This window comes from Phaethon aethereus (assembly GCF_964289735.1).
Source record: "Phaethon aethereus genome assembly, chromosome: 1".
Classification (NCBI taxonomy): Eukaryota; Metazoa; Chordata; class Aves; order Phaethontiformes; family Phaethontidae; genus Phaethon; species Phaethon aethereus.
In genome coordinates, this window is record NC_138575.1 from 200119368 (window position 1) to 200241263 (window position 121896).

The 121896-nt window shown below is 42.1% G+C and overlaps 2 protein-coding genes across 3 annotated transcripts; one reads left to right on the forward strand and one right to left on the reverse strand.

The window, feature by feature from the left end:
• Positions 1-21965: 21965 nt before the first annotated feature.
• CDK8 (cyclin dependent kinase 8) lies at positions 21966-104768 on the reverse strand (the record flags this gene model as incomplete). 2 transcript variants are annotated; one of them, XM_082013950.1, is made up of 13 exons in its annotated part: positions 21966-22189; positions 26866-27021; positions 27144-27222; positions 28622-28719; positions 34729-34801; positions 35840-35909; positions 37968-38111; positions 40237-40368; positions 43149-43206; positions 60600-60740; positions 63852-63962; positions 75157-75232; positions 104641-104768. In XM_082013950.1, the coding sequence occupies 13 exons, from the start codon at positions 104766-104768 to the stop codon at positions 22064-22066; spliced, it is 1392 nt and encodes a 463-aa protein (XP_081870076.1). In that variant the 3' UTR covers positions 21966-22063. The 2 variants fall into 2 exon arrangements, with proteins under 2 accessions (XP_081870076.1, XP_081870075.1); XM_082013949.1 differs by having other exon boundaries at positions 26866-27024.
• A 10027-nt stretch (positions 104769-114795) lies between these two features.
• Positions 114796-120984, forward strand: RNF6 (ring finger protein 6; the record flags this gene model as incomplete). Its single annotated transcript, XM_082000677.1, has 4 exons — positions 114796-114832; positions 116210-116422; positions 117018-117125; positions 119249-120984. The coding sequence occupies exons 2-4, from the start codon at positions 116230-116232 to the stop codon at positions 120982-120984; spliced, it is 2037 nt and encodes a 678-aa protein (XP_081856803.1). The 5' UTR covers positions 114796-114832; positions 116210-116229.
• Positions 120985-121896: the final 912 nt, after the last annotated feature.

A 121896-nucleotide genomic window follows, 5' to 3' on the forward strand; every position in this document is an offset into this window, starting at 1 on the left:
AGGAAGGCTGGTTTTGTGACAATTTTTTTTTTTTTCATGGGGCTACTGGAAACTGGCTTTACTATTTAAAATAGTTTGGTTGTATTGGAATACACTGGAATACCTGAAATTCTCCGTCAGGCATAGCAGCCTTTCCTGGACCCCCTGACAACCTCCTGGGATGAACTCATGCAAAGGACATCAGACTCCTGAGGTGAGGGAACCTGAAATGTCCCCTTCTTCTTTTCTCTGACAGACCTCTGTGCCCACCATGGCCCACCTTTTCCACTGGCACCCACTGCCCAGGACAGGGCTACGGGCCCCCCAGAAAATCCAAAGGGAATCATCTCCCTCTTATGGTGCGATCCCGTACTACACTTGGGTGTCCTCTCCGAGCTCCCCAGCATCTGCTGCTCCAACTGAGGCTTGGAAATGCCAAGCATAGAGGTGGCAGGGAGTAGGCAGGAGGACAGGCAGAAAACATGTCAACTAAGCCACCACAAGAATGAGGGGGTCTGGCAATGGCAATGGGCTGGAAATTAGAAGACGGTATAACCATGAAAATGAGGGCAGGAAGGTGATGACAAGGTTGTTCAGTTTATGGGTGAAATCAGAGGCGGTGATTGCCCACATCTGCTGAGGAACTGTGGTGGACTGATACGCGGTTTTTGTCTTAAACATTTTGCAGTTCCGAGGAAACCACACCTTTCTTGGTACAACGGAGGAAACCACAGAGAAGAACGAGATACCAGTTCCCGCAGAGCAGAGATACAGTGTAGGTGAGCGACACCAAAGCCTGCAGATGTGCCATTGCCTGTCGCATATGCATGAAGTTTCTTGGAATCAGATGGAGATTGTGGGACTTGGACTGTATAAAAATGACACCACCAGAGTGAAGGAGGGACCCCCACCACGAAGGAATACCAAAAGGATCAATGGGACGCTGCTGGATCCACAGGTGGTGATATCCATCCTTCCTTCCTTCCTTCCTTCCTTCCTTCCTTCCTTCCTTCCTTCCTTCCTTCCTTCCTTCCTTCCTTCCTTCCTTCCTTCCTTCCTTCCTTCCTTCCTTCCTTCCTTCCTTCCTTCCTTCCTTCCTTCCTTCCTTCCTTCCTTCCTTCCTTCATTCCTCCCTCCCTCCCTCCCTCCCTCCCTCCCTCCCTCTTTCCCTCCCTTCCTCCCTTCCTTCCTTCCTCCCTCCCTCCCTCCCTCCCTCCCTTCCTTTCTCCCTTCCTTTCTCCCTTCCTTTCTCCCTTCCTTCCCTTCCTTTCTCCCTTCCTTCCCTTCCTTCCCTCCCTCCCTCCCCCTCTCTTTCTCCCCCTCCTCGTTCTTTCTCCTCTCTTTGTCAAATTGTAAAAGACGTGTTGCACGGGACTGGTTTGTCTAGTTGAATTGTTTAGTTAGAGTAGTTGCCATTGAGTCATTTATGTAACCTCATGCCTTGCATTTTGCATTATTAAATTGTTAAATCGGTTGACTGGTATCATTTCACCTTAATTCAGTCCCGGGGGATCACAAACTTGGTCCTTGGTCCCACGGGACAGGAGGTCGTCCTGAACAACTCCTTTCAGGCTGCAACAGGAACCTGTGAGGCAGAGCTCCCAGCCGGTCCTTTACATGTCCAATCGAAAAACACTCCTTTTCCCTGAAGCCGTGCTGGCCATGGCCATGCTGGGCCATGCGGTCCCTCCTGCAGGAGAAGGATGCTGGGTGTGAGCAGCACACATCTGTTTGCCCATCAGACAACCTGGCAGGACTCAGCGCTAAGGCTGGAGGCGTCGCCCTCACCACTTTGTCTAAACTCTTACAAATTCCATACATCTCTTCTCGGCAGAGTCGATCTGTCCGGTAGAGCTTGCTCTTGCAGCAAGGGGGGCTGCCCTGCCTGCAGTCCCAGCCGATCTGCCCCCTCATGGTCACCACAGTAGACCTTGTAGATCTCCACCTGATGCCTGCTCAGGGAAGAATTTGTCAACCAAACTTGCCAAAAGAATCCTTAGAGCTGCAGGAAACATACAGAAGGCTGGGCCAGCGCTGGCCTCCTGGGGCATGTCATCCCATGGAGACCCAACTGCCCGGCTGGGAAATGCTGCCTCTCCCAGCTGGCCAGGGAAGCAGCTCTCCTCCTGCAGCACCCAGCTGGGAGGGAAGCTGTGTGTGCCCGGGTCCTGCCAAGCGCCACTTGCCCAAAAGACAGGGCTGCCGACACGCAGTGGCAGTCCCAGACCAGCCTTGCACAGAGGCCAGTCCTGGTTTTCATCATTGATCTGATAAATGGAAAACTGGCTGAACAGGGACATTTTGCTGGGACTCAGGGAAAAGAGGAGAGTTTATCACCTCTGGAAGAAGGGGCAGGCAACTCATGAAGAGTACGAGGATCTCATTAGGTCAAGCAGGGACAAAATTAGAAAGGCAAAAGCCCAGCTAGAGCTCAGTCTGGCCACAGTTGTAAAGGATAATAAAAAATGCTTCTACAAATATATTAACAACAAAAAGGAGAGGCCAGGAGAATCTCCATCCCTTACTGGATATGGTGGGGAACATTGTTTCTAAGGACGAGGACAAGGCTGAGGTACTTAATGCCGCCTTTGCCTCAGTCTTTAATAGCCAGACCAAGTATCCGCAGGGTATTCAGCCCCCTGAGCTGGAAGATGGGGATGGAGAGCACAATAACCCACCGCCATAATCCAGGAGGATAATCCAGCAGTTAAGGACCTGTTAAGTCACCTGGACACCGACAAGTCTACGGGGCCTCATGGGATCCACCTGAGAGTACTGAGAGACGTGGCGAAGGAGCTTGCCAAGCCACTCTCCATCATTTATCAGCAGTCCTGGTTAACAGGGGAGGTCCCAGAAGACTGGAGGCTTGCCAATGTGACAATCATCTACAAGAAAGGCCGGAAGGAGGATCCCGGGAACTACAGGCCTGTCAGCCTGACCTCCGTACCGGGGAAGACCATGGAGCGGTTCATCTTGAGAGTGCTCACAGGGCATGTGCAGGACAACCAAGGGATCAGGCCCAGACAGCATGGGTTCATGAAAGGCAAGTCCTGCCTGACCAACCTGATCTCCTTCTATGACCAGGTAACCTGACTAGTGGATGAGGGAAAGGCTGTGGGTGTTGTCTACCTGGACTTTAGTAGAGCCTTTGACAGCGTCTCCCACAGCATTCTCCTGGAGAAACTGGCGGCTCGTGGCTTAGACAGGATTACTTTTCGCTGGGTGAGGAACTGGCTGGATGGCCGAGCCCAGAGACTTGTGGTGAATGGCGTTAAATCCAGCTGGTGGCCGGTCACAAGCGGTGTTCCCCAGGGCTCAGTTCTGGGGCCAGTCCTATTCAATATCTTTATTGATGATCTGGATGAGGGGATCGAGTGCTCCCTCAGTAAGTTTGCAGATGACACCAAGTTGGGTGGGAGTGTTGATCTGCTGGAGGGTAGGAGGACTCTATAGAGGGATCTGGACAGGCTGGATCGATGGGCAGAGGTCAACTGTATGAGGTTTAATAAGGCCAAGTGCAGGGTCCTGCACTTCGGCCACAAAAACCCCATGCAATGCTACAGGCTTGGCGAGGAGTGGCTGGAGAGCTGCCCGGCAGAAAAGGACCTGGGGGTGCTGTTTGACAGCTGGCTGAACATGAGCCAGCAGTGTGCCCAGGTGGCCAAGAAGGCCAACAGCGTCCTGGCCTATATCAGAAATAGTGTGGCCAGCAGGAGTAGGGAAGTGATTGTGCTCCTGTACTCGGCCCTGGTGAGGTCGCACCTCAAATACTGTGTTCAGTTTTGGGCCCCTCACTACAAGAAGGATGCTGAGGTGCTCGAGCGTTTCTAAAGAAGGGCAACGAAGCTGGTGAGGGGGCTGGAGCACAAGTCTTATGAGGAGCGGCTGAGGGAACTGGGGTTGTTCAATCTGGAGAAGAGGAGGCTGAAGGGAGACCTTATCGCTCTCTACAACTACCTGAAAGGGGGTTGTGGCGACGAGGGTGTTGGTCTCTTCCCCGAGTAACCAGCGACAGGACGAGAGGAAATGGCCTCAGTTGCGCCAGGGAGGTTTAGATTGGATATTAGGAACAATTTCTTCACCGAGAGGGTGGTCAAGCATTGGAACAGGCTGCCCAGGGAGGTGGTGGAGTCGCCATCTCTGGAGGTGTTCAAAAAACGTGTGGATATGGTGCTTCAAGACATGGTTTAGGGAACATGGTGGTGCTAGATTAATGGTTGGACTTGATGATCTTGAAGGTCCTTTCCAACCTTAGTGATTCTGTGATTCTGTGAAACCTTCATGGAGCAATTCCTGCTCTGTCCGTGCATCAGTCTTAAAAGAGCTTCCCTGTGTTCAGGTGACTGCAGTATTTGCAGAGCACAGGGCAACCAGGGAGGTCTCGCTTCATCATAAATATTCAGAGAGAAAAGCCAGCCTAGAATAACAAGAATTCACAGTGAAACTGGCCACATCAGTTTAATCGACCAAGCTATCCCCTTTTTGCTCTTCGAACTTCGTGATTTTCATAAACCTCACAAGTGCTTGACTGATGACTTTTAAGCTAGACTACTTGTGTCCAGTTAGTGCCAGCAGCACCCAAAAAGGCGGTGTGAGAGCAGGGGTCCACAGCTACCCAGCGGCACATGCAGGTGCCAGAGCCCTGCACACACAGGGCGCATCCCCTTCACAGCTCAGGGCAGAGGTATTGCCCCCCCCCAAGAGCTCCTCTCCGCTTCCCACCTCCCAACCACATCCCTGGCAGCTCGGCTAACATGACAGCTAATTAAATAGACTCCTGGCCAGGTGCCCGTCCTTTGAGATGGGACCCGGGAGTTATCAAAGGCTTGTTTCTGCTTCCAAGCAGTGCTGCTGGCTGGAGCCAGACTTCACGGGCTGCTTCCACGCCCAGCCCTCATCTGTGAATTTTGTCCCCAGATTAAATCACCCTGTTGCACTGCAGCAGCAGCGAAGGGAAAAAGCCGAACCCAGTTGAAGCTAGGTTTATACTTTGGCCGTGCTCATCCCTTCACAATCCCAACCTGAAGAGTCCTCCAATGCTGTTCATTTTGTTGGGCTGCATCCTTACAGTGAGATGGCTCCTGACCTTGCTCAGTGAATCAGCAATAAAGCTAATGAATTTCAGAGGATATCCCAATATATGTGAGGTCTTCTATTTACAAGTTTTCCCTAAATATTCCCCTTTTTGCAAAAATGAAAGCTGCAGTTCTCATGTAATGGCATGAATTTACATTTACAGGCTAGGAAAAGCAGCCTAGCTCCTGACTTCCTATGGACACAGGGAAGAAGTTGGGAACAACTCACTTCCAAACTGCTCAGGTACCTTCCCTCTAGTGCTGCCAGGAGAAACTGCACCTGGTTAACTGTACTGCAGCAGCCGTGCTGTGCTCTGGGTGAAATCTCTGCACTCAGAGACACATTAATCACCACAAAACCTTAGAAGAAAGCAGGAGACAGGTGTCTGTAAATCCTGGATCCTCATTTTTGAGGAATTCTCCAGGCTCCCAGTCCTGCTCAGTAAAAAACCAGTAAAACACCGCAACGTGAAGAGCCCAGAGAAGAAAGGCATCTTGCCACCTACTGTTCCTCACCTGCCCGCTGGGTGAAGTTTAAGCAGGAACTCTCACTTAGCCTCGCACCTATTTGTTTAACAGGATACATCTCTAACCACATCCAAATTATCGGGAAAATGGGGGGGAAAAAAAATCTGAGAATTTATTTGCTATTATGGAGTAACAGTCCTTGAGCGATGTTGCTGTTGAAACTAAAACAGAGATTATGGAACTGAATTGATAGTTGTGGTACAGCAAGCAGAGTTAGACGTGTCCTACTGAAGTTGTAATTTAACATGGAAAGAAGAAGGAAAAAAGCTTAAGAGAAGAGCACGAAGGACGCCTACTGCTAGGGAAGGTGGTGATGGAGTGGGAAGAAAAATACCTGTAAAGAGATTTGTGAAAATCACCAAGTATTTTGTTCACGCTCAATGTCCTGTCCATGCTCCTAGTGCACAGACGTCAGGGGAGGTCCCCGTCCCACCTGGAAGGAACATCTGGATTGTTAGGATTTCTTTGTGTGGCCAACTCCCCCAAAGTGGGCTTTCAACAGGCTGGGGTGTCGGGAGCCGCTCGCAGCGCGCCGGGAGCTGCCGGGGGCAAGCAGACTCTGACAGTGCCAGCTGTTTCAGGCTGTGGCAGCAGCCACGTGGCATCGCTTCTGGTCCCTGACTGGGTGACATTTTGCTCAGTATAAATTACAGATGTTACAAGTGAATGAACAGTTTGAAATTCATAGAGTCATAAATTGGAAGGCTTGGGGGGGCCATTACCATCAGCCGCCCGGACCTGTGTAACACCGGCCATAAAACCGCAGCCGGCAGCTCCCTCCCCCAGCCCAGCAATTTGTGCCTTGGCAGGAGTGAACCTGTGAGAAAGACACTCAGCCTTGATTAAAATCCCAGTGTGACAGAGAGCTCCTATAGCCTGGCTGAGATCTCCTAAAGGCTAATTACACTCGCAGAATTCATACCTTATTCTCCCTTTGGGCTTGCTCCGCGCCACAGGGCTCCTAACCTGCATTACTCACAAAGCTCCCCTGCAAAAACCAAACTGAGTATTTCACAGAATCACAGAATCACTAAGGTTGGAAAGGACCTTCAAGATCATCAGGTCCAACCATTAATCCAGCGCCACCGTGTCTCCTAAACCATGTCCTGAAGCGCCACATCCACACGTTTTTTGAACACTTCCAGAGATGGCGACTCCACCACCTCCCTGGGCAGCCTGTTCCAATGCCTGACCACTCTCTCAGTGAAGAAATTTTTCCTAATATCCAATCTAAACCTGCCCTGGCGCAACTTGAGGCCATTTCCTCTCGTCCTATCACTGGTTACTTGGGAGAAGAGACCAACACCCTCGTCACCACAACCCCCTTTCAGGTAGTTGTAGAGAGCGATAAGGTCTCCCCTCAGCCTCCTCTTCTCCAGACTGAACAACCCCAGTTCCTCAGTAAGACTTGTACTCCAGACCCCTCACCAGCTTTGTTGCCCTTCTCTGGACACGCTCCAGCACCTCAGCGTCCTTCTTGTAGTCCTTTCCTTGTACCCACTGGTGTTTGACTGCCCTAGGCACCGTTGCTGCCTGGGGACCATGTTCACGAATCACCCTGAGCAAAGGAGTAGGAGTACACATGTCAAGAAGTAGGCATAGGATCACCTGCGCGTTTTGGAAATACCTAAGTATTCAGGACATTCATCAAATATATTTTATACAAATCATTTGCTCATCTAAAAGGGGTCGGCGAGCGCTTGTGCCCCCAGTGAGGGCGTACAGGGAAAAGCAGGAAGGAGAGGGTGACATGGGTGAGGGGACTGACCCTGGGCTGACGAAGGAGAAGACTGGAGGCAGTGTGCCGAGCCCCACCAGGAACTGTCAACTAAACCCCCCCCCCAAAAAAAGGGGTACGTTTGAGAAAGCGCAAGTGCTGCGGCAGCGCTGGTGCTAGCTTCAGGGAAAACGAAGAACGGGGATTTGAGACGGAGGTGCCAGGCCTGTGCGGGGCTGGCCTGACAGCCAGGGAGATGCTCTCGGCCGCCATGCTGCGAGCAGGCCCCGCCGAGGCACCGGGGAGCGAAGCAGGGCAGGGGACGGGCTAGTTTTGCCGCGTTCGCACCAGCACATAACCTGACCTCCCGTTCCCATGGCAACCCTAACCCGGGATGCACCCAGGCAGATGAAGGTATAAATTTAACAGCAAAGCCCGTCACCTCAGACCCTCGGCGCGCGCGATGCGGCCGACTTCGGGTTGCTGGGGGAACCATAACTTTTTAATCGCGCTGCATTAAGGGTTTTATTACTCTGCATATTTATAAGGGTTGGTTTATTCAGATCCATTGAGAGGCAGAGGAGGATTTGCCATTTTTACTGTGTCTTTCATATCACCCCAGGTTTTTCCTCTGCTTTGTACCGTGCTGGTGCAGGCGACTGGGGTAGCACCGCTGAGGGCAAAGGGTGCAAAATAGTCACAGCATGTGCAAACAAAATAGCAGACATGCTAAAGAGACAAGTGCAAGGCATCTGAAGGATGACCAGTGCTCGATATGATACGTAGCATTTCTGTGGATTTTGAGTGAAAAGGCAGCTGGGACAAACGTTAGGAGGGAGTTTTACATAAATGGCGGCTACAAACATGTCAACAACCAAAGAGAATGACAACCAAAGGAAAAAAAAAGTGCTCAATGAGCTACTTTCTGGAAAGACTGAGGCAGAAATGCAACCCAGAAGAGAAGTTTTCTGCCTTCCAGGGCCTTTGCTCACCCTTATTATTCCCCCTCCTGGCCTATACAGCCTTGTTCAAAAACCTGTTTGGGAAGGTTTTGGAAAAACATCAGTACTAGCCTTTGTTTGAATCAGCTGAGAAGAATGTGGTTTCCAAAACATTTGGAAAGGCGCAAAGATGACCTCAAGAAACCCTTGGATGTTGTGCTGGCTCAGACAGACTTGTTTCTCTGGATTTAGCTGCGGTGCTTTAACGCATCCCTCCACATTCTACACTTTCACCCCACTGACTTGAGGATGTTTGGGCTTCTTGCTGAGCTGCACAGCTCCTTGGACTGGCTGGGCTGGGAGGTGTGGGATGCCAGGGTCAGGCAACTCTTTCTTTGGCCCTGGAGAGGACCAAGTGAGGTGCAGGGAGGCTGCGTACAGCGATTTGGCTGCCCTTGCTGAGCCTTACAAACAGATGAGCTCATCGCCAAGGCAAGTCCCTTCTGAGAGCAGCAGGGAAACCAAAAACCATCAGCTTTGTGCCACATGCTTCGGAAAATCCCTTCCGGTGCTCCGGTCACCATGAGCTCCACCCCAGACAAGCTGAGCGTCTGTCTGTGCCTCAGCCCAGGCTTTCAATGCCAGCCCTGTCTGCGGCAGCGATGCGTCGGAACAGAAACAAGACCTGGAGCTTCCGCAGCACGACTTCCAGCGCTGGCTGCTGGGCCTTGGCGAGGGCTGTGGGCACCAGAAACACCGGGGCCTCTGCAGGGGCTGAGAGGGGCCGGTTTGTTTATTCCAGTGACACCAATGCTGGGGAGAGAAGGAAGCAACAGGAGCTGGTACCACTTGTACAGGTTGCACAGGTTGGGGTGCTCCCACTGCTCACGTTCCTCAGCTCCCCAGCCCCTTCCCGCTCCCCGCGCGGTGCCCATGGTGGTTCATGCTGGCAGCAGGAGCCGTGATGGCAGCAGGAGCCGTGATAGCAGCAGCAGCTGCCCCAGGGGCTCTGGCACCTTTCCTTCTCTCGTCCCCTCCCCTAATGCTGCCGGCACGGTGTTTTTTCTCACTTGCTTTGTTCCAGCACTGATTTCTCAGGTTTTGAAGTCTTTGGGCTTTGACCACTGGGGCGATGAACAGGCAAACGCGTCTCACATCAAAAGGCTCCAGCTGTGCCGGGCAAGGTGTGGCGCTGGGGGACTGCGGCGTGCTTCTCTGCACGTGGGTGTGCCAGGCTGCAGCCGCAGGGTCACCTTCATGAGGTGCGTCAGGGACCCTGTGAGGCTGCATCTCATAGAGGAGCGGTCACCCTTGGTCAGACCCAATGTCCACCCGACCCCACAGCTTGTCCCTGCCAGCAGCAGAAGCCATGGGAGGAGGGTGAGGACAGGGTGAGCCCATTGCAGCATCTCCCCAACCTCTCCTCCCATCCTCCTGGGACCTGAGGGAACTCCTGGGCCAGTTCATGTCTCTGTAGGCAACAGCCTTTAAATTATTTTCCTTTAATTATTTTTCCTGCCACATTTTGAAGCTGTGGCCAGCACTGACAGCCTCCTGCAGCAGAGCTCCATCATGCAAGGACACACTGTGTGAAAGCACCTCTCCATTTTGAAGCTGCTGCCTCCTGCTTTTGTTCCAAGCCTCCAAGGTGTTGGCTGGGAAGAGGCAGTGAACGGTCATGGCCTATTTGCTGTACCCAAGCGTCCGCTGTCACCTCTTCCTGCAGCTGGGATGAAAAACCCTGTCTTTTTTCCTGATGTTACAACCGCTCTGTACCTTCGACCACCCCTGTTCGCACCCCTGCCCCTTCTCCTCCTTGCTGAGGGAGAGGGGAGTGGAGCACCCTGCAGCAGCCCAGCTGCAGGCACGTCGTGGCTCTCCACAATGCCATGATGAGCATTGGGGAGGAAAATCGTCCCCAAGGGACTTCCCTGCAGGTGTGGCACGGCACTGCAAACCCCGATGCTGAGTGAGCCGGCAGGTACCTGCTGCCACTTGCCCAGAGTGCTGGGCAGGAGATGACTATGAATGCATTTCATGGTAATGCCTCTGAGCTGCTGGGTTCCCCTCGTGTCAGTGAAGCAATCATAGAGTCATATAGAATCATAGAATCACAATCATAGAACAGTTTGGGTGGGAAGGGACCTTTAAAGGTCATCTAGTCCAACCCCCCTGCAATGAGCAGGGACATCTTCAACTAGAGCAGGTTGCTCAGAACCCCATCAACCTGACCTTCAGTGTTTCCAGGGATGGGGCATCTACCACCTCTCTGGGCAACCTGTGCCAGTGGTTCACCACCCTCATTGTGAAAAATTTCTTCCTTAGATCTAGTCAAAATCTGCCCTCTTTTAGTTTAAACCATTACCCCTTGTCCTATGGCAACAGGCCCTACTAAAAAGTCTGTCCCCATCTTTCTTATAAGCCCCCTTTAGGTACTGGAAGGCTGCAATCAGGTCTCCCCAGAGCCTTCTCTTCTCCAGGCTGAACAACCCCAACTCTCTCAGCCTGTCCTCACAGGAGAGGTGTTCCAGACCTCTGATCATTTCTGTGGCCTCCTCTGGACCCGCTCCAACAGGTCCATGTCTTTCCTGTGCTGAGGGCTCCAGAGCTGGACACAGGACTCCAGCTGGAGTCTCCTCAGAGCTGAGTAGAGGGGCAGAATCCCCTCCCTTGACCTGCTGGCCAGGCTGCTTTGGGTGCAGCCTGGGATAGAGTTGGCCGCCCGGGCTGCGAGCACACTTTGCCGGCTCATGTCCAGCTTTTCATCCACCAAGTACCCCCAAGTCCTTCTCAGCAGGGCTGCTCTCGATCTCTTCATCCCCCAGCCTGTACTGATACCAGGGTTTGCCCCAATCCAGATGCAGGACCCTGCACTTGGTGTTGTTGAACCTCATGGGGTTCACACAGGCCCATTCCTGGCACTTGTCCAGGTGCCTCTGGATGGCACACAGACAGCCTTGAGTAGGACACTATGGGTTTAAAACAGTGTAATTCCGTAAAGCTTTCTGGCTTTTATGGGGCAGGCTGTCGCACTTGCCCGTTGGAGTGGAGGCTGAGAGCCCGTCCCTGGCCCAGGTGGGCACCTCTGGTTTCCCGCAGACAGCTGCCAGTGCCGGATTGCTGCCCAGCCATGCCGGCCGCTAGTGCCAGGGGCAACGCTCACACCCTATCCCAAAGCCCTTCGTGCAGCTGCTGTCAATGCCTTGATGCCTTTTTTCAGTGCCCTTTTCTTCTCCATACAACCAGTAACCTAGAAGCACAGAAGATATTTTTAGACGTAACTTCGAAGTGCTTCAGGTCTAAAGTCGGGTGACTCAGCTGCCAGTGCTATTTACTTTAGTTTTACATTCAAACTGGGCAATTACAGCCCCAAATGGGTATTTAGAGACCATATTTCCTTGTCATGCTGTCATATGGTTTGCATGTGGCATTGTGTGTAAAGAAGCCCTTTTGCGTGCCCAGGTACGTGTCTAAAGGTTTTCCAAGGCAGGTGGAGAATAAAGCCCTGGGCTGTCACACCTCTTTCCTCTGGTGGCTTGTAAAGCCGCCTTGCCGTGCCCTTTGTGACACCACCTTGCTCCAAGACGATCCGGCACGCTCTGCCAGGGCTGCTCCCTGAGATGACAGCTCGCGAAGGGTTGCTGCAGGGTTTGGGTCACGGCTGGGGCATAAAGGTGGCATTTTCTCCCTAATGAAAGTCTCTCTCGCAGCTTTTTCCTTCCAGAGGAAGAAATCTCCGCAGCTCACAGAGCCATTTGTACTGGTTTAACGATGCTCAAGACATTTATACTGGAGAAGGGTTCTGCCTGAGCACCCTGTTTACTTCAAGCCCACTTATTTATAACAACCTTTCCTCCAGTTCTTGAATCCTTCACCTGCACGAACATCTCCTTTAGATCATCTTTATTGAATACAGTAAAGTGTAGCTCATGGGGTGATTGAATTAGAGGCATGAACTTACCAAAATGAGATAAATCACTCACATATGAGCCTCTCTCTATTAAACACATTTCACCCTGAGGCATTTTTCCATAGAGCAGATACTGTATATCAAACATTTGGACACTCGAAGTAGCTAAGGCAGGCTTTTCCCCGCAAGAAGGCACACGACGAGAATGCAGCAGCCCTCTCTGAAGGAAGCTTTACAGCCTAAAATATTTATTAGTAATAACATCCCCTGTGTGAGGTCTGAACAGTAAGACCTTGGGATGGATTTTGAGCCACGTCTGCTCATAGAGGGTTCTCTTTCATGTGGTGCAGCATTGAACGGCGCTGTGCGCCGGGCATGGCGAGGCACCGTGCTGCAGTGAGTGGCCACTGGCCCGACACCTGCCTCTGCCCAGCCCTGGCACGGGAGCGGCAGTGCCCTCCCGGAGGCCGCTCACCAATGAGCCCCCGCCAGGCACCAGCTTTGCCCCGGGAGAGATGGTTTTTGTCTTTGTGAGATGTTTGAGGTTGATTTGCGGGGCTGGGGAGGAGGGTGCAGCACTGGGGCACTGTTGATGCCATTTGGAGATGCAAAGGGGACTCGGCTGCGCATGCTTGTCCCCCGGCATGGTGGGGAGCAGTGGGTTCCAGTGCTGCCCAGCCCTGAACCATGCCGTCTCCTTGCCTGTCCTGCAGCACCCTCAGACTCATGCACCTCCAGAGCATCTCCAGACCACTGGTTTGCCTTTTTCACAGAATCATAGAATAGTTTGGGTTGGAAGGGACCTTTTAAGGTCATTTAGTCCAAGCCCCCTGTAATGAGCAGGGACATCTTCATCTAGAGCAGGTTGCTCAGAGCTCCGGCCAACCTCACCTTCAACGTTTCCAGGGATGGGGCATCTACCACCTCTCTGGGTAAACTGTGCCAGTGGTTCACCACCCTCATTGTCAAAAATTTCTTCCTTATATGAAGTCTAAACCTGCCCTGTTTTAGTTTAAAACCATTACCCCTTGTCCTATGGCAACAGGCCCTGCTGAAAAGCCTGTTCCCATCTTTCTTATAAGCCCCCTCTAAGTATTGGAACGCTGCAATATGGTCTCCCTGGAGCCTTCTCTTCTTTAGTTACTTTCCCTAGTTACTTTGCATTCTGGCACTCCTTTTAACTTCTGTTTCACCACGGCCTGACCTTCAGTATTTTCCCAGTCTACATCATACCCACATATTTCCTTCTCTGTCTTGTGTTTTGACAGGTCTTGGGTTTTCGGTAGATTTTTTTCCCTCTTGCATCACCCTGTCTGGGTTGGAAGCCTGAGAGGTTTTGGTGCTGGTTTATTTGGGGGATCCTGATCCCAAACTGCATCTGCTGACTCCAAACCATTGATGCTGTAAGGTCACTGGCAGAGCTTCAGCCCGAGGTCTGTGAGATGAAGGCACAAAATCTCTTCCTGCCACTTCGCCGGGGGTGCGCACAATCTCTCCTGCAGGCATTGGTCTTCTGCAGGGAAAGTGATGCAGAACCGCCTCCCCTTTGGTGCATTTCTGTCCAGGTACAGAACTTGCTGGGAACCATCATCTGGCATCGCTCCTGCCCTTAGAGAAGAAGGCTGATGCTTTCAGCTTGTTGTTCAGCCCACTGAAAAATGGCCAAGATCTCTGCAGAAATCCTCTTTCCTATTTTTTATTATTTGCAGTAGAGCCAAAGTCTGAATTATTTTCAGATGAAAAGATTCAGTGAAATACAAAGAAGAGGGAAAAAAAATATACATATACAGTAATCTGTCCTGATACATCACCATGAAGATTAATAATCTTTCAGGAACAGGCACATTCACTGGAGCATTGCTGGCTCCTTGCTCCTTATGCAGAGGATTTTGTTCTGAATAGCTCTTGAATATTAATTAAAATTTTATAAATAATTAGCATAATCAGTATTTTAAAACCGAGCATTGTTAAGGATTACACAAAGATTGTTAAAGGATCGACAGAGGTGTATTTGTAAACTCAAGGAGCATAAACCACCCTATTTAAATACTACTATTTAAGTAAGTTGCCTCTCTCAAGGAAAATAATTTTTACAATCAATTAATTAGGTTTCCAGCCAGTGGAAACAGTTTTCAGTGTGGATGCTTCGCTTTTTTCTCTGGGAATGCCTTTAATTAAGGAATAAACTGTGAATTTGATAACAGTGGTGATATCTATGTATTTATTCCTGCCCCCTTTTGCAACATTCTGCAAAAGACTGCGGTGGAAACAAAATCTGCACCACCCCTTCTCCTGCCCTGCGCCCTTCAGGACCCCCTCAACCCCACCGAACCCCGGGAGCCTGGGATCAGCCGCTGCCCGTGGGCACGCGCATACAACGTGCCAAAAGCAAACCTGAATGTGAGCTCCCCTTTCATGGCCTTTTTGTTCAAATTGCAAGTTTATGATGTGTTATACCCACTTTGTTTTCCAAACCCAGATTCCAGCTTGGATTTTACCCGTTCCTTTGAGGTACGTGCACATTGCCGGTTTACAGACACCACAGGGTGCGGCGCAGGTTACTTCATTAAAACACAAACCTCTCTGATGCCATTTCTTCTCGTTCCGCGTGAACTGGATTTCACACTTTCAGATTTATGTTAAAAGAAAACCAAATAGACAAATTTGGCAGACGGACAGACTTTCATACCTGTGTTTCATGTTGATCCATTTTCACCATCTTCCTGGTGGAAGCTAAAATCATTCTTAGAGCCATCTCTCACTCTGTACTATTTTAACCAAAATCATCCATCCCATGCAAACATGGCCCAGAGCCACGTCAGAGCAGCGGTTTGGCGCCTGGCTCACCAGTTTCCCCAGTGACTGCACCTCACTGTGCACACATTCGGGGTGCTGCGGTCGACCGAATCTGCCAGCCAAGGGCACAGCAATAAATCCTCATGGGGGCTTGAGAACAGGCTGCCTGCTCCCGGCAAACACAACCTCAGCAACAGGGGCCACCAGGTGCTGTGTACGGCAGCCGTGCTCCGTCGGGCGGCCTCCTCCTTTAGTCCCCTTTCAGGCAATTCGATCTGCCTTTGGGCGTCCACACGCTCTTCAATGTTTCAGTCGGGGAAAAGGAGGTTTTCTGGGAGATTGGCCCTTCTGACGGTGGGTCCCCGCAGCATTTTGAGCCATCGCCATCCCATTGAGCCCCAGGGTGCGGGTCCACCAGCGTGATCCACCAGCACCTCGCTGCCTGCGACTGCTGCCTTTCCTCCTCTCCTCAGACCCGACCAGCAATGCCTGCACCTCCCAGGGAGTCGGAGAAGCGTGTGATTGCAAATGACAGCCTCACCTCTTCACCCATGGAGCGAGGGTTGGAGGAGATTTGATCAAGCAGCTGCTCGTCGGCCCCAGGCACCGACCGCCCGTCGCTCAGGAGGCACAGGCTGCTCTGCGTCAGGAGTCCCGGTGGTGGGGGCTCTCCCAGCAGAGCCTCCAAGGCAACCGGAGTGGGATTTTCAAACCAGCTTGTCTGGCATGGAAATAAATTGCATGGATATCTTGCATACCTGCACGGCTGGTGGTAGTGGAACGTGTATTAGGAGCTTATATAGGGATTTCTAGGTTCCTGGGCTGGGACACAGAATCACAGAATCGCTAAGGTTGGAAAAGACCTTTAAGATACCAAGTCCAACCATCAAGCCACCACCACCATGCCCGCTAAACCATGTCCCGAAGTGCCACGTCTACACCGTTTTTGAACACTTCCAGTGATGGTGACTCCACCACCTCCCTGGGCAGCCTGTTCCAATGCTTGACCACCCTCTCGGTGAAGAAATTTTCCCTAATATCCAATCTAAACCTCCCCTGGCACAACTTGAGGCCATTTCCTCTCGTCCTATCACTAGTTACTTGGGAGAAGAGACCAACACCCTCATCGCCACAACCCCCTTTCAGGTAGTTGTAGAGAGCGATAAGGTCTCCCCTCAGCCTCCTCTTCTCCAGACTAAAAAACCCCAGTTCCCTCAGCCCCTCCTCATAAGACTTGTGCTCCAGACCCCTCGTTGCCCTTCTTTGGATATGCTCAAGCACCTCAGCCCCCTTCTTGTAGTGAGGGGCCCAAAACTGAACACCATACTCCTCTCAGTTTTTCTTGTTCTTCTGAAGGTAAGATGGGGCAGAGAGCCAGGGCAAAGCCTGAAACCTGTGCACAGAGGACTTCAGGAGTGCTCAAGCTGTGTACGAGCTGTCAAAGCACACAGCCACCATGGTGATCATTCCTGGCATCCAAACACAGAATTTATCCCCAAAGAATCCTTCCCCACATCTTGCTGGGTATCTCCATACTCTGATCTACAGGAGCACATGGCTGAAGCAGATGTGAAGCATGCTGGACAATTTATTCTATTGCCTTCCTTACCCAGTTAACAGCTTCATTAACACCAGTGCTGGTGCCAAGCTCTACAGCACGGCATCCCTTTAACTAAAGACAGTTTCCCGGGATGTCTTCTGCTGTCACTGAAGCCAACCACCAAGATAAAGGCTGCTTAAAATCCCAGAGGAGAGGAACTTATCGCAAGAGTCCTGGCAGAAGCAGCAGCTTTTGTTTCTGTTTTGCTTTCAAAGGGTAAAGCACCTTTTTCTCTACCTCTCCTACTGCTAGAGCAGAGTTTGTACATCAGATGTCTGACATTATTTCACAAAGTGTTCCTCATCCATAGCTGTGACAAGCAAATTACATTGAATTAATTTGTGAATTAAGCTCATCTACCTTGGCCTCAAAGGACATTGGCTATTAAACTGTCTCAGACCTGGCACCCTGAAGCGCTGTCACCACTCGGCCTGGAGGAAGCTGCCGAGACGGCTGCGCTACCCAACGAAAAGGGCTGCTCTCTTCAGGGGTGTAACTCCAATGGCACTCAGGGAGCACCACGTTACTCAGCCCTTCTGCAGAAAAGAGGCTCACCTTTACAACGGCAACAAGGTTTAGTCCAAAATGGCAGGTCTGCAACTTCACCACTGGCTCCAAGAGATAATCTATGTCTTTCCTTTCTGATACACAATAACCAAGACGAGATCCTGCAGGCTCCATCCCACCGCTGTTATCCCACTCAGTGGCAATCAAACTGCCACTAGCCATGCCCATAAATCAACAGCCACCATACGTGAAAGGCAGAGATCAGAGCTTGCCTTTTAGTGAAGCCAGAATGGGCTTGGGCTGTTCATTGGTCAAAGAACAATTTTAGAAAGAAATCGATGGACACTGGGGAATGGCACAAGTCATTTCTTCACATAAAACCTTCACTTGCCACTGACTCCACCCTCGTTCTCACTAACTGCCACTTCTGCTGGGGTCCGATCGTACAAGAGACATACTACAAGGTGAAAATAACAGGAATGGCTTCCAAGATCCTCTTTGACAGAACATAAGGCCATTTCAGATGACATGGCTAACTCCTGCACGCTTCACTCACACTCTGCTCATGCTTTGCTGTCTTGTTTTAGTTGGCAAACGTGAGTTGACACCTCTTCCTAGAAAATAACATCCTGAGGATCAGGAATTGCAACATCCTCATGATCAGTCTCACAGAAAGGTGCTGCTCCATGTTGTGGAGAAAGCTTTGTGCAAAGCTACCGTGCACACAGTAGCTGATGAGGCACCTGGGACTTGGGCTGCTGGTGGCCCTCAGCAAAGAAACACGGAGGAACTTGCTCTTTTCTTTTGGAAGAGCCCATCTAGCATAAGTAGGACACCAAGGATCGCGGCACTGTTTGATCACAGGCAGGCACATACCTGCTACCTGCACTAAGCACCTCCCCTGAGAAAGCAAAGCACGGAAACAGAAACCCCGTGAAAATGAAGGATTGCACAAAAATAAAAAAGGAATTTGGAGAGACCTGCTTGCTCACTCCTCTCCTGCTCAGGCCTACCGCCCCAGCTGCCTGCGGAGTTTGCCACCGACAGATGAATGACCCCAGACCCAGAAGAGACTCTGCCCAGCACTGCCTTCAGAATGAAGGAAAAAGGAAGCCGAAAGAAAGCCTGCAGTAATGCTGGCCTGCCGCTCAGCTGGGCAATCGCCTGGGCACCACCACGGGCACCACCACGGGCATTTCAGTGGGTTCACTGTTTTCCAATTTATATATACACACAGGAGAGGATGGGACAGAACCCGTCTCCTACTTCCTCCCTCAGACTGCTCCTCCCACCACTAATGCTGAAACCCTCTTTAAAAGGGATCACTGCAAAAGTTATTTTTCTTAAAGACACTGGGTTCTTACCAGGTATGATAAATTCCGAGCTGCCCCAAGCTGGGAGCGCCAAGGTGAAGTGCAAAAGTGTATTTAACCTCGCAATCAAGTTAAGCTTGTAGCCCATTTTCAACGTAAGCCTGCTCTAGAAAACCAATCTGTTCTTTAACCAGAGCAACAGAGACAGGCTCCCAGACTCCAGCTATTTGAAATACACTCGGATTGATGCAGATAATTGTTGGTGAAAAATGAAAAGCTTTGAAGTTCCCGAATCTAGTAACAAAAGCTGAGCTAGGCAAGGAAAGAGGCAGGGCTCACGCGCGGGCTGCTGCATTCCCTCGTGGGAATTTGCAACTCCTCTATTACATGTTCTCAAAGGTGCTTTCTTCTTCCTCCCCCTTCTGTAGCCCCCCCTCCAGCAAAACAGGGGTAGGATTAATTTCTTTTTTAACAGTTCAGGAAAGTTGTTTAGAGCCTTGCCCTCAGTATTCCTAAAACCAGTATTAAAAAACTTATTTGATGCAGAATAGCATTCATAATTATCATGAAGATGACAAAATTAACCTTATGTGCAATAGATACATAACCTGTCTTGAAGGTCGCAGAGGTTACACCAAGCATTGGAAAACCTTTTCTTTCCAGATCTAGAGAAAGAAATCTCAAATTCCTCCTCCCAAGTGACCAGCTGACTCAGACATCAGAACAAGCCAAATACTAAGATTTGACTTTTCCTGTAGTAACTCAGTTGAGGCAATACATCTGCAATACATCTACTAAAAACGGAGTAGGAATGAATGAAATTACTGAGAGTAGCAGGCTATTTAGAACGAAATGTTTTGGGCCTCTCACTACAAGAAGGATGCCGAGGTGCTGGAGCGTGTCCAGAAAAGGACAACAAAGCTGGTGAGGGGTCTGGAGCACAAGTCTTATGAGGAACAGCTGTGGGAACTGGGGTTGTTCAGTCTGGAGAAGAGGAGGCTGAGGGGAGACCTTATCGCTCTCTACAACTACCTGAAAGGGGGTTGTGGCGACGAGGGTGTTGGTCTCTTCTCCCAAGTAACTAGTGATAAGACGAGAGGAAATGGCCTCAAGTTGCGCCAGGGGAGGTTTAGATTGGATATTGGGAAAGATTTCTTCACCGAGAGGGTGGTCAAGCATTGGAACAGGCTGCCCAGGGAGGTGGTGGAGTCGCCATCACTGGAAGTGTTCAAAAAACGTGTGGATGTGGCGCTTCGGGACTTGGTTTAGGCGACATGGTGGCGCTGGATTAATGGTTGGACTTGATGATCTCGAAGGTCCTTTCCAACCTTAGTGATTCTGTGAAATGTAGAGTATAATTTAGTTTTATTATAATTAGTTGATAAGCTGTGTCTTCATCTGAAATACCTTCTTAACAGGAAAATTAAATCACGCGCAAACTAATGGCAAGAGCCTTTTTCGTCAGCTGGATGCATTTCCCTTTGCAAAAAATGAAATTAAAGAGAGCCTGCTACTTTTAAACAAAGCATTGGAGACATCACAATATACTGGCATCAAATACAGTTTGCATGAATATGAATAATATTAAGTATTAATGTGAATATGCATCAATAAGAAAGCAAATCATCCAGGTGAACAGTACTTGAGCCAAGGAAAAGTTACTCTTGTCACCATTTCAGTACCTGGGAAGAGTCTGGAGATACTAAACAGGCAAGTTCAAAGCCTATACATAAATCAAGGACAAAAAAACCCCGCTTTCACTTGAAAAACACACCAAAAAGAAGTTTAAGGCACTCACACCTGTGCATTTGTGTTCCAGAAACTGAGGAAAGCCAGATTTTGACAAGACTTATGTCAAAATGAAAGGAGTATCACAGTATTTCTAAAGCAGCATAAACTTTGCACTCAGATTTTTTTTCTTTAGTTTTGTCTCCTGAATGCTTAAACCTCTACTCCACTCAGATAATTTTATTTTCACCTCAAACACGGTTTGCATTTCGGGCTGGCTCCTGATTTTTCTTCTGCCCCCGCCGTCAGCAGCTCAGTACATTTGAATGGATCATGCTCGTCGATATTCACACTACATGAAGCACTTGCAGAAAAAAAATCCTGCATATATTGCATATATTGATGTCATAAAATCATGCTCTGATATTAGATACCAAGATATGAATGAGTTACAGAAACCTCAGAAGAACCATTCAGACAGGAATGTCTCAAGATTTTGTAGATGAAAAGGAGCTGTCTGATCCATGGTATGTAGCTAGTAATAAACCCACGTTCAGTGTCTCCAGCTGATCAGCTACATGCACGCAACAGAGGTAACGGCATGTTAAGAAGGCACTGTATTTTTTTCCTGCTATTTAAAAAAAATAAATCCTTCTCAGCAGTTAATGGAAGCTTGCCCACTTGCAAGAAGAATTCCTGTCAGATACGGTTTCTCAGGACACAGTCCAATATAAATGTAGGATGGGGGAGCAAGGTGTTGTCATTGATAAAAAAAGGAATACAGGCAAAAGTCATATGCAGATTTATGAAAAATAAATTTATTACATAACACCTTGTTTTAACAATGTTCGATTTTCTTTTTATTCAGAATACTTGCGTCATTCATGTAAAATAGTTTGATACAGTACATTGTATGTAAGTTTTTCCTCATAAATTCTAAGGCTCTCCTAACACCTTGATCCTCTGCTGTAGGAATGGCACCCCTAAACAACGTGCGAACATTTAAAAAAATAATTAACTGAACGAAATTTAAAATCCACTACACCAAGCTGGTTCTCAAAAATCATGACGAAATATCTGAATGGATGCCGCACCTTTTTAGGAAATATCATTCATGCTTTTTTAATCCCAAAGCATGCTCACAAATCATTAACACCAACAGGAAAAAAATAAAACACTGTCTATGACAATCATTTTAGTTTGTTTGCTGAACCAAACATGTTTATATCAATGACAACATACTCATTTTACTATCAAATAGCAGCTTTAATACCAGTCAAGTCATAGATTTAAAAACAAAGACAAAAACCTATGTTGGAAATTAATCTTTGGGATGTTTGTAATTGCTGGAAAAAAAATGTAAATGCTTTCATGTTCTTAAAGAAAAAAATAATCTCATTGTAGCAATCGTGTCAGTCATAAAACATTGATCTAGGTGGAAAATGAACCAACCCACAAAAGTCACTAAAAATAAACGTCTATCAAAATTGTCTCAATCGGAGTCACGGTTAGTTTGCTTTTTTGCCATGGTAACATATACTGTATGCTTCAAGTACCAGTTCAAAGATGTTGTGTACTATTGGTCGGATAAAGTTGTTACATCAAGAGAATTCACCACATACGACAACAAAAATGCTTGCCCCTAGCACATTTCACAGCTTCAACTGCTACAGACTGTCACTGAAAAAAATGCATCGGTCAGTCTGAACCATGTCAAGTAAACTATGGAAGTAGCATATCCACAACACAAACCGTGCTAGCACTTTCCTTTCAAGTCTAACCCCAAAAACAGGTACAATTTGGGAGCCACTACTCCGCTCTGTGGCAGGGGGTGGATCGTGGCGATCGGACAGGTTGGAGGTGTGGTTGTACAGTACATTCTCGTGGCCCAAGCCGGGTTCCAGGCAGGCAGCTGCGCGGCCGGTCCTGCAGCATTAGCAACAGTGCATTGACATTATTGGGATGCAGCTCAGTACCGATGTGTCTGATGCGAGTACTGTGGCGGCTGCTGGGAGGTAGTTGAATACCCCATGCTGCTCTGTGGCTGCGATGTGCTTGGTCCGGGGTTGGGGTAGGCAGCATGGGGGTTGGAACGCTGCAGAGGGGTAAAAGCAGAGGAAATGCAATCCTTCGTAAGAGGTACATTGCGAGACGGTTTCGCCTACCAATTTATCTCTTCAAGAGGTACTGAACGCACGCAGTCTCAAAGCAGCTGCACTGCCAGGCTTCTTTTCACTTACTCTGAGGCAGGTATGAACATCAGGGATACCAGATTAGAAAGTGACAGCTGCCACCCTTCAGTTATCCACCCTAATTCCCTCCTGTGAATCTACACCAATCATAGTCAAACCTCCAGCCAGTCCTCCAGGCAGCTGTGGTACACAGCTGCATGTTGCACAAGACTACCACCGCTCGCGGCAGTGGTCTTCTCCACTTGCTCCCTTCTACTACGAGAAGGTATGTTGGGGTGGAGGTCCGAACGGTGCATCTTACTGCTCATGAGCCCCTCTGCATTATTCTGGAGACCTTCTATATAAAGGATATGCCTGCCACCCTTTTGCATCACCTGGGAGTAAAGGCTGAGAGAGCTGTGATTGTTTAGCCTAAGGCATCACCTAGCAGCATCCTCATAACTGCTTGAAGGAGCGTTAAAGACAACAGCCACACACTCCGCAGTGGAAGAGTGTTCAGGGGGAAATGGCCATACACTGAGGCTTGGGAGATTCAGGCTGGAGGCTAGTACAGCACCAGCAGAACTTGCCCACAGAGGTTGTGAAGTCTCCATCTATGGAGGTTTTTAAGACTCAGCTGAACAAAGCCATGGCTGACCTGATTTAGCATTAGCAACAGTCCTGCTTCAAGTGAGAGACCGGCCTAGATGGGTCTCCACAGGCCCCCTTCAACCAGCATTTCTACAATTATTTATTGAGTGGAACATTTATCACCACAAGAAGCTCTGAGCAAACCAGCAACTGCCTACTTAAATTTTAACCTAGAAGTCAGTTATTTACACATCATGCATTATAAAGGAAAAAAGGACGGCATGTGAGATTTTCCATCTAAGCATATGACCACTTAGTAGCATTTAACATTTCATTAAATTAACACAATTTCAGTGCATTACTGTACTGTTTTACATTTATGTTAAGGTTTACACACACACACACACAAATTTTGCAGCATTTAGAAACTTGCTGTGTAACATCTGAACTCTTGATATCACAAGATGTATTAGCATTTTTAGCAAAAGCTGCTTCTACTAGAAGTCTGGAAACGTCTCTAAGATGAATATTCCAGGACCACAGTATTGCTACTGAGACCTGAATAAGCAAAACTATGGTGAACTGACATCCTGAAAAAGTAAATATTAAAATAGCTTTACATATTTTATAAAATAAATTATAAAATTAAATAAAATTATAAAATAATAAATAACACCTCCATTAATTATTTCCTGCCATTCAGCACTTAGAACAGAAGCGATAATCAGAATGCCAAGACGATGGCAGAAATCAAAAGGCAAATTCTAGTTGTTAACACATGCTCACAGGACTGAGCTAATTCTCTAGGGGCATATAGCATAAAGGGGACGAAACGGCTGGACCGGCACTTAATGCGAGCAGGAACAAATCAGCACTGCTGAACTGCACCGTTAACACAGCGACTGCGCTTTTGTGACATTTGCCTTCACTCTTGAGAGATGGATCAAGTCACTCATCAACAGCTCTGGGTCACCTTTCTCCATGTAACAAATACAGATGTACTTCACAGAGCAAAAATCCCTGAATGTTCTTTTTGCTCAAGCGTGGCTCCTGTATGTAGGAAACTATCACAAGTTTAACCACTTAAAAACTGACCATTCATGTCAGTTGTAAACACTTTCTGCATCCTAACTTCTAAAACAGATCTTAAGTTAAGATGGAGACAATTAAAGATCATTAGATTCTTTCACGACACCCAGTGCAACAAATGGCTTTTGCTTAAGAACAAATGTAAATATCCAATCCTTTCTAAATATCATTAAGCACCCAGAGGGTTATCACAAGCTCAGAGTAGTGGAATTGCTCCAGTCTGTTTAGTCACATTGCCTTTGGAAGTGTCACACTGCAGATTTAAATGAGAAGGCAAGGAAGTCTGTGTGCCATGTGTCTACTATTTTTATGCATGGCAGAAAAGGACAGAAGGTCAACTTGCTCTGCAGAGAGTAATTTGACTTCTGAGAGGATGGAGAAACTGTCTTAGTGCCTCTTGCCCAGGAGATGGCAATCCTTCTTCACAAGCTTTATATGGGGAATTTGAGCAAATTAAATGAAGAACAAAGGAACAGGTGTTTGATTAAAACAGAGGGCTGTATTGTACTATTTGTTTGCAGTCTCCTCCAGTTGCAGGATCAGAAGCAAAGAATGTGAGGAATTTTTTTCAGGGAGATCTGAAAACACCAATAGGCAACTTTTAACTGCTTTTGTTCCAGTGCCAGCAAGTTCAGGTCTCCTCCCTTTGATTACCATGTTTTTCAGACACCATAATCAGAACAAATCTACCCACCGCCTTCTTGCAAGGCTGGATGGGAGATGGTTGTTTGGTTTGTTTTGAACCAGGTGTTTTGGCTCCTAAAGGGACAGCAAAAAGATTAGTCAGGAGCAGTCAAGTTACCAATAAGAGCTCCTGAGATAGCAAAGTAGCAGTTATCACTATCTAAAGGCAAAAGTATTCTGAAATTACATTTGTTGACAAGGGCGGCTCCCAGCTACAATCCTGGGATGGACATCTGAGAGTACAAAAGTTTCAATGAGCATGAGCTCAAAACAAACCAACGTCAACTCCTACCAAAGCAATTTGAGCTTTCTGACTTCTCAACTAGCAAATCTCAGCTCTTGCTCACGGAAGTTGATGCCAAGGTTTGTTCAAACTGCCAAGCTGGCAGTAACAAAATGAGGTGAAGGGCGTGTAAATAGGGCATGCAGCAAATGGGGCTCCCTGACACAGTACATGCAACCTCTGCATCAATCTCCTTAGATATGTGGCTCAAAATGAGGGAAGGATTAAGAGAGAGTTGCATTTACCTTCTTAAAAACACACACACAGAAGTAGTAGAAAGACCCAGCTACAAGGCACAAACAGCAATCAACTTTGCAGCTTGCCAAATTGAATGGGATGAATTTCCTGTAAATGAGTGCTCTGTGATGCACCACCCAACTAAAAAAAAATAAGACAATGTTTATACTTAGAGGCACTCCACACTGCGGCACGGAAGTTAAGGCTGACCACTGTTCAAAACAGCTCTAAAAATCTTTATCATTCAAAGAGAACAACTTGAAAACTGATACGCTATTGACGTCCTGGGATAAATTGAGCAAAAGCACTTGGGGTCTCTATGAAGGATCTCACAGTAATGCTCCTGAAAATGACCTTGGTTCACATTTTTCAGTACTCGAAAGTTTTGCCCAACGCTGGAAATACACAGATCTATACAAGGATGAGGGTAATGCCCCCAGGCAGCCTTTGAGGACATCTGGTACTCTCAAGAACAAACTCTGAAATGAAACATTTCAAAACCATTGGTGTTCATGGAGAAACAGTATCGAACTGTGAAAAGCAAGTTGACAGCAGCAGTTTTACTGACAGCATTCTTTAACTCTCCCTAAATTTTGCTACAGAATATAAGCATAGATAAGCAGGTTCCAGATATTGGGGAAAGGAGGGATGGAGAGACTATCCTTTTTCATCTTTAAGTTAACTGAAAACACTGCCAGCAATTTCTGACTTCCCCATCTTTTGTTTCCATCCAAGAGTCTCTCAGAATTGGCCTTCCGCATTATGCCCTCCACGTGAAGCAGCATTTATTGGTTCCTGCAGGCTAACATTTTCACCAGCATGCCTCCTCTTGAGATCTTCTATTCCCTAGGCTTCCAAAATCTGCCACCTCTCTAACTACTCTTATACATTTAATTTGAAAAGTCTTCCTTGCTCCTCTTTTGTAATTTCTTAGCTTGCATTAACTACAGGTTCTGTCCTTAGCTCTCTCCTCCCCGATCTCTGTGAGTAATCTCATCCAAACCCACAAATTCAGGTATCATTCCCTGGGATGACTCTCTGATATTATTCTTCTCCAGATTCTTCTGATTTCCTAATGTTTGACTATAAGCTCAAATGCAGAAAGGCTAGAACACAATTTAAGTTTTCCTCTAGCTTTTTTCCTACACTCCTCTTCTTACTCACTCATTGATTGCTACCACCTCACCTGTCTCTTCAGATCTGTAATACTCAGCTATAGTCAACCTGGAATCTCCCTTGGTCTTCAAAATAGATTATGACAGCATCATGTCAAGTCTTTCTGTCTGTCATCCAAAATACTGCTTTCCCATCCATTTGCCTAATTAAAACTCTTGTTCAGATTCTTATGTTGTGTACTGCAATATCCTTTGCCTCCTACCACTACAGGCTTGTTCAAATGACGAATGGTATTTTTAGGTGATACAGAGCACGGCACAACAGGGTCCTGGTCCACAATCAGCATTCCCTAATATGAAGGTAATAAATCATTAATTGTAATAATCTCTGATCCTCATTTCCTTGAAGCTGCTTACTTAAAAAGCATCAGTGTATCAATTTACAGGCAAAGCATCAACTAAGTGCATCTGAAAAAACATCTAAAAGATGCCAAAAAAATACAGTTAATACAATGGTATTTACAGAATTCCTTTTTCAGCTTAAAGAAACACTGTTGTAAACATGAGAACCAAATGCACAACATATGAATAAAACAAATACCTGATAGTCTGAGGTCATAATAAGTCCACCTGAGGTAGTGGTAGGAGGAACAACTCTCACTTTTTTCAGTGGGGGTCCCTGTGTGTGACTGTTGTCTTGGTTCCCTGGATGACCAGTTCCATTAGTATGGTTATTGCCCTGCTGCTGCTGCTGGTTCTTCTCAATTGTTTAAACACAAAGAAAAATTTCAACTCAAAAGCAGTACATGAAATAACATGAAAACAGGAAATAGTGTGAAAGCCAGTGAAGCATGATGATACTGTTCTTCCAGTACTTACTTTGTCTCCTTTATCATCTGGTTCTTCTTCTGTTAAAAATTCTCGTTTTGGGTAAGGGATTTGACAACCTGCAAAAACACTGCCCCCGAAAAAAGTCTATTTATCACTGTATTAGAACAGAAGGGTTAGACCTGTAAGATTCATACTTCACCCATGCTAGTTTCAAGTTGGTGAGCCACAGCCCAATACCTGTAACTAATGGAGAAGTTTTCCCTGTCTTACTTTCATCAAATTCTAAGCTTAGTAAAAGTTCACATGTATTTTTAATCTTCAGTTGCCTCTTATACACTCATTTAAACTCCTAATAGTTTTCACAGTTTCTGGTAACTGGTGACCAAACTGGTGGCTGGAAAGGCACATGACCTTTTAGATATCTGCAAGGGCACAAAGAGCTATCTTAATGCAGCTATTATCATAATTCACAATCTCAGGACTAACTAAAAATACTCCTGGAAACTCCACTGACTATTAATAAAACCACCTGGAACAAAGTTTAAAAATAACTAGAATTTTAATCTGTCAATTCTTATCTCATGGTCCACATGAATTTGCTACTGCTAGTGCAAACTAATATTTACCTGCCCTTAATCAGTAGAATGTATTTCTAGTAAGTCCCTGTACACCTGTTACCATTACTCAATCTGTATTCACATTAAAATGCCAACCTAAAGTTGAGAAAAAAGCCAAACACTTTCCTAAAAGCAGTTTCTGCACAAGCAAATCATTCACATGACAATGTTAAATCACAGAGACAGGTCAGGAGCTGTTATAAATAATTCAGTAAATTTTAGTGCAATAATGTCATTTTTAATTAATTGCGTATAAATATACATACCACATTTTATAAACTCTTCCCTAGATAATGGTAGAGAATCATATACACAATGTGCTAATAGTTCTCCCCAAAAGATGTGCAATGACGCTTTCTGGCTAGTCTTTGGGGTGGGGGTAGGGAGTGGGTTCTTTTAACAAATTAATTGTCCCTAAATTTTCTTCCTTTTGTAAATCTCCCTGCACAAACAAAAAAGGGGAGTGTCTACAGAAAATGGATTTAAATTGCTAAGGATGACAGTATTGGGACACAGATTTTACTTCCCCCACCCACTGAATTTACAACAAAGGCTACGACAGAAAAATGTAAACTAATTAGAGAGTGTCATCGGCATTCTGGAGCAGAGAAGTGGACCTGCGGGCACTTAGCAGTTGTCTACAAAGATCTGTAGCATGCCTAATCAACCTGTCAGTGAATAACAAGATTAGTGCTGCGACTAATAGGATCAAAGTTCCATAAAGCAAGAGATTAATAAGAATGCTACTTAATTTTAAAAACCACAAATGCCATTTTAGTGGTTATAGCTTTCTTTGGTTGCTAGTAAGTATTTAGCTCAATATTCACAAACGTATTTATAGCAGAAAGCAAGCACAGATTTCTGAAGCATCTCTGGATGTACTGATAGGTTAATAAACTGACCACTTACTCGGATGTGGGAAGTGGATCTTCTAAGAAATAGGGATCCTGCATAGCCTGTTCTGAGGTAATTCTCTTTATTGGATCCATAGTGAGCAATTTCTGAAGCTGCACAAAATAAAAGTTAAGAAACTCTGCATTACCAAAACTGTTTACAGAAACTTCACTGTATTACTCCTGAAAGACAAGCTGATACAAACGTGTCTGAACTCAAAACCTTAACTATAAATGGCCTAATCCCATTCTTCTCTCTTGTTAAAATAGCAACTCCATTTCCCATCGAAGAACACCTATTTTTACTTGCAAAGCCCAGGACGCTCAGTTAGTTCCAGTCACAAATGTTGTAATAAAAACGTTCAAAGAATTTCCACAACGTGCCAGCAGCTTTAATGGTTTGTTCCCACAAGAAGATGTAACACGCACGTATTTAGCCTAGTTTCTTCAACTATACCGCACTTTAACAGGAAGCATCATCATATCGTTTTAAATTCAAATAATTCTTCGCAATTAATAAGCAAAAGTGATTCCATGTCCATTATTGCTCACATTTTAGAATTGTCATATTAGTACATCTCCATTGTCATCCATAGTACTTTAAAGATGTTACATGAAGTCACTCCTCAGAAAATCTTTACGCTGTAAAAGGAAGTGGGAACCAACACATTCAAAAAACCCACCTTGCCAGGTAATTTTTATCACCCACTCCAGTATGTGCTTCTTTATGCTGACAAATACAGGCGCTCAGGCACGTCTGTGTGCTACGTGCTGCTCAAAAAAGCAGTTGTGCAAAATCCTGAATTTCAGTTGATTTTGTGCACGACAGGCTGCAAAATACTCTCAAGCTGCCTAATAAGCCACCTCCTCCATGAGCACATCAAGTCTGAGCTCCGGCGCTGTTTCACTACCAGTGTAAGACCTCAGCCTCTATCCTTGTAACAACTGATGAATCAAGTACCAACTACATGAAAACAATCTTTCCAAAACGCCTGTGTTGGTTAAAGACAACGAAGATGATCACAAAGCATGAATATGCAGAAAACAAGGCAAAATATAGTATTTTACAAAATAGTTGAACTCTGTTCAACCAAAAATCCAGCAAAACCTTACTCTTCGAGAAAGCACATCTTACTCTCATTGGGAAGTGTTAAGAGGGGGCTAAGAAACACACTAGGTATTTGCTCAATGCCTAACTTAACAAACAGCATACAAGATGTTTCAGTAACAGGCAACAGCGTAAAAATCCTAAGGTAATACACACAGATGAAAATTTAAGAAACTAAAACTAACCTAACCAAAGCAAGGTGAAAAATTTGTATGAAAAGTGTTACAAACATTGCTACTTAGAGGGGCATGCTATGACAAATGCTTAGGATACATAGCCAGAAACTCATCTTGAGTAACTCCAAGTACCAGCAACAGTCTAAATTCAACACAACATTAAGGACTGAAAGGTAATTCTAAAAAAAAAAAAACCACCCAAAAACCCAAACCCAACTGTTTTTACTGTTTGTACTGTTTTTACACTTCACTGTCATTTTGCACCTATGTAAACATTTCAGAAGCTGGCTGGACTTATATACATTTGTCACTGGTTTTGTCACTGCAGTTTTGTTTGTTTTGTTTTTGTTTTTCAGTTAGAAGACATCATGCTGTCTCCATAGGTCTGAAGATTTTTTTCCATTTTATGAATAGCAGACCACGGTAATTTTATTTAACTCTAGCACTGAAATAGCAGTGAGGCATTCTGGAAGTGTTTTTTATTTAAAAGGTCTGCTGTACATGTATGTATTTCTCCCCATCCACCCAGCAGTTAATTTTGTGGAATATGGCTATGCTGGACAAGCAATATCCATGGACAGAAGGAGCTTCAGATACTGCACAGAAAAGGGAAAGCAGCGAGTCTTCATGTTTCACCATGAAATACAGCATCCACGGTAAAACTACACCCTGATGTATTGTCAAAGTCAATGACCTTTAAAAGATACTACACTTTTAACCTATTGCTTTTGGTTTTTAAATCACAGATATAAGAAGATATGCAGAAACTACACAGGGAAATAATACTAATTTCACATTTGCTATTCATATTTTCATGGGATTAAATTCACCTTTTTATAAAGATCCAGTGTCATGATCTATGTCTGAACTGGTTGTCTCCTTTCACCAGCTATTAAGTGAACACACACGCCATGATGCAGACCTCCGTGCTGCAGATAGCTAAAGTTAGAAAGTACATTTTTCTCTCCTCAGCCTTCAGTTTTAATGGCAAGTTAAGAACATAATAAATATGTATTACCACCATCAATCCAGTTTTGTTTTTCACATCATCAACACAGACTCACAGTGAGTTATTTCAGCTCTCTGAGCCTGCATGTAGTCTTTGTAGAGTATCAGTTTGAACAGAACAATTCTTGTTTCTCTCAAAAGCTCAAAAAGCAATCCCAGGAGCCAAAAATGGGGACGGCAAAAAATGAGAAAGAATTGCCAACATGCTGAAAAACATCACAATCAAAAAACATTGCAAAATTCTGGCACCATTTCTGGCAATTACGTTATAAAGCTGTCCATCACATGCTGACAAGATGTGAACAAACTTGGTTGTAATCAGCAACAGAAAACAGAAACCACAAGAAAAGTTTAATGATTGCACAACCATTATCACACAGGAGATCAAAACTCCTCTATTTTGCGTGGTTGTTAGGTACCAGCACAGAACTGAATCTTCCACCTATTATTACAAATATTTTCTCTTTTAAAAACTGTTCAATTAAAAGATCACGTGGCTGAATGACATAATAAAAATGCAGTAAACTATATATCAGCAATTTCACTGCAGTTGATATGGATCACTATATCCAAATGAAAGTTGAAGCATCACTCAACCAGGAGCAGCACCTGTGTGCCCATTTTCTTCTAGGGGATAAACAATTAAGTAGGGAAAAAAAAAAATCAGGAAAGTGGAAGTGGGAAAAAAAATGTAAGCTGCAAAAGCAGGAAGGAGCCAAAGTTGTCTCATGTTAAGATATCAGTCCTGCATATGAAAAGGGACCATGTGCATGAAGGCCAGTAAAGAAGGAAAAAATCTGGTTAATTCAAGCTGGGAAATCAAAACATTTCATTTTTGGCAGTGACAACAAACTCTTGATTTACAAGTCCTGGAATTATTAATTCTGGCATATTTTACAATAGAAGATGTAAACAGTTTATCTGTTCTGATGCAGAGAGTAAAAGGGCTGTGAGACAGCTCGTGGAAGAGTAAGATCTTGGAGTATCTCTGGAAGAACTGGTACCAAGAGTATCACTGAACTTTTTCAGGCTCTGGTGGAGGGGCCTAAGGCATTCATCTGCAGTTCAGCCTGCCCTCCACCTGAGTGCAAACCTGAGGCACCTTCCAATTTTGACAGCCTCTGTACGGAGTTTTAAGAGGTTACTTTGGAAAGACTAAGGCTTTAAAACAGGAACTGATTTTCAGTGAATTGTTCTGACAGACAGCAGTGAGCAGAAAACAGAGAGGATCCTATTAGAGCTAATTAGCCATAAACTTCACGGTACTTCCCTCACAACCTGTATCTATGGGAGGTACAAAAGAACATGGCCATGTCTACACTACTAAATATCCTGCTTTTTAGCTTGTGTGACACTGACAACATCCGAATTGCATGAAGCACTCTCTTGCGCTACCAGTTTTGTTGGGGGGAACGTGGGTGGAGGTCCAAACTGGAACAAGTGGGAGAGGTAGCAGTTGAGCAGCATGTTCACTCAAGAGTCCATGCTCAAACCCACCTCCTGGTTCTCGTTTGGTACTAACAGATATGACCAAGAATGGAGGGCTAGCAGTGTCCTGGAAAAGGACCATTCCTTGATTTTGCATTTTAATGTAACCACTGCTTTTTGGTACAAATATAAACACACTGAACAAAAATGCTGAATACATTCAAATAGTTATCACCCTGTTGTGATACCGCAGGGAGAAGAGAAAATAGTGTAGCAAGTGTTTTAAGCTATTCTCATTGTGTCTAGTTTTGTTGTCGGTGAAACACTGTTGAAAACAATTTCTAAACTTGCAAGACTGGGAGAACAGATGAGAAATTTCAGATCTGTTTGGCCAGAGCCCTCACAGCTTGTAAAGAAACTAGTTCATTCGGAGAAAGTCTTTTTAGGGACCACCAAGGTGTACAGCAAAGTCTGACCACACTTTTCCCTGAGCTTGGTGTTAAGCTAGCAGACTGGAGAGCGGTGAGAAATAGTTGAAGAATCAAGGGAGGGGAAAAGCACTTACGTTACTCGAAGATGAAGTCACTGTCCATGTTGTGGACATGGACAACCATATACAGGTTCTTGCATGGAAAATGTTTTTACCTCAGATTGCCTAGGTATGATATGAAAATCTAATGCAACTGATTTTAATAGGCAAAACTGACTGAGATGTCTCAGCTGCTTGCCACTAGTGATGATTAGCTGTTTTCAGATTCCGGTACAGCTACATAAGCTTACCTTTGAGAGCTTTAGACTCCAAATATGTCACAAGTCAAATCTGTAGGTGACAAGCAGCATGTTTGTTCTCAAAGATGAAGTGAGAAAGGTAAGTACTGATGCATGCAGTTGCATAATTTTATGGAACACCTGCCTAGAGTGGCTGATGAGAAATGTCTTCAAATTCACTAAATTTGCTGCACTTGAGTCCAAGGATGAGTTTTTATATCCAAACCCCATCCTATGCAAAATATCATATTCAACAGTTTCTTCATGTTCATTGTTTTTTTTGCTTCTTGTTACTTAATGTAATTTTTTAAAATATCATTTATGCTTTGATAGGAATATGAAGTATGATCGACTTGCTATGTCAAGTATCTTTTTAAAGTATGTATTGTCACATTACAACATAAGAACATCTAAGTAAATACTAAAAATGCATTTCTGAAGCTCAGTTATAAATAGCTTCATGGTAAAAACTGGACTAATTATGAGCACTTCGTTTTTTCACATGTCAACATGAACTTTTTATGCATTACATACAAATATACAGACTACTCAGCAGCTTCCAGTTGTGCTTGGATACAAAAAACCATCAAAAATTCAAATTCTCTGTCAGAGAGGACTAGCTTCCCTTCTTATGTAAACATCTCTAGTATTTCACCAACAGCTTCCAATGACTTGAACAAAAGCCACATGGTCCTCGGACACCCAGGCCTCTTGACCATCTTCCCTTTTCTCCAATTTATTCCTCTCATCTCTAAGGTCAAAAAGCGTCCTGTTTTCTTCCCTCACTTCCTGCTCCCCCCAATAATATATTCACCTTACAATTCTAGCCAGAAAACACTTAAACTGAGTTGGAAACATCAAGATAAGGAGAAAGTCCATTCAGAGAAACTAGATATACTTAAATTCTTTCTTCTCTCTATATATATACATATAAAAAGTTTATTTTAGAGACTTGAATGTTCTTTAAAACACGGAAGGAAAGGCCCAATATAGTAATTTCTGAAACAACATAACACAGGCACTTCCAGGACTGAGCAAGTGTATAATTTTAACCGGAATCTTCATAAAAAAGAAAGTTATATATTCTGGAGAGAAAATCATTGTTTTAAGGGTACTAGGAAGTTTTCATAAGCAAGCTACAAAGGCTTAGTGCACCAGGAAGACACACTAAAATTTTCCAAACTACATGTTCAAGTCTCAATTTTTTTTTTTGTTTTAAGTCTGCAAGATGTAAGCTTAATAATGAATACGTTAAAAATTAGTCATTTAGGAATTTAAAAAAACCCAGGCTATTAAAAGTGCGCAAAGCAGCAAAATGGCTAAGAGTTGCAGCAACACTGCAAATATAATTACAAACTAAACATGACTCAAAGGCTGAAAACTTCTGACATACTCGATACAGAACCTAATCCAGTGAATGACTCGCAGAATCATTTTATCAATGTGAGAAGATAAAGTGGTTTTGCAATTCTCAGATTGCAGAGTATCAGTTATTTCTAACTTTATTTATAAATTAAGGGATAATATTTATAAAATAAAGTTAGTCACAACATACTTGACACTAGCTCAACTCTCACTTTGAACAACTGTAACTTATACAAGGGGTTTGATTTTTTTATGCATGCAGAAACTTACCAAGTGGAACGCCTTACTATCTGGTTTAACTTTATGTTTTTCCATATATTTGATAAGGCTGCAGTTGGTATACCTAGAAAAGGAAAAAAAAAGTGACATTGCTAATATTCAAATCACCGATACTGCAAAGCTTTCTTAAGAACCACAAAACATGTTACTAAGAACAGTTTAGTCTGCATTGCTAATCCACTAAACAGAGAAAAACGACAACTACAAACACCAGAGATTACTTAAAAATCATTCAGACACTACAGAACTGCATCTCTTTCCCTCACATGCTTGTAAAAACACATCACATCCACACAAAAAGCACACTTTTAACACACATGCAGACAGCAAACTATCACTTTGATTTAAAATGCCTTTTAGCAATTTTACTACTACAGTTTCATTCTGTATGTTGCTAATACCAGCAAACATGGAGATAAATACTAATCCCATCTTAACACTCTCCTGCAATGTACAAGTTGGTACAAGAACATTCATGAATTCACTTTTTTGAAGAGGAGCTCAGAAACAAGGTTCTAAATGGTTACAACAGCATGGCAGATGCAAGAAATGTATTTAACAGCGCAGCCTCAATCCCTCAGCATGGAAACAAGGCAACAGGGGAGGGCCCTAAGTGCAGATATTAGACCCTGGCTATGTGACAGCAAAACTGAAAGGTATTTCTTTTCTTCAGCCTTCATAGGCTACCCTAGACACCAAACCTGGCAATTATACCCGCTGTTTGCTGGAAACGGTAGAAGGTGACTAGATCCTTTCTGTGCAGCTATTACAGAAAAATCATTTCCAGTACCACAGCTTTGGAAATAGCTGTGACAAACTGGGCTTTGCAATTTTCAGAGCTGTGCAGCGTCTTACTGGCCTCACCAGTTTCACACCTGCCACCTTACCACTTACAGTCTGTCCTTGGCTACTCTTCTGATTCACACCACCTCAACAGGCCAAGTTCACCATTATGAAACAACTTTGTTTTTCTTTTTTTCCCCAATCTAACTCATAACCTTGTTTGACAACTACATAGAAAACAACCTGAGCTACAAGAAATTTAGTGTAGGAGGGAGAAGTAAAATACACTTTAAGAAGACTCAACTCAAAGCAGACTTACGTGTTTCTCCGGAAATCTTTCATTAAAGTTGAATGTTCTGGCATCTTTTTTATGTCTTCCCAATCTTTATCTGCAAAATCAATATTTATTAATATTTTCTTTTTCTCCAAGTTAAACAAAGGCTTTCCAAGTATCTCTGTAATCCTGATTTTTTTTTTTTTTTTTGTCTGCTTCTCTAACCTTGCAGTTACTTATTTCTTTGTACTCCCTGGCTCACATTCTTTCATCACCTCTTCACGATAAATCTTACCAACACCTAAGGGGTTCCAGTTGTTTGCTCGTTAACTCAAGAACTTTAAAAAGCAGCTGCCAGCTACAGTGAAGATCACCATATGCCCAAAAGACAAAACAGAAGAAAAAACATGTCAGTCGTCGTGGCTGCACCATTCAGGACTACTATTCAATTTATTGAGGCACAGTCGTGATCTCGGGACAGGAGTACAGAAGACTCCCGCAAACGCTGTCTCCTTCTAAGGGGTTTTCCATTCTGACAGCACTGTCTTACTCACAGGCAAAAGCCCAGGGGTACTGTGTAAATTGCTGCTGCCCCAACCTAAAAGAAATACTGTTAGCCAGCAACAGGTTAAGAAAAAGTAACATTTGCACACTCAAAGTAAAGAATATTTCACCTCAACTTCTCTGTTTAGACAAAGCCTGAATTTAAAAATAGAACAAATAAACTCACTACCAGCATCTAGCCTCAAATATATTACACTCTGTAACTGCTGAAGGGGCTCTTGTGGGCAAATAGTTTGATTCAAGTCTAATCATTACTAAATCTTATCACAACTGCAGAACGCTAGGCGCTTAAAAATATTACGTGAATAAATAAATCAGAGATTAATTATTTAAATAAGAGATTCTCCTCTTTTCCTATCCCCAAGATATGTGAAACTCTTTCAAATATGGTAAGCGTCAATTAAAAAGCAAAAAATTTGCTGCAATTAAATAAAAATAGTATTTCTTGGTAAGAACCAAAGACCTTAAAAAAAAAAAAATCAAATGCAGACCATCAGAAAGGATTATTTAAACCAATCAGAGCACAATAATGAGAGTATCATCTAGTTATCCAAGTTACACAAAGGCAATGTAAAACCCAAATGAAGTAAGAAAAGTGTAAGAAAAGGATAAAATTCTAGGCTAATAGTAGAGAAGGACAGTACTGCTTAAAGGAGTAAAATGAAGGGAGGGATTTTCAAGAAAATAAAAGTACTCAATATGCAAAGGCAACACTGCCAGGAGTCTCATACAGCAGTATAGAAGTAGGGAAGTACATACAAGGCAAAAAAGTCAAAGAGAAAAACAAGAGTGAATTTAGTACAAAATTCTGGAACCACCCAAACATAAAGACCACAAAATTCATATGATAGGAAGAAGAAAGTCCACCAGAACAGCAAAGAAAAAGATTAATAGTGAATGGACAACAGCAGGGAACACAAGCAGTGAGAAGAAAGATGACCCAAAAGTAAAAATAAGGCCCCTGTTATTCTGACATCTACGATCATGTGAACACTAGAAGAGGAAGCATTAACTGAAAAGATGCAAGACAGCCTGTAGAAAAAACAAGACATGACCAACACTAAGGGGAAAATGCAATAAGTGATATCCACATCGTAATTTCTTTATTTTTCGTTCATGCAACCAGTTATTTGATCTGGTTTGGAATAAAGAAATTTTTCCATACCACAAGCTTTCTGCCAAGGAAAAAAAATTAAATGCCCTCCCTTAATTCCAAACACTATGTTTAATTTAGCATGAGTTAAACATCTGCATAATATTCATTAAATGTATAGATTTTTGCTTGGTTTCATACAATCATCAGTCACTTTCCAATTCTATAATCAGTACTGAAGAAATGCAGAAATATTCCATCTGATTTTTAATCGTCCACTATTAAACATGATCTGTTAAAACTATAAAACATTGGTACATGCATAAACAAAGAAAATCTTATCCTTAGTAACAGCAAAAATATCTAATATGACCACTAGATTCTAGATTTATAACTTGTGAAATAAAGATTGTGTTTGAACCGGTTTGTTGCTTTGATCAGCTGCCACCTTCATATGCAAAGAAAGTAATACAGATAACTTTGAACAGCAGTGATAACAAAAAATACAGTATGTACCTGCAGGAAATCCCATTACATTGAATATTCTGTCCAGCTGGTCATGGTGATAAGGATTACTAGTTTTGATATCTTCTTGTCGACAATGGAATATTGGCTCTGATGTTAGCAGCTCTGCAAATATACACCCTATGGCCCAAATATCTTTAAAAAAGGAGAACAGAAATTAAAAAAACAAATTAATCTTTCCAAAAGCATCTTGGTGAGGTAGAGTGTTAGTTTTTAGCTTATCAGTGATAAGGTCCCTGCACTGAAAATTTCAAGTTTCTATTACAGCAGTGCAACACTTCCTCGACTTTCCCTTTTATCCACAGAGGTATATAATTCAGTAACTACACAGGGGCTGAGAGAGTAACATACAATTTTTGGTGGGTTTTTTTACAGTGTGGTTACCATTTATTGCTGTAAAAAATAATCTGATTAAGAAAAAATACAAAACAAACTATTTGGGTAACTGTTCATGCATAAAATACAAATGAAGAAAAGCCAACCGACATCTTACCCATTCACTGCCTTACTGTCCCCGCCAAGAAATGTGCCCTCTCTGATCAGCCACTGGGTTTAATAAGTATTAAATGGCCCCAAAAATACAAGTTAAAAAGCAGTGATATTGGAATAAGCCAAATGCTATGTATAAAACCTTGCGGAAAGAGAGTAACAAGAAAAATCGCTCCATGCTCATGTACCTCACCCCTTTTTTTATAAGGTTATTTAAAAAAAAAAACCAAAACTAAGCCTTTCTGTTTTAACTGTTGTGTCCCAATCTGCAAAATCAGACAGCCTGAATTTTCCTTCTCAATTTTTTTCTAGTATGTACAAATCCAATTTTTAACTGACAAAGTAATGCTACAACCGCACCTTGAATGAACAAGAAAAGGTCATGAACAAGGACAAAAGCAAATGATGCAGAGGGCATAACCCCATTACTTAGTGTTTTTATACAGTCAGTTTTATCTATGCTGAAAAAAAGTATGTACTAAAAGCTACGGAACTGCATGGACAGTCATATACTACAAGCAGAAGACAATGCCAGTAAAGTGAAGAAACATGCAAATACAACAAAAAAAGCCATTTAAAGGAACATATAAAGACCTGTATTTAATCTATAAAAGAAATCTAGTATTAACAAAAAAGTAAATGAAAATACATTTAAGGCATAAACATTACAATTTCTGACAAAAACACTGACACAACCGTAAAAAAAATCATGGCTAAGGTCTGAGGAAAGAATTTCAGGTTATGGAAACAACAACATATATGCTGACAACCAACTTCCATGTTTGTGCAAAGTAAGTGGAGCGTTGCAGGGGAAGTTATTTCCCCAAAAATGGTTGCCAGGCTTTAACGTCTGTTTTAATCCAGACAGCAAGAGAAAAACTTCCCAGGCCTCTTCCCTGCAGTCTACCTCCCTTCCCCAGCAAAGCTGTTCGCATCCACTAAAGGAGAACCTCCCTCCAGCCTGCTACCGAGCTATTCCCCGACAGCCACAGCACCCACCAACGGCTCCTGCCGTCGGCGATCCCTTACCCCTGGAATGGCAAGGGCAGAGACTGGCAGAGCGAAGTCAACCGTGCCATGCCGAAGCTGTTCAAACTCAGACCGGTAAGTATGAAATAAGTGGTGAAGAGGATGCGGCATTAAGCTGGTGTAACTAATGCCATCCTCACCGCGCCTGCATTCTGTAAGGTTTGTTTTTTTGTGGATATGCTTGATGCAGCACCACAGCCTAGCCCATTGCATGACTTTGACCACATCTCATTACCTCAAGCAATTCCTGTTCGCACTTGTGCTTTGAAAAAGACCTAGAGAGGGGCTAAAATGCAGAGCTTACTCTTATAGCTTCAGTGCAGCCAACATATTCTCCATCCTGTACGTTCCTTATTTCATGTATTTATTACACCAGGTAAAAACCTCTGCAATAAAATTAATGCACTGTGCATCATCATAATATGGATTCTACTAATAGTTCAAAGACGCATCCATATTTTGTATTGCCTCTAACTGCATTTACGAAAGTCTTGTATGAAAGCCATATAAACATATTGCAACACAGGGCATTTGGAGCCTAAACCCAGAAGTATTTCATTCCTACACCTAGCCAGAGACCACAGTAAACTAAATAATTTGTCAAAGAGTAATATTTCTTCACAAAATTGATAACGTACCTTTAACTCAGCTACTGTCCTTTGTACTATTTAATCAATGCATCAATACTTGGGTACGCTTTACATAAAGAACAACATAGTAAGTTTTTGTACAATTTACTTACCAATAGCTTTGGTATAATGCCTTGCTCCAAGAAGCAACTCTGGAGCTCGATACCAGAACGTTACAACTACTGGATCCAAGTCTGCTAAAGGCTTCAGAGGTGAATTAAATAATCGGGCAAAGCCCATGTCAGCTGCAAAATTCAAAAAGAGATGCTTTAAAATTTGAGGAAAAGTACCAGTTTTGTTTTTTTTTTTTTTTTTAAACAAGCTGATTGAGTTTACTGGTTAGCGCTACCGTCACTGCTAAATAAAATGCAAACACAGACTGTAGCAGATATGAATTCTGTGAGCAGATTTTCTTAAAGCTTTTGTAGAAGTTACTGGATGTCATCACCTACAAAGTATATCATTATAAATCATTACTAACATGAGCCATTTAGAACAAAGAATTAACCACTGTTCTGAAAAAGCGCATCAACTCACTTCTCAGGACACTGGTAAATCCTGATTCATTTTACCTGATATTCTCCGGTAAAATATTCTATTATTACAGAATGGTCTTTCAAGAAGCAGCATTTTAAATGTGAGCAAAATGCAGGTCTGCAAAGGTTAGAATGATTTATAATACATACGTGCACATCACAAAAGCTCCCTCCTCATGACGTTAGCTGTAGCAAGACTTCCTTCACACAAAACCAGCAACTAAGCCTACAGCACCTGCCTCCCTGCTAATTTTCTGTCAGGATGTACTTCCAGTACCAAGATACCAGTACTAAACACCATTTAGGCTGTAATTTTAGAATTCTGTTTGGGGGCATTATATCATTAAAAACTGCTTTTTAGAATTGGTAGTATACAACTGCCTAGAAAGCTGCCTGAACTACCAAATATAAGTGATACAGGAAAAAATGGGCAGAGACTAAAATATGCACCTTCTCCCACCAAACTGCTTTCCCAACCCACCACTCCCCAAATCCCAAGACAGAGGGACTCTGTGGTGCAGGGATACAGACATCCTGAGAAAGACTCGACTGAAATGAGATGAGTAGCCATTCTGAGGGAAAAGGACGTAGTGCTATAACTCACTGGTTGAGGGAAAACTCCAGTGTAAATATGGGTCTCTAACTTGACTACACAATCCTTAATATTTTATTTCATATGCATTCCTATTTATGATTGTTTTAATGCATTTAAAAACAGAAACATTTTACAGTTTTCTACATTAAAATATTGATTACTCAAGATCTGGTCAAGTCACTAGTAACTATGAAAAGTAAGGAATTGTGGCAGAAAGTGAATTTATGACTCAAAATGACACAAAAAGCCTATAAAATTTATTTTAAGTTAAATACCAGTTATGTATTTTTTAGAAAAATTAGTTACACTGGAAAAATGGAAGCCCTTGGTATGGGTATAACTTCTGCATTCTTTTCCTGATGTGGTAATATCTTAAGAAAGTAAGAAAAAAAAAAATCTACATTTTGATAACACGCTTGAAAACCCAGGGTCCCCCTCCCTCTTCCCCCACTGGGAATGGATGGCTCAGAGGACTGGTGGTCCGATACAGAATCTTTCACCTGTCCGTTAAGAGAGTCTGACTGAATTTAGTTGCGTTCTAAGTTGTTCCCAAATTAATTCAAAACTATAAATTAAGAAATAAATGGGTGGTCTATGTGTAATTACTAGCAAGTAGTTGTGTACAGCAAATCTCACCACCACGGTTGAAAGTGAACGTGCCCAGAGGATGACCTACATTCTCAATTTTGGAAGCAACCGCTCCGTGAAGAGTAAGGTAATAGGAAGAAATTTTCCCTTCTGCTGTCCATGCTGTACCTGTTTTGTACAGAGACGACCTCAATCTCTACTGTCAACCTTAAACCTCGGAAGGGCATTAAAAACTTTCAGGGTAGGATCTGCAGAAGTGTTCAGTCCTGGCCCACCTGCTCCTTGGATTTCAAAGGGCGAGGGAAGGACTAGAGCAGCACTCCAAGAAAATCCCACCCTGAATCATTATACTGGTGATTAACAATATAGTTCAGATAAAGAAAACAGTACGAGTACAGAGCAACAATGCAGAAGAATAATCTCATAAAAGAAAGCCAGAGGGAAGTGAAAAAAGATGAACTAGCTTTAAAAAAACCCTTCCAAACGGGGCTGCATTACCATAGCAAATATAAGTAGGCTGTGCATTAGCAGTCTGCTATCAAAGCGCTGCCACGCTAATGCACAGCCTGGTATAGCTTCTTACTGTTAGACTACAATTAATTTTTATTTATTTATTTACTTTAATTTAAAACAATTGAAGTTCTACAGATTATCCTCTCACTGTGAACAGTAACTCCCACCAGAAAATGTTACAATAAGGGGAAAAGTGTTGGGTCCTTCCTACCCTGGTACACCCCAGTTTGAGTGTTTAGCAGTAGTTCTCACTAAGAATTTTGCTTAGATTACTCTGTTTTCTGGACTTTTAAGATCCCTTGTTTTTATCTCCAAGGGACCTGTCTACCCTTTCAAGCACATTTTGTAGGCGAAATGCCACCTTTGATTCCATTATAAAATTTAAGGTTTGTAGTAACGAGTAGTTCCCTATTTAGATTTTATAAGCAGCAGCAAGACAATGTCAAGGCATTACAGGGGTAAATGGAGGAAATTTTAAAATCCCGTTTCTTTCTCCTCCTTTCCCCCTAGCTAGCTGTCATCTTTATCCCCATATCAAAATCCCCCACCCCACACAATCACCCACTTAAACAAAATATAACGACATTTTCCATGTTTTATTGATGAGGCTACAGCATTTCATCATCAGAACTGGTGCATGGGGCTAATATCAAGAAGCCAGTCACTCAGAAAACAGCATTATATGCCCAGGCACATACTAGTATTACAGTGACTACTTTAGGTGGTACAACTGCACCTTCAGAACATTCTAACTTAAATGCTACACTGGGACTTATCAAAGATATAAACATACCAATTTTTACTCTTCCTCGCTCAGGACCTTCACCCATAACTAAAATATTAGCAGGTTTCTGTGGAAAAAAAAATAAATATACAATACATATACCACGATAAACCTAAACATTAGTCTCTGAAAAGTTAGTTAAGCTTTGTTTTGCCAGTTTTAAACCAACTTTGTTTTGATAAAAATGACAAGTTTCTCTGTCATGGTAAAGCTGTGCAAGGACCCAGACACAGGCTCTCCCTGACTGCATTTTCCTCATGGTTTTTTTTGGTGCTTCTGTGCTCCAACACCATGTTCCCTAACTGACACCCCGGTGTCTGTCCTCAACCCGCAGGAGCTGGCAGTCGCCGAGCTGCCGAGGTTTCTACCAAAATTGCCCTAGATCCTTTTGGTGGGCGACAGACCCGTTGTTGCCCAGCACAGGGACAGGAAGCCAACTCTACAACATGATATGCTCAGGGTCATTAGGCACATTTGCAGACACATTTTACATTAAAAAAAAAAAATCTGAGTAAGATACAGACTACACATAACTATATCACTCTGTATTGGAGAGAAAAATCATCTACATTATTCCTATTTACAAATGTATACCAATTCAGACAGTTGCAAAACTTGAAAGCATTGCCTTTACATTATTTTTCTCTCCTTCTTCCCTTTCCTTTTTTTACTGGAGAGGTGAGTTAAAGAATTGAGCTAGAGTTCAACTGGTTAGAAACATAAGCACTCACTTCTTAATCCTATATTTTCTGCCGTCCTGTTTCTCATAATACAGTCTTTGCATCTGCAGTCAGAAGAGTCCTCAAATGCTAACACTGTACATATAAATCAAACCTGCAGAGCTTATTTTGAGGGAAAAAAGTCATAAAACTCACAAGTAAAGCTGAAAATTTATGCTAGATTTGTTTTGAAATTGAGTGATTTAGATACCCAGTCATACTGTAAATCCTGGACAAAACAGGGGCTCGTATTCAGTTGTGAACTGTAAGAATTATAATAAGGCTGAGTTACAGCTCTTGCTTTGCTTCCCCAGTTTAAACTGATCTGAAGAAAAAAGTGCCCTAGCAAGACAGTTTAGGCTACCTAAAAGTTAATATAATGAATCCAATATCTTAGTGTGATTTACCAAACATGTATTCTAGGAAACTCTTAAGTCTTCCTGAATATATCAGGCTCTGGTATAAACACATTCAAAGAGACAAAAGACCACAATTTGATATCAAACTAGTAGTAATTCATATTGTGTAAAACAAAGTGCAAAAATTAATAATCCAGCAAAAAATTTCCTTGAGAAACTTAATTACTACTGCTTATGAAAGGCTCCAAAATGGATTTCTGAAACTGTACAATCCACGTACAAAATACGTAAAAGGAATATGAGGTGTTGCCTCTCTTCTCTGAGAGCAGGTTAAAGATGGAAGAAAATGTTACAGCTTGACTATGTTCACAGAGGTAACATATATCCCATTATCCTTCCAACAGCAATAACAACAGATCCAACTCATGCTGCATTAGCTCAGTGATATGCAGAAGAACTTCTGTCCCACACCACCACCCCCCCTTTTTTTTGTCTGTTTTTGTGGGTTTTTTTAAATAAACGCATACCCTCCAGGTAAGTATTGCTTCAACATTAAAAAAATGCAGCATGTGGGCACAGAGCTCACAAAGCATTCAATTTTGATTGTTTCTAGAAAAGTGCTAGAAGTAAACAAGCAGCATAAATCTTTAAATGCAGGCTTAATGTTGAAGTTTAAATCAATTAAAAGTGCTAGGTAAGAAAACACATAATTTCACCGCATAAACCATTCTGTTGGGTTTTCAATTTTTCATTCATTCTCAAAGAGAAACTATGCATATCTTTTACAAAAGTTGCTTCAGTATATCTGGGATGTTAATAAGCTACATGCCTAATTAATTTTTTTTGAGTAGAGTTAACGATACATTACACAGGCACTAAAATTTTTCAGATAAATAATACATTGACCTAAACCATAATTCCCCCCCCAGCATTTTCACAGGTTGATAATACTCTACAAAAATTCTTGTAACTTCCTCATGATGTTTTTACCTTAAAATATTTTACTATTTGGATTTTGACAGGGACAAGGAGCCATATTCACACAAAGACTCCATTACGCCAGATGATTAATCAGCACAGCATTGGGTAACAACTCCTGCCTCAAAGATCTTCTACCCTAAGTTGAAGGTAGGTACAGATGTGAAGAGAAAGCACAAAGAGATGAGACAGTACTGGTTAGCAAAATAAGTAGCAACAGCTTGTTTCACACTTAGATTTCTTTCCTTTCCTTTCAGGATTTACAGAAAACATTTAAAAATACAGACGATTTAGAAATCCGTGTAGGAGTCTTCTAAAACCACAAAATAAATTAAAAAAAAAAACAACCTCAGTTGATCTGGAATAACCATTCACAGCAGTTCACCGCTTTCTACAGTCAAAGACCCTTCACTGAGCTGCTTGAAACAGAAGATTCTTACTACAGGCAACAATATTTATAGTGTCACATCACTGTAAAGAGATAGAACATCACAGTTAAAGATTAAAAAACAAAAAAATTAAAATCAGAGGTCTTATTCTGAAGGTTCCCATTCCTAAAATCATTGCATTATTAGCCTGAACAACATCGTTAGTTGAAAGAATTTTCCAAACAAGACCATTAATCAGTATTTAAATTCAATAGGGCAGTATCTATCAGAAAATTGTATAGGGACAATATTGGTACTCCTAAAACATACATATTTTAGGGACTCCCTGAAAAACATCCAAGGACACTAATAAAAGTCAAAATGTGGGTCAGGGATTCCTGTTAGACATCTTTGACTCATGTCCACCATCTGGAGAGAAAAAAAATTACTCCCCAGATTTGTCTCTTTGCAAATACATTTCTAATATGTAATAAGTTGCCCAAAGAAAAATAAGCAGTCATGAGAAACAGAAGGAAGAAATCTGGACGAATTTCAGTTTGTTACATTTCAGTTTAATTTTAATTTGCCAAAGAAAATGAAAGATTAAAGTGTTTATTCAAATCACTAAGGCTGACCGAGAAAAAAAAATCTTTCACCAATTTTTATATTGTGTTCTGAAAACACACTACTTTAAAACAGGTATCATTTTTTTATAACTACAAATTATCAACTTTGCGTCACCCATTTTTGTTCTAGAAGAGACATATTTACTTTTGCCTTCAAGTAAAATAATTTGCTCACGCCAGACAAACGCAAGTGAGAAAGCTGTTGTGATCCTAAACCAAATGTGAAGAGCCATGCAGCAATGTACAGCTAAGTACTTCAAAGACCAACAAACAACCCCACAGAACAAAATTTAAGAAAAGAAAAAAAAAATCACCCTTCTCCCCCACAACACCCCACCTCAGCAGCAGGGGAATAAGTCATTCTCGTGGAAGACTGGCGTTGTGACCATGGCACAGCACTAAATCTTATCTTGTTCTAGATCTGGCTTTGTAGGACTCCTTGTGTGATTCCGAGACAAATCCTACTCTTGTGCATGCAATCACGGTTACTACTGAAAAGCGAACAAAGATCCTCACTGAAATATTTTTGGTGCTTCTAATTTAGTCATTATTTGCAAAGTGCAAACGGAAATCCTAAGCAGCAGGCTAATTTCAAATAAAGGAGCTAAAAAAACCCAGGCTATACCAACACAGGTTCATAGATCTACAGCGAACTTCAGGCACTGACCTTCATCCATCTGCCTGACCTGACACATGATACCGTGCTCTGTTCACCGATTCTAAAGTCCCTGATGATGAAGGCTACACAACCCCCAGGCAATCTTTTCTCTTCCACTCTATTGCGGCGTTTTTCCTTCGCTTCTAATGCAACAAATGAGATTACTCCCATTGCCTCTTCTCTTACACATCAGCAGAAAGATTAGCCAACCACTCCTTCACTGCAAGGACTAGTCTTATTAGAGTTCTGAAGATCTGCAGCTCTGTTCAGTCCTATCACCTAGATTAAAAGAACTCTCTCCTGCTCAGTGGCTCCTAGTGCGTTATTTTTTCTCAATGTATGATCATTCTTGTTGCTTCCCTCTAGCTGTTCTGCCTTGGGCCACCTCTTTATTTGAACTTGAGTGCTCCAAATTAAACACTGCTCCTGCTGAGGCTCCACGAAGGCTAAATACAGCAGCGGGATTGTTTTGCATGTCTTATACAGCATCTTCCACTTACACAGTCCCAGTATGGTATTTTGTTTTGCTTCACTGTGTAAGGCTATTGATTCATGTTAAGGTTACGAGCCATGCGTTTTCTTCACATCTTTTCTACAGGACTGCTACTCATTTTTCCTCTTTTTTAAACCACTGTCCCATTTGAACAAACACTGCAGTCACATACTGCTTCTTAACATATGCTGAAAGTTTTTGTGTTCATTCAGAGGGGAAACTCAGACTTTAGAACTTATTTGGTTTTCTATTTTGAAAATAAAAATGCAAGCAACAGGAGAATGACACCTATCTACATCTTGATGAGATGTGATCATATAAAAAAAAAAAGATAGCATTCATGTTGCTCACAGCAGGTTGTTCACAGAAGCAGGGGACGGTATGTCCACATACTAGAAGCCTGGAAATCACAGGACATATTCTTATGCTCCAGGAAATATATTCTGCAGTTGGGTCCTCCTTCCACCAAGTTTTACTCATCAAAGCAGTGAGGAAAAAAACTGGCATTATTGAACAGCTTAGCCATTGTGACCTTGGATACTTATTACTTTTAGCATCCAACAAGGTTTGTAGTTAACTATTACTCCACAAATTTTTTGCTACTAGGCTGTTTCTGAACTCATTACTTTTCAAAGGTTTATTTTAAACATACCTCTCAATGAGTAACCAAAATCCCTTTGAATTATCTATGCTATTGTAATGTAGATGCTACCTCCCCCCCGCATTAACTGTTTGCAGTAGTCCCATGTATATTTATGAACAGATTCACTCTCTTTATACCTCCATTTCAATGCACCTTTCAATAATCCGAATTAATTTCTGGTTGGACAATCCTGTACTTAAAAGTTTGGCTACTAAAACATAACTCAGTAGTGGGTTCACAGTGATGGGGTGAGTCACACCAGTGACTTTTGTGAACCAGTAATATTTGTGCGTTGTTAATGGCTGTGCCCCCAATTTGCAGAACTGATCATCTCATCCATTTCTACCTGTGATGAGCCAAGAGAATTGAAAAAAGTATAACACTGGTTTTAATTTTAAAAAAAAAGGAGTTTAGTTTAACCTAAAGGCACTTTGTGTAGTATAGTGCTTTTATCCCTAAATTATTTTTCTTTTGCAATCATGGCCGCAACAATGATTCTATTAAGATCTAGAATGAATGACTTCATAATATTTTAGACTTCAAAGTATTATATTAAACAATGCAGGAACAGATTCAAATGCACAATCCCACAAGCATACAAAAAAATTCAACTTCAGCTGTATGTAAGCAAGTACCTGAGAAGCACAAAACACTTCAGTTAAAAATGTCTTGCTGTGAAGTTTGTAATTCAGTAGTGTGAAAAAAAAAATCAAAAATGTTTTGAAATACGGCTGCAAGGGCATTACTAAGTTGTAGCCTACTTGAAAGAGCACTTTTGTGACACGGGTAGAAATCTAAAATACTGATGCAGTTTATCACTTTCCAGTTAGGTCCTGTGACAAGTAAAATTGTGCAGCAAAAATCTACTAGTCTTCAGCTAGCCTTTCAAAAGTCACACCCCGTCTCAGGGTCTGTGACCCACAAAACATTCATGTTTTTAAGGCACACCTGTCTGAATAACTCCGTTAATCTTCAGGTAATCATAACATCACCAAAACATTTCCTTATTATCAAGGTGGGATGCTCCCCTATTGCATCCTTAGGGATTGCAACTGATACTTTTTTTAAACTTTTTATGGTTACAGAAAGTAATTCCATTCTCTTTCCCCTTTAAACAAAACTGACTACTTCAATGCTAAATAGTACTCTAGCACAAGAAAGTGTCAGTACAACCATAGTCAAATGATAGTATCAGCACTGTTCTGGAGTTAATTTATTTCCTTGAATTCAAAGATGTGCATTCACAGTTAAAATAATTAATTTCAGTCATATCTATTAATTTATTTTAAAGCCCCAAATCAGTTATCATCAAAAGACCACCACAAACACCGGTGAAAATAATGACTCCACAGAACCCAACGTATATTAAATCTAAACATTAAAGTCTTCTTTTTAATTAAAAAATATATGAATTGTGAAAAGCACTGGAAAATAATTTATTTTAATTTAATACTTCCTCTTAATTATCTTTCTTATAAAGACCATCTCAGAGCTGTTTTAAAAAAAATAAAATCAAGCATCTGACTAAATTCTCATTAAAATCAGGAACCATTAAGATTACTAGTAACAGCCAAACAACCAAAAACTTAACAAAGCACACATGCTCAAAAATTTTCAAAGTACAGAAAGTATTTGGATAGGATGAAAGGTAGAGGGACACCGTATCTATGCCAGGGAAGCCTTCTGCTAGTTACCATCACTGTATTTTATCTCTGTTTCAGCCTGATGAAAGCTGTTGGACTCACTATTAGATTTTTATGCTCTGAACATACTCCAAGAATTTCTTTCAGTGGCTGTGACTCAATTACTGCCAACTTGGGGCAATGTAACTTACCAAAGGCTGTGCATAGCCTAATACACAGGCCTTTCTATTATAGAATCACAGAATCAGTAAGGTTGGAAAAGACCTCTAAGATCATCAAGTTCAACCATCAACCCGACACCACCATGCCCACTAAACCCCTGAAGCGCCACATCCACATGTTTTTTGAACACTTCCAGAGATGGTGACTCCACCACCTCCCTGGGCAGCCTGTTCCAAACTTTCACCGGAACTGAATTAGAGTTGAAAGAAAAAAATCTAGTTATATTTTTCAGGCCAACTCTCCCACTCCCTAAAAATGTACATCAGGACAAGCCGCAGGGCATGACTTTCTGTACTAAGTCCAAGGAAGGAAAGGTGGATATCATAGGCAAAACCAGGAAAATCTGCTATCATGTCAAACATCATTAACACAACATTCAAAAGTGTAATAAGAAACATAATAAATGAAAACAAAGAGTCTTGCAGAAATATATTTGCTGTGTGTTTTGCTACACATACGATTGCTCTGTCCATAGGTCAGGATGACTCTGGATGCTGTGGACACATCACGGCAGGATCAAATGCAAGAGAAGAGCGTGCACTGCAACTGATTTTAGGTATTACGTTATTCCGGATATAATTCCACCTCCTTTTTCAATTTAGAGTTCTGCCTCAAAAGTGAAGATTTTGAATGGGTAAACACACCGAGTACTGGTTTTGCTCACTCATTTTGTCAGAGCAGCTTCTGCAGGTTGACAGGCATTCAGTGAGTAGCAATATAATCTCATACTTTCTGATATTTTCATGCAAAAGAAGAGAACTGCCTTAATTACTCTTTGGTTTGCATGTAGTTATGGTACCCCCTTCCATTGTCCTTAACAGCCCTATTTTATTTTTGTTTTTCATTTAAATAGTACTCTCATCACTTCCACATCACCCTCCTTGTATTGACTAATACATAATTTCTGCTGTTCTGGATGAAGAAAAAATAAAAAAGGTGAAATTTATTAGCAATTTATTACTATGCACTTTCCAGTGGTTATCTGGGCTTTGCTCTTGGTTACTTGTTAAAGCACCTTTGTGCACAGAACAAACACTATATTTCAAACAACGCCCAAAAGATAAAGCTTTGTATCACTCGTGTTGAGAGCAAGCTGGGAGTTTCTAAAGAGTAAGCTTTTATAAGTGATAAATGTGCCCTATTTATAAGGTGAGTATTTCACAGGCCACCTTGAAACTGCTCAGATTTAGGGTTAATCAAAGGACTGTTTTCCTGTCACCTCATCAACTTTCCCTCTAAATTATGAGTACAGATGATAGATCACGGCGTTTTCCTCCTAGAGCAAGATGCAGACAAAATGTTGTTACAGCTATTTCCTGTACTTTGAACAATTTATATTCCTATGTTCCACAGCATTTTACACAGTGGTAACTTTGCCACAACCTTAAGAAGGTATTTAGTACTAAAATAATCAACAAAACTAAACTGCACCTAAGTGTTTCTAAAATTATACTCTAGGGTTTTTAGTAAATCCTACTGCAGGGTTTTTATTGACTAAGCTTACGTCAAAGGTACATTAGTGATCAAAGAGCTTCTGGTCTCTCTCGTGTCAGAACTAAAATTATGTCGATACTTTTTCCATTTGGCTAGGACAGCTCATTACCTTTACGACAGGAGAGCTGATAGAAATTAGATCTGAAGTTTCTAGGATGTCCTTCCTCTGTAGAACTCTTACCTCTGTATTTATATATCTGGATATGAGAGTAATTTCAGCCAGTTTACCTAGCACTACTGTGCGACAATGCACTAAATCACTGAGCTAGCCTTCTAACAGTGAAGGATTACCTACTCACACTACTCTCCTTCTAGCACCACAATCAGATACCTGGCCATTTTGGAAAACCAGCACATTAAAAATCACACTAGTAAGAAAAGAACAAGTTTAAAGGTATAGACAAGAAAAATGCAGTATAGTCTGCCCAGCAGTTAATGTATTTGCATCCCCAAAATTTCACCTAATTCAGGCAGGACTTTTGCTATTAAAAAGATAAAAACAGATTAAACCCACTTTTTAAAACCCTCCCATATATACATAGATAGGTATAAAAAATATCTATATATCATACATCCATATACGAATGACATCCCTCAATATATTATATATGTCATGCCCATGTAATTTTCATAACATCATTTTACTTCAGTTATCAAGCTACATAAACATCCTGGAATGAAAAAAAAGATCAGAATATTTCTAAACTTGAAAAAAGTAATAGCAAAAGTATTTTACCACATCCAAATTTGACAAAACAGCATCTTAAAGAATAAACCCTCTTTATATAAAGAATGCTAGTTCTGCACATGGGCATCCTGCTTTCTGAAAAGTGCAGAAATTCAAGACAGAATGATATAGTAACTACACTTGCTAGGAAGAGGTCTCCTTTGCAGATTTCAAAAATCCTCAGCTACTGAAACTAGAAGAAAGCAGAATATATTCTAATATTTTAGTTTAAAAAAGAGCTGTGAAATACAGACAACTTCCAAATCTTCAGTTTTGTTATGATGACAGCACAAAAATAAGTACTCAGGAAAACAAACTGGAAGTGGAAAATGAAGAGTCATGTCATCTGACTATCCTTCCGTACATCCAAACATCTACATCTTGCTGCCGCTGCTCCTCCTCCCCTCCCATTGTTTGTACTGCATGACAGAATGAAGTTAGCACAGGTTTTAATGCACATTCATTTTGCAAACAACTTTCTTTTCTGAAGCCTTTGCGAGGGCAGCATAAATGGACTCTAAGACTGCTGCAGTAACAACTACCATATGAATTTATGACTGGCTGAAAATGCCAAGTTCAGACAAGTTCAGATGAAATGTTCACTATCTTTAGAGATGGCCAATTTACAAAATCACCAGAAGGTCTTGCAATGAAGACCCAAATACAACTGGAGAAGTAGACTGAATATTGTATTTTCACTTAACTTTTCCATTTGATTTCAGTGCTTTAACACAATAGGAATAGTATTCCAGCTAAGAATAAAAGATGAGGGACTAATCCAAGAGAGGTCTAAAAATATGAATCTCTAACACTTTAATCCTATAAAATTGACAAATTTTTAATCTCTCAAGACTGAGGTACCTTTTGAGAGATACTGTGGTTACAGAAGCGTTTCGTACCCAAAGTTGCTTACAATTTGATGATCCAGTAGAAATACATCTTTCATTTTAGGACCACACAGCTTCCAAAAAAGCTTTTGGGGATACATGATCTTTTTTACCCAAGAAAGAAAATGGTACCATGTCCTCCTTCTCATCATACTGTCAAGATACATTGCAAAAATGTCCTCCTTCGCTGCAAAGGTTTTATATTCCACTGCTTTTTTCACATTGTTCCTTATTCCATATGAGCTATTTGATCTTTCATATTCTTCTCACTCACACCTGCTCCCACTTTTTTTTTCCCCTCATGGCTTCTCTTCTATTGATTTGTCATGAGCTGGATTTTAGGTTTTGAAAAAGCAGTAACTGAATTTTTTAAGACAGATCAAATGGTAAAGGTACAACACATTCACAGAATGGCTGAGCTTGGAAGGCACCTCTGGAAATCCTCTGCCAACTTGCGGAGGGTGCACTCTGTCCCATTGTCCATGTTATTAATGATTATGTTAAACAGCACTGAACCCAGATCAGCCCTTGGGACACTCCACCAGTGACTGGTGTCCAGCTCAACTTCATGGCACTTATCACAATCCTTTGAGCCCATCAACTCAGCCAGTTTTCAATCCACCTCACTTCACTGTGCACTTACCTAGTCCATACTTCATTAGGTGGTCTACAAGGATGTTATGGGATGCAGTGCTGAAAGTCTTACTAAAGTAAGCAGCATCCACTGCACTTCCCCCATCCATCAAGCTAGTCATTGAAGGTTTTCAGGTCGGCTAAGCATGCTTTCCCCTTCATAAATCCACGCTGACTACTCCCACTCACATTCATGTCTTTCAAATGTTTGGAAATGGCTTCCAGGAAGATTTCATCCATGTCCTTCCCAGTGATCAGGCGAGAGTGACTGGCATGTAATTTCACAGATCCTCCTTCTTGCCCTTCATGAAGATTGGAGTGACATTTGCTTTTTTCCCCCTCAGGAACCTCCCCTCACTGCTATGACCTTTCAAAGACAGCAGCCTCACAATGATTTGCTTATATGAAGGAAATTATTTTACATAGGTTTTTCCATGGTGAATTCAAAGATCTCTAAGCAGTATGCCTTCTACTTTTCTAACTGGAAGGCTGGTAGTACTGCAGCAATATAGTCAGTATTTCTAGCTTCAAATCTGCGTTTCTACAAAGTTGACAAGACATTACTCAATCAAGAGCTTGATCTAACCAGGCCACTGCCAACAATAATGCCCAAGAAGAAATCAAGCCAAATGGATTCTCATTTGCACAGCAGCTTTGTATTGGGTTTGTGTGGCCAGGTTTCGGTAGTGGGGGGGCTGCAGGGGTGGCTCCTGTGAGGAGCTGCTAGAAGCTTCCCCTGCATCTGACAGAGCCAACGCCAGCCGGCTCCAAGACAGAACCGCCACTGGCCAAGGCCAAGCCCATCAGCAATGGTGGCAGCGCCTCTGGGATAAGAGTTAAGAGGAGGGGAAAAAAAAAAAGCCGGCAGGCAGCATTTGCAGCTGGAGAGAAGAGTGAGAACGTGTGAGAGGAACAGCCCTGCAGCCCCCAGGCCAGAGCAGCAGGAGGGGCAGGAGGGGCTCCAGGCGCCGGAGCAGAGGTTCCCCGGCAGCCCCTGGGGAAGCCCCTGGTGAGGCCGGCTGTGCCCCTGCAGCCATGGAGCTCCACGGGGGAGCAGATCTCAACCTGCAGCCCGGGGAGGGCTCCACGCCAGAGCAGGGGGATGCCTGAAGGAGGCCGTGACCCCGTGGGCAGCCCAGGCTGGAGCAGGGTTGCTGGCAGGACTTGTGACCCCTGAGGGGACCCAGGCTGGAACAGCCTGTTCCTGAAGGACGGCACCCATGGGGGGACACAGGCCGGAGCAGTTCCTGAAGAACTGCAGCCTGTGGAAAGGACTCAGGTTGGAGCAGTCTGTGGAGGACGGTCTCCCGTGGGAGGGACCCCAGGCTGGAGCAGGAGCAGAGCGTGAGGAGTCCTCCCCTGAGGAGGAAGGAGCGGCAGAGACAAGGTGTGATGAACTGACCAGAACCCCCATTCCTCGTCCCCCTGTGCTGCTGGGGGGAGGAGGTAGAAAATCGGGAGTGAAGTTGAGCCCGGGAAGAAGGGAGGGGTGGGTGGAAGGTGTTTTAAGATTTGGTTTTATTTTTAATTACCCTACTCTGATATTGATTGGCAATAAATTAAACTAATTTCCCCAAGTTGAGTCTCTTTTGTCTGTGACAGTAATCACTGACTGATCTCTCCCCGTCCTTCTCTCAACCCACGAGCCTTTCATTGTATTTTCTCTCCCCTGCCCAGCTGAGGAGTGAAGTGATAGAGCAGCTTTGGTGGGCACCTGGCATCCAGCCAAGGTCAACTCACCAGAAGTTCTTAAAAAACTTTATTTGGGTTTTCAGGTTTGGGGTTTTTTTGTTTGTTTTCTTAAAGTCACTGGCATGAGCATCAAATACTTAGTTTTGCCATCTCTTCTGATCATTTCTACACTTCGATTAGTTACTGGTTTGAAAGTTTAATCTAAAGAAAATGCTCAGAAAGGCAAGCAAGGGAGTAGTCATGCTTCCTGCAAATAGCAGCATTTGTTATTTTAACTATAGAATATTTAGAATTATAGTAAATTACAACTTACAGGAAAGCATCTTATTACAGACTATGTAAGAAAACAAGGTTCTGCCAGACACATTGGCCTTTTGTCATCTCATGAAAGCACACACTTGCGTAATAAAAAAAAAAACCTTAGAAACAAAAATCTTGGGAAATGCAACAGCTGACAACCAAAACAGTGATTGGGTTTGGGTTGGGTTGTGGGTTTTTTTTTCCTCCTTTGAAAGCAAATCACCAACAAGTCATTACAGTACCTTTTGGGAAATAATGCCTATCATCTGTTTGTATACTTAAACAGGGTAGAAGACCACACTGCTTTTAAAAGCTGCTAACGTCTTTCAAGTAATGTGCACAGCTTTAATGTTTTAAAAACTTAATGTTTTTAAGCATTCAAGTTCATTCCTTCAAATGACCACAGTTCCACAAGCACTACAGCAGGAACAAAGAGTATTCGTGTATTCCTGAAGTAGCCCTTGAATATTGATGACAGAGACATCCTTGGATTCAAGACCTCTAATGTGGAAAATGGCAAACTGGCAGGGTAAGAGTTCCATACATTTAACTTTGCCTAAAGCACATATTTAAGTGACTCACAGCCATAGCCTGGACAGTGACTAAGATGTTGTCTACAAAGAAACACCCTGGTAGTGGCATCTCCTCATTTGTTGTTAAAAGAACATCCTTAACGTTCCCACTAGTCCCAAACCTGGCTGCAGGTATCCTTGGGAAGAGTCCAGGTCCTAGGAAGCTACGTTCCAACTGTATTAAAGCTTGTCTGCCTGAAAGCTAATTAAAAACCAGTGCTCATCTCACAGCAGCAGTTTAGCTGAGCTGCACAGTAAGAAGGCATTAAACAGGCTGCAGTATCCTGTGCTTAGCGCTACTTTACAAATGGTCACATCCCCAGCGACACAATCCCAGACTAACTAGGACTCGGATTAGGGCATGGATGTTACCGACAAAGGCTAAAAGACTGTCATTCCTTTGGCAAGAGACAGGAGGAGGGGAATGGGAAGCAGGAGCCTAGCGCTGTGTTACCCACTTACATACCTGGCTTGCCAAGTGGCAATTCATCTGTTTAGCTCACTAACATTCTGTTTATGCCCACTCACACCACGCACAAGGAAACAGGCCAGGGAATTTAGTCTTAAAATCTGGGAACAAAAAATGTTTCATCATAGTGTCTCAGCTGCGGTACTACAAGTAAGACCGCTGAGATTTCCTTGGGTTTTTTTTTTGGTTGGGGGTGGTTTTGGGTGTGGTAGTATATTTTTAAGCATTGCTGCACCATGCGAGCACTTTAAATAGTTTCAGTGCAAAATCTATTTTTAATTTAGTATTTTGTTAATATATCATTAATTTAAACTACAGACTAATCGTACTGTCACCACACAAAACCAGCAAAGGGGGGCTCATCTCTTAGCTGAGACTGGATCCTGAATGGGTGGACAGGCCTACTACATACTAATATCCAATAAATATGCACTTTTAAATGTTAACAGGCATGGTATAAATTGCCGTACCATGCAAAGGGGCCTCTATTTTGAGCCCATTCCTTGAAGGAATGTTCCAAGCACACTGCTACGTCTATCATATCTACAATATCGTCATGCTATTGAGGAAACAGACTGATGAAAACAGACATACAGCCAGTCTTCTGCTTATCCTTATTTTTAGTGTGGAATAAGCACTTTGAGTACAGGAAGAAGTCCAATAGCTGGATATCAGAAAGTGGAAAAAAATACTACGAAAAGTCATCAGCAAAATGCAGTATGCTTCAAGCATGCTTGATAACTAAATTCAAAATAGTATTAAAACTATAATTGATGCACTTTGTGGTAATTACATGAAGTGTTCTTATCTCCTTCCCGCTACAGCCAGAGCATGAATAAACAATCTGCTTTCAATTGCTCTCAGTCATGAAATTAAAAAAAGCTGAAGAATATGCAAGTCAAGTAAGAAATTTTAAAAGGACTGACATTTATTTGTTGAAAAATTTTACTGGTATGTTTCAAAGACCTATGGAAAAGCTAAGTACTTAAGCATAGCACTGTTCAAAAGGTAACAAATATAACCAACATCTCTCTTGCTCTGATGGAAAGAGTGAATTGGCTTCCATGTAATGAGTGAAAGAAAAAAAAACAGCAAAGAAAGTTAACTATTTAAACTGTTGTTATTGCTAAGATTTGTATGCATTTCCTTTGTAAAAGACAAACTAGGACTAGAAAAACACTAAAAAAATAGACAATTTTTGTCTTCCTACCGTTTTTTCTGTTTCATACAGAATATACTCACTTTCTACAAATTTTACATAAATTAAGATTCTTTGACATCCCCATTATGAAGAAAAATTTCACAGTCTAAGTTTATGTGGTTTTAATAGCCATGAAGTTTTACTGCCTGGTTTGTGGATGCTAGCAAGAAAGGAGTTACTTTATGCCATACTTCGTTTTTCGTTTCAAAAGTCAAGATCTCAAAACAACTCCAAAACATTACCTAACTAAAAGCTAACTTCATTAAGACATCTTAAAAAACCCAAAAACCAAAACCTAGAAAGTTGCACCTCGATGGAGCATAATTACTTTCCCAAGAGATGAAATTTCTTACCCTTTAAAACAATTCTTATCCTATGAGACAGATGTAGCAAAGAATAGACTTTTCTGACAAAGTACCATATTCTTTATCTTCCTACCATCCCCAAGCAACATCACTCTTACAATAGCTACTATACGAAATGAAAGCAAGCATGTTACTTAAGCAACTCTGTCTGTACATATCTAAATCTAGGAAAACATAAAACATTTAGAAACTACAGCAACACCTATCATTGTAAAGGCATGGTAGGAGAAGCATAATAAATCTGTCCAGCCATCCAATCAGGAGTTAAAATCGATGATTTAACATCAATATTCCTGAAGGCTAATATTACAGGTATCCTGGAACAGCAACCCGCACCTAAGAACAACCATTAATATCAGTTATTTTGCTTTGGATCAGAAAATACATGCTACTGAAGTTTCAACTTGCAAGCTCAACCTCACACCAATATGTCCCCATCTTGCTAAGACAAACCACCAGGCAGAATCCCTTTTGTAACTCAGGCTATTCCCAGGGACCCTGATAAGAAGAAGAAAGTATCTGACAGATACAATTCTGTCTTTTCTCCTGCATGAAACATGTGCCTTCTACATTCAGCTACTACCAAACAGTTTCAAAACAAGCCCAAAGGTCTCTGTGGATGAGGCAGCACAGGTAGCCCCTGCACACCTTTGATAGGATTCTCACCAACACAGCTTGACAAGGTTCCAGTGGGAAGACCTTTCAGACTCTGCCTCAAGCTTTTGGTCTCTTCCTCAGATTATCAAAAGATAGCCAATTGTGATGGTGGTTTTTCTGTTGGAAGAAAACTTCATGCTGGACTGAGACCACCAACTCATTTCACATAGGTCAGAAAATGAGATGGTAATAGTTTTTCACAGTTGCCAACTTAAAATGTATTTGAGCTACAGACCTAGATGTGAAAGGCTCTGTAATAAATTACCAATCTCCTGAGCCATCCAGTTAACAACATGCATGGTTTTCTTTTTAAACTCTATTATGCTTAAGTTCATAAATTTTCTGAAAATGTAGAAAGTAAAACATCAGAAAAATTTAGATTCTTGATGACAGGTCATTTGTTTTCTGTATGCCTCTTCAGTATATTTTTAAGAATACTATTTCAGGCAAAACATTACAGTAAGGTAAGACATTACATTTTGGATTAAAACAAAGTGTGTCTAAGTGGTAACATGCACTACATATTTCTACACTATGTTTTGCTCCACTATTTCATGAGTCATGACAAAGCCACCACAATCTTTTTTTACTTTTTCCCCTCAGTGCTGAGGCTTTTGTTCCATTTCTAAAACCAGTAGCAAATTAGAAACAATATCGATACAGTTATTTTAATAAAGCAAAGCTTCCTTGTATTTCAGTTCAATGTTACTTGGCAAAGATAAATCTTTTCCCATCAGTTTAAACAGACCAGCACTCTGTAAAAGCAATTTATTGGGCATGGAAATAGAAGACAAATAACTAGTCATTGACTGCATTTCCAGGAACACTATTAAAGCTATTTCAAAGACAAAAAGTGACCAGTACAGTAATAAGGAAGCCAGACTTACTGCACCAAGAATAGAATAGCAGTGGTAATACTGATTCATAGGAATGGAAGGTCAAACTAATGATACTCTCATGCACTAATGAAATTTCAATAATTAGAGGCATCATATATAGATAGTATCATACGTTGATAGCTTTTGGTTTTAATTCATTTCTAAGAATAAGAGCTCCAGACAACTGGGTCAGGAAAACTACCCAATTAAGACAACAGACAGAACCAGCCCAGTCAGCTCTGGGTATATTTCAAGGCAAATATGTAAGAATTGGTGAGATTCACCAATTTAAAACATTCAATAGAATTTGCCAGTTAAGAAACACTAACTCACATTCAAAATGTTTTGCTTATACTGTAGTTTGGATAAACATTACATTATTTGCAGAAGTCTTCAAAAGTTGCCATGGCTATATTTGATAGATTATAAATATTAGGAAAAGATAATGGCCTTCAAAAGTTACCTTTGTAAGTAAAAGTGATAATTTTAGGGAGGTTTTATTTTTTTTCCAGCAGTTCTTGCAGCCAATCATCCTCTCCCCCACCTACACACATGCCACATTTAGTTATTTATCTTTCCTGCAGTGATACTACCAGAGGCATTTTCTGTACCTCAACATGCCTGTTATTTAAATGAACACTTTTAAAAATAGTTTTAGAGAATCAAAAAAGGAAAACAGCCATCTGATATACTTTGCTGTCATAAGCATATCAGATCATAGCCAGCTTTTAAAATTTGTTCTACTAATCAAGGCTGTCTGACTGCAGTATAAAAATACGTATTTATTAGTACATGCCCTTGGCAACAAAGGATTTTGTACAAAAACCAATCCTCAGTCATCATCCCAGTGCTAAAACCCATTGCAGATCCACTTACCAAATCCCTGTGTAACACCCAGTTAGCATGCAGGTAGTGAATACCATCTAGGATCTGATATAACAGTGACTTCACCATTCCCCGAGGTAACTGAACTGGTTTCTTGTTTGCTTTAGAAGCCCTGTGAAACTTGATTATATGCTGTAAAAGGGGAAAAAGAAATCAAAATAAAAAAAAAGGTAATGTTTTGATCTACAGCATTACACAAAAAGATTGCCAGCAATTCCTTACAAAGACTTCTTAGTTTTTTCCCAAGCTTTCATCGTTCATTTTCAAAATTAGAAACATGTACCTTAAGTCCTAGAAAATTAATACTACACGAGGTAAAGTGATCACTGTCCCAAGGAAATCTCTCAAAAACAAAATCAGTTGTTGCTGTGGTCTAACCCTGGCAGGCAGCTAAGTCCGCTCGTTCACTCTCCCACAGCGGGATGAGGACTTTGACCAATACAACTGTCAAAGCAAATTCCCTTGCAGATCACTGATCTTTGAGGTTTTAGGGGTATTTTTGTTTGGGGGTTCTTTTGTTAAGATAGGCTATCTTGTATATCACAGCACAGAATTATACCTAACTGCTGTTTAAAGCTTTCTCTTACAATAATAATGATAATATAATACTCAATACCTAACACCAGAAAGAAATTCTTGCAAACTGTATTGGGAATTTTAAACATATAAATTAGAATCCCAGATTTATTCCTTCTTTATTTACTATACTCTTAAAGTACAGCACTTTCAAAACAGAAGCTGCTGACAGCAAAGCTGTAAGTCTGTCCATCTGAAAGCGAGCCACCAAGCCAGACACGAAAAAAGCCTTTAACAACCGTAAGTTTAAGGCAATGACGTCTAGCAACAATGAAGAGTCCAAAAGGCTATGTTGTCTCAGCACTTGCGTACCAGGGTGCCACTAACTTCAATAGCAAAGGTGTGCCCCAGTCATGGTAACCATTTCCACATTTGTCTCCTTTGAGAGAGAAGTAATTTCTAGAACAAAACTTCTTCATGCATTCATACTTCTCTTCTGTGATGTCTTACACTTGTGTGACCATCAAAACAGCCCTGATCTTGTCCATTCAAAACCTGGCACCAAACTTCTATTATGTGTTCTTCCTATGTTCCTGAGATTTCATATTCCTGGTGCCAATTAGGTACCCAACTACTCAACCTGCTCTGGGAAATTGCCTTTCTACTCTCGCTGTAGCCCAGCTCCATACAGCCTGCCCTCCTTTGCTTCAGGCCTTGAGCTTGGCTTTCCTGGGAGGAAAGGGCACAACCCTGCCCTGCCAAAGGTAAAAATGGAGCTGCACAGAGGAAAGAAACATTGATAAAAAAGTGACAGTCCCTGCCCAGTCAGCCAAGCACCACGTGCACGAGCATCCCTAAGACTGAGCCACCAGCTTCACCTCCTCTCGCCTCCCACTTCCACTGACTCGAAAGCAAATCTTATTTTTTTGCAGTGGCCAGAGAGAAGTGAATCTTCAGAGACAGAGACAGATGCCTCTCCTAGACGTTTTTGTTCCTGCTCTAATATACTCTGTGCCCTCTTCCCAGCCTTGCTTGAGACCCGCTGCGCTAGATATGCTGAGCGCTGGAAGACTTGGTCCGCAGCCGTCTCTCTGGGGCACAGAGCCAGCCCACTCACTGCAGCTAAGTCTCTTGCATCCAGATACAGTGAACAACCAGAAGCTGGTACAGCTGGGGAGTTCTGGAGTTTATACAGGTATGTGCATGTAAACATAAAGGTCAAAATTGAGGGTCATTCCTAAGTTACTTATATACAAGCCAGTATTTTGTTAGCAGAAGTGCTTCTGCAGTGATTTTGGTTAAGTATGAAGCAATGCAGAAATGTATAAATACAAACAAGGACAGGTCACTATTAGTCACAATCATCCAAAGAAACACAAAGCTTTGCAGCACATTTTGAAACAGGAAAAAAAAAAATCAACTCAAACATTCCTAAACTTTTGTAGCTTAGTATATTGTAAATATGGGGGACGAGTGAAAAAAAGCAGGTGCCTGCTTTTTCTTAAAAAAAAAAAAAAAAAAAAGGCAGCGCCCTTTACTCCATTTCTTCAAGATTTTTTTTTGTTCTGTTTTGTACATCAGCCTTTAGAATGTCTCAACATTTCAGCTGTTCAGTAACTTTTTTTTCCCTAGTTTTATTTTGATAACAAAATCTCAATACCAAGTATCAGAACTTCCAAGACATTTTTGATTCAGCTTAGCTGAAGGAAAATTGACACACTAGTTCTTAGGCAAATACTTAAGCAACTACAAGGAACACCATTTTCAAAAGAAAGTAGTCTTACTTTGGTTTGTGCTGTCTGTCTAAACTACATGCAGAGGAGAACCCAACTCATGATTGATACTGCACAAGTCTTACAGGAACACATACATGACAATTTCCATCTCATTCCAAATTACCTCTCTTGTACCCTTTAATACAAATCTTCTTATATCTTTTAAGGTTAGTATTACAGTACTTGTTCCATTGAGAGCAATGCTCAAAATATATGCCAGATTTAATTCAAGGCACACCCATACCTTTCTTCAGGGAAGTCAAGGTTGCATGGGATTTTGGATTCTTTACAATGCTCCTTTAATTTTTTTTTTTTTTTAAGTATTCCAAATGGATGTAAAGCTTACAAATATTAAGTTAATAGAGGACAATGGTATATGTCTTACAACAAATTTACTTTGCCTCAAACGTGTTTATATTTTAAAGCCATATATTATAATTAAGAATAAACAGCCTTCCTCCTAAACACATGAAATTCCAGCAGATGAGTAAAAAGCTCTTCCCACTGAAACATATGAGTTACAACTTCAATTATATACAGTGGCATTACTCTCACTTTGTGTATTCATGGTTGACATTCAATGTAACTAAAATTCTAAACTGTTCTATTCAGCCAATAAGTTTGCAATTTTTCAAAGGAATTCACCTGCATAATCAATTACATTTTCCTGCACGCTAATTTAGCTGTAATGGAAGGTTATATCTGCATTTATTTAACTAGATTTCTAGCTACTGAGAGCTGAATGCAGATTTTTATCTTAAAGAGGTCATAGATTAACTGTGGGGTGTGCTTACCAAACATTTTCCATTGCTCTTCCTTTAGTACTGAAAATGTTTCCCACAGACACAGGGCAAAAGGTTACCCTGTTTTTAAACCAATGCGTCTTCTGTGACCTTGTCCATTTTCTGCAATTAAAACTCTAAGCCTGGTACCTATAAGCAATTCACCTTACCCAGAGATCATGCTCAGCGTAGTCAAAGAGAAGCCACACTTTCCTGTCAGCATGAGAAAGAAACACCTTTTGCAGAGAAATGACATTTGGATGCTTGAGCTCCCGCAGCAACTGCAAAATAAAGAAAGTCCACAACAGTTAAATCCACACATCCAAAGCTGTGAAAGGGCTGGAAAGATGAATACTTTAACAGTCTTTGCTACAAATTCTACAATACAAACAAGAAAAGTTGAAGTCTGCAAGTCACAGAAAACAACACATTTTTTTAATGAAAGAACCAGTCATTAGTTTGAAACCAAAGCTGAAAGCAGGTCATAACCCCCTTAGGACATTCACTTCCTATTAATTTCCTAAAAGTTGAAGTCTGTGTAAACCTCACTATTAGCCAGGATCAAGAAGACTGTGCAAACAGCCAGCTGTGGCATCCGCCCTTTCCCATAGGCTGTAATCTTTGACAGAGCCATTTGGGGGATCCAATCTTCTCCTGACTCCCAATTATCTGAAAACCCTGCATTTTGGTTGCAGTCATTCAAGGCTGACTGGGATGACTCGTTTAGAGCCTGCCAATGCAGTCAGCTAAACAAAGTCATGGTTTCTAAGGTGGAGTCAGCTGATCTAGAAGGTCACCACCACCTACAGAAGAAGGTCCGGCTCCCTTCCACAACATATATTAACACCAGTTGGAGCACTCACAGAAGCCATCCACGAAACAGCTCACAAGCTCAGGAGAAAAGCCAGACACACAAAGGTGCTAATTTTCTGCTGAGATCCTGAGCCGAAATGACTCACGGCACTGACAGCAGACCCAGCACTAGGGAAGGGACACAGCTAGGAGCAAGAACTTCTTTCAGTGGAAATGAGTCATTAAGCCAGATCAGCTGCTTTAGAAACTATAGCTTTAACCACCACCAAAGGAAAACCAGTCTGTCTGAGCTCTACTGTTCATGTTACAATAACACTGTACTCACAATTTCTAAGACAGAAACAAAAACTTTATCTGAGCAAACTATTGTCAAGCATAGCTACTCAAGACTAGATGAATTCTTGCCAGCTCAGGGATGGCAAATGGAACAGTTCAGTCTACCAGAAATTATGACATTTTTAAGAAAAGCAACAGCTAGGCTTTTTTAAAAGCCAAAAACATTTCGAACTACTATTTGAATGTAAAATAGAAAATCAACATTTTATTTTTGAGACCGAATTTATTTCCAGTAAAATATTATTTTCCTTTCTGTAACAGAGGGAACAAGAAAATTAGTTTCTTTTCACTGATACCTTTATCACATGCGGTAACATTCTAGCTGCTACTGAGATAGTAAAATGGAAGTGGATTATCTGCATGTGCTTGTTTCATTCTTTTCTGTTTCATTTGAGACAGACTCCCACCCCTATGTACTGACCATTGTCTTCAGTGTGGCATTTCTTGAGCAAGAGGACTTACAGCCCACAGACCTTTTATCTCAAGTATTAGACCAAACAGGGAGACAGAGGGTTCAGGAGACAATGCAACGTTACAAATCAGTGCAGAAGCTACTAGTTTCAACATGTTAACCCTCTTAATCTTAAGATTTGTAAAAACATTACACAGAGGAATTTTAAGGCAGGATCTAAGTACTGTGTAATTCTGTAAATGCCTATAATTCCTACAACATATAAAATCAGTATGGGGAAAACCAAGAAATGCTTATTTGCAATTTTTTATCAATTACAGGTGGGGATTATGTGTGGTAGGTTGACTCCAGCCAGCAGCTAAGCCCCACACAGTTGCTTGCTCACTCCCCTCAGTCAGACGGGGAGGAGACAAGGAAGAATAAAAAAAAGCAAGAAAATCTGTGGGTGTGGGTAAGACAGTTTAATAAGTGAAAGAAAGAAGAATTAAAAAAAAAATTTTCAACGAAAAAACCAACCAACAGAAGCAATGCAAAGGCAATCACTCACCACTTCTCACAAGCAGACCAATGCTCAGCCAGTCTCCAGCAAAAGCTACGTCCCCAAAGGGAAGTGAGGGGCAGAGTGGGGAAAAAGAGAAGGCCTGGATGCTGTGCAAAGACTGCTCAGCAATAGCCAAAACACTGGTGGGTTATCAACACTGCTTTAGCCGAAAATCCGAAACACAGCACTACACAGGCTGCTACAGCTGCATGCCAGCCAGACCCAGTAGAGCATCAGACCATCAGTGGGAGTCAGCCTCTCAACAGTGAATGAGGTTAACAGGGTTTAAGGATAAATCACCCCAATCCTTCTAGTGAAGGACTTTTTGTTGAATCAGTATAAATTGACAGCTTAAATTAATGTTAAACATTTTGATGAGTTAACCGTACCCAGAAGACTGCACAACAGTTCAGCAACCATGTGTCCATACCAAAATTTTATCAGATTTCCTGTGGCCTGATGACACACCCATACCAAACACAACAGACTATTCCTCAATGAAAGGGGCAGATACTAGTCAGGGCTCTAGGAAATAATGTAATTTTCTCCTTCAGCCCTTCCTGTCACATTTTAAGTCCATCCTACTCCTTATTCCCCAGGTAGCAGCTATCCCTCACTTTAAAAACCCAACTTTTTCACATTAAGTGTGATTCACCTCAGAGGACACACAGAGAACCCATCACCAAAGCTGGTCCAGAACATGACACAAAGATGAGGAAATTTGAGCAATGCAGCAGAAGTATTCCCTGTCTGTAGAGCAAGGTAACACAGGCATAATTCTCCTTTGTTTGTGCTAGGGATAGTCAATCCTGTGGACTTTGAGATTCACAGCATTCCTCCGGGTCTGCTAGATGACAGGCTGGTGCTCTTCCCCATTTCCAAATCAAGCCAGTAGCAACGTACAAGTAACTGAGCGTGCATGTCCTACAGGCACGCACACAATACAGACATGACCAGCCACGCAGGGATCAACAGAGGCAGTAGAGCAGCATCTTCTTTATAGGCACCCACATAAAACTTGAGCAACGTTCAATCCAAATGGCCTGGATCACATTTCTCCACTCTGGCTAATCAGGCTTAAAGTTCACACACATGGACATGTCTTTGCAGATCCAGTGCAGACCTCGCTGCAGAAGATCTGTTCAGAATCCAAGCCCAGAAGCCGTGCCCTTTTATCCAGGTTCCAGCTCCAGCATTGGGTCTTTCCAGACTTTGGTCTCTTCCCGCTTACTGGTTCTGCATGCTTCAAGTTTACTAGCAGGTCACACACATGAGCTATCAGGGAGAGCTGTGTGAGTGTTCATCTTCTGACTTATGTCTCTCCCTTATCTAGCTTCTGTAGACCTGTGTTATTCCCAGCATCTGGCCCCTGCAGACCTCATCCTGTTCTCACCACCTAGCCCAGCCTGAAGTTTGCTAGCAGATCACGGATGCACATACAGGACAGAGAGCACACTCAGAGCAGTTAGGAACAGACGTAAGGCAGACAGTGGTGACTACACAGAGCTTAGCCAGACACGCATGCTGCCGAGTAGCCTGTGTACATGAAACCTGCCCCTTATTCCCTCTGCATTTTACTATGCTTTTTCCTCCCCAGTCTACCCTGATCACTCCCTTTCCTGCCTTCTATCCTGCCTCTAAACATCCCACAGAAGTTTTAGAGAGTCCCAGCAGTCCTCTCAAATACCCAATAAAACCTCTATCCTCTTAGAAGATCCACAGCAGCCTGCTTTCCTTCTCATCAGTTACAAAGCCCTTGCTGACTCTCTTCAAGGACACACCTGAGATGTTCCTTTTGTGGCCCATCACCAGTGTTTTAAGAGTTCTGGCCTTTGTTACTGTCACTGATAGCAGCTGCTATCGTTATGCATCTGTGTGCTCAGTTTATCATTCTTGCTGCGTTTTGCCTTTTATTCTGAATAGCCGTTAACTATATATTCTTTTAGTCTGCTTAAAAAACCTGATGAGATTGGGTCAAAGGTAGACAGCTACAAGCACCCCAGTGAACAGGATGACTAATACACATCAGCAAAACCATCAGGAAATTATTGCTGCAGTGGTGGTGATGATCCCCGAGTCACTGCCTTGGAAAGGCTGAAATGCTCCAGGACAGTGATAACACAGAGTGATAAACGCAAATGCTGTCTGAAGGACAACAAAGAGCTCATGCAGATGATAACATGTCACATGGCCTGTAAACAGCATTTCCAGCAACCTCACTCTCCATGAACCAGGCACCTCTCTAGCCCAAATGCCACATGCCTTTCCTACCAGATGACTGCCCTCGTGTCCAGCAGCTGACAGAGTTCACTGAAGACAAAGTAGACTGCAAGAAACACAGTTTGACTATCAGTATGATGCCTGTTAATAGTCAAGGCCATTTTTTGGCCTAGTGACTCTGATACTTAATTGCTTCTGTCTGTCCTAGTTCAGTTCTATAGAACACAAGTAGACAAAAGTTCTATAGAACACGAAGTACATAAAAAGTATACATTTGGCTCTCAGTAAATTATTTTTATTTTCATTTGCATATCACATGATGATTCAATTCCGTTTCTACAACCAGAAAGGTTTCCCTTAAATTAGTTGGTCTGGGTGCCCCTTATAAAGAAGGAAGACCCAACTGACCTTCAAAGAAATAGAAATCAGCAAATGATGAAGGCGCCGACACATTTGGTTTGACTTGAGTGTTACAACCCCATGTTATCCCCAGCTGGTCTTGCCCTTACTTTCATAAATGTCCTACAGCAAAGGAAAACAGCATCCCTACAAACAAGTCCTGGGCTTACTGAGGTTCCTCTATCTCCCTCTTCAAATGCAGAAATACTCAATCCACAGCCATGGGGCAGCTGGGGGACAGTAAAGGAAAGTGTCCTAGCAATGCATAAAACTGTTAAATTGTCTCACGAACAAGGATAAAGTGGGGTAAGACGGGACATTATTAAATAATCAACAGCAGCATTAAGGCTGCCTGGCAAACAACCGCATGACTAAAGCAAATCTTTTCTTGCACAGGGGCATTAACAATAATTAACCTTTCACATCAAATATGAGCTGAACCTGGCACAAGTCTTGATGAACATTATCTCCTTCCTTCAGTGATATTCCCGTATTTCCCATACAGCTCTCCACTCTACAGACACTTCTCATGAGCCAAGACACAGCACTCTTCGCCTAAGCAAGGATTTCTAGCTTTACAGCAAATGTTATTCCACCCCCACTCTTGATGCTTGCTACTATAAGCGGTCCACAGGGAATGTAACCTGCTTAGTGTTGCAATACTACCATGCTTACTTCTGTAATTGAGCACAGACTCATTTGCTAGAGCAATTGGCCAGGTGACCTGGCCCAGAAAGATTTTCTCTGATGTCCTGTCTCAGGACATTAGTTATTTTAGAAAAGGCAACTGCTTGCTCTCACTGCCTTCCTGAGTGCTATTGCAACACATTTCTCCCAAAGCTTAGGACAGTCAGAAAGCTGGCTAGACAGAAAGCCACTGGCGATATCAAGCAAAACATTCCCTTAAGCAGAAATCACTACTGTGTCATCTTGCTAGTTTGATGGCATAAATTCAAAATCTAATCATCAGCTCATGCTTCAAAAAGGCTCATATCAGTTCCACGAAGTGATCCACCAACAAACAAATCGTATATTAATAGTCACGCGATGGCCTTAAGATGGAAAATGCATGAAGAGGGACTCGGAACAGAAAGCAGATTGCAGTCGATGCAGAAAGGCAGGCGATTTTCAGATCAGGAGATGACTGACAAAGATTTAGTCATCCTGTAACAGATAAGATACCAGAGGAACCACTGCTACAACAGATGAGTATAGGCAGTAGTGAGACATTACCTGAAACACTATGTGCAATTCCAGTCAATTCAGGGAAAATTAATTCCAACTACAATAGGGCAAAGAAAGCCCAAGCCTACACCCAGGAGAAGGGAGCGCCTACCGTACGACGGGAAACCAGCAAGCCAAGCCAAAATCCTTATAGCCTGCAAAAACAAAGCCAGAGAAAGAAACAGTCTCTCTCTCTCTTTAAAGTGAAAGCAGGAGAGAAGAGCTATTCTAACTGACTGACAATATTATCGTAAGTACAAATGGGTACGAACTAGTCATGATTAATTTTGGTTTAAAGGCTGAATAATGTTTACAGAGTCATTACTAGAATGAGACGCAGGAACTGCCTTCAGGGATTTTTCTTTTCCTTGCAAGTTTAAGTTGTAGTTTGCTGAATTTTTGAAGGTGCACTGTGCTTGTCTGCAAGAGCAGGAGCAGAATATGACAACTCCAGAGGTGTCATCCAATCCTATATTTTTACTAAAATAAATTTCTAAAAAAAAAAAAAAAAATTTCAAATCACTGTTCTCAGTTTCCTATCAAAAATTTGAGTTCTACTCAAGTACTTTAAACTTGCTATTTAAAATAAAATCCAAATTTTATTACATAAGTTCTTAAATCCCAAGTTGGCTTAGCTTCTACCCAGTAGATTCAAGATCTGTTTGTTTCAATGTAAATACAATTTTACAGTTTTATATTCTCATGAGCCAGATATTCTACAGTACTAAAAACAAATGAAATACTTGCTGAAAGTACATGCTGTTTTCCTTTCAAAAGTGTTCAAATGCAAGCTTACAAAGGCAGTATAACAGAAACAGTTATAATACTGCTCACTCCATGAATTTATTATGAAGCTGACAATACATTTTTGAAGCTCCAGTTCTTCAGACACACAACTGTGTGGAATTGTTGCTTCATTTTATTCTTTTGTTTTTATTTTTAAAGTCCTAAACATTGCAAAAAAGAAGCCTTACAGCACAAAATGTCAAGAGAAAAAAATCACATTTCTGTTTTTAACTTCTGTGGTTTCCAAAACAAATGAATCTTACCTGATCACACATACAAGTCAATATTTATTAGCACCTCTTATGTCCAAACAAAGTATTAGAAGCAGTGTTATTAAAGGTTCTCTGAAAGTAAGGTGGTAGATGAAGAATCCAGACAAGACAGATTGGATGTCAAGCTTGGTCAAATTCTGCTGTTCACAGAAAATATTTTGATTCCTAAGGATTACAATTTCTAACATTTAATCAGTATCTTTGTCCCACTTTCACAGAACTAAAAATAATACTACGCTCCCTTTATACAAAATCTCTCAAGAATACTGTTTGTAGCCCTGTAACATAGCTCAATAAAGTACTTATCAGTCACAACATTTTACATACCATACTACTATTAAATTAAAGCACTTAAGAGTCATTAGACTTGCTAAAGAGAGTCAAATCAAACATCTGTCTTTCTCAATACCTTGCTACCTCTCACCACATGGAAAGATTGCTAAGAAACCGTTACTTGTCTTCTGACATGAGGATTATATTCATCTAAATGATTTCTGTATTTGGTCTTGTGGGAAACTGCTTTCACTGTTAGTGTGGAAGGGACATGACAGCCCCCATAACCTGAGGAAGCTGCACCCAAATACCGTTCCTTATCGCATAGCTGGTACAGGATCTTTTCCAGCAAGCTCACTGGGAGAGTCATTTGTTCCTTACCAGGGGAAGATGTTGAAGAGGGTGAATCCTGGAGTCGTCCAGTTTCAGCTTCTGCCTCATGGTGTCCCTTCAGCTGCTGCATGCTGCCTCAGAGTCCTTGGTCACCTTCAGACCAGCTGTGAAAGAGCCCTTAAGCTCTTCTTCCATCCCCTCCACTAGCAGAGGGGAAAGAGACCTGATAATCATCTAATGACATGTTCTTGTCACTCAGGACATGGAAGCCCCAGTGTGCTAGGACCACCAATTCACCTCTACAGCAGCCTCCTCTGCCAAGGTCAACTCAGCCAAGACCCCTAGTCAATGGCATCTCCCATCTCCCTTCTCCCCTGCCCAGAGGCACATGCTCTGCCCCTGCTTCTCTGCCACCTTCCATCCCAGAAGCTCAAAGACAGGGTGGCTGAGCAGTTGCAGAGGTGATCAAGACTGCTGCAGAGGCTTTTCCTTTCAGGTAAGAGCAGCATTCATCAACCAGCTCTCCCCCTGCTTACTCTCACACTGCCCACATATTGCATGCCTGCTCCCTGCACACCTGGCTAAGCTCCTGATGGAAGGAGAGTTGTACTGGGACCTAAGCCTCCTGCCTGGGAGACAAAAATCAATACTCCCCTTTCTTTTGTTAATGCTCAGACATGTTAACCTTAGGGTACAAGTTTGCATTATACCCAAATCGCCCCTGCAGGTTCCTACCGCTTCCCGTGGGCCACGTTAAACAACGGTGTGACCAAAGGATTACTAACCCTATTCACACAACAGAAAACTAACAAAACTGTTCATTTTCCTTTTGGTAAAGATGAACTTCCTCATCCTACAGCCATGCTTCACTAGATCAAACACAGAGGACATCACCTTTTGTGATGACAGCCTGCATTTGTTATAATGGGAAACCACAAAATCCCAAGAATGCCCAAATGCCTCCAAGGCAGACATAAAGAGTGGAAACGATCAGAGAAGCCAGCTCCTTATTGTCCTGTAGTTTTCTGTCCCAGCTCCAGTAGACTCAAGGCTGTTCTAACTTGTGCACACACAAAAAGATACCCGCAATCCCAGGCAGTGCACACATCCGCAGAGAACAAGAGATGAGCAGCCAAATGGTCAGTTAAGGTTCTGGAAGAGGCAGGATTCACAAATGCTTACCACGGTGGATGAATGGGGGAAGGAGATAAGGAAGAATATAACACTACAACCATCTTGATATTAAAGACACTGATTCAATTAGCATAATTAGCACAATAACTGTTAATTCTACCAGTTAAGCAATTGGTTTACATAAAATCCTTGAAAAAAACCCTCTTTTTTCAGAGTCAGAGACTAGCTAGGTTCTTGGACATTAGATCCATGTTCTCCTGCTGCAGGAAGTGCTGAAATGTAGAAAGTCTTTCATATACATATATAGGTTGAGCTCAACCCCTAAATGAGTTAACTGTTTCAACTCAGGTCAATGACCTACTTCAAGCCTTTCCCTGTATTTGATGTATTTCAATAATTATTTTTCTGAAGATCTGTCCTCAGCTTAGGTGTCTGCATCAAATAGATGTTTTAGAAGAGCAGGCTATGGGTGGGCATTTTTAAACATATAAGTTACTCAACAGTTAGTCGTCATAAACAAGACAAAAGACATTGTAGAGTTATAAAAACAAGGCAGAGTTTCAGTGGGATTTATAGCAACCTGCACTCTTCCCAGATAGTCACAGAGTAAAATATACAAGCTTCAGTTCTCCAGAGAAACTGAAATGGATGAATCTCATATGCAAACCAAGTCATCCTAGTTCCTCTTAATATCACCATTGCTCATAAAATGCATTAATTGGGGTAGTCCAAAAAACACTGTAACAAAGTCTGGCATTCAGCCTTGACTTTTTAAGTATGACAACAAATAATTTAATTAATTGGATGTATAGATGACATTTTAGGCTACAACACTGTTGACTAATTCAGTAGTATTTTCATATATACATCACACATAACCAATACAAACAGAATGGCTATTATCCTCAATTTGATCCATCTCCATGAGATTCCTTTTTTTTCCTTTCACAATATTAATTCATAGAAAGGAGGAGAATTCTATTTAACAGAATTAAAGTGAACAACATATTTCAAGGAAAAAATTCTCCTACTAACTCTAAACAGTAACATCAAAAGAACAGTAAGGAGAAGAGATTCAAACCCTAGAAGTCCCTCATGAATGATTAATTGAACTGCAGGAAAATTCAACCACAGGCAGTTGCAAGCCTGGAAGCATAACTGGAAGCAAAAGTCAACTACAGCTCAAGAAATTATGTTTCAGGTTACTCTTTCTACCCCTATGCCTGCTTTTGGGCTCCACTCTCCTCTCTGCTCTCAGTGCCTGCTTTCTTGGCATCTTTGGTGTCTTCAGTACGTCCCCCTCCTTCAGCCACTAACCCTCTCCCACGTGGGTCCTGCATTGTACTGCTGTGCTCTTCAAAGGGCGCACGCTGCAGCAACTCAGAGCAAAAAGAAAGCTTCCCTGCTTCTTGCTCCTCTTCCATACTGGGGACCTGCTGCCCAAGAGGAATGACAACACTCCTCAGGTCACACAGGGAGGCCAAATCCTTCCCAGCTGTCAGCCAAGTTAGTGATTCTCTTTTCATAGACAGAAGTTGAGTTAGGGTCATATCCAGAGCAGAGATACCTGCTTAACGCCAGCCAAGCTTCTCCTGCCAAATTCAAGTAGAACAAACTCTTCAAAACTCTTTAGGTAAATCACGGCAAAAAGATGAGTAAAAATTTTCCCAAATCACTCTGAAACGGTAGCTGACACTTTCCAAAAGCATTCAGCCTGAGCAAGTCACACTATTCGGAAAATTTCTGCCAAAATGGTTGAAATAAGCAAAATTTAAGACCCTGGTTTTGGCTCCTTTAGTTCAGTGTAGTCGTCTATGATGGCAGCTGTAGTCAATAGACAAGAAAAGCTTCTCCTGAAGAATATTCTTTGCACTTAATTTTTTTCACCTCAACTCAGTTCAAGGACTAATGTGTTGGAAATCACAAAGTCAACTGGAAGTTGACAAAGTAGGAAAGTCTGGTACTCACTTCAATCAATAAAAGTGAAATTAGGGTATAGTTTTACACTCCTGGGGAATGTGGACTGTAAATAAACTATTCATTTCCCCCCACACACAGAAGTTACATGCATTTCCTTTTAGCAAGCAATTTCAGTTGAAACATTTCAAGAACAATAAACCCAAGCTGCAGTACAACTAAGAACATACAACAGTTAAACTTCAGAATGCTGGTTTTACCAGTGTTTCTTTGGAAGCTTGTCACAAACCATAACTAGACCACATTATTCACCAGCTTCTAACAACATGGAATATATATATACAAACCTGCATAACATAAGAAAATGTTTGAATAATATCCATGGGTGTATTACAGCCTCCAAGGCAACAAAACCACCAGTTTGAAGTCTTCACTTAAATAGAAGCTAACATGTTTTAATCATTATGAGCCAATAAGAACTAATCTCTTTAGGAAAATAACTGAAGTACTAATGCAAAAGTCAGATCAAATGCATGATTAGAGTCAGTGGCTTAAATTATGTTTTTAAACTGCTGCATTTAAAGTTAATCTTCCCCGAGGCAGGCAGTAAACTAACTTTAAAACACTGTAATTTTTAGACCGCAAACATAACAGGTGTGCAAAATCTTTCATGACATTTGTAGTTATTTTATACCTCCATGATAAAAACATAGCACCCATAGTAGAATAATGTGATTCAGCAAAAACACAGCATGCACTCAAATCAATACTTTTAATAAGTCTGTTTGCTAGTAGAAAGAACTAATGTTACTTACTGCTATTTCTCTGCATGCAGACATAGAAATTCCAGTACCTTCTATTTGCTTTAAAGCATAATCTTTATCATCTTTCCTGTGAAAGAAGAAAAGAAGCTTTTTTTAAAAATTGCACCATGAATTCCAAGTGAGCTCTTCACCACCATTCAGAGGACAGTTTCTAATTAATACAAATTCTGCACCTTGTTTTCTTTTCATTCTTTACTAGTCTAATGTCTGGATACCCAGCTAAACTGTAAGCTAACCACACCACCTTGATAAAGCAAAAGTATAAATTTGCTCTCACTACATAAATAGGAAATTTTAAAAAACTTCTTTTTTTATATGCAATGATTGACATTTCTTCCATACCTTCCTTCTCTTATTGAGAAGATAAGACAGCAAATGTTTAGTACATACTAGAAATAAGTCTAGCTAGGGCTACTTCTCCTATAAATGTATTACTCTCAGACACATTAAGTCCTCCCCATATTTTAATGAATTCTTGAGTAGCCCAGAAGCAACATCACAGTAATATCTTTTCTTTCCTCTAGGTCAAAAAAGTGCCCTAGAATTTTGTTCCCACCAAACTAATAAAACTACTAAGATTAATAAAAAAACCCACAAGGTATCTGTGCAACCTGAAGAATCCAGAGAAATGTTTGTTCAGCTTTAAACACGTATAACACTTAAAAACACCACCACCACCCTGCACTTTAACCAGTATGTACCTTACAGTCATTTATTTAAACTGCAAGCCTATTAGTAACTCCAGCTACCAAAAGCAAAATGAAGATGCGATCCACTGCAGCAAAAGACGACATTGAACTCTTGCCCATCCTCAGCCTCAAAGAGCTCAAAGTTTTAAGAGGTAGAGTGCTTGTCCTTCCCACTTGTGGGCTGGCACTCACAGCATTGCTGGGGGACATGGCACTTAACAACAGTTTTGACTTCAATATCTGGAGAGCTCATATAGCCCCAAATCTCCAGGTTAAATAAAAATTCCTACTAATTTTTTAATGACTCCAGCTTTCACAGCTGTGAAGAGCCACCCTGGGAAAAAAAGCCACTCAAACATCCTAAAGGCAGATAAAACAAAACTGTAATTATGCATTTAAAACATATGCACACTTCTTTCCTCCAGCTCTCACTAAATATTTGCAAGGCTTTGAATTGCTGTATTCCTACCTGGAAGACACACTTTCCCCTATACATCATTACCCATTTAATCCCTCAAATTAGGTCCTGTCTAAGAGATTTTTCATGGGGTTCAAAGACAACCCACTGCTAGCAATAACCTTTCAAAACAGAGAAGACTGAAAAAGTTGGAGATTAATGAAGAAAATCTGTTAATGAGGAGGAAGAATGAAACAGTGAGTGGGTGAAAACAGGTTTCAGTAAGAGAGCAATTACACTGATTCAGCAAGACAAAAGCGGGGAAAAGATACAGGATCTAACACAAACAGGAAAAAAGGAACAGGCATTAAAAAGCTTCCATATAAGAAAAACCTAAAACTTACTTGTCTGGAATAGCGAGAGCTAATGCTGGGCACAAATTCATACATGGCCAAAACAAGGTGGGAATAGGGAACAACAATCCCCAATTTCTCACCTTAGAGGAAAACAAGTTTCATGAAGCCCGAAAACGAGAAACCATTACGGTATTAAGCACATAATTAAACTGTGCAACTCATGATGACAGAATATTATAGGGATCAAAAGTATAAGTGGATTTCAAATCAAACTACATAAATTTATGGTGGATAGGGGAGTTACGGACCACTCCATGAGCAGCTATTGAACATAACCCCAATCTGCTTTCCAGCAGAGATTTCCTATGCTACTGACAGAAAAAGATACAGGGAAATTTTCTCAGCTAAAAATAATTTTACTCTTTATCTGCCTTCGCTAGCAATGGCTCACGGCCGTTACTGAACAAATAAGAAGCAAAATGGATTGGACTACAGGTTATTCTCACTGCCCTATGTGCTTGTCTACTTAGTTTTTGAGGTGTTTGGAGAGACACCTATTCCAAGAAAGGTGCTGCCACACAACTGCTACTGTTACAGGCATTACCACTGACAGAATACGGAGCACAAATGGGTCAGACTAAAGGTTATTGTCATTGCCCTATTGCTTATCTGCTTAGATTCCAAGGTATTTGAAGGAGAGTTCAGTATAACAAGAAGCACTACCATACAACTGGTATTATTACAAACATTTCTGGTAGCACTGTCTACAATGAAGACTGCCTTACATTTAAGATTGTACAGCTATTTTTAATTGGTCAAATTTTTGCCAAATTAAGTCTAGAGTAAAATTTTCCATACCAGATGGCGGACTTTCTCTGGAAATTTTTAGAAAAAATACTTCAGCTGTTTCCTAGAACAAAACTAGAAGAACACACTTTCAGTTGTTAAAAGTTAACTCTTTTACAACCACTGATTTAGTGCTCAAATTTGACAGGGTGGTTTAAGAACATACCATTTGGTCTCCTCAAAACAAGGGATGAAATAGGAAGTCTCTGAAAATTAATCTTCTCACATTAAAAGGCAGTTGATGAGTTGAGATCCAGTGACTAACCTTGCTCTGCCCTTACAGCAACGCAGGGCTGTGGGGAATTAACCACTTGCTCGTTTGCTCTGGTGTGCTGGGTGCTGCATGCAGGAACCAAAAGCAAGTGGCCTCTGCCCTGTCCTCAACCTACCTGAGTAGTTATGGGGAAATATAAGTATGATAAAAAGAAGGAAAAGAAATTACAATTTAGAGACAAAGCACATTAAGCACAACACTACACACTCCCCCAGAATCTGAAAAAACAAAGACTTCTAAGACTTAAATTCTCTGAATTGTGCATGCACAGTCGAGATACAAAGTAATAAACCAATTCTTAACCCTCTCTAACATCTGTTCTTCACAGAGGCTGGTAACATGCCATGGGTACCCATTACACCATTAGTACCAGCTATTCCATTAACAGAAGTAGGAAAATACTACTTCTACCCTTGGGCCAAGTGAGATATTCTTAATAAAACTTATATTCCCTGGGACCCAAGGGAACTGGGGGGAATAGTTTTTAAAAGGAATGGTAAGAGCTTATAAAAGAGTTATGAAGCCAAAAGAAAGGCTAGAGTGATCAAGCTTATTTTACACAACTCAACATGAGCTGGCAATGTGCGCTCACAGCCCTCTGGCCAACCGTCTCCTGGGTTGCATCCAAAGCAGCGTGGCCAGCAGGTCAAGGGAGGGGATTCTGCCCCTCCACTCTGCTCAGGTGAGACCCCACCTGGAGTCCTGCGTCCAGCTCTGGAGCCCTCAGCACAGGGAAGACATGGATCTGTTGGAGCAGGTCCAGAGGAGGGCCACAAAAATGGTCAGAGGGCTGGAACACCTCTCCTGTGAGGACAGGCTGAGAGAGTTGGGGTTGTTCAGCCTGGAGAAGAGAAGGCTCCAGGGAGACCTTATTGCAGAGGAGGCTTAGAAAAAAGATGGGCACAGACTTTTTAGCAGGGCCTGTAGCGACAGGACAAGGGGTAATGGTTTTAAACTAAAAGAGGGCAGATTTTGACTAGTTCTAAGGAAGAAATTTTTTCCAATGAGGGTGGTGACCCACTGGCACAGGTTGCCCAGAGAGGTGGTAGATGCCCCATCCCTGGCAACATTCCAGGTCAGGTTGGACGGGGCTCTGAGCAACCTGCTCTAGTTGAAGATGTCCCTGCTCATTGCAGGAGGTTTGGACTAGATGACCTTTAAAGGTCCCTTCCAACCCAAACTATTCTATGATTCTATAAACTTCCAAAGATATTTTGCCAATAGTCTGTTCAGAATCATAAAATAACCCAATGGGCTTCCCCATGGTTTTGGATACGGGCAATTTCCTTCTCTGAATATGAAGAGATGTTCAATAACAAGACAGGAAAAAGCAAATAAGAAAAAAAAAGGAAAAAAACCTGTTCATAAACGTCTTCCACAACTAACTGTGAGTAACAGCATTGGCCACTTAGCAGCTTGCATTTTAAGGGCACAGTTAAGACTCAAAGCATAATTCAGCTAATTTCTTCCTTCTAACAGAGAGGTCCTTATCGGGAAAGCCTGTCCACTTTCTCTGTGGCCTGGGAATGAGACGTGAAGTAACTTCAGCAGATCCTCCATCTACCAAAGCTGGTCAGTCCGCAAACTTATTTCCACACTGATATATTCATACTTCCCTACACTTACATAGGCTGGCATCTTCAGTAATACTCCCCACTAGTAACAGGCAGTTGCGAGAGCGGTAAGAATAAAACTCACTTCGTACATGGCTGCTGGAAACGGTGTTTATTGTAGTCACGCACAAACTACATAACCTTGTATAAAAATGTCATTACCTGACAGGGACATTAACATGAGGCCTTAACTTGAATAAAATGGGTAGCTGCAACATCACTTCCAGTGGACTTGAATTACAAGAACAAATAAATATATCTGCAAAATCACCATAAAAGAGCATAACTACCTAGTTTTATTCTTATAGCATGAATAAACTAAACCCAAAAATACCATCTTTAAGAGAATTAAGCTATTATATAATGCTGCTTCCAAATACTAATTTTTTTTAAGTTCTACTGAATTTGGAAGTACAACGGCACCATAAGAAACATTCAGTCTATCTGGAAAAAAAAATAATTAAAAAGAGCAGGAGCAGATGCCTTCTGAATGTATGCATGTTGCAAAGTTTTAATATTAAAATGCCTGATATTTCTACCCTTTAATTTCTACCCTTTATTTAGAAGGATACTGTAAGCATAAATATGTTCTACTTCATAAAATCCATTTAAATAAAATAATGAAATATGTTTACTTTATAAAATCAGTTCTACTGTTATTTCATCTCACACATCATACCTTTTGTAGATATGTATTGGCACAACGCTATAATATATCCTTTATTCAGATCACTAGGTCAGTTTAAAATTCAACTGAGTAATAAAAATAGCAGAATAAAGTACTGAAGCCTTAAATCAGTGGTAATAATTCTAAATTTACATTACAGTTTAAAAAAGATCTCAAATTCAAAATTAACTGTTCATGATTTAGGAATAGTTTTGTCTTTATGAACAAGGAAATGTAAAACTTGACTGCAGTTAAACGTCAGCAGGAAACAGGCTCTACAGTCTTACAACTACCACAAGAAACTGTAAGTGCAGCACCTCTTGTACAGAAAATTCTAAGGAATCTGTTAATTGTTTATGGTTCTTATTCCCTAAAGAATATGAAAATCCTGACAATTAAGATAAGCTTACCAATAAAACACATGGGGTTTTTTTTTCCAATTCTACCCTTGAGAATTCCATTAACACCAACAGTAGTCAAAGTAACACATCCTGAGTAAGCACAACTGTCATGCTACTGCTGGAGTGATTCAGCCTCAGCAGTACAAACTTAAAATTCTCTGAAGGCATTAAATAGGTCATTTTGATTTTACTAGCTGAAAATTAATTTGTGCTGTAGATCTTAGCTTTGAACAACTCACGTAGATGAACACTGAGAAACTGCAAGACCTACACTGTACAACCAGTAGCACATCTTCATTACTAACAGAAAATGGATAGCTTTCATACATGCCAAGGAGCCAGGTAAGACAAAAAATACTAAATCTTTATTACCTACCAGAACATCAAGCAAGGAAATAGAGGAATCAAAGATTTTATTATAGTTTACTTATCAGAATAGTGTTCAACAGCAAAGATCTAAACTACAAATGAGGAGAAAGATAATATGGAGTTAAACTGTGTCATTCCAGTTAGTTTTCTTTGTTCCTCCTCCCCTATGTGTTTTACTGAAGTTTAACATAACTAACATAACATAATACATGGACTTACTCCACATGTAGATTTGAGATGGAAGGAAGAACTTCACAAAACACACAGCTATAGGTTAGAATATGAAAATAAAACACTTACGACAGCGAATTTTTAGGAGACTTGGCATTTTCACTTTGTGGCACCATCCCCTGCCTCCTCCCTCAAGTTAAAGCAGTGTTACTTTTTGATTTTGTTTTTAAATCAGCTTTTTAAATAAATGAAAATCACTCTAGTCACACATGACATCCAGTGAAGTCTATAGGAAGAAGCAGTAATTCAGTTAGTTAGAAGCATATGAATACACAAATGCAATTTTGAAGCTGAAAGATTTTATGCATTTATACTAAATGCCAATACTGTATAAACAGCAAATACTTAAATGCACATCAAAACAATACATAATTTTCTAAAAAGTGCAGCAAGGTGAGGGCAGACTGGTACCATTCAAGTGGGGATTTGGAAGAATAGTATTACCACTTTTTCCTGTTCCAACACCACATTCATGGCACCAAAGAGCCTTGCCAGAATAAGCTATTTATAGCAGGAGTTCTATTTATTTTTACATTTTGTACCTATTAACTACCAACCCAGAAAATGGGTGTGGTGGAGAACCAAATGATAAAGGACACAAAACAGGCTGCGGTTCTCAATGCCTTCTTGGCACTGGTTTTCACAGCACAGTCCAGTCTCACAGCTACCACATTCCCAAGGTTAGTGGCACAGTCCTGGTGAAAGCAAGTAGAGCAAAACCAGATTAGGGACAACTTCAACAAACTGGACACACACACAAGTCCATGCGACCAGGTGGGCTGCATCCAAGGGTGCTTAACAGAGCTGGAAAATACCATCGCAAAGCCACTCTATCATCTGTGAAAAGGTCATGGTGATCATGGCAGGTTCCTGACGACTAGAAAAGGCCAAATATCAGGACCCTCTTTGAGATAGCAGCACAACCTCAGTCCTTGAAAAGGTTATGCAGAAAACCCTCCTGGTAAGCTATTTTCAGGCACATAAAGGAAAAGCAACAACTGGGAACAGCTTGCAAAGATTTTCCAAGGATAAGCTGTGTCTTACCTATCTGATGGTCCTATACAACGAGAGGACTAGTTCTGTGGACAGTGGAAAAAGCACTGGATGTTACCTTGACCTTAGCAAAGCTTGTGTCATGATCTCATAGTATACTTACAGCCAGAGAGCTTGAACAGCTGAACTACTGAACAGATGAAAAATCAACTGGACAGCCAGACTTAATTGGTTGTAATCAATGGTACAAATTCCACAGGCTGCCAGTTACTAGTCCCCCATTCCTCAGGGACAGATACTGGGGCTGATGTAGCATCTTCATTAACAAATGGACAACAGGATGGAATGGTTGACAGTCAATGGCTGACGCACAGAAGAACTGAGTCACCATTTGGACAGACCTCAACAGACAGGTAGAATGGGCAGACAAAAACCTCAGAAAGTTCAAAGACAAATGCAACGACCTGCCTCTAGTTTGGAATAACCCTACACTGCTGGACACACTGCAAAGTGGGTCAAAATCAACTTTACAAAGCAAAACCTGGGGGTCCTGGTGGACAAGCTGAACATGCCTCAGCAATGTGCCCCTGTGGCAAAGGCAGCCAGCCAAATCCTGGGCTGTATTAGCAAGAGTGTACGCAGCAGGTGGAAGGAAGCAATTATTCCTCTATATTCAGCACTTGTGAAACTACATCTGGAATCTCCATGTTCAGTTTTAGGCTTTACAGTACAAGAAAGACACTGACATACAGAACAAGTCCAGCAGCGCACCACGAGTCTGAACTACATGACGTGTAAGGAGAGACTAAAAGCACCAGGTTTGTTCAGCCTTCAAGGAAGGCTACGGAGGGATCCTATCTCTGCCTTCAGTTGGCTAATGGGAGGACGACAACGTACAGGGAAGGAGTCGGGCTCTGCCTGAAGGTGCCCAAACTCATGAGAAGCAGCAGTCAAATGGCAAAAAAGAGAAATTCCAATTAAATATCATGAAGAAAAGAAGTGCGTAGTCAAGAAGTGGAAGAGATTTGCTAGAATGTTCATGCTCAGAGATATTTAAAACTCAGCTAGATAAGAACCTGAGCAGCCTAAGCTAATTTCAAAGTTGGTCCTGCTTTGAGTGGAAGGTTGAGCCAGATGCCTTCTAGCGATCCCTTCCAACCTAAAGTATTGTATGTGAGATTGTGAGAGAGTACTACTTTGTTGAGGATTCACCCAAGACTCTACATAGTTTCACAGCTGTGCAGTACATTTATTATGCGTTTTCAAGACAAATAGCTAATTCCCAGTACTGTTTTCGAAGTCTGACAGTATTTCCAAAACTTAGCTAGAAAAAGACAGAGCTATTCTGCATGCATATGTACATAATTTTGAGGACCATTTACTATAGAGAGATTTAAAACCTTTCACCTTTTCAATATAATTTAGATTAGTGTGAGGACAGAACTTTGAATTTCATCTCTTATTGGATGAGTAATCTTTATTCAATATTTAGAGTTTGTTCTAATATTTACAATGTGTGAAAGGTAGTAATTACAATGTGGCAATTATCTCTAAAAAAGGAAGTAATTTTATGGTTTGGTGTAAAACTAAAGCAATGCACAGATGTTGCTACTTGTAAACATGCTAAAAAGAAACCCAAAGGTTAATTTTTTTTATGAAAAAGAAGAATCCTTTAGAATTATATTTGTATTTAATAGCATAAATAATGGTATCTGAATCTCCAATCTTAATATAGCCTGCAGATGATTTGTATGGATGCCAGCCAAATCAAGAATACATTCTTTCTACCCACTGGATTTCAAGAGCTTTCACACAGATTCCACAAACTTACCCATGTGCTTTGAACTTACACTCGGAGAACCTTGCATGCCTAAAGGAAGTTGACTTTGTCTCCAAAGACCACTGCATGCTGACAAGATCAGGGTATTCTAGAAGTGGTCTTACTACAGCGCTGTACTGGTTTTGGCTGGGATGAAGTTAATTTTCTTCCCAGTAGATAGTATGGGGCTATGTTTCAGATTTGTGACCAAAACAAGGCTGGTAACACACCCATGTTTCAGTTACAACTGAGCAGTGCTTACACAGTCTCAAAGCCTTTTCTGCTCCTCAGACTGCCCCACCAGCAAGTAGGCTGGGGTGCACAAGAAGTTCGGAGGGAACACAACCAGGACAGTTGACCACAACTGACCAAAGGGATATTCCATACTGTACAATGTTGTCCTCAGCAATAAAAGCTGTGGGTAGAAGAAAGAGGATGGCTGGCATTCAGAGTTACGGTGTTTGTCTTCTCAACAACCATTATGTTGAGCGATGGAGCCTTGCTTTCCCGAAGATGGCTGAACATCTGCCTGTAGATGGGAAGTAGTGAATGAATACTTTGGTCTGCCTTGCTTGTGTGCACAGCTTTTTCTTTTAATTTTTCTAAATTGTCTTTATCTCAACCCATGAGTTTTTGCACTTTTACCCTTCCGAATCTCTCTCCCATCCCACTGCAGGCAGCGAGTGGCTGTGTGGGACTGAGCTGCCTACCGGGGTTAAACCTCAACAAGCACATCCAAGATATAGCCTCAATAACTGAAGAACGCACCAAAGTATTAAGTTTACTCAAGCTTATAATCACAGTCCAACTGGTCGAGACTGAAAAAAGTTTCAAATTGTAAAAAACATTTAAATGCATGAAACCCAGTGGTTATCACTGCATACATTTAAATGTACAAAGCTGGACAGGTATACCCATGCAGAATGATATCTAATGAGATCTGGAAGGACAGAAGGTAACAGCCAAATAGCAAAGATGATGTACATCAGCAGAAAATAAGTTGTATAGGAAAACACTTTGCTTTATAGGCACCTGACTTTCCAGAAAGCACTTTTTAGGTCAAAACTTTTGTCAAACTAATCAGTATACACAGTAAGTCTGATCACTGACCCTGTGCCTTCAGGTAAACCTAAAATAAAGAGCAAAACCTTATAAACCATCCTCTAAAAAAAAAAAAGAAGCAAAACTCTGAGCTAACAGTGATGCAATGATAACTTCATATTTTTGTAACTCCACTTTTACAAAAACCTGCTAGGTTTCATACATTTACACGTTTTACAATCATGTTGATAAAATGAACTGAAAACTAATAATGAAGCTTTGCACAATAGCTTGCTTTGAGCCAATGGTTTGCTGCTGAAAGAACCCCATCTTCAACCCCACACACATTCCTGTCCTCTGCGCTAGAGCCCAGGCACTCATTTTCGGATGGAGATGACCTTATTCGGAGTGGAAAAGTATTTCTAATTTTTTGTTTGGTACGCTTACTGCCACATCAGTGAGCTGAAGTGGCCTGCTGAATGCTCAGATGAGCACCGGGGTTATCTAAAGGCAGAGAGCGGACATAGCAGAAGCACAGTGGTTTCTGTCCACGTTCAGGATGAAATTAGTTTATCTTCTAACTAGTACTTTCTTTCCACGTCAGCTTGATGCAGCACATTCACCTTTGCCAGAAAGCTGCAGATAAGTACTGCACCCACTGCAGAAACAATTCCATTCACTGGAAAAACTCACCATAGCTAAAGTAGAATTTTTCAAAATCTGGAAACAATATAAACTAGTATTATGTCCTTCGCTTATAGCTGTTTGATGGTCACTTTAAAGTTACTATACTTTTACTGATGCTTTATGCATTTTATATATTTTATATATATATATTAAAAAATTTCCAAAATTAGATTATTCTGAAAATACTTAATCTTCCAAGGACCACTTGCTCTGGGTTTTGTTCTGTGAGCAAACAAAAAACCACATTTCAGTTATATTGGCTGAAACAAGTTAGATGAAGCAAGACCAGGACATTAGCTCAAATTACTGCTTCTTCATTTGACTGAACTTAAAATTATTCTGAAAAAAATAGGACAGTCCTATAACATGCATTAAACCTACAGAAAATAGGTTAACATTATCCTCTCTATTATAAACTGCCTGCTACACAACCAAAGCACGACTATTTTTAAAAGTTCAGATTTATTCAAGCCCAGAGTATTTAAGTGTATTTACAACAAGCTTAAAGTTTATCCCATCACAGATTCTAGCTTCTTTCCAAGAAGAAATATACCAAAAATCAGATAAAAACCCAGATTCTGTCATGAAAGCCTCTTATGTATTAGTAAATGAGAAAGGATCATGAATAATGAAACCCAGTCAGAAAAGCTGGAAGTCTGAGCTACTTTGTCAAGGATTTCAGCTAAAAGGAGTAGTTCACAACTAACACTTCTCTCTTCCACAAAGTTACCTGCGAAGACTTTCCAGGAAGAGGTGAAGAGAATAAAGAACAGTTGATACTAGTTTGTCTGCAGATGAGGATAAACACAGAGTTCGGAAAGCAGTGCGACTTCTTATATATTTGTGCTTGCCGCTAGAAGCGGCACCTCCCACCCATTCCAATGCGGCTGCCAGCATCAGTACGTGCTTTCTAGTTTCACACACTTGTAAAAGTGCTCACTCCCAAAGGGGAAATTTCAGACTTTTTCCATATTCTTAGAGTAATAAGGGTTATCTACGTCTTGTCTTACTTCAAACATGAGATATGCAAGAAAAATAGGAATCAAAAAATGCATGGAAGCACATTTAAAAAAAACTACGTAGCGAGCAACTGTCTAGAATCAGCTAGAGCTGGCTCAGGAGCCTGCAAGCAGTACGGCACCTCTGCTGCACCAGACCTCCGCGCACAACCAGGACCCGAGCCGCGCTGGCGCACGGGTTTCCGAACGACCCGAGGCGGCGGCCGGGAAGAGGGAGCAGCCAGCACACTCCCCTGCCAGCACCACCAGCCGCCTCGGGAGTCAGGGCTGGTCTAGAACCATACGATAGCAACAACACTCCTGAGGAGCCGCTGTCTTCTCCAACAGGTCCATTTCCAAGGGCATGTCCTCATTTTCGTAGGTGTTGCCGATGTGCAGGGGCTCTCAAATGATATTGGTATGTAACTATTATCTGGAAGACCAGCTACATCTTGCCTGGTTTCACAGAGAGAATATGACAGACTAAAACAGCATAAAACTACTGTAAGAAAAAAAAAAATGGATCACAACCTTTTTCTCCTTAAGTTCTTCTTCCTTTGTGTTTAAACAGTACAGGAACAAGCTACAAGTGAACAATACAGTGGAAATTCAGAACCTCAAATTTCAATTTCACCCTAAGATAGTAGTTCTGGACACCAGACGATGCAGAAATGTGTTGGTAGGAAAGCACCACCACATGCTTGCTCTACTCTTGCTTCACTTCCTAAAGATCTGTTAGAGTTAACTGTCAGAGACCACCAGATAGACCTTTCATATGATCCAGAGCAACAACTCCCAATAATCAATACAGCCCTTAATTTTATGAAGACATACCATAGATTACAGCTACATCAATCCAAGTTTCAATCGATGTACTGTATGATCATGCTAAGTTTTGGTGAGCCTTAGGAAATGTTTGCATAGTCATATCATTAAATTTAAATAAATTGCAAAACAGAAAAGTTGACAGAAACTTGATATTTAATTTTAGTTACCCTGTTGTTCTCTCCTTTCCCTCTTTTTCTTCCAGAGAGGTAACAAAAATATATTACTAACTTAATGCTAGGTAGCGATTATCTTCAAGTTTGTCAAAAATTGCTAGCTGAATTAAAGTTTAACTTTAAGAAGGACTAATAGAAAAAAATCATATTTAAATGTAAATACTACACAACCTAGCAGGAGAAAAAAATTGAAGACTTATCTCTAAGCCAACATTTCAACAAATTTGCATGGTTAGGGTTTTTTTCCTTTTAAAGATATGTACATGATGCACAAAACCAGCAAACAGGTAAAAGACAGCATATTCAGAAGCTGGAGAAAACGGCAGTTTGTGTTCTTTCTTGTTGCTATTAGCTGCCCCCCAAAATACATTTTACCCTGAAAGGAAAATAGTGCTTCAGCATGACTAAGTCTTGCTAACATTTTAGTATGCAATTTTTAGATATGGTGTGCTTTAAGACAAAAAAAACACTTTACAAAAGGATAGAAGAGTACAAGGGAACACCATTTGTGACTGAAGCACGTTTCATGGACTCAGATCTAAATTTACAAAATGTCATGTGAAAATGAAAAGCCGTATTATTCACCAAAATGCTAACACACAGAAATTATCACAGGGGAAGATGCACTAACAGAACTGAATTCATTAATGGTCTAACTCAGGCATTCATACTTTTTCCATCCCAAAATACTTACAGGACATGGCAAGATTGCTATGGCAGAACAGCATCATTATTCTTACCAGATAGCAAGGCTTAAGCTGAGAATATTTTCTACTTCAAAACAAATACTTCAGTAATCAGACCTTTTCGTGGGCAAAGAAAAGGTCATTTCCACAGCTGGAGGAAAAACCACCAACAGCAAGCCAATAAACACTAGGGCTTCTGAGACAGCTGGTATTATGTGGTATACAACAATTACTGATTCACTTTATTCCTTTTGTTATTTGATTTTTTTTTTAATTAACACCTTTTGCCATAACATGCAGTTTGGCAAGAAGTTCAAAGTAACCAAGTAAATTCAATGATACACTGTACATGTGGTTCTTCTGATCTAAGAATTTGCTGCTGTCAAAAGAAAAACCTTTTCTTGACATCTCTGCCTTGCTGCTCTTAGCCAGAAAATCCCTCCCCTTCTGCCAGCTCTGATCTGTGCCACACTCCTCTATGACATGATTCATCTCCCACATTCGGCAAAACGTTAGCCACGTTTTTCCTGGGTTAACAAATTTTGTTAGTCTGCAGTGGGGTATGGTTAAGTATCAAAACCAGCGCTGAAGTACGAGCTCTTCATGTAAGAGCAAAAGACAATCAAGGAATTGGTAAAGGAAAGAGAGAAAAAAAATCAAGATGCCACTCACTTAACTCCCTGCTTTCTGATGGTGGTAAAACCACAGGGAATATGGCTGGCCATAATTAAAAAAATAAATAAATAAAAACAAGCCAACCCCCCCACCTAGCCCTGCAACTAACTCCAGCACAGAAGTTCCACAGAAGCAAGAATCCCTGGGATTTGATTAAGTATCTTCTCCTCCCTTCTCCCACAAAACTGTAATTTGACAGTCAGCCTAAAAACTAAGTTTTAAAACCACACAACTACGAAGATCATTTCTATGATGAGGCTAGTTGAGGTGCAGCAATACACCACACTCTGGGCTTAAAACTCCGTGCTGCTTTATTAAAGGACATGACAATATTACCAGTACTTTTATATAAAGCGATACAAGAGATACCTATGCAAATTCTCTATAAAGGAAAAGATTGCTGTAGTTCATTTGTACTTTCCTTCTTCTCTCAGATTGTTCTTAAGTCACCTCAATATTTGTACTACTTCAGAAACCAGAAGTTGCATAAAGACAGCACAGCATTTCAAAGTGTCTGTTCTGAAAAGCAAACAATGAAAAGCAAACAAACAGGGCTAAAGCACTTCAGAAAACCGTAATTTCATTGGGTAACTTCTTGTTTTGGTACATTTTTCTTCAGTAGACAAATCTGTGAAGTTATTTGGTTTACATGGAAGAAACAACATTATTTGCTGCCTTAAAAATACTTTTATGAGGAGAAGCTTTTTAAGTCACACATTTGTCCCGCAGTCACAAACATACTACTGTAGGAGCTACAGGTCCACAAATGATATTGTCTTATTTAATAGCCCTTAATGAACTTATGAAAGATGATGACTTATCCTTCATAAATTTATCCAGTCACTGAACAACTGTTTCCTCTCTTCTCAGTGACACTCAGGACTTTAGAGATTCTCCCTGTCCCTCGCTCTCACAGACAGAAGAGTCCTTGTCTATGGGAATGACTTGAGTTTTCATACAGTCACTGGTTCACGTTTCTGGAGTATCCTTGTTGGCCCTCCTCAGGTCTATTATACCCTGCCTGGGATGAAGGGATTAAAAGTGCCTGTAATACTGAAAATAGGATTTACAGCAACAATGACACCATGCTTTGTGCTCTGCTCCATTCCTAGTAAATCCTGTGATCTCTCTGCTTTTTAGCAATTACTTGCACTGAGCTGGTACTTTCACAAAACTGTCATTATAAACTCCAAAACCTTTTTCTTAAGTAAAAATAAATTCAGAGGCTACCATTGTGTGAGTAAAGAAAGGACCTTTTTCCCATACATATCACTTCACATCAATGAGCATAATATATATTATTGGAGAAAGACTTTTTCATAGAGGGACAAGCCTTCACAATCAGTCCTTGCCTTCACTACCCCAAGTAACTCTCTCATCAGCAAAGCTGTTTCCCAGCAATTTATGACTGGGATTTCCAGTGATTTCCAAACAAAACCTTTGAGCAGCACAAATTCCCAAGAGATACCACTAATGCCCTCTCACCATTAATTTGCATCTTTAACTAGTTTCTCTATCGAGAGAAGGACTGTCTCTTAAGTTCAGCTTAAGTCTGTGGTAGGGGACTTCACAGAATGCCTTCTGGAAATCTAGATAGATTACATCAACTATGTTGCCTTAACCTATATGTTAACTCAGACAAAGGATTTTAACAGACTTGGGAGATGTTGAATGTTTTATAAGGCTGCTTGTCTCTTCAACTCAGCACCTTTCACATGTCCACTATCTCTGCTCTTGGTTCAGCTTACTAGTGAGCAGTTACCACTCTTTCAGTAATTCCTTTTAAAAACTGATCTCATCACTGCCTCTTTCCAGTCTTCTGTGATTAGGACAACTTAAAGCATGGGGTTATACTTTCTGGTTAGTAGTTTGCGTGCTTCATTCCTGAAGTCCTTCACATGTGCAAACACATATCATCTGGACAACTGACTGCTCTTCACTTCAGTTTGTTCAAACCATCCCTTCCCCAACTTGATGCATTCCTTCGCCTCCAATTCTTTAAGTTCTTTCATGATGCACAGACAAAACCAAAGCTATTCTCTTGCTTTAATTGCATCTTCTCTGGGTGAGGAACTGTCTGGATGGCCGAGCCCAGAGAGTTGTGGTGAACGGCGTTAAATCCAGCTGGCAGCCAGTCACAAGCGGTGTTCCCCAGGGCTCGGTTCTGGGACCGGTCTTGTTCAATATCTTTATCGATGATCTGGATGAGGGGATCGAGTGCTCCCTCAGTAAGTTTGCAGATGACACCAAGTTGGGTGGGAGTGTTGATCTGCTGGAGGGTAGGAGGGCTCTGCAGAGGGATCTGGACAGGCTGGATCGATGGGCAGAGGTCAACTGTATGAGGTTTAATAAGGCCAAGTGCCGGGTCCTGCACTTGGGTCACAACAACCCCATGCAACGCTACAGGCTTGGGGAGGATTGTCTAGAGAGCAGCCCGGCAGAAAGGGACCTGGGGGTGCTGGTTGACAGCCGGCTGAACATGAGCCGGCAGTGTGCCCAGGTGGCCAAGAAGGCCAACAGCATCCTGGCCTGTATCAGAAAGAGTGTGGCCAGCAGGAGTAGGGAAGTGATCATGCCCCTGTACTCGGCACTGGTGAGGCTGCAGCTTGAATCCTGTGTTCTGTTTTGGGCCCCTCACTACAAGAAGGATGTTGAGGTGCTGGAGCGTGTCCAGAGAAGGGCAACGAAGCTGGTGAGGGGTCTGGAGCACAAGTCTTATGAGGAGCGGCTGAGGGAACTGGGGTTGTTCAGTCTGGAGAAGAGGAGGCTGAGGGGAGACCTTATCGCTCTCTACAACTACCTGAAAGGGGGTTGTGGTGACGAGGGTGTTGGTCTCTTCTCCCAAGTAACTAGTGATAGGACAAGAGGAAATGGCCTCAAGTTGCGCCAGGGGAGGTTTAGATTGGATATTAGGAAAAATTTCTTCACTGAGAGAGTGGTCAGGCATTGGAACAGGCTGCCCAGGGAGGTGGTGGAGTCGCCATCTCTGGAAGTGTTCAAAAAATGTGTGGATGTGGCACTTCAGGACATGGTTTAAGGGTCATGGTGGCACTGGATTAGTGGTTGGACTTGATGATCTTGAAGGTCCTTTCCAACCTAGTGATTCTGTGATTCTCTAAACACTCCTTCCAAGTCAGTGGTGCCCTGCTTCTACAGACAGCATGGTGCTACTGATGTATCAGAAAAGAGGGAGAAAAAGGAAGATCAATTTCATGCCCTTCTCATGCCCTTGTGTGTGTGCTTTAGAGGGCTTATATGGGGGGGAAGTTGCCAAGGAGGCTTTCACACTACAGTTTTACACCTTGCTACCGTCACTTACCTTCTATTTCTATATTCATCATTCATAGAAGGTTTAATTTTTCGAAGAATATATCCTCACTCCCAAGGGCTTCCTTTATTCTACTATTTTACCATGCCAGATTTTCTTAATTGATGGTTTTACAGTGTGTCTTGATGAGTGATACATACTCAGTGAGAGCCCAGCAAAGCTTCAAAAATGGTTCCCAAGCAGCCTGCAACACTTCACCTTCTTGGCTCTCTTTTAGCTTTAAGAAGCCTCCCATCACCACCATCCTTTTTTTTTTTTCTTTTTTTAACTGAAGTTAAGTGGTACTTCAAGCAGATTTCTCAACCTTGTATAGATGCAGCATCCCTCCAGGAGCCAAGTACAAGCCATGTTTGTCACAAACAGTCCTCAGTAGTAACAGTTTGAACCTGCTCTTTCATCCTACTGCAGGCCAAGTCCCAAGTTGATTCTCCTGCTGTGGGTGCCCTGACTAGCTGTTTCAGTAAGTAGTTACTCACTGTCCCAAAGTTTTGTCTTGGCATCCCTCCCTGACAGAGCATCCCCCTAAATGAAATGAGGGTAACGAGCTGTTCATTGCTGTATTTTCCGCTTTGTAGCCTCTCTGATCTCACACAGCATGGGCAAACTAGTCAGGCAGATGGAAATGCAGTCCCAATGCTATTTTTTCCCCCCTTACATATGCCTAGAATTCTACCCACAGAGCTTCCAGCGTTGCAACAGCTACTCTTTTTTGAGTCTTTCTGTATCTGACACACATCTGGCAGAGACATGTAAGCTTTCAGTTGAGCTTTTGTAACATTAACAGAACAGTGAATGACACTGTTAGCATCTTTAATTGTGAGAAGTTGTTTTGTTCAACCTTTCTTATACAGGACTGACATTCACCCAAAAAGAAAAGAGAGAGTTTGAACACCAAATAGTTCAAGTACAAAAAGTTAGATAAGATTCAAATTAAATCCGGGACAAATTTGCCCATGTTGCTGTCCTGAAGTCCACCCAAGCAGAGCTTGCTCCAGTTGCTTTTGTTATGCTCCATATCGTGCACAGCAGTTCCATGAAAACAACAGAGTTGAAACCTGACTTTCCAAGGCTTCGTTGTGGGATTATCCAGTGTCCAAATGCAAACACTGAAATTTGAAATTACACCTGCAGCTAGGCCTCCCTGTCACAGGGTAAGGCTATGCCTTGCCCAGAAAACACATCTTGGCCAGAAACACAAGATGGAATCAGGGGTTTGCTGCAATTCAGGTCCTTTTTCCAAGTTCTCAGCCGCACGTATTATTCACACAGACAATAATGAATTGCATCTTCTTTTTTAGCACAACTCTCAAGTGTCCTTTATTCAAATGTCAACATCTTGTATGCAAGGTGTTACAAGCACACAGCACAGAGCTTTCCCAGAAAAACAGGCAGATTGTTTCAGTGACCTTTAGTTGTGTTCTTCCCTGTTCACAAAACATGTGCATTTTTTCAAGACTAATTTTAATTTTGGATGTCTAGGCTATCATCTGTAGTTGAGAAAATCACTATGTTCTCTTGAACATTTTGTCCTTTAAAGAATATATCTGCAGCTTTAATCCTGGCTTATAGTTATTTTCCTGCAAATTCTGAACTGACTGCACAATATGTTTTGCCATACTACCACTCAACACTCAAAGTAGTTAAGATACAGTTGAATAGAAACTGTTGCCTAAACAGCAGTATCTTTTCACTCAAGTGTTGCATAGAATTTTACAAGGACACTTTGGCATCCCAATCTTCATATGTTTAAGTCAGTCTTTCACTAGGGTATGCAAAACACATGCAATAGGGCAACATCAGTAGAATTCTCTGTAAAAAAAAAAACAAACTATTAAACTGTCTCTCCAGTACCTTCCCTATATAAGCTACTAAGGACTTCATATGCTTACGCAAAAAAATTCAGTATATTTATTCAAATAGCTGCTTCTCAGATGGGAAGCCTAAAATACAGAAAAGTTGGCAACTAGTTCACAAGTGACCTTGTACCTAACAAAAAATTGTAGCTATGAATAAAGCTATGCTGTAATCCCAAATGTGCTATTATAGGGCCTTGACAAGGTCTCCAAAACCATTTGTTGAGCCTCAGAGGAGACAAGAGAGAACAGCAGGCTAGCCAGCCAGAACACAAAACCCTCCTGAACGGTTATCAGCCTGCATGTAGCAGTAACACACAGCATTACTTGCCAAGCTGGCAAAGAAAAGATGAGGGGTGACAGCGGGGAGACAAGCATGAGCGTCAGAGCACTGGTGGGATGAGTTCTATGAAGCCTGAAACTTTATTCCCATCCATTCACTCAAGGTGGGTGTCTCTACACTAAACTCAAGACTGCTTTACAGTGGAAGGATACCAGAAATAAAGTCTTTTATTAGCAGCAAAGTTAAGTATGTTGATGCTCCTGCCTCAGCTTCATTACCTTACTTGAACAAACTTCGATAAATTTTGTCTGTATTGAACCTTAAAGAACATTTCCAAGACTTGAATTGAGGAGGGTGAACTGATTACCATCGTCTACGTAAAGTCAGAATCCACAATTCTGAGTATTTTATAATATTACAAACCAAACTGCTGCCTGACTTTGTTAATACTTTAAACAAGCATAAAAGAGAGAGACAATTATATATTGATTAAACATAATCTTCATAGGCTTACTCAGTTTCAAAATGAGAATTTTTAAATGAGATTTGACATCCCTTTGGGATGGGCCCTTTGGTCATATTTCAAATGTTTAAGATCTGGCAGTTCCCCTTCCCCCAACACATGCCCAGAAAGCCCAACATTTTTACCTCAAATCATTTGAGCTTATCAAGTCTAAGACTCTTCATGGCAGCAGACTGGCAGGAGACATGCAGATTACAACTTTTGTACAACACATTATTTACCTCATCCTAGGACAGCACCCTAACTGCAAGCATACCACCAAGCTGAATTCGCATTTAGACAGCGGATAATTCCACAATAAAGGAAAGACCCTTGCAGAGGGTGGGAATCAGGTTTGATAAATGCCATTACTTACACAACTACTGTGCAACCTACAAAAAGTTGCAATCAGAACTAATGTGTGACTTTAAGACAGCAATGCTGCAAGTCCATCCTCAATTTTCCTGTATCTCAAAAGCAGCTAGTACCTCAGATCTCTTTATTCAAGGACTCTGTACTGCCACAGAATTCTCTGGATTTTAACAATTTCAGAAAAACAGAGGTTATCAGTATGTGTAGCTATAAAATTAATAATTTTTTTTCCTTATGGTTAAGACATTTCTGATGTTTCTGCAGAAATATTTGAAAGTTGAATTTTTCACAGAATAGTTATCACATGCAGAGACCACAAACAATGTTATTTAACATCAGCAAAAAGGTTAAGGAACGTATCTGGATATTCATCCACTATAGGTTATTCTTTTAGAATCTGCACTGGCCAGGCAAAGGTCCTGCAGAAGCATGAAAGGTGTTAGAGCCTCATCACACTCACCCTTAAAAGCAAGGAAGACACCACCACCCCCACCCCCACCCTTTTTTTTTTTTTTTTAATAAAAACCCCACTTTATCAGATATGAGGAAATTTCTCAAAATTTTCTTTCAAAGAACTGCTACTGCACTGAAAATTACCTGCAAAGCGTGTACTTACCACTTACTTATCTACCTGAACTGTTGTTCTTCAGGTACTGTTCTTCAAATGCACAAAATTAGATTCAACCTTTCACGCTCCTATTTTATTCCTGCTCTCAGACGTAAGGGGTTCCTTCCAGGCCAGGTCTAGGGTTTTTCCAGAATTTCTATGAGGACTGTCAAAACTCAGTGCTGGAAACAAGACCTGCAAGATCTGTCCTCCTGTTCCCGGACCCAGCTTCCTGACTCACCTCTCCCTCCCTACTCCCTCCCTAAGACAGAAACGTGATGCCACTCCACTCTGATCACCAATTTCAGCCCCAGGAAAGTTTCCAACTCCATAGTTTTTCCTCCCTGTCTCCAGACTGTTTGTTAACAAAGAAGAATGCACTGTCACAGTCTGCATCTAGTGTAGCTGTATAAATGGGTGCCTTCCCATGAAGACACTATGCCCAAGCTCTGAGCTGCTGAACGCTGCACACCCTCCTGGCCACCTCCACCTCTTCTCTCACCTTCCCCTGAAGAACAGTTTAGCTCCAGGTTCATCTCCTCTTCCTTAACACTACATGGCACATAGCATCCACCATTTTTTTCAGTGCACTCAACAACTGCACATATTCTGCACTGCTGTCCCAGAAGCAGACAGTGCAGTACGTTGTTTCTAGCATGTCACTAGACATCTTGATATCCATGAATAGCCCATGTTCTGTCTTTCACCTCCACCACTTACTCTTCTAGTGCATAATCTGACCCCAAGCCCACTCTTCCAGGCACTGTTGATAACTGTATGCAGTCTTCATGTGGGTGGGGAAGGAAATGGAGCAGCAGCTTCTGCCCTGAAGTTCCCTCTGAATTTTTCAGAAGTTTGTGAACAGGAACAGGTTACAAAACCCCACAGGAATCACTCTCTCTGCTAGCATATTGCAGCATTCTGTCAGAAAAGCTCTTCCTTACTTAAAAGTACACATGCATGCATTAGAGCCCATTTTTAGCACATAAAAGAGAGGACAATTAAATTAAAACACACACAAGTACCAACTCCCCCCTACAGTTTGCTTTCAATCTTGACATTCTGCAGTCAGTCATGTTTATCAGCCATTCCCATTTTATTATTTTCATATTCAGCTACAAATCAGTTAATGTGTGCAAAAACTAGGGTGGCATTAGGCTTGACACTGGACATAGGGAGTTTTATTTTGTATGTAGGAGTCTAGAGGGAAAAGGACTATTTGGAAAACTGCAATTGTCTGCCTGTAACTAATTCCACTTCTGTTTTAAAAATTTTAACCATTTTTCACACTCAGCAAACAGAACACATAACGAGACCATTCCGTTATTTATGTCCCTCCCTCCACGCACCCCAAGCAGCATACTCTATATGAGCAACACTGCAACAAATAACTATCACACTTCTGCTGCTTCCAAGGCAGCCATGAAAGGAAGCTAGACAAGTCCACCTATCACTAATATTACAGACTCTTGTAGGAAAATTCAGATTAACATCACACTTTGAAATTAAAGGATTATCCTCTGGAATTAAGAACCAGAGCCAAGCTTGAAAGACAGGCTGTACAGCAAAAATATAGACAAGGCAAACATTTTATTCTAAGACAAAAAAAAACAGCACAGCAGGCAAATCGTAAAGACTGAAGACAGCACTCATTTTTTCAGCACAGAACAAAGGAGATCCTGTGAAGGGCAGGAGGTGTTGCCTTTTGGGGCTGGAGCTCAGAATTCACTCCAGAATTTCTGCTGAAAAAAAAAAAAATATATATATATACACACACACTGGTTGCCAATTGTTAGGACCAATACTCATGATCCTTCTTTCCAGTTCTCGCTAAACTAATTTTATGTTTAAATCCAAATAAAAGATGATGAAAGAAGACTATACCCTTCTGGAACTGGAGCTGCCCACGGCAGAGGTGGGAAGACACAATCTACACCAGCAGCCCGTGCACCGCCTCACACGCTTGGTTCATCCAACTACAGCAGCCCAATCTCCATCCCACATCATCACAGCTCCACAATTATAAGGGTCCATAGCAGAAAGAAAGAATCCTGTTCCCAAGAAAGCAGTTGGGGGGATGGGGAGGGGAGTATTTTCTTTAGAAGACGCTGCTACCCAGACGTCAGCAATTGATATCCCGCTTCTCCTTGCCCCACTACTTGCCTATGGAAGGTTATTTTGCTGGAAGATGCAAGCATGTCAGTATGAACTGGCTATTCATAATGATCTGCTTCTATGGTTATTTCAGGTACACCAATGAATGGCTTATAAGTCAACAAGTTCAATAAAGAGCCAGATTTTTATAACCATTTTGGTACTCAGTGACACAGCAATCACCTTTTAATGCCAAAGTGGGCACATGTGGGCTGTAACCTGGACATCTTGTGAAATGCCTATCACCATGTTGGCTGTTGTAGCCTACTGTTGGGGTACAACCTCACCATATGCAAATCCAAGACACTGTAGCTTCATTATGTTTCCACGATAGTTTCCAATTTTCAGTATAACTAAAAGAATCTATTCTTAAGAAACAAGAGATCTTTCACAGCTTCTGCTACAGCAATCTGCAAATTACAGCTCTTCAGATTCCAACGGTAGTAAAGGACATCTCCATTGTTTTGTGGTTGGTTTTGGGTTTTTTTAGGAAAACTTCAAAAAGTCTTTAAAACAGAAGAATCAAATACCCAAGAGCTGGAGTGAACATACTACCTCACTCTACCTCACTGTCATTTGACCAAGAGCAGCATTCTCTGATGATGTGCACCTTCTCAAAAATGACCCCCTATTCCCTCATCAAGCACAGCAGTACATGCCCCCATTATTTATATATATTATTCTAATTTATAAAAGCAGATCCAGTCTTCGGTGTTTTGCAAAACTATTCTCACACTCTCCTCTCTGCACTTGTCAAAGGCTTCAGGTAAGAATGAAACACTAACTCACAGCTATGCCAGCTCCACCTTTGCTGTTAGCTATGAAAATAACAGATCTGTGACAAGATCACAAAAGATCACACCAAACGAAGTCCAAGGACCACAGGAGGACTCACTCAGCTGCATGTTCTTAAAAACCTCTAAGGCTCAAAGCCACCTAACCGGGTGAGAAGGGAAGGAAGCAGATGGGAAGAGAGTTATATGAGTGGTTTACCAGTAAAATTAAAGAGCACAAGACTTCATGCAATACATCATGCAAACCTCATTATGTAGATACAGTTTAATTAGAAACTTTCTAACTACTATGATAATGGATCCAAAAGAGACTCAGGGCATATATATTTTAAGATGATATTACCGCATATTACATACATAAATAAAGTCTGTGGCATTTAGAAATTCCACGCTATTGTTGACAGGAGTCACAAGCCAAATGCTCGAGTGATGACTCTGCGGCTCTCACCGCCTGCCTGTAATCTGCACCAACTGCTTCGGTTCAAAAGACTTAAAATCAACACATGTGAACATTCAGCCAACCCTTCCCAACCCTCCCACCCATGTCTATTAAACTGAGAGAAGAGTTCTTCAGAAGTTTACAGTGAAAACTAACAGCATAAACTTCATGATAGATCTCCTGCAAAGGCTCCATACAGAACTAATCAAGCCCAGATCTGTTGTTTCACTACTTGCCAAGTAAAATTTCCCACAGGACTAATTACCTCTATTTGTGGCACTCCCAAACTCAATGTACATCTCACTAAAAATCAGTTTGATATAAGCATTGACAAAATAAGTGATCTATGATCTGAAGTAACTCAATCAATACAAACCCATTAACACAGGCAAACTAAAACTAATCTAGTGTCAACCTCATGAAGGGCCAAGTGTTTTAAAAAAAGCAACCCCCAAATTCCAAAGTTAAGCAAAAGCAAGCTCTTTTGCATGCACTGCAGAGCTTGGCCTAATCTGTAACAGAGCAGCCTAACTTCTAGAATAGAAGAGCACTCAACTTGTTACAATCGTTAATCACAAGTGACTGGTTTTGGTAACATTACAGAACAGATATTAAGCTCTTAACTTATCTTTTTCCTTTGACAACAGGTTATGCAGTTTATCTATGTTACATTAAAATATTTCCTTATTGTTCACCACAAAAATTCCACGTCTCCTTCAAATACTGTGAAACAAGAATAGCACCAACATATTATACATTACCCAAACCATTCATTATTTTATCTAACTTAAAACACATGCTGCCTTCTCTCTTTTCCCTCCGAAGGGAACCCCATCTCTCAGTTTCTTTAAATAAAAGTTTTTCAGAGAGAACCATCATCATTCTTGCAATATGCTTTTACCAGTAAGTTGAGACTATGACATACCGTATTAGAGATGAAGCAAACCAGTAGTTTACTGGGCATCCACTAGTTTTCCAACATTCTGTTTCTTATAGAACTCATACAGACCCTCCAGGAAAAAAAAAAGTGGATGTAGATTTGATTGTTTGAAGGGTGCAAGGAAAAGATCAGCACATAAATGTACTTTCATTATTTCAATTACAATGCGTCAGTATGTTGGAATGAAAGAATCTGTCCCTTCTTCTACAGCAATACTTCCAACACAGAACTGTAATAGCTGGAATTAAAAAGCTCTCCAGATGCACTTGTGTTTGGGACCTACATCACCTCTCGTAGTTTCTGAGGGTGACTAGGGGAGCGCTAGCTTGCTTACCGTTGGTTCCCCACCAAGAGAGTCCCACCACATAAGTCTCTTTCTGAGAGATTAAGAAAGCTTCCAATAAAGCACCAAGGGATGTTACTACAGTTCAAGGTCTTCAATTGTATCATTTTTTGCCATTGTAATTAAAAAGTTAGATACTGCCTAACAGTGACATTCAGTAGTTTCTTATTCTCATCCAAACCACATCTGATAAACAGGAAAAATGAATATTTGGAAACACTCCAAATTGCCACTGAAATAGGCAGCCTTGCTCCACAGAACAGGCTTCCCTCTCAGATTTCCGACTGTAGCTGTATTATAAAAACAGAAAGGAGAGGAGAGTGAACAAAAGAAAGCAGTGCAAGATAAATCCCATTGAAACTGTGCACCACTTAGGCATTAGCACACGACCAGCACATGCTGCCAGCACAGAAAGCCCAGCCTGGCAGCTCCAGCCCCTTAACATCCTGCCGCCTCAGTCTGCCCGTACCTGGCACTCGGTTCCCAGTGAGCTTTGAAGGAGTCTGATCTGGTCAGTTAAAAAATACAAATAAAAAAACCAAAATCTGTACGTTAGTCCAACAAACTAAAAACCACTGGCATATTTTCCAAGTCTGGCATAAGTCAAATAAGTAGGTTTAATATCCGAGTTGAGCAATGCTCCTGAGGGAGCACCAAAATGCCACACAAAGCAGCTTTTATGCAGGAAATAACTGACATATTCTGGTCAAAAAAAACCAAACAACTACCCTACCACCACTAGAGACGAGCAACAGTTTCTTTATCTGAAGTCTGATGTTCAACATGTCATGCCTGCATTCCCTTCCTGGTGTCTGCCATTAGAGTCAATTGCCGCCTTGTACACCTTTCTGCTGTAAAAATAAACCACATCAATTCACATACAGTTTGCGCTAAGCAGATTTTAAAGTCCACTACAGGTACTGCGCTGATGGGGGGGGGGGGCAGGAAAGACAGCACCATTCAATAAAAATCCAGGAAGATTCTTTTCAACCACAGAGACCACAAACTTAAAAATAAGAGGGATTAAAATAAAAACTTGAGAACAGAATGCAATTTCGCTGCAGGCAATACACCAGGTAAAGCTCAGCTGTGATGCTTGACATTGTTATTCAGCTGATCTGATGTTCAGCCGGGTCAAATTTGGCAGCAAATATGTTAAGAAAACCTCCGTGGAGCCATACCTGGTCATCCTCTAAGAGGAACCAGTCGAGACCCCGTGCCTCACCCTGTGGCAAAGGGCACCACAGGGCTGGACTGGCTTTTTTATTGGAGCAGGGCATGAAATCCAGGTTAAGCCTGCAGCAGGTCACTACAGCACATACTACAGATCTCCTTCACTCACTAGAAGGACTTTCACTCCATCAAGATTCCTGTAAGACTGTCCTCCAAAACAGTTCCTTGTAGTTTTAATGACAGACAATTAACTTCTACAATTAGGACACAAAGCTGCTGTCTACTTTTGAATTGCCATACTGCACCTCAGAGGCTGCTCTAAAAGCAATGAAAAAAAAAAAGTGAAGACTGCAGTCCTACTAAAGACACTAGCTCCTACAATTCTTAAACTGGATTTTTATCACCAATGGCTTTAGAACATACATTTGCACAAACCGAATTAAAGTTTAGTTCTTTTCTGTGTTGCTTTTATTCATTACATATCTGTACGTAGAAAATAACATCATTTAAGAAAAAGCTGCCCCAGTATTTTTACCAAAACATTTGCAGTCCTGCCACCCATTCTTCAAAGTACTCTAAAAAACATGATGTATACTAATAGACTTAAAAGATTTGTGCTACTTAAAATAAGAATTAGAATCCTATAACAAAGTTTGCTTTAAACCTATAAGATTAAGGGAAAAAATTACAAAAATTAACTAAAAGATAGCAAATAACTTCACTCCTAAAGAAAGTTTGAGCTGTATAAATACTATAAACTACTCAAAAAGCCTTTTATTCATCCATCAATATGTACCATTTGGGGAATATTGAAACAATGTAAGAATTTTTTTCAATATTTGCATACAACAATATACAAACATTGAACCCTGTTTCATACACTCCCCACTGCAAGATATAACATCCATACATACATTACCATAGCTTCAGGGAAACGAACTGTTATTACACATTTGCTTTTGCAATTTAATTGACTCCTTTGAATAAAGGGACATAAATGGAACCTTTAACTTCAATCCTAATTCCATCCACTTAATTTAAGATAACATATGTACAAGTATACTATGAGCTACAAAAGCATCTATGGACGTTTCTATTTTAAGTATTTTAGTGATTATCCAAGGACAATTACACAGCATATTTAAAAGATAAAGTTTTCAGAAATCTGGAAGGTAAATGGGAAGTACAAGGGAAAGGAGGCACTAAATGAACAATAAGAAAAAAAAGAGACAATATACAGTGCTCACCCTTTTTTTCTGTTGCAACTCTAATCAAATACTTGATTTCCCTGTCACCAAGAAGAGGATTTTAAAATTATACATATTCAAGAAGAGAGAGGAAGCTCTAATTTAAAACCACCTTTGAGAAGCTATCCATTTTTAAAGCACACAATTCTGTTTTTCTGAAATGTCTCAAAATGACACTATCACCAGCAGTTTTAAACACACTCTCCCAAACACTGTCAAGCAGACTGATGATTTCACCAAAAATATGTTTGAATATATGCTTCACTAGTATCGCATGCCCAGTTCCCTACATGCTGCTGCAGCCCAACATGCTGAACAGCTGCAAGGAGCCCGACACAAACATTAGAAATGCAGTCGGCATCTTTCAGTACCTCAATCTGCTTTTCATATTACGATCTCCTTATCGGCACCGAAACCAGGGGTGGCTGTACCAGCAAAGTTAGTACCTGCACATAAGGAGACTTGAGGCAGTATCTTACCACACTCAAAACAGTTCACTCCCTTTCCCCTCCCAGAAAAAAAAGAATTCGGGCAAGATAAGAATTTGTCCAATGAACAATTTGAAGGATCCAAATGTAAAATTTGAGAAGAAAAGTAGGTAGCTGACTCATACCAGAAGAAAAAATTCACACTGAAGTAACTGTGCTGCAATTTGTAACAGCATGTTTAAGACACAGACAAGGTGCGGCCAGTCCCATTACGACCGTTCCGCAGGTAACAGCTAAAGCATTTCCAGAATGAAAGCTTATGTAAAGAGACCCAGATCATCTTTCAGTCATAACTGACCACAGCTTGCTTTGAAAGTTTTTTATCAAATGTAAAAATAACACACAGACTTTTAAAATACATGTTACTCGAATGACAGCATACAGAGGACCGCCGTGAGGAGAGTGCAAGAAAAAGAATAGGTGTAATTTAAAATTTAGGACCTGGTACGAGAACAACCCATGCCTCTCCTGCTTCTTCTGCTCCCTACTTCCTATTGTTCTGCTGTTCAGCAAGTGATGCCATGTCATGGACGAGGGAAACCTAAATGACAGTTTACTAGATCTTTCTTTAAAGCATTTATGCAAAAAAACCCGTTTACTCAGGTCTGTACCAAGAACTGGTAACACATAAAGCTCTTTTAACGCATTCTAAAGCCCCGAAAGGACAAGCAGACTTTGGTTCCTGAAGCAGCCAGCAAGAACACCCAAAATGGTGACTACAAGTAATAAATCAGACAAAAAAGCATTATTAAAAAAAAAAAAAAAAAGGAGAATCAAACCCTGCTTGGCGAAGCCGAGGCTCACGCTGAACACTGTAAGCGGTTACTCATTTATTCACAATGAAAATCCGTTAAGTTACTCGTTTTCCTCAACTACGTAATTTTTTTTCTTCTTCAAAACCTACTCGTACCGAGACGGGACTCCAGCACTACGCTGAGGTGACGGGAACGCTCAGAGCGACCTACGGGGACCCAAAGCCAGCCCGGACGGCAGAACGCGGGGTTTAACCGGGCGGCAGCAGTAGCCGCGGCACCCGGGGGCAAAGGGCAGGGCCGGGGGGCGGCGGGCAGGGCCGGGGGGCGGTGGACCAGGCGGTGGGGCAGGCGGCGGGGCCGGCCGGGGGCAGGCGGGCGCGGCCGGGCCAGGGACCGGGGCGGGGGCCGCGGATAGCCGCTGGCGGGGGCCGGAGGGGCCCCTCTCCTCACTCACCCGTCCTTCCGCTTGGCTTTGTAGACGTGCCCGTAGGTGCCCCTGCCCACCTTGCAGCCCTCGTACTCGAACAGGTCCTCCACCCGCTCGCGCTCCCCGGTCAGCTTCACCTTGAAGTCATAGTCCATCTTCAGCGCCCACTGCGCCGACCCGAGCCGCGCCGCGCCGGCCCCGACAGCCGCGCACCCCGCCGCGCCCCGCCCCGCCGCGACCGGGCGGCAGCAGCAGCAGCAGCAGCAGGAGGAGGAGGAGGCCCCCGAGCCGCCCCGCGGACCATCCAGGGGCGGGCGGGCGGCGGCGGCGGCAGGGCTGCTCCCGTCCCTCCCCTCTCGAGCCCCGCCGTACGGCTGCTCCCTCCCCGCCCCGCCAGCTAGCGGCACAACAGCCCGTCTCCCGGGCGGAATACGGCGGCCGCGATGCCGCAAAGAAACGTCGCAAACCGCAGGCACCTCCCCGGCCCCGGGCGCGGCGGGCAGCACACCACGTGGAAGGCGGCAGGCTGCGACCTCCGCCAAGAACCCCGCCCCCGCCTGTCCCGGCATGCCTTGGGGGTGCTGCAGCACGCTGGGAGATGTAGTACAGACGGGAGGGAGGTGTGGGAGCGCAACGCGTCGCGATGCATGCCGGGAGTTGTAGTCTTGCCCGCGTGATGCACGCTGGGAGGTGTAGTCCCTGGGCAGGGCTGAGGGAGCAGCAGGCCGGGCACAGCCCCCGGCCAGCGGGACCGGCAGAGGCTGTATGTGTGGTTATTCCCTGTCCCAGGACCAGGATTCCTTCACTGGGCTGCCAGCACCAGGTGCAGCATAGGGACCCCACCCGCGGGCTGCCCTGGATCAGCCCCGCCAGTTGGGCCGCTGGAGGTGGGACGTGGGGCCTGCAAGTCGGCAGTCACCGCAAGCAGCAGCTGTTGCCATTATGGAGGTTAGTTACAGTGGCTATAGGGTTTCCACCTCACTCCAAACCAGTGAGGGCAGACACAGTCAGTCCTAGTCTGCTCTACCTGCCAGACTGCCTATTAACATCATTCTAATTAAGACGATTCCATGACTTCGGGCATAGACACAGATAACTACAGTGCTGACGAACCTTCTCTGCATGGCTGCAGAGACAAATCGTGATCACAGCGCCCAGTATTTAATGCAAAAGCATTATGTTTAGCAAGGCCCTTGCATGTCACCAGTAACCGGGCGCTTTCCAATTCCTTTCCTTGGCTGACAGAGCTGTAGTTACCAACCCAACACAAAGCCAGATGGTCATTTTATAGAATAGAGAACTTGTAACTAAACTAAAGCTACAGCAATACTGCTAAATACAGCCCAGCTTTTGGCATTTTTAGTAATCATGCACATACGCTTCACATTTTATCTCAAGAACACAATGTGGGTAAAGTAAGTGGGCACTCAAATCCCTAACTTAGAGATGAAGTAACGTGCAGTGTGGGGGCTTCTGAAAGGAGCAACTGCATTTTCTGGAACATTCTGAAATCATCTCCATTTGAATTTACAAATCCCCATTTTTATTTTCACATTGAAGTTGAATCCTGAAAATTGGGGATAGGGATATGCCAGCCTCCTGAGCTGGCATCACTCAATCAGACTGATTTGACCTTGCTATGGTATGTTGCTATATCATTGTGAGAGATATAACTTACATTAGATAAAGCAATTAGGCAGGTGTTAGGAAAAATACATGCAATTGGTAGAAGCATCAAAACTAAATTTTATTTGCCCAGCAACCCAACTAAATTATACACGGTTATTGCCTGGCGACTCACTACACCAAGCAACTAGAAATAGCTCAGGGCAGCCCAGCAGCCCGCAAAGATCAAACAGGCTGGAAGATGCCATCCACCTCGCAAAATTCTCCCACCTCAGCCCAAAGCAGAGCAGCGCGACTCTGCCTTCAGGGGCTTCCAGGGACACCAGGGTCCAAGCTTGCACGGCCAAACCCACCACGTTCAGCACCTCCTGCCTGCCAACAACCCTCAGTCCTGTCAGCAAGGAGGGGGGAAGTAGAAATAACCACTCTTCTGTAACTTCGTCCTCTTTTTTCTATTATTAAACACTCTTTCATGGAGGCAATAAATATGCAAACTCATTCCCACAAATCCAATTATTGCATGGAAATTAATGGGTGAGTTTAGTCTGTCCTGACCTAAAACACTGCAGGGTGTGGAGGAGGAGGAACAACATTTGCTTAGAAAGAAAAGAGGGCACGAATAAAAACAAGAATACAAGTTTTCCAAGGACCTGTGCTACGTTTTACATGTTTACATAAACTGCTTGGAAAGAATTCCATACTTTGGCAAATACATTCTGAGAAGTCAAAACTACAACAGAAGTAACTTCTCTTCTCTTTCAGATCTTGGTCCTTTTTTATGAATGGTTAGAAGTCTGCCTTTCTGCGCATGTTTCATTAGTTTTTACTAATGTTTGGATTGTATGCCTTCCAGATCGAGCGTAGCTGTAAAATTGCTGCTTCTTCACTCTGTTTTCACTTCAGATACTTGTATTGTGGGCAATGTTCAATTTTACCAATTCAGATAGATGGTCCCCAAGACATAAGAGATTTGAAAAATGAATATTGACATTTCAAGGTCAACTTCTAATTCTGCTTCATAGGAAGTTGCATACTTTTTGTGTTTTATTTTAAAAAATCTGCCACAGTATAATATAATTTCAAGAAAGAGTTTAATTTTGGAGTCTGATCTTAAAAAGAGAGACATGACCAGGCCATGATCTGCTATTCTTGATGCTCAGGTCCCCACAGTGGCCCTTTTAATTGATAGGATCTCTTACTGCTTGATTTGTATGCCCTCCTTCTGTGCTGTCTCAGAAATCAGTTTGAAAAAATATGCTTAACATGTCCTGCTGAATTTGGCATTTTGGAGCTTTGCTCTTTCTCTTTTTTGCTCTAACATTCATGGCTCACTTTATAATATCCCTCTGTTCCAAGTCTGTGTTGTTTCTAATATTTCCTGTACACGCAATATTTGTGACATTTTTTGTTTGAAATCACCACACTGGTAAAGAAAATCTGAGTTCTCCATGGGAAAGCGACTGTTACTGTGTTAGCACCGATAATGTCCAGAGGGTTGGAGACAAGTTAGCAAAGTGAGCTGTGTCCTGAGAGGAAAGTAGTCAAGGAAGGTTCACATCATTAAGTGTGTCTGAATGTAGGGAATTGTATTTCAGGTGAAAGCCCTGGATCATCTGGGAACCAGCTGGGTTGTGGTCGTAAGCAGATGCTGCCTGTTGAGGTACGGCACCAGATAAAGCGGATTCTGTACCCGAGCCGGAGCAGCAGTACCGAAAGCCAAGCTGGTTTTGTCGCATGTGTATTTGCATACTCATGGCCACAGCGTCGCTGCTAGAATCAGAGTTTGTGAAGCAAAGCTTACAGCTGGGGAATGGACAACAAGCTACTTGCTCTGTGTTTTGCAGTCTTTGTAAATAAAGAAAAAAACCCACAGTGTATCTTTAACAGTTTGGCTTTCTCATTTCTGTATTTTGTAAGTGGGTAATCTACAACGCTCAATCACGTCCCCATGCCATCAGCATGTCCGCGTGCTCCATTTACTGATTTGCCAAATTTTAACATGTTTTTGCTTTTCAGAGAATTTTTCATGCAGGAGTAGCTACCTGCTAAAAGTTTTCCATATCCCCAAAGGACATTCTTTAGCAGTGTGACTAAGGTATTCCCAGCTTGGTACTGAGTGAAAAAGGGGCTGTCCAGCTAAGTGCTATGCATCTTCCACTCTTGCTTAGACCAGGGAAAGCTGAAGGCAAGAGAACAATGTGGAGTTTGTTTTTCTTTACAGACTGCAAAGAAACAAAGAGTTTGTTTCTTTGCAGTCTGTAAAGAAAAACAAACTATCATACTTGCACAGTTTGAGTATTTTCCATAAATCTTGCAGTTAACATGCAGATGAGTGAGTGAGCTGAATACTGGCAGCATTTAAGAACGCACTTTATTTAAAACAGGTAAGTGACGTGCTGCTTCTACAAATAGTTTTGTATATAAAGCAATGTGGGTTTTTTTTTATTTTGCACTTAACTGTACTTTAAAGTTGATCAATTAGTATAAAGTTGATCAAACTAGTGATGCACTTGATCTAACAAGGCATTCTAGATTCCGGGATGAGTGCAAGTTATTAACAAACATAAATCAGTTCCTTGGATCCCGCTCCTGTACATGGCGAGAGTCATGCTTGCCTTCGGTGAAACATCTGTTTGCAGACTCAGGACCACCTACAGTAACTATCGGCCTGACTGTTTTATGCTCCCAAGGAATCCAGAGAATCAGTTCTAAAGAGCCTCAACAGACCTTGAAAATCGATTCCTGGTTACTGTTGTTATTGAAAGGAGCCCTACCTGAGGGGAAATAATGCTGGATAATGAATATTATTCTATTATTTAATATTATTTCAGTAAACAGAATCATAGAAGTATTCAGGTTGGAAGGGACCTCTGGAGGTGATTTAGTTTAATATCCTGCTCAAAGCAGGACTACTATTAAATTCAGGTTGCTTGGGGCATTGTCCACTCGGGTCTTGAAAACCTCTATGGAGGGAAATGCCACAGCCTCGCTGGACCTGGCTGTCCTCAGGGTGACATTTTTTGTCCTTCTATCTACTCTGAACCTCCTTTCTTTCAAATTTATGATCACCGTCTCTCCTCCCACTGTGCACTTTGGTAAAAATCCCGGCCCTGTCCTCCTCTCAGTAACCTCCTTGTCAGTACTGGCCAGCTGCCCCCGTCCTTTCCAGCAGAGACGCTACCTAGCCAGTAAGCCCCGTTCGGTATCGTCCCAGTCAGCCTGAGATGGAGGACTTTGCATTTGCACATTTGCAAAAACAGCGAGGATTTGCAGTCCTCGCTGAACTTCATGAAGTTCCTGATGGCCCATTCCTCCAGCCTGTCCAGGTTCCTCTCAAGCATACCTACTTGATGTCACCACTTTGGTGTCATCTAGACGTGCCAAGATTGAGTTTAAAAATACTATGAGGTTCTGCCTTACTTATACGAATTAATAAAATACAATTGAATACCAAGTTACTTTCTAAAGAATTTAAATGACTGAACAATCAAATTAAAATCAGGGTTACACTTTTTATATTACAAGCCTTGTAATTGCCTGAGGTTTGCTGCCCTCCATAGGCTATTTTTATGACAGTTCCAAAGACAGTAGTTACTGTGGAAAGCATTGCTACAGTGCAATAAGAAGATTCCAGGAAAGATCTACTATTGTTATGTTGTATTAACACCACAGCATAAAATAAACAGAGGCTGTACTCAGTTACAGTGCTGTGAAACGCCACTATGAACAGGAAATGGACACAAAAATCTATGTCGGAGGACAGGTCAGTAGGAAATAAACTAATTCAGTGTAAAATTTCAGTATGGAAATAGTGGTTTATTAATCTACTTAAAACATAAGCTGCTTCTGGGTGAGCAGCCCATATGTGGGCTTGATACCAGAGAAGATGTCATGTTGGACTGTGGAATAATGATTACTAAAAACAGACTAGGAGAGGAAAAGATTTCAAAAATAGGACAAAAAATAATTGTGGGAAGAAATTGACTTTTCAAGGGATCCAGGCACTGCTTTATATACTCTGATTTTTGTTATGCATTTAAAATTGGTTTTCAGGAAGGACACATTTTAATTGCTCCAGGCAAAGGAAATCATAATGCAAAACTAATCATTCATACTCTGGCGAGGAACCTGAATAACAACGAGGATTCCATTTTTTGAATACAGTGAGCAGGAGGGAATAGTCCCTGGTCTGGCCTCAGTGCTAAGAATGTGCCCCAACCATCACTTTGTCTCATGGAAACCATGTACTGGCACAAAAGGAGTGTAAACTAACACAAAACCTAAATGTAACACTTGTGTAAACTCTTTTTATCAACCAGAATAAAGAAAACCTGGGGTGCCTGGTTGAAGTGGGGGGAGGAGGTATCTTCCCGGACACCGTCCCGACCCTCTCCTGACACCTGACTCATTAGTGAGGGTTTGCATTTGCATCGAGACCAGTTGCACAAAAAATAACCAGACTTTGTTTATTTCTCCAAGCAAGTTTGAACAGAAGTATGAGCAATTTGGATATTCTAGGGATGAGGTGCTTTTATATAGTTAAAGCATTCTTCTCATGAAATCCTCTCATTTTGCCGATTCAAATAGTTTACGTAAGATGTGAAACGTGCTCCCCTGTCACAGCCTGCCAGCTTCTGCCATGTGTTGAAACAATCTGCAGAATCAACTCCAAAAAGAAAGTCTGAGGATGCTATCAGCATATAAACAGTTAGCACCTGTGAAATTTGTAAAAGGGTTCGCCTCTTGTGTGAAAAACTTCTAAGGCTCTGCAAATTGTAATTGCTAAAGTCACAGCTTGAAACACAATGGTTTCTGTGAGGGGATTGAGCAGCTGATCATTCATTTTAGAAAATGGAGAAGGTGAAGGGAGGTTACTGCAGCAGGAAAGGTAAACAGAAAGGAAGGAAGGAGAGGCAGAGTCTCATGGAAAATGGGAGAGGCGTCCCATCCAAAAATGCAGGCCTAAGGATGAGAGAGCAGGGGCGGGGGGGGGGGGGGAAGAGACTATAATCTTACTCCTCATGTGATTTATTATAATGTGCCAAACGAGTAAGTGAGGCTGCAGTTTTATGCTCATTTGGTAAAATATAGTAAAGGTCATTGATGTAGAATCATAGAATAGTTTGGCTTGGAAGGGACCTTTTAAGGTCATCTAGTCCAACCCCCGCTGCAATAAGCAGGGACATCCCCAACTAAAGCAGGTTGCTCAGAGCCCCGTCCAACCTGACCTGGAATGTTGCCAGTGATGGGGCATCTACCACCTCTCTGGGCAACCTGTGCCAGTGGTTCACCACCCTCATTGGGAAAAATTTCTTCCTTCTATCTAGTCTACATCTACCCTCTTTTAGTTTAGAACCGTTACCCTTTGTCCTATTGCTATGATGAGGTTAACAATGTTGAGGTTGTCCTACAGCTGAGAGGTGATGTATTGTGAAATCTTCTTTGTGTATCTACCTGGTCTGTGTAAGTTAACCTACCAGGTGAGGCTCACACCCACCAGGGCAGGGATAACCACACCAGTTTTGATCAGGAATGGGTTTGCTAATGGAATGCCATACCTGGAACGACTTCCTTTACGTGTGTGAAGGGGAAGACTGTGGAGAATGGCAAGTTAGGCAAAAAAAAAAAAAACACCAAAGCTTTAGTGAGAGGAAAAGCCCGCACAGCAGCGAGCGGTGACCGAGTGGGCTGCCTGGGGATGGCAGCAGGAGCAGCCGAGGGCGGCGGCCTCCGCTGGCCAGGGCAGCCCGAGGAGCTGCTGGAGGCCAGGAGGGGCCGTGGGGCGCTGGCGCTCTCCGTCTTCCTCAAGGTGTTTGCGCGCTCGTTACCCCGCAGCAAACGAGCTCGTTACCCCTACGGCCGCGAGCGACTCCGGCCTGCTGGAGGGGGTGGCAGGCAGCACGTGCCGCGAGGGGGGTCGAGGCTCGGTGACCGGGGCGTGGCGCGGAGCCGGCGGCCGCCTCCGCGCGGAGCGACGGGGGTGCCCCCTCCCCCCCTCGCACCGCGCCGCAGCCGCGGGCCTGCGCGCGCCGCTGCCGTTGACCCCCACGGCACGCGCACCGCCCAACGACCGCCCGCGCCGCAGCTGTGCGCATGTGCGGGGAGGGGCGGTGCGTTGCCGGCGGGGCCGCTCTCGCGCGCACGGAACCTGCACTGGCGGCTGCCGGCAGCCGCCCGGACGGCAATCGGGGCTGGAACGTGCCGCTCGCACACGTAGGGATTGGTTTCGTTCCGGTGTAGGCGGCGGTTGCTCCTGCCGCCTGGAGGGAAGGGGAGCGCGCAGCGGGGCTGAGCGGGGCCGCCCCGGTCGGCGCCGCGGACAGCAGGCAGGGACGGGCTCTGGGGTCTCTCCGGCTGCGCTCTCGGCAGACTCCCCCGGGGCAGGCGGTGGCGGCGGCGGCGGCATGGACGCCTGCCCAGTTTGTCGCAGGGGGTGATGCCGCTTCCAGGCGGGCAGGGGAGACGGGGGAGCGGGCACCGCTGGAGGGAGTCGATCCGACCGGTGGCGGTTAGTGGCGGGGCCCGACCGGCCAGTCGGGAGGAGAGAAGCGGGAGGACATGGGCCGCCCTGCCCTGTTGTGATTGGTCGGTGGCGGTAAGATGGCCAGGTTGATTGGGCGGGAGCCGTGTCAGTCACTCCGCTTATCCTCCCCTCCCCCAGGTGTCTGGCAGCAGGCGCTGGCGGGGACGGCACGGCCGGGGCTCCCCGCCCCGTCGGGGCTCCCCGCGGCTCCTCGGCCCCGGGGCGCACAGCCGGCCGCCGCCTTGGGCAGTGTCCGGGCAGCGTGAACCTGGCGCAGGGCTGGGGTCTACAGGCCTTGCTGCCGGCCTGGGGCCTGGCCCATGGGCTTGGATCGCTTTGGGTGTCCTGCTTCTTAATTGCCTTCTGATTCTTCCTTTGTCTTTCCTTCCCTTTCCCTCCCCTCCTTCCCCAGGCTGTGTGGGGTTGTCTGGGTTTGTTGGTTTTTTTGTTTCTGTTTTTTGGGGTTTTTTTTCCTTCAAATTCGGTGAGATCATCTCGCCTGGAGGCTGCAATGTGACAGAAATGCTAAATAGCCCTGTCGCTTGGGGAGGCTTCCTCATCTAAACCCCGTAGTCGTTTTGCTTGCAATCCGGTGGTAGTCTTTCAGGAAATGAGTACCTAATTGAATTGGGGGTAGTAATTCATGGAACGAGGCCAAAACCTAAAAGCTTAAGTTATATATTGCTTGGATAAATTTGAAGGTAAATCTTCAAGAATGGGCCAAAGTAACTATGAATTAAGAACTCAAGGAGTTAGTCTTGGTTTGAAAATTCTAGAAAATGTAGATAAACTGTTGACATGTGGCACCTGTTTCTTTGCAAAGGGAGGGTAATCCTGAGTCATAACTGGATTTCGATTTCAGTTTTTTACATCTTAGTAGTTAATACCCTTCAACTTTACAATACTCTGAAATATTTTACATGCCAAAGTAGTTCATTTTGATGCAGTTAATAACTTTTGACTTTCACTACTCTGAAACATTTTAAGTGCCAAAGTACTTACTTTTGATGGCATTTGATAAATATGGGTAGTAGTTGACATCCATGCAGTTATGTTAAACAGATGGGACAACCGAACACTTCACACTTCTTACTGTTTCTAAGTGAGTCATTTGAAGAGTGTGACTAATCATCCTACCATACAGTTGTCAACAAAACAGTAATTTTTTTCTACCACCCACAAAATCTGAAGAAGAGATTTCCAGGCTTTCTGTGGATAAGAAAAAAAAAGTAAGAACCTCTCTTTTGAACACCAGTTTAAATTTAGATTGAGGGGGACTACATGTGATGCACTTCTCATCTTAAGAATTTGTATGTCATTTTTTCTGTGCGGCAATATGGTGATATATCCAGACATTCGGTTAGCTTACTGTGGTCATTGTCGGGCAAATAGTAACACATTAGTTGTTTTAAGGCTTTCATCTAAGTAGCAACCGTATGTGAAACCAAATGAATTTTATCTGTTCTGTTTCCTCTTCTTACTTTACCTGTGTCAAGTTGTAAATCACCTGGGACAGAGGCACTTCCATAGTCAGTGCAGTATGGATTGGGCATTTTCATGATAACAATCAAGTTATGGGTGTCATCAGGGTAATAGTAGTGCTAGCCATGTGTTGTTGGGAGGGTGGGTGGGGATTGTATTTGTTTTGAGGAAAAGCTGGCTGAGAAAATTGTGTTTAGACACGTGATATGAGAAGTGACCTGATTTGAGCACAGCCCTGGTAGTAAACGGACGTCAGTGATTACCTACAGCTTGGCAGGCTGAGCCACAAGGACGATAGTAAATTTAAAACCCCCACAAATACTCTGGGAATAGAAAATGTCTTGAGGGGGAGATACTCAGATTGGATTTCTTTTCAGTTAAGTGAGTTAAAGAGCTGGGAAGGAAGTATTAAATACATTGAAATGCAATATTGGACACAGGAGGCAGATGAGTGAGAAGATTGGGAAGGGCTGTTTAGATGTGCAGTTACCTGCGGGGTGGGGCAGAGGGGGGTGGAGTAGCATATGGGGCGGAAAATGAGGAGACCAAGGACGCATCAGAATGGATCCCACAAAGAACGTAAGAAAGGTATATTAAATGTATGCCAGCTTCTGCTGTTGGCAAATACATTTTCTGATTCTTCATATCTGTTGGCAGCAGTGATAAAGATTAACTCTTTATTGAATGTATGTGTAACAGTTGGTCTGTTGGTTGTCTCATCACCTTTCCTGTGAAGACTAATTACTGATTGGGAGTCTGCTGAGAACGCTGTTCTGTGTTTTCCCTACAAGTAATACTTGAAGTGGCTTGGATATGTTGGTGAACTGGGGGGGGGGAGGGGGCGGGAAGTGTTTACCCAATAACTTTCTTTTCGCACGTAAGCAGAATGTGCCATATGGTTGGGTTTTTTTGGCCTGGTGACCTCCTCAAGAGAAGTGATCTCTTCTGTCAGGTGTCTGCCTCAGCAGGTGTTACAGATGGCTTTTGTTAAATGGGAAGCCCCATTGAAAGGATGACACTTTGCTTTCTCCTCTTTCAAACTGACTGATGAAGAATGGGTTTTCTTTAGGAAATAGAAAAGTTGGGCAGTGCTCTGAGAGCTGATTGTCCCAGGATTGAGACTGAACCAGAGAGAGCTGGTAATGGCACAGAAATCAACGGAGGTGATGCCTCTTTCTGATACTGGAAGGTTATTCACCCCTTCTAATAGTGTGGTCCCACTGGTTAAATATTTGGAAAGTACTGAAGAACTGTGGGTAAAGTATAGTCCTTTCTCTTTTACACCAGTTTCCTGGAGATGGGTATCCTTCTGTTAGCTAATCCTTGGATTAGAGATCACAAGGAAAATAGACCAGCAATGTCAGAATGTCAGAAGAGTCAGTTCCATCAAAAATGTATCTGTAGGTTTTGCACTATGTGAGGGGTAGTGCTGAATAGAAAGGTAGTCTTACCTGCTTATCAGTAAATGTTTCAAGTGGAAGGTAGTCTTCTCTAAAGCAGTAGCTGTGGTTGTCAGCAGTCTATGTTGGGTAATTACAGTCCAATAATTAGAGAACAATATGTTCAGTGACATTTTAGCTTTTAAAATACTGCATGCTGCTGTTGTATTTTACTTGGGAGAAGATAAATAGATTTTGTTATTCCTTTAACTTTCTAGAATATCCTATTTAGCTGAAAAAAATAAAAATCTATCATTGCTCTCTTGTTTTAAAGTTGCTGTACCAATTGGTATGCCCCTTGAGTGACTGAAGGGGTCTTCTAGCTATTTTTGAGCAAGCTAGAAGCAAAATACTTGCATAATAAACTGCACTGTTGTCTTGGCAAATAACATGGAGCTTGGTTCATCTTAATCATCTTCAGCTATTAATAAACTAATTTTATTGAAAATGTTGGGAACTCTTTACTGTAAAATAGGTAAATTCTTAACGTAATTACTGCACAGTCTAACCTTCTGGTTTTGTTCAGGACAGCCTGGCGTTATCATTATGGATCGCTCTCGGCACCGTGCGGGAAATGGCAATGAGCAGGCATCCTCACGAGAGCGCAGTCACGGTGAAGATGAAAGACAATGGCAGCTGGAGCGCCTCAGTAGGGAGGAGGCCTATTACCAGTTCATTAATGAACTCAATGAAGAAGACTACAGGTTAATGAGAGACCGCAACCTGCTTGGCACTCCTGGTAAGATATCAATACCTTCAATAGAAAAGACAGAATGTGAAGTAACACTATTGCTGCCAGGCACCACATGTAGTTGTATGACTCAAGTAGCCTGACATCTGTGGCTTTGTAGAAAGGAAAAAATCCTACATTTCCCTTCAAAATTAATGATATTCAGTAAAAATTAACAACTTAAATAGATACTAAAGCTGGACTAAAAATAGAACACCTTCAAATGCAATGTCTTTGTATACAGGTAATATCCAAACCCAAATAATTAACATCTGGTACACTAAAGTGTATCTGCTGGTATTTGGAAATTTTGGGGGCCTCTGAGTTGTTGCTGGAAGTTGCTCTGAATTTTTGCTGGAAGTTAGCATGCTCTTGACACACATTCAGCATCTTTTTTTACCCCACCTCGTACCTACTTCCTCTGTTACCGGTGTACCTGCGTTACAGTCTCACACTAGTGCTGCTTTCTTTTCAGTCTCATTAGTTTTACCTTATTTCTGAAGATTTTTCTTCAAGATAGAAAATAACATTATTTCTGCATGGCTGTGTTGAGCCAATAATAATGTCTTATCTAACAGCATTGTCAAAACGTAAATTATTTCAGGGGAAATAACAGCTGAAGAGTTGCAGCAACGCTTGGAGGGGGCCAAGGAGCGTCTGGCATCACAGACTAATCTGGATAACAGAGAAGGTGAAACCAGAACTGCTGGAGGTAAACATTCTTCATTCATATAAATATACACACACATAGTATGTGATGCATAATTATGCTCTGTACAGATATTTAAGAGACATGCTGATGGATTTCAGTACCAGTCATTTCAAGTCTTGTTTTTCCTTTGTGCCTCTGCGGAATGTTTTCAAAGTAAGAGAGATTTCCTAATGATAGAAAAACAAACTTGAAATACTTCATGAAAACTGATTTTGTCAGCCACAAATTACTTCCTCCTCTTTTCCTGGTTTCCCTTTGCTAGTAAACTTCATAGCACAAAAATAATTATCATTCTTCTGATTCTTAAAAGGTTTTATCATGTGTAAGAGAAGTTGGTACAGAAAAGAAGTTAATTAGGAAATGGTTAACCTCTCTATTGTTGGTTGTTTTTTGTTGTTTCATTTCCATTTGTTTTAATGGAAAATGAGGTCTGTATTATGTGCTCTGTCTGTCTTCTCTTCCCCAGCAATATTGGCTTAATCATTTGGCCAATTCTAATCAGATTTAGAAGGGGAACAGGCAACTTGGAAACGAAGATAACAAAGTTCTTGCAGGTTCATGAAGGTAGGGAGATGATGGAGTAGGGAGAGCTTAATCTGATCCCTTCAAGGGAAAACCTTTGCTGTGATCATGACCGTTGGCTTGCTCTATACACATAGTTAGCACTAACCACAACAGTTGTATCTGTTCTTGAACTAGTAGTTGGAGGAGATTTTGGGTGTGACTGCTGATCTGCTGAAGGGTAGGAGGGCTCTACAGAGGGATCTGGACAGGCTGGATCGATGGGCCGAGGTCAACTGTATGAGGTTTAATAAGGCCAAGTGTAGGGTCCTGCACTTCGGCCACAACAACCCCATGCAACGCTACAAGCTTGGGGAGGAGTGGCTGGAGAGCTGCCCATTAGAAAAGGACCTGGAGGTGCTGGTTGACAGCCAGCTGAATATGAGCCGGCAGTGTGCCCAGGTGGCCAAGAAGGCCAACAGCATCCTGGCCTGTATCAGAAAGAGTGTGGCCAGCAGGAGTAGGGAAGTGATCGTGCCCCTGTACTCAGCACTGGTGAGGCTGCACCTTGAATCCTGTGTTCTGTTTTGGGCCCCTCACTACAAGAAGGATGCTGAGGTGCTGGAGCGTGTCCAAAGAAGGGCAACAAAGCTGGTGAGGGGTCTGGAGCACAAGTCTTATTGAGGAGTGGCTGAGGGAACTGGGGTTGTTCAATCTGGAGAAGAGGAGGCTGAGGGGAGACCTTATCGCTCTCTACAACTACCTGAAAGGGGGTTGTGGTGAGGTGGGTGTTGGTCTCTTCTCCCAAGTAACCAGTGATAGGACGAGAGGAAATGGCCTCAAGTTGTGCCAGAGGAGGTTTAGATTGGATATCAGGAAAAATTTCTTTACAGAGGGAGTGGTCAAGCATTGGAACAAGCTGCCCAGGGAGGTGGTGGAGTCACCATCACTGGAAGTATTCAAAAAAACGTGTGGATGTGGTTCTTCGGAACGTGGTTTAGGGGTCATGGTGGCACTGGATTAGTGGTTGGACTTGATGATCTCGAAGGTCCTTTCCAACCTTAATGATTCTGTCATTGTGATTCTGTGAGACTTGGGAATGGAGCTGTGGATATTGTAGTAGGAAAAGAGTATATTTGCTCAAAAGGAGCAAGTCTGTCAAAACCATGCATCATTTATTCTACTGCTTATAGCAAACAACTTTAAAAAAATGTTTTCCAAAAGAAGACAAAATCTGTTATACTTTTCCTTGCTTTATCAAAATTAGTTGACTAGGATACCCTCAAATTGATAGCTTAAGCGAGGGATAGATCTTGGACAAATATCTGACTAACTTTGGACTGCATAAATCTGAACACTTTCTTAGAAGAGGCTGTCTGGGCTTATTAATTTCTCTGTGTGTCTGCTGCTGAGACAAAAATTCTAGGTCGGACTAATGAGTTTTGCTAAAGTTTTTACATACAGTATATTTTCAGCAAAATTCCGTTAGCATAGCAAGGTAGCTGTCCTGCTACAGTAATGTTTCTGAAGTCTGGGCCCAGCAAGCATAGCGGGTTCGGAGTGCATTGTAGTATGCTGAGCGTGCAGTTGTATGAATGTTTGCAATTCTTTGTTTCTCTCAGATTCTGATGTTCTTGGAGAAAACTCAAACGGTGACTCTTTGCTTGAATGGCTGAACACATTTCGTCGCACAGGAAATGCCACTCGCAGTGGACAGAGCGGGAACCAAACCTGGAGAGCTGTGAGTCGAACAAATCCAAACAGTGGGGAGTTTCGATTTAGCCTTGAAATCAACATAAACCATGAACATAACAGTTTTGAAACTGCTGGTGAGGAGTATGTGGGTATAGATAGTAGCAGAATGTATTTAGAAAGAAGGCATCAAAGAGCTGTCAGTCCAGTAACTCCACGAACGAGGAGCAGAACCGCAAGAGAGGCATACAGTGAGGCTTCAAGCACTGTGAGGACCAGGTCTGTAAGGAGTTCCGTGGCACAAAGCTCTGAAGCAGCCTCTCGTCCAGTCTCAGGGAGGCTCAGGAGTAGAACGCGGGAGTTGACAGGCCTTTCCCAAACAAATACTACACGTAATAATTCTGCAGCTGCTGGTGAACGAAGAGAAATGCCAGAGAGAGGTACATCTACAGGAGTCACAAGAGGTAGAGCTAGAACTAATGTTCGGATGAGTACAAACCAAAGACTAGAAATTCTGCGGCTGAGGTCTACTTTAAGTAGTCGAAGCCGCTCTCCGCTGCAAAGGCAAGGTGACACTGCTCATTCTGAGGAACATGGTCAGAGGCAGGATAGAAATGCACAGCAAGTCAACAGAAGTAGAAGACAATCAGCTCAGCCTACTCCACAGTCTGCTGAAGAACAAGCAAGAGGTAACACTCAGACGCCTCAACTTCCCAGTGTAGACCCATCCTTGGGAATAACTCTGGAAGAAGAGGAAACTAGTAGGCCAGTAGCTGCTGTTAGAAGGCATCCGACAATTACATTAGATCTTCAGGTGAGACGAATTCGTCCTGGAGAAAACAGAGATCGGGACAGTATTGCCAGTAGAACTCGTTCTAGAGTAGGAATGGCAGAAAACACAGTTACCTTTGAAAGTGACAGTGGGGGATTTCGGCGTACGATATCACGATCAGAACGTGCGGGTATTCGAACCTACGTTAGCACTATACGGATACCTCTTCGTCGGATTTCAGAAACTGGGCTTGGTGAACCTTCATCAGTGGCTCTTCGATCAATCCTTAGACAAATTATGACAGGCTTTGGAGAACTGAGTTCTTTAATGGAAACTGAATCTAACTCAGAAGTGCGAAGAGGTGGTCATCACTTACCGGATGTACAGTCAGCGCAGAATAACTCAAGTTCAGCAAACAATAGCAGTGATCCAAGTGAGGTTTCATCTAGAAATGGGCATGCAGTAGAAGGCAGCAGGGAAATGAATGGACAGAGTGATGATACTCAACGCTATGGTCGCAATAATGAAAACCAAGATAACAGGCAGTCTCAAGATGCTAACAACCTAGTGGAAAATGGAACGCTGCCCATACTTCGACTTGCCCACTTCTTCCTGCTGAATGAAGATGAGGATGACGATCATTTAAGAGGTTTAACCAAAGAGCAGATCGACAATCTTTCTACCCGGAACTATGGGGATATTCACACTGAAAATGAAATAAGTAAAACATGTAGTGTTTGCATTAATGAATATGTAACAGGGAATAAGCTAAGGCAGTTACCTTGTATGCATGAGTTTCATATTCATTGTATTGATCGCTGGCTTTCTGAAAACTCCACCTGCCCAATTTGTCGGCAACCTGTACTGGGGTCTAATGCCACAGACAATGGCTAGAATTATTTATACTGCTCAGTACTCAAGGATTTGCTTCTGCTCTATTTATGATGAGCAAGATGGAATGAATTGACTTACATAGGAGTCCATTTGTGTGGGGAGTTTTGTTAAATTACTTTAAAATAATAGGAAACTTGTCTAAAGCTAGCAATGTAAATACTATTTTTCTCCAAGTGCAGATCTAGGAGTACACATAGAACCAAATGATATCGGTAAAGTTTATATTTTTTTAGGCAATTTTGTTATGCTAAGCACTTTTGTAAATACAGAAATGGCAATAGTTAACCAGTCCTGCTTAATGTATGTTTTTTTTAACAGTTTAATGGACTCACTTTATTTAGATTACAAATTGTTTCACACAGACCCACCACTGTGTTGAAAAATTAGTGTCTAAATAGCCATTCATTAGTTTTTTGTTCTAAGAACAATTTCTTTTACAGAGGGTTTCTTGCTGGACATATTTGCTGAAGATAATTTAAGTTACTTGAAGTGCTCATTTTAACAGACAGTATATTTTTTTTAACATTGAAATATCCTTTCCAAAAACTTGCCAATTTGGTTCTATTTAAAAAAATTTATGGCAATTTTTTGCATGTGGTTTTACACAATGCTTAACGCTGATGAGTTCATATTCAAAAGTGGATGAGTTAGTGACGTTATAAAATGTACATAAATTAAATGCTGTCTTTGACAATCGCTGTCTTTTTCAATGCAGACAGCAATCAAATCAATGCTTATTCCAAGAGAGCGTGTCTTACTGAACATGATATTTGCTCAAAGAATAAGTGAGCACTGAGGAAGCCTTTTTACTCTTCCAATTTACTCACTTGATATTCATGGGGTTTTAACTGCCTTAGTTTAAAGAGGGAAATATTTCCTTGACCATTATATTGTCTACAATATGCATGATTT